This window comes from Pongo abelii, chromosome 2 (genome assembly GCF_028885655.2).
Source record: "Pongo abelii isolate AG06213 chromosome 2, NHGRI_mPonAbe1-v2.0_pri, whole genome shotgun sequence".
Classification (NCBI taxonomy): domain Eukaryota; kingdom Metazoa; phylum Chordata; class Mammalia; order Primates; family Hominidae; genus Pongo; species Pongo abelii.
In genome coordinates this window covers 21,110,988-21,255,166 of record NC_085928.1, presented here as the reverse complement: position 1 = coordinate 21,255,166, position 144,179 = coordinate 21,110,988, and the positions used below count along the sequence as shown (strand labels likewise).

The 144,179-nt window shown below is 37.0% G+C and overlaps 1 long non-coding RNA gene and 1 other non-coding gene across 2 annotated transcripts; one reads left to right on the top strand and one right to left on the bottom strand.

Moving 5' to 3' along the window:
• Window positions 1-57,300: 57,300 nt before the first annotated feature.
• On the top strand, window positions 57,301-126,413 carry LOC100936966 (uncharacterized). The gene is made up of 5 exons (XR_008523589.2): window positions 57,301-57,433; window positions 96,799-96,902; window positions 110,829-110,897; window positions 119,301-119,351; window positions 125,500-126,413. It is a non-coding gene; the product is annotated as an uncharacterized LOC100936966 (long non-coding RNA).
• Window positions 101,007-101,121, bottom strand: LOC112132784 (U5 spliceosomal RNA). The gene has a single exon (XR_002914506.3). It is a non-coding gene; the product is annotated as a U5 spliceosomal RNA (small nuclear RNA).
• Window positions 126,414-144,179: the final 17,766 nt, after the last annotated feature.

The following is a 144,179-nucleotide window of genomic DNA, read 5'->3' as shown; positions in this document are numbered from 1 at the left end:
TATTATACAAATGAAAACCAATGAAGCCCTAATGAACAGTGTTCAAACCCAAGAAATGCAAATCAGAAAAACAAAAAAAAACAAAAAAAAACCAAAAAAAACACTTAAGCCTTGACCAAGAAATGCTGGTTCTAAGCAGTAAGGCTAGCCAACTTGCGGTGATGCATTCAGCCAAATGAGAGAAGAGAGAAAAGGAAAGAGAGAAAGATCCTGAAAAGGTTATTTTGCTCTCAGTGACTCACATATTTATGTTTTTGTGTCATCTATCTGCCTATACCATTTCCCCTCCTTCCCTTTCCTTCCATGTTTCTATATGTTGCTAAATCACTTCTGCCCCCACCATTCCCTCTCTTGCCAACTCTTCCATTCTTTGGTGATTTGTTGCTGACTCCCCTGCAGGTCCAGCTGGGTGGTTTTCATTGTTCTGTAGGTTGCCTCCCTCCTTCCCTTTTTTCGTCTCCATCTCTGAAGTGAAACATATGTACATGCTCAGCAGATACACAAACATGCTGCTGTCCTAACTTCTCTCTGCCACTTTCCAGTGATGGACACTCCGAATGTTTAGCACAGCATGTCGAAATGTTGATGTAACAATGAGAAGCTCTTCACCTGCAACGCTAATTAATCTTAAACACGTTCCTTTCAAGGTAGGAGTTCTGGCACTGATGCCTGGAGGAGAAATTGGATTTTCTTTAGAAGGCAAACAAAAATCCCCTTCAGATGCTAGGTGGCAGTGTTAACTCACAAACAGGCACACTTCTAAGACTTGCCAAGTCACACATGTAATTTGGTTTAAGTGAGACGCACATAAAAGTGGAGAACTCATAGAGATGGGTTGACGCCAAAAAATAAGTTGCTGTGACTGTCCATGAAGGAGTTCATAAACATGCAAAGTTGAGCGTTACTCTTTAAAAGGATTCCTCGCCAAAGACAGCTGATATTTTAAGAGTCTGCCTTGTAATTTCAGCATCAAGATTTCAAAGCAATATTGTTTTTTAAAAATATGACATTGGTAGAGATACCCCAGATGTTTAATATTTTTCGTGCTCCACCTGAATTTCCCATCTGAATAAATGTGATCAGTATTCATAGCAACTGGAAAAGAATCTGAACAACAAGCATTGCTCTTATTATAACGGGATCTCAGGGACAGGTTGTCTTCCTCTTTTTCCAGGTGATCACTGCCACACAGTTCTTTCATTCCTAAATTTCCCAAAATAGGATCCTCAGGGACACCTTTTACTCTTTCTTCTCTTTCACATGCCAGTCAATCACCTTGACTTGTGGATTCATTCATATAAATATTGCTGAAATCCACAGTCACCTTGTAAGGCCCGTTGTTCGTGGTTTAGTTCAATTCCTTATTTTCCTTCCTTAGAAGATTGTGGTAGGCTATTAGGTGAACATCCTTCATTTCATGTCTTTCGCCACCATATATTAACCACAAACATGAAGAGTGGTCTTCTTGAACATGCATCTGAGCATATAACTCTTTTCCCTAAAAAACTGGGATGGATATGACTTATATATAGGATAAAGTGCACATACACATACACATACCTTAATGAAACTTATAAGACACCTTTATGACCTGGCCTCATTTATCTCAACTTTTTCTTCTCTCAGGCTTCCTCCTTACACATTGTAAAATCCAGCCACTATATTCCTGAGGGATTCTCTTTATATGTCAAATTATACAAATTACATCACACCTCCAAGCCTTTCACATGCTGTTCTCTCTGACAGAAATAATCTTCCTTCCTTTTCTCACCGGGTAAACACCTTATTCAATCACGTATTTATTGTGCAAAACCCCAGGGCAAATGTCACCTCTCTGAGCTTCCTAAGTGAGGTTAACTGTCCTATGTGCTTATACTTATAGATACACGTATAGATATAGCTATAGACACACATCTTTATGTAAAGGGTCTCTCAGTTTCTTGTAACTATCTTTTTATATGTTATCCTTCAATAAACTATGAACCCCTAAAAAGCAAAATTGCTGATGTAGTCATGTACGTAGCTCCAAAGATTACTTCAGAAGAACTGTACTGTATCAATGTTTCAATAAAGGATTAGAGAATGAATAGAAGATGCACTGTTTTTCAATATGTTTGTGTTCAAAGAAGCATCTTATTATTAGGTTGCCAAAAGAATTTTACTGAGTAAAGTGTAATGAGTGACACTTCTGAGCATCAGCATAGTGTATACTGGAGAACCAACGACTTTAATTCCTAAAAATTTGCAATTTTAAAGACTGTTTCCCCAGACTACATTTATCCTGGTCCATCAATATAAAAATCTAGGTATTTTAAATAAATTGTTTTTGTCATCTTGAAAATCCACTTCTTTACACGATCATACATTTTCTTTTTACATCTTTCAATTATTCCAACAAATCTTTCCTTTGTAAGACACAGAAAGTCATTTCAAACAAAGTTAAGCAAAAAGATAATTTATTAGCTCATATTAATGGAAAAAATATTGGGATACTTCACAGAATCCATGCTTTCATTCACTTCATGAATATTTTTGAGGATTTATTGTATATTGGTCCTATAATAATCAACAATACAGATAGAAAGCCACTTTTCTTGTTACATTAACTTGGGTTTAGACCAATGATTCTCAACTGGGCATGGCTTTTCTCCCCAGGGACATCTGTCAATGAGTAGAGACATTTTCTGTTATCACAACTGGTTCTATAGGTGTCTAGTGAGTAGAGCAAGAGACTCTGCAAACATCTCATGAGGCACAGGAAGGCCACCGTGACAGAGAACTATCCAGCCCAGGATGTGAATAGGGCATAGACTGAGAAACTCGTAAAGAAGTAGACTGTGTCATATGAAAAGAACAGTAGATACCAAGGCTGTGACAAGAACAGGTTTGGCATGTTTGAGAAAAAGGACATAGTCCTTTATGATTGGGGCAGAGGAAATGAAGGCAAGAGTATAGGAGATGAAGTCAGATACAGAGCTGGAATAAGATCACAAAGGGCATCCTAAGTTGTATTAAGGGTTTTAACTTCTACTCTGAGCAAGATGGAAAGCTGTCAACAGGTTTTACTCAGAGATATAGTATGATGTGACTTAATTTTTAAAAGATTAATCTGTCTGCTACATGGAGAAAGAAAAAACATGGAGGATGGCAAAGGAGAAAATAGGAATTTGGTCATTACAATAGTCCAGCAGAGAGAAGATGGTGATTTGTACCAGGATAGTAACAATAGCACAATAGAAAGAGGCTAGAATCTGGATATATTTTGAGGTAGAGAAAATAGGATTTGCTGGTGGTTTGAATGTGGGTGTGAAAGAAAGAGGAGCCAAGCTTGTTTCAGAGGTTTTGGTCTAAGCAACTGACACAATAAAGTTAGCATGTACTTCAATGGAAAGACTGTGGAAGAATGAGGAGATAAAGAGCTCAGAAAGTCCAAGTAAGACACAGAATTGTCCACTGGATAAACACACCTTGAATTGAGAGAAGAGTATTTTGAATATGTATTTTGAAGTATCAACTCTATAGATAAGGCCTAGATGAGGTCACTAAGAAGTGAGTTTAGATAAACCAGAAGTGTCCGAGCCCTAGGAATCTCCAACAGTTACAGAGGTTAGAGAAAAAAAAGAACACCCTGCCAGAGGGACTGAGAAGGATCATTGAATAAGGTAGGTAGAAACCCAGATGAGGCTAAGTACAGAGTGGTTCCCCAGAGACCAGGAGAGATGCTCAAAGGAAAAGCAATAACAAAACATGTCCAGTGCTCTTGATAGGTCGAGATAATGATGCTTGAGAATTCATGATTGGATTTGGAAATGTGAAGATGGCTGGTGATCAGAACAAGGGCAGTATCAGTGAAAATGGAGAAAGCCCCAGTGGAGTCGCTCAAAGGAGGTAGTATGTTATTTATGGAAAAATATATATGTGGTAAAACTCTTAATAATTAAAAGGAAAGGAAATATATACTTAAAATGTAAGATAGCCGTTATCTTTTGTCTAAGGAAGGCAATAACATGTATATAGAAATTATATAGGAATGTATATAGACAGGAACACAGAGGAAAGTAAAATAGAATTGGTAATATAATCCTTAATTGTGTTATTATGCTTCACAATATAAAACATGTTACATATACTTTTCTGTGTGAACAAAAAATAACATAACTGAAACCTACAAAGAGGAAAGGGGATGTGTAGAATTGGAGTCAGTGATTGTAAGGCTGACTACTCTTTTGAGAAGTTGGTAGAGAAATGAGCTAATGATTAGAGATGCTATAAAATTATTTTTTGCCTTGGTTTTAAGATGAATGATATTAATATTTGCGCTAGTGGGAATGTCTCTGTGATAGTGGGAATGCAGAGGTGGGGAAATGATGAAGCAGGATCCAGAAAGCTGGTAGAATAAGGGCTTCAGGTACTGGAACCCTGATACTGTGCTGTCAAGACTCACACTGCCTGCCTTTCAACTCTGCTTGTCTCTGTTGAGCTTTATGTTGTTGTAGAAGGCTTTCTTTAGAGATGGCAACTATCAGCTACAGGTTCACATCCTCCCAATTTAGTAAACACGGTATATAGAGAGGAAAACTCCTTCTCTCAACATCTGTGTATCAATTCCAGAAGAAATTCTGACTGATCCTGCTTAAATAGTAGTTATTGATTGGTAAAGCCTAAGTTGCACATCTACACCTGGGCCTGGGCAATTGGCATCTATTAACAGAACCTATCATGTGCAGCACAGCCAAATATAATCGATTAACTCAGTCCACTACAATCATGAATGATTTCTAACACCAGAAAAAAACAAAACACAATTTATAACAATATTATGTTGGGGCTGGGCACGGTGGCTCATGACTGTAACCCCAGCACATGGGGAGGCCGAGGAGGGCAGATCACTTGAGGTCAGGAGTTCAAGTCCAGCCTGGCCAACATGGTGAAACCCTGTCTCTACTAATATACAAACGTTAGCTGGGCGTGGTGGTAGGTGCCTGTTATCCCAGCTACTCAGGAGCCTGAGGCATGAGAATCGCTTGAACCCAGGAGGCGGAGGCTGCAGTGAGCCAAGATCGTGCCACTGCATTCCAGCCTGGGTGACAGAGTGAGACAGTCTAAAAAAAAAATATGTTGGAATAAAAGGTATAGTTGGAAAAAGTAACAAATGAATTAGCGTCTGTTCTTGATGATACATGGTATCTGCCACCTTCCAAAATATGTCCTTTGTTTTCTTTTTTTCTCACTAAGAGGAATAAAGGCTTAATGTTGAGATTCTTTTTTGATTAGAAAGTTTGGTTAATTTAAGAATGTGGGGTTGGGGGAGCGGGGAGGGATAGCATTGGGAGATATACCTAAAGTATAATAATAATAATAATAATAAAAAGAATGTGTCACAAAGTAAATCATGCTTTTCAGAGAACTATAGAGGAATTGGAGAAATATTTTGGAATCTGAATATTGATGAAAATGGCAAAGATGCTTTGAGAGAATCCAGAGCATTATTTTGGGCGAAGGAGAGGGAAGCAAAGTGATTTCAATAGTTAGGGGAGGCAATCTCTCAGAAAGATAACATAATTGAGAAAGGAAAAGTTGTATGTGTGTGTGTGTGTGTGTGTTTGTGTGTGTAATGAGAAAAGCATTTCATCTAGTATTATTTCTGATTTGAGATTTCTTAATATCATTTAAATTCTGATTCATTATTGGCAGAAGAGCATCAAAGATGTTCCTTTTGAAACAGTTCAGATCTAAGCATATCAGAAAGTTCTCAGATTGCAGACCAACGTGGTTTAAGATTAACATATATTTATAAAGTTGGCACAGAAAATGTGATTGATTCCCCTTTGTAAGCCTTAGCTTCAGGTCTTAGATTCTACTTCCCAAATGCGAATGGAGTCTTGTTTCAATTATTTGGGTAGTCACAGAAACACCCACAATGGTTACTTCCTATCTTTACAATTTGCCAGTTTTGCAATGGCTAGAGATTGCCTGAAGGTATCTTTGGGCTTTTCCTCTTTTCCCCTTCTCCTCTGATACCCACTCTTTATCCCCTCTTTTCCTGCTTTCTCCTACCCCTTTTCCTCCCAACTTTACTTTCTCCATAAGTTCATTCCTACTAACATGTTACAACTTGTTCAAACCTGAGGAAGTTAAAACCTGCAGCAAGGGGCACTAAAATAGTGTGAGTGGAAACAAGCCTGCACCTATGGAAATTAAAATGGTTTCTTATTGAAACCACAACCAAGTTTGGCCTCAAGAATGTGATATTCCACACAAATCCTAATTTTGAATAGCAAATAGAAATCGCTAGGTTTATTCCAAGATCTGTGAATTGGACAAATGACATTAACGATATAAACAGAAAATGGAGACAAGCATAAGATAAAATAGTCAAATGCTTTCTATTCCTGAAACATCTTGAAGCCTGGTACACACGTACTGTAGATACTCTCTGAAGGTAAGCTGATGGCCCTGCAGCTTGCTTTGTAAACAATTATTAGAAAGTTGTATTTTAGTTTTCCTCAAACCTTCATGTGGTTTTCTCCATGAACACCTTCATTAAATGCCATAGGCTTTAAAATTAATATATCTTCTTCCCATCCATTGCAAAATGCTTCTGTTTATTTTTCCAATGGCGTAGCTTTCAAAATAATACAAGACTATGAAATGTTGCGTGAGGGGGAGGAGAAATGAAATAAGAAAGAGAAAGGTCACAAATTTTAAGCCATGTGGGGTTTTATTGTTATTTTTGAAGTGTGTTTAGCACAGAGACAAATTGTACATTTACTGCAAGTCACCAGGACCTAACGAGCTCCTAATGTGTCCCATACTTCAAGGTTTTTCAGAACAGGCCAGTAACTTAGCAACCACAGCTAAACCTTGACAGGAATAATCATTATTTGTGTTGCAGCTTCAGGCTTCCCCACTGTATGTTTCTTTTTTTTCTTTTTTCCTTCCTGTTGTTTTTTTTAAAAGGACCCAAGAACAAGAAGGAACAGCTAAGTCTGAGAAAGGAGAATTTCCCTCCTGTTGCTTTAGGTCATAAATGGCATGACTGGAGCATAGGCATGGAGTTAAGAGTTACTTTCCCCTGAGACTCCAAGAAAAGTAATGGGGAAAGTCTGGCTGTGGTAATTTCAGGTGAATGCTAGGCAGGATATGTTTGGTACCTGCTCAAAATCAATAAATTCTTATATTTATGAATATTTGCAGTTTTGGCAATTCACAAACCAACATGAAATTCTTTGATGTATAAAATGTTTTAATATTGCTGTGATACAAGTTTGTGATGTAAACTGATCAATAGTAGCAAGTTGCATGGTTAGTGAATGAACCTAGCTGACTGCCCAGAATCTCTATATTGCAGTCTACCTTGGTTGATTTTTTTTTTTTTTCTTTAAGTTCTGGGATACATGTGCAGAATGTGCAGGTTTGTTACATAGGTATACATGTGCCATGGTGGTTTGCTGCACCCATCAACCCGTCATCTACATTAGGTATTTCTCCTAATGCTATTCCTCCCCTAGCCCCCCATCCCCCGACAGGCCCTGGTGTGTGATGTTCCCCTCCCTGGATCCATGTGCTCTCATTGTTCAAATCCCACTTATGAGAACATGTGGTTCACTTTAGTTTTCCACTGAAGTATTAAAAAGTCAATCACTTCATTATGAAAGAATTGTTTCCCCTTCTCCAGTGCCTCAAAAAAGCAAAACCAAGCCAGGCACACTGGTGCATGCTTGTAGTCCTAGCTACTCAAGAGGCTAAGGCAAGAGGATCACTTGAGCACAGGAGTTCAAGGCCAGCCTGGGCTCAATAGCAAGACCCTATCTCTGAAAAATAAAAAAAGCAGCAAACAAACAAACACTTCTCAGGAAGATGATGGATGAAAAGGTAAAAATATTTAAGATAGTATTAACATCCAACCAGAAAATAAAGTTTTTATTGGATAAACCGTAACAGGTATGGAGATTCATAAAATATTCTGCAGGTGTTGCTCGTAAACTTCAAGAATCTACCAGCGTTTTCATAGTTTCTGTAGAACTGAAGAAGTTACGTCACCAGTAGGAAGCTTTAATAAATCATTATTATCAAAAAGATTATAACAATGGTGAGAAAATTTACTAAGCAGACCTATTCTAATTCCATAGGTTGATTCACGGCCCACACAAGTGCCAGTGAATAAAGATCTTAAATCAGAAGAGAAAATATGATGTTATCACAAGTCTCTATTTAACTGAATTGTCAGGCCAAGAAATTAAAAGGAATATTTCTTAGTTTGCATCTATTTTGTAAAGGTAAATAATACAATATTGCGGGAATTCAGAATCACTGAACACTAGACCTCATTCTGCTGTGTGACTATGGGTTATGGTTAACCACCATAGACGAAGGAATTTCCCTTAATTGTTGTAGGCCCAAATATTTACTTTAGTGTTAATACTCTATGATCTTCTTGAAAAGGCACAGTGAAGGGCAGGATAGTGCAAAACACTTATGAATAGTTCTGAATGAACCACTACAAAGATAAATGCTAGTTATTTTTTTCTCTTTTTTTCTGAAAAGAGAATGAAAAGAGAATAAATGTTTTCAGCACAAGCAGGTGCTCATGGGAACTTACTAGCTAACATATCATAAGTTCTCTATTAATCATTTAAAAAATAGATGCTTTGTAAGTTTGATTAATAAAAATTGCTCCTGCAGATTCTTATGAAAAATAAGCTTTGGTGAATGCTAGCATCTGATTTTCATATGTATATATATTTGGAATAATCATTTTACCATTATGTAATTATTTATATGAGAAATGGTTAATAGCTGATAAGAAATACCTTTATCTGTTTCTAGGCATAATATACATTTGTATGTGGTGAGAATAGTGGATGGAAGGTGAGCTCAAACAAGTCAGTAGAAGGCAGTGGATAGTTAGACAACAAGGCGGAGTCTAGAAGAATCTTAGAACTAGCTACAAGGGGAAGATATACAACTTGGATGAAGCAGGAGAAAGAAGTCGGATGCAGTGAGAAAATGTAGACCTTCTAAGATATCTGGTGAAAGGGATCTGGAACTATGCAAAACCTGGAAATTAGACATTGGTATGTAGACTGATGGATCTCTGCCAGAACTGTCCTGTAATTTGGGCAAAGCTTTAGTGTATCTTCCACACCCCACTTAATTGGCTGATAACATATTTTTTATATCCTTGCAAAAATGTCCTTTCGTACAACTACACAGAGTGGTCATTGTCACTGCAATCCCTGTAAATGTCTATGCACTGCCTGACTCTGCAAGTGCCATTCACATAGACCATGATTTGGCTTGTGATTCCTGGAATGTGTATATGAAGGACAATAGACTCACTCTCTTTAGGCAAATATTACTGTCTCAGTATATAAATGGACCATTGTCACTATTTACTATGAGAAAGAGTTGGAGAGTTGGGTGTGCATATCTGATGGGGGGAGTGAGTGGGAAAACTCATAGTTTTAAAGCCATGGACAATAGATTGAGTTACTAGCTATCTGTCAATGACAGCAAGAATGATGCTTTGCTACCACATAGAAAGGAGGAAAGTAACTAAGAGGACAGAGGAGAGTCTGACGGAAGGAAAAAGACACTGGAAACTTTAAAATGGAGTTGCATAATGAACCTGGTATGATTGTTTCTATACTCCAAACTACAATTTGGAAACAGAATTAGTAGCAATATATGGTGCCAGTGGTGAAAGAGAGAGAGGCAGTTGGAAGCAAGTCTTAAAAGATTTGAGTTTATTTTAATATACCCAGTTTTAGCCCACAGAAACACTGTGTAGAGTTCCATAGCTAAGATAATTAATGTTCTCCAATTTGGAATATTGTGGCCTGGTGGCATAAGAAAACACAGAAAAACAGGGTATACAATAAACTTTCATTTTATTCCTTTCTTTTCCTTTATCCAGGGCAAGTTCTAAAAAGAATAGAAATATACTTTCTTTCTTTTTGTATTTACCGAGTAACATAACAAAAATGCCCAGAAAAAAAAAATGCTATAAATTTCTATGAGGTGAAATAAATATGTGTATCCTTGGTTCAAGAAGTTTTCTTTGGTTACCACCCCTAAATTATTGGGGGAGAAGGGGATTAATTTTAAATGTGATCCTTTAAGAACAATGTTCAAATTATATTTATTTAGGAATTTAAAAAATCTAAATGTTGTATACATGTGGTTTGTTTATAGATAGACTCTTTTATATTAATACTTTTGATAGTCATTAGTTTTAGAGTAGGTATGTTTAAGCAAATCAGGTGGTAATTCAAAATAAGATTAAGATAATTCTGTGTTTCCATTGACTGCAAAAGAAAATTTAAAATATGTATTAAAAAACACAAAAAATGAGCAATAATTCATGGTAAAGAAGAGTTTAATATGATGACTTCACCAGGGATATTCTTTATGGTACTGTACTCGCAACACATCACTGGGTCTTTGAAAACTTGTCATTTCTCTTTCACCACAATAGCCTCAGTTGCATCAATTTACTTCAGTTCAATTTTTTAAGTGTGTGTGGAGCACTTCAAGGTGAAATGGGAAGAGTACTGAACTTGGTCTCAAAATTTCTGAATTCGGTCCTGGTTCTGCTATTTACCTGCTATTTGACTTGTACTAAATAAATTTACCTTTTTGGATCACAGTTTTATAATGTGTAAAATGAAAGTCTAAATGAGTACTGAGGCCATTTCAGGTATAAAGACATGAATTCAAGCATAACACTTTACTGGGATTTAAGACAACTCAAAATAGATATAGAATCTGAGAGTTTCTATCACTTAGATGGCAAGATTACACAGTCTGCCCTGGCCATTTACTTATTTGCTCTTAGATCTATTACTCCCTCTTTCTCTGCCCTGTTCCCCACATACTTCCTGAGCCCCTTGCTTTCTGGCTTTCTGGAAGTTTGGCTAATGAGGGGCTGGAGGGCAGGAGGAGGAGACAAGCCAGAGTAATTCTTCATATCGCTCTCTGCTTTGGACGGTGTCCATGACGGCAGTTCTAGCTCCTGTTAGACAACCTCTTTGTCATTGGTCCAACTGCCATAGAACAGAGAGGGAGAACTTCCAGCTTCCACCAGGAGTTCCAGTTCTGTGTTCCTGTAATACCATCTCTCATCCAGCTCAAGAGTAGTAGCCATGTCTTCCTGTGTTACTTGCTAGGCAGCTTCATCATCTTCTGTTTGACTTTTCAGCTCTTCTATTTCCAGCATAATCAGTACTCTGCATTTGAAATACCAAAGTGGTTCCTATTTTCTGATCCTGAATGTTATATGATGAACAGGCCATGGCTTTGTAGAAAGGAAAATAAAAAAGACTAGTCTGAATTCCAAATTTGCCCATTAACTAGCTAAGATTGTGAGAACGAGTTATTTTACCTTTTTAACTAAAATTATTGGAATAATAATATTTACATTGCAAGATGTTTCTAAAGATTAAACGAGAACACACATGTGAAATGGTGCCTGGCACATGTTAAGTGTCCAATAAACATATTTTCTTTCTCTTTATTTTCATGAACTACTCAGGATGAAAAAACAAGCTACTCTTGCAAGAGTTATAAAACTATAAACAATATACAAGGATACAAGGAGATACTATGTAGAACATAATCACCTGCTATAAGTATCTCACAGCTCTAACTCAAATTGTAGAATCTTTTCTCTGCTATGAAACTCCCCATATTAGTCTGCTAGGGCTGTCATAACAAATACCAGAGACTGGGTGACTTAAACAATTTAAGTTTATTTCTTACAGTTCAGGAAGCTAGAAGTCCCTGATCAAGGTGCCAACTGATTCAGTTTCTGAGGAGGGTCCTCTTTGCGGCTATAGACGGCCACCTTTTTGCTATGTTTTCATATGGTCTTTCTTGGGCATGCAAATGCATAGAGAGATAAGGAGAGAAAGCTCTCTGGTGTCTCTTCTTACAAGGACACTAATCCTATTAGATCAGGGCCCCACCCACATGTACTCAATTCAACCTTAATTACTTTCTCTAAGACCCTATCTCCAAATATAACCACACTGGGGTTAGGTATTCAAGATATGAATATGGAAGAAACACAACTATTCAGCCTATAATACTTCCTCTGTACACATTTATGGTATAAGGGACAGAGGCATCCTTCCCTATTTAAAACAATAACTAGATCTAGTTTGTAATATTATTTTGCCAATATTCTTCAATCTAAATTTTTCACTATTTCAAATTTTCAAATTTCACAAAACCAATGTGTTCTACTTTATAAATCTTGAAGGTTCAAGTTTATATCTATTATTTTAACTTCTCTCTAGTCTCTGGACTCATTTTGTGTCAGTGCTGCATTTAAGTTTGGAAAAGTAGACATAAAATCTAATTTGGTAATAGTTCAGATAGTTACTGAAATAGAGAAATTCAGGGATAAATGAACAGATCTAAAAATCAGCCACATAAACAAAATGCTGAGGTCTGGCAAAACTTAGTGCATTTAGAGCAAGTCATTCATTCGTGAAAAGCTCAGGTCCATATACCAAGAAACGAAGGGATATAAAACAATCTAATTTTTTAGGTATATCATATTATTGTGATTGTTAAATTTGCAAAATACTTTCAAAATCTATTGTCTTTATAATAAAATATGAATATTGGTCATTTGTGTTAACCTAACTCCTTATTTAATTTCTAATCTATGAAATAGTCAGCATAACTTGGAAAATATCTGTTATTTTCCAAGCTCAAGGTTCCAATGAGGGTCAAAAAGAACACTGGGCAATGTTGACACAAATTATTGTTCATATTTATCCACAGACTGTAAAATTCTTGGTCAAATTTTTAACAGATACCAAAAGAAAAACCATATTTCTTATATATGACTATCTAAGAGATGATGTCAGTGGTTGCCCAGGAATGATAGGTTTCTCAGATGTTTGTTCAAAGTCTCTCATTAGATTTCCACAGGTAATCTTCTTGGCAAAAACACGAGGAGCCTGGTCATTGAATCTCACTTCAAAAAGTCAGTGGGAAATAACTTTCTTATGCTGAGTAGCATTGGAAGGCTTCATAGGACTCATTAATCTGGTCTGCTTCTAATGCTGCATTCATTGCCACTATTCCATTTTCAGCAGAAAAAAAAACAACATAAAACAGTGCTCATAAAGTGCATCTTACAAAATGTATCAATGCCATAGAAAGTGCTATCAACTTTGATAAAATAAATCCACTTCCACAAATCCAACCAAAGGACCTACAGATTATAATTCATATATAAAGATGCTAATTACTCCATTATCTATAATGATAAAAAATTAGAAGTCTATAAATATCCTACAGAAGGAAAATTGTTTAATTAGGGTATATCCATTTGTCTTAGCTCATTTGGGCAGCCAGAACAAAGTACTGTAGACTGGGTGGCTTATAAATAACAGAAATTATTTCTTACAGTTCTGGATGCTGGGAGTCTGAGATCTGGGTACCAGCAATGGTCAGGTTCTGGTAAGGGCCCTCTCCCTTGGTTGCAAACTGCCATCTTCTCTTTCTATCCTCAAATGGCAGAAGAGTTGAAGGACCTCTGTAAGCCCCTTTTAAAGGCACTGATGCATTCATGAGAACTTCACAATTATGACCTAATTTCCTCCCAACTGCCCCACCTCCTAATATCATCACATTGGGAGTTGGGATTTCAACATGTAAATTTTGAGGGACATAAACATGCAGTCCATTGCACTATTCAATGACAATTAAATCTATATTTAAAATAAAAATGGGTGATTAGAATTATATTTTATAAAAACAACAGAGGAGCAGATGTTCTCACTTTTTAATAAGAAGCATCTACTTTTCTTTCATTTTCTCTCATTTTATGACCTTTTCAACTGTGGCTACAAGATTACACTGATGCAATTTACTGATACCACCAAACAACAACTTCATATCTATTCCTATTTGCCACGTGATGGTTGCATGACTCATAAGGAAATAGATAGAAACATCCTTCCCTGTAGACTGTAAGTATCAACATACTTCCAGTCTGTCTTTCTTCCAATGCTCCTATTTTCCTCACAAATGCTGAGGTGGCACCTACACTTTTAGATTGTGATGTTTAAAAAAGGTCAAAACTGGCTGGGCGTGGTGGCTCATGCCTGTAATCCCAGCACTTTGGAAGGACGAGGCAGGTGGATCACTTGAGGTCAGGAGGTCAAGATCAGCCTGGCCAACATGGCAAAACCCGTCTCTATTAAAAATACAAAAAATTAGCTGGGTGTGGTGGCAGGCACCTGTAATCCCAGCTAGTTGGGAGGCTGAGGCAGGAGAATCGCTTGAATCTGGGAGGCAGAGGTTGCAGTGAGCTGAGATTGCACCATTGCACTCCAGCCTGGGTGGCGGTACAAAACTCTGTCTCAAAAAAAAAAAAAAGGTTAAAAACCTTTGCTTAACTTAGGCTTCCTGTTCTCACAACTTTGAGATCAGAAAGTGCCTTCTCCAGATTAGGACCCATGGTTCACTACAACAAAAGCCAGGGTGTAGAAAGTGATTAAGTACGTGAAACCCAGCTTCAGATGGCATGGTTCGGCTCTCAACTCTGTCATCTACTTACCAGGAAAGACATTTAACCTCTCTCTGCTCAGTTGCATGTTCTGTAAACTGGGTTTACTGTGATGATTAAATGAATATATATGTCACTTAGAGCAGTATCTGGCATATAATACTCAATAAATGTTTACCATTATATTGGGGAAGCTGCCCCCGATAGTCACGTAGATTCTTTTCTAATTTCCCTAAGCATCAGCTGGGTTGAGAAATAAAGGGATAGAGTACAAAAGAGAGAAATTTTAAAGCTGGGTGTCCGGGGGAGACATCATATGTTGGCAGGTTCTGTGATGCCCCACAAGCCGCAAAACCAGCAAGTTTTTATTAGTGATTTTCAAAGGGGAGGGAGTGTACGAATAGGGTGTGGGCCACAGAGATCACGTGCTTCACAAGGTACTAGAATATCACAAGGCAAATGGAGGCAGGGCGAGATCACAGGACCACAGGACCGGGGCGAAATTAAAATTGCTAAGGAAGTTTCAGGCACCATTGTCATTGATAACATCTTATCGGGAGACAGGGTTTGAGAGCAACTGGTCTGACTAAAATTTATTAGGCGGGAATTTCCTCGTCCTAATAAGCCTGGGAGCGCTATGGGAGACTGGGGCTTATTTCATCCCTACAGTTTCGACCATAGAAGACGGTCACACCCAAGGGGGCCATTTCAGAGGCCTACCCTCAGGGGCACATTCTCTTTCTCAGGGATGTTCCTTGCTGAGAAGAAGAATTCAGCGATATTTCCCCCATTTGCTTTTGAAAGAAGAGAAATATGGCTCTGTTCTGCCCGGCTCACTAGCGGTCAGAGTTTAAGGTTATCTCTCTTGTTCCCTGAACGTTGCTGTTATCCTGTTCGTTTTTCAAGGTGCCCAGATTTCATATTGTTCAAACACACACGCTCTACAATTTGTGCAGTTCACGCAATCATCACAGGGTCCTGAGGTGACATACATCCTTCTCAGTTTATGAGATGACAGGATTAAGAGATTAAAGTAAAGACAGGCATAGGAAATCACAAGGGTATTGATTGGGGAAGTGATAAGTGTCCATGAAATCTTTACAATTTATGTTTAGAGACTGCAGTAAAGACCGGCATAAGAAATTATAAAAGTATTAATTTGGGGAACTAATTAATGTCCATGAAATCTTCACAACTTATGCTCTTCCACCACGGCTTCAGCCAGTCCCTCTGTTTGGGGTCCCTGACTTCCCGCAACACCATTACTATTATTATTATATGAAAGACTGTCAGAGCCTGTATTTACAGGTATTTAGTAATATTGTGGTAGTCTTTTGTGTATTGAGGATTAATATTTTATTGCACTTTTGATAATAAAAATAATGATTAATGAGTCAAGGAATATGATTTCATGAGTAGAAGAGAATTTGGAAAATACTTAACACAACCACTATTTTTGAAAAGGTGTTCAGAGATTTCAACTTGAACAAGCTATACAGTCAGTTTTTAGCCATAACAATCAGGAATCCAGGTATCTCATGACTTCCTTCTTCCCCAAGGAGACACTAGACCCTTGTGATGGCAATACAGCCCCTGAAAAGGCTCTAAATTGCACTGAAGAGGAAGAGTAGGGAAACATTATGTGTTTTCCTAGTAGACGAAGCAAAACTGGGAAAAGATTCTTAGCATATCACTCCAAAATTTGAGGTAAATGACACAATCTCCCTTTTAATTTAAAACTGTTGTCAGCTTCAACAAATAGAGCTGCTAGTCTAAGTGCAATGGACACCTGTTTCTCATTGAGAAAATATTTTAAACATCAGATGTAAATTAAAATGTTTCACATATTTCAAATATGATGTAATTCATAAACTGTTTACATGTTGCAATAAAGTACAATCTTAGCTTGGCGTTTTTGATTTGTTATTTAACAAACATCTCTGAGTAAATCTGGCTCGGAGGTATAGCACTACTCTTATTCTCTATCCCTACTCTTGGCTTTACACTGGAATGAACTGAGTTTTCACTTTGTGTCTGGTCATCAGAATTCTTTTCTAGCAGTGTGTAGATAGTAATTTATACAATATGAGGGTCTGATGTTTTAGTGTGAAATCAAAATTCTAAACCTTAAATCATGAGGACACTATGTGTTTGATTATTCTTAATGTTTGTGAAGCCCTGAAATAGTTTAGGGAATTTTATTATGCATTTCAAACTGCATGTTTAATATTTCCACCCATGAAATTGTAATAGAGAGTTTATTCCCAAACTTACAAATGAAACTCAGGAAGGTTCAGGGAGGGCAGCACTCTGGAGGATGGTATTTGAATTCAAATGACATTGTTAAATTGGAAAGGTAATCAGAAATCAACAAAATGAAGCTTTCCAGGGACCAATGGAAATCATTTTGAGTAAAAAAAAAAAGAAAAAGAAAAAAAAAAAGTGGCACAACTGCAGATATGGGAATTCTACAGAAAAACGCCCTGTACTGCATTCAGCAGATCACAATATAAGTATAAAAAGAGCAAATACTAATTAGGCCTACTTTTTTCTACTTTTTATTTTATTTCATTCCTTAAATATACTATTAGAATGCAGGAATCATTGCCTATCATGCTAACTTGTTTCTCTTTTTCTTTCATCTCTTTTCTTCCTTACCCTCCAGGTCCTCCTTCTTCTACCTTCTTCTACCTAAAAAAGTTTTCTTCAACTTTTTTAGGTCTTTATGTTGCCTATGGTGGTCACTTCATTGGCTCTGATTCTCGTAGCAAAAGTGATAAAGGATGAAAGTCACCTTGAAATACAGCTGGAAATCAGCTGGGAGTAACTCTATCTCAAGTGTGAGAATTGTTACGGTTCTCAGATCCTCGAGTGGGTACAAGCTGAGCATATTTTAGCATGGTTCTCTAGGTAGGTACTAACGTCCCCTTCTCCACAATATTCACAGAGGCCCCAGGAACGTACAAAAAGAGAGGTACATTAATCAGCTTCTGGTAATAAAGACACAGCCAGGTTTATCTGTGGCCCTGAAAAGACCCAGGTTGCCTGGATAACAATACAAGAGATAAAAATTAAAATTATAGGCTAGGATAGAAGTATATTTCACTTTACAAGAAACAGCCAATCAGTTCTCAAAAATGGTTGTGCCATTTTTCACTCTCCCAGCACATATAAGATTAAAGTTACTACACATCTGCAACATCATTTTATGTCATCTTTTTTTTTTCCCTTAATCCTAATTGTTCTAGTAGGTGTGAAATGGTGTCTCATAGTTGTTTCCATTTAGATTCTTCATTGGGTTTTCAACTTGTATTTTCAGGATGACTAACGATGTTAAGCACCCCTTCATATGTTTACTGGCTGGTCATATAACTTCCTTTGTAAATTGTCTGTTCAATACTTTTGCTCATTTTTAATTAGATTGTTTATCTGCTTATTATTGATTTTTAGTTCTTTCTGTATTCTTGGTACAATTTAATTGTCAGATATGTATTTTGAATATGGCCTGCCTATTTATTTTCTTAATGTCTTTTGATAAGCAGATGTTTTTAATTTCTACAATCTCCAATTTATTAGGTTTATTAGATTTTTATTTCCTATTATGGTTAGCCTTTTAAGAGTTTAATCTAAGATATATTCATCTTCCACAAGATAATAAATTTATTCTCTTGTATTTTCTTCATGAGTCTTATAGTTCTAGGTTTCACGTTTAAATGTGTGATCATTTTAATTTTAAAGTTTGAAATAAGATAGAAATGAAAATCATTTTTCCCTATGTGTATATACAACTGTTCCAGAATCTTTTGTTAAAAACAATAAAAACAAATCTTTCTCCCATTTAAAAAAATGCAATGGCTTTGTCAAAAATTACTTGATGGGAGTCAATATTAATATGACGGTTCTTCCCATACTGGTACATTGATTCAACATAATCCCAGTCACAATTCTAGCAGGACTTTTTAGTAAAAATTGGCAAGATGATTTTGAAATCTATATGGAAATGCAAGGGATCAAGAATAACAAAAGCAGTTTTAAAAAGGAAGAACAAAGATTTACTCTTCTTGATTCCAAGACTTACTAGAAAACCACAGTAATCAAAATAGTTTGGGTGTTTGAAACAAGACAGAGATAGATCAGAAGAACATAGAAGAGAGTCCAGAAATAGGCAAAACATCTATAAATTGATTTCTGACAAAGATGTCAAAGTAATTTAATGAGAAAAGGAAAGACTTTTCAACAGATGATTAAATATATGGAAAATGTTCAACATCTACCCTTACCTTATACCATACACAAAAATTCATTTAAATTGGATTAAAGTTCTCAATGTAAAATTGAGAACTATAAAACTCCTAGGAGAAACTCCTAATGAAAACTTCAAAATGTGCCTACCTTATAAGCCCAGTCATTTTACAACTAGGTATTTACCCAACAGATAAGAAATTGAATGTCCATACAAAGGCTTTTCTATGAATATTCATTGCAGCTTTATTCATAATAGCCAAAAACTGGAAAAATAACCCACATATATTTATCAACAGGCAAATAGATAAGCAAATGGTGGTTCACCATACAATGGAATACTACTCATCAATAAAAAGAAATGACTTACTAATACACACAACGACATGGACCATTCTCAAATTCATTATGCTAAGTGAAAGAGGCAAGGCGAATTTGTAATTCCATTTATATAAAACTCTAGAAATTGCAAACTAATTCATACTGTCAGGAAGCATAACAGTGGTTCTTAGGGATGAGGTGTTGAGGTATAACTGGATTAAGATTGTCCCAAAAGAATTCTTAATCTTTTGGGAAGTAGTGGATATGTTTATCTTGATTGTAGTTAGGGTTTCCAACTGATCAAATTATATACTTTAAGTATGTGAATTTTAGTATAATTTAGTTATACCTCAATAAAGGTGAAAGATCGATTCTTTGTAGGTCTAGAAGCTTCATTCTTAAGGATGTACCCAAGAAAAATTAAAACACACATCCATGTAATACATTTGTAAAAGAATGTTCGTAGCAACCTTCCTCATTACGGTCAAGAGCCAGAAGTAATCTAAATATCCATCAACTGGAGAATTTATAAACAAATTGTGGTATGCTCATAAAATGGAATAATATTCAGCAATAGGAAAGAATGAGCTACTGATACACACTGCAATACGGATGACTCTGCAATATGTTGTGTTAAGCAAAAGTAACCAGATAGCTACCTCCCACTGCTAAAAAATAAAAAATAAAACCCATACTGTATGATTTAATTCATATAAAGTCCAAAGAGAGGAAAAACTAATCTATGAAGATACAAATCATAAATCTGAAAGTTATTACCTCTTGGAGAAGAGTGGAATTGACTAAAAAGCACCAGAAAACTCTCTGTGGTGATGTAAATGCTCTATATCATGTTTTAGATGAAAGCTACATGTGTACCTATAACTCTTAACATTTGTCAAGCTGCACACTTTAGAACTGTGAACTTTACTACATAGAAGGAAAGAAGAAAGCCAACCCAAACACAGGCTTCTCTGTAGAGCCTTTTTGGGTCCTCAGCCAGAGGCAGCATCTAAAATAGACAGACGGGAAGACAAAGAGATAAATAGACCACTATTCTGTCTATACTGCACAGTTCAACTGGCTTTTTTAAATTCCATAAATGAGAGTTTAAAATAGTTCAGTGCAATTCAGGGTAGCCAAATAGTTGATTGGGACTATTTTTATGAAAGAATTCTAGGTGGAAAATGGAATAATGTAATTTAAAATTACTATTTTATAACCCCTAACAAAATAATATTTATAGGCAATACTTTATCAGTGGATACTAAGATCACTAGGTAGAATATATATATTTTCGAGTCTGTGGGGCTTGCGTTTTATTTCTTCATGACAAAATGCGGCTTCCTGCTTCTAAGAAAAGCAGCACAGAGAGGCTCATAAAGGCAGCCTCCAAGGGCTTCTTGGAACTCAGATTGCTCCTTCAAAACATGGGCTGATGAGTTCAATGTAAACGCATTAGAGGCATGTGGGATCCATTTACCTTAAAACACACTTGGGCCTACAAATTAAAGGAAAAACAGCCCAGGACAAAGTGTGTACTGCAAGGCCAAGCCCAAAACATTTCGGAAACAGTTCTAGAGACTTCCAGAAGCCCAAAAGCTACTTGCTTCACCCACCCCTTGGGAATCATCAAACGTTATTTTTTGCACACGATTGAGGATGAGCCTGCTCTCTGATCCGAGTGCTGTGCTCCGCTATGCAGTATTTTTTTCTTCTAAATAAAAAATAGGATACATGTGCAGAATCTGCCAGTTTGTTATGTAGGTAGACGTGTGCCATGGTGGTTTGCTGCACCTATTGACCCATCCTCTAAGTTCCCTCCTCTCACCCCGACCCCGCAACACGCCCTGGTATGTGCTGTTCCCCGCTCTGTGTCCATGTGTTCTCAATGTTCAGCTCCCACTTATGAGTGAGAACATGCAGTGATTACTAGGTAGGATATTAATGGGAAAGTTTATAACAGATGAGGCCAGGCTGACAGCGCCTGAATCCATCCATCAATCTTAGCAACAGTAAAAGTCGGATGAGCAGATATGTGGCGCCTGTCTTCGAACATGTGTTGTAGATGTAACAAGCATTGCCTATAAAATATTCTTGAAAAAAATAATCGATTCTGAATCTAATCAAGCTCCAACTAGGAGAAATCTGTCGACTAAAGGAACAATTTAAACAACAGCAAAAAGAAACAATCAAACAAATCCAGAATATGGGATGTTTCACAAGACAAATGGCCCAATTTCACGACAAATAAAAAGTTTAGAGGAGGGCGGCCATAATATAAGGAGACTAAAGAGAGATTACAACCAAATTCGATGTTGGTTGGTTTTTCAGATCCTGATCTGAACAAATCAACTACAAAAAGTCAGACCTAAAATAATTAGGGAATTTGAATGAAGGCTGGGTATTAAATGATATGAAAAAATGTCTAATTTTGTAATATGTTAAAATGACTTTGTAGTAATATTTTTTAAAGTATGCCCTATCTGTTAATGACCTATACTAAAGTATTTATGGGTGAAATAATGTGATAGCTGGGATTTGCTTTACAGTATTCCAAAGAAATTGGAGGAGTGAGGGTTAGGTGAAACACAGGAAAAACTTTGACAATCGTCAAAGTTGGTGATGGGTACGTAAAAGTTCATTACACCATTTTTAATAGTATTATGTATGTTTTAGAATTTTCATAATTGAAGCCTTCACTGGCTACTAAAATTCCACATTTGATGTTTCTTTGTTGTCCTAATTTTTAAGTTAGCATTTAATGATATTTATGAATCTTAACTCCACCTCCTTTTCTGATGTTGTGAAATGCATTTATTTTCACCTCTTGCAACATTTTACGACGACTAAGCCTGTGTTAGAACATATTTACATCTTCAGAGACATACTAATGTCCTCAGAGTCCACTTTCTCATTCTTAAAACCCTCTTCGTTGGCCTATTATTTCATTTACTCTGAAAGAAAAAGCACAAAATACGTGCAAAACTCAGTCTTCTGTCTGAATACTTCTTGTTTGCAAAGCCAGAGTATGTTCACATGTTTGCCTGCTATGGGCTGCTGACCACTGCTTAGTGTCAGTGGCCTAACGAGGACCCAGCACACCCAGGAAGTCAAATGAAACAATGTGCTGGAATAAATTCTCAAACTGAAATCATATTTTAGCTTTTCTTCCTCTTTCAGTACTAAAGGAAATAACTTTTTAAATGACAGAGGTAAAATGCACTACTTTTATTTTGTGCATCAAATCCTGGTACAAATACGTTATTCTCCACTTGCTGTCTGCACTTCAGACACAATAAATATATTGCTGTTTCCTGAACCTCCCAAACTCATTCTCACATTAGGACTTCTGCACTGGTCTCTTCATATACCTTCAGGCTCAGCTCAAATACCATCTCCTGTGAGAGACCTTTCTGACCACCCGATTTAAAATAACTCTCATCTCTCCATCACTTTCTTTCACAGTTAGCCTATTTGTCATTTTCTAAGCACTTTTATTTTCACTTCCTTTTAATCTATATTTATATGCACCACCATTCTCAACTAGAATACAAGTGCAGTAAGTTCAGGGATCTTGTCTAATTTATTGTTATATCCACAGTGATTCAAATAATACTTGATATACATTAGGAATTCAATAGATATTTACGCCTTGAATAATTTTTTATGTTGATAAAAATGTATTATGTTATGACTTCATATTATAATACAATAGCAACACCACTACAAATGATACTATTACCAGATTATTTTTCAAAACATTCTGTATTAACACACATGACTGAAATTTGAGATGACAGTGTGATAGAGATAATCAGGATTCCAAAATTGAGCAAGAATGGTAATATACATATAATATTAATAATACTCATATACTATATTCCTATGTGAATTATTAACACTCTTTGGATCAACGCCTTATTGTTATAATATACACAGGAGCTCTAAGAGGAAGAAGCTGAACAAAGGTATTAAATAATTTCAACAAAACCATTTAGCATTTCTATGACAACATTCAAGCCTCCTAACCAAAACTCAATTGCTCATTAATTAATTAATTCAATAAATAATTGCTGAGAATTTATTTTGTGTCAAACATAATGCCGAGCACTGTTATGAGCAGGTCAGACAAGAACCCTACCTTCGTAAGATATTTTTAAAGTCATATTCTGCTTCTGTCTACCTCTAAATTTACAGATGAAAAAAACACCAATGCTCGTGAAGTTTTTCTACACAAAAAAATCCTATAGCTACTCAGGATAATAGCCTAAGGCATCCAAGCTGTATCCTTTCAAGCCAACCATTAGATGCTAATATTAGCAATGGCACTATTGATCAGTCACATGCAATTTTCTACACAATGGACATTTACTTACAACTTCTGAATTAAATAATGTGTGTGTAAAAATATGATATCCCATTTCTGCTTCATTTGCTTCCCTTCCTGATCTTTCTTTAGAGAAACAGTTTTCAAATATGTGGCTTAAATTCTCTCGGAGGTGAAAAAGAATAATTTTATTTCTTCTTTTAAAACAAATTTTAGGTAAAAAAATATATAGTTTCAAGTTGTAATTGTGCATGCTAAGAAGAGAAGTGGGCCAATTCTCCCAGAAGCTCCTATGTGTCCTGCTTCTAGTGACCGACTCAGCTGTGATTTGACATTCCGGGGAATTGGGATATATTTTTCAACAGAGAAATCCCAAACTGCCTGACGAAACCTAAAGCGTTTGACCTTTCCAGCCTTACCTCTTTCATTATTTAAAATGAAAAGAGAAAAAGAAAAATGAGAGAGCAAGCAGAACTATATAAAATTTGCTTATCAGCTCCATCTTCAGCAGTATCTTAAACCTTTTTGAAATGTGAGCACAGAATTGTTACCTTTGGGGTGAGATTGGGCCAAATTGAAAGGCCAACTCATATTTCAGAGAGTTATGGGCCTCTGGTAGAAGACTGGAACCCCAAACCCTAGATATGTATATATGCATATGTGTGTATGTGTGTATGTGTGTATATGTTACTGCTGTTGGTGGGAGAGGAGTACATTTTAACAGTTCTATAGCTTATTCTGTTCCTAAGGGAAAAAAAAAAAGCAAATTATACTCTTCCTGAAAAAAACTATGATACAACAAAATTAGTAATATGAAACTTTAAGAAATAAAAAATCTAACATGTTACATCTGGCAGATTTTGTGATTCTGGGAAGATACAATAATGCTAAGTAGACTAAATCCAGTTGAAATGCCACCTCTCTCTCTCTCTGTTCTCTCTCTCTCGATCTTTCTCTCTCTCACACATACACATATAATATAAAATACAATATACATTATATATACAGTCACGCATCATTTAAGGACAGAAATATGTTCTAAGAAATGTTTCATTAGGCAATTTCATGATGTGAACATCACAGAGTGTACGTCACAAACCTAGATGCTATAGCCTACTACACACCTAGGCTGCAAACCTAGACAGCATGTTACTGTACTGATATTGGAGACCATTGTAACACAATGTTAAGTATTTGTGTATCTAAACATATCTAAACATAGAAAGGTACCGTAAAAATATGGTATTATAATCTTATGGACCACTGTCATATATTTGTTCTATCATTGACTGAAATGGTGCTGTGTAGAGGATGATGGTATTACATATTTTGTATGTTACATATTATGTATTATATTATACGTAATATATAGGCTTAATATTTGTATTCTATAATTATATTTATTTACATATAAATATAAATATATTTTATTTGTTATAGATCCAGAGATAGAGAGACACAGAAACTGAGATAGAGATATGAGAATAAAACAAACATTTGAAGTACTATCTGGTGAATTATCTAAATTTTATTTTCCTTGACAGTGAGACTAAACATCAGTTGTTACCTGGAATATTTATATTTATTCAGATGCTTCATGGGAAGAGGCATAAAATCAATATATTAAAAATTACAATAATAATATTTTTAAGATATACTAAACCATATTTACTAAAATATTGAGTTTTAGTTTATTGCCCAAATGGAAAGAAAGGTAATAAGTTCTTCTTTTAGTGGTGGAGATCATTTTTCCATTAAGCATTCTCTGTACCAAGTGACTTGGAGGAAGGTACGTAATCGATCAACCAGACACACAGCGCCTCTTTTTGAACAATAATGGCAATACTCAATTCTGTAGTTTAACTTGCTTTTTCTTTTGTTGAATACTCTGCTGCAAATTCATGAAGCCTATCTAGCCTTGAAGTAAGAATTGCTATTTTCTCATACAGCTTACCATCAAAAGATCCAGAAGAAAGAGGAGAGAATGAAGAATGAAGAGAAAGGGGTTGGGGAAAGAGGAAGAGGAGGAAAAAAGAAAAAAGCTGAAGGAGATGGAGAAGACAGCATTGTACAAAAATTATTGGTAAAAATTGTCTGCTCTCACTAAATTGAAATCTTTATTCTCTTTTCCTTCTGTTCCTAATTCCCTGCACTTCCCCGTCGTTTTACCTGAGATTGTGTCATTTACTACTCAGGTAACATTCAATATTTCATCTCTGCCTGTCAAATAATCTTATCTCTCAGCTATCTGAATCTCTTCCAATCCTCTTTACCTTAGCAAATCACTCCTATAGTCTCACCCTATGCTTTCTCAATATCTGCATCCACTCTCACTGAATGTCGACACTCTACTTCAAAGTCATACATTTCACTGTCTTGCTTCAATAATATGCTCCTATTTTTATCTATCTCCTCTATTCTTCCTTAGCCTCATGAGATCTGCCATTTGATCTCACTGAGACCTCTAGTCCCTTGACGTTGCAACTTTCTATCAGCTTTCTCCCAATGTCAATTCCTTTCACCACCTTCCTGGATCCATTTCTGCACCCTTTATATTCCATGCCCCCACTTTACTTGCTTCTCAGCTTATATCTTCATATAAATTCCCATATTTGTACCAATTCTACAAGTACATTTTCTTTTTCTTTTCTTTTCTTTTTTTTTAACAAGAATTCTCACTCTGTCACCCAGGCTGGAGTACAGTGGCAGGATCTCGGCTCACTGCAACTTCCGCCTCCCGGGTTCAAGTGATTCTCCTGTCTCAGCCTCCTGAGTAGCTGGGATTACAGGCGCCCGCCACCACGCCTGGCTAATTTTTTGTATTTTTAGTAGAGACAGGATTTCACCACGTTGGCCAGGCTGGTCTCGAACTCCTGACCTCAGATGAGCCACCCGCCTCGGCCTCCCAAAGTGCTGGGATTACAGGCATGAGCCACCGCACCCCGCTAATTCTACAAATACATTCTTTATTTCCACACCAGGATTGCTAAGGCCTGCAAAAGAAAATTACATAGCCGTATAGACATGTGCCACTATATGTTTCGGTTTGATGTAGAAGCAATATCTTCACTGTCAATCCCTAATTTTACTATATAACTCTGGTTGACATCTTAGTACATTTTCTAGGGTGTTTTTCCCCAAATTTTCATAGACTTTATCTATGAAAATCCAACTCCTACTTTTTCCAGCTCCAGCAAATAATCTACAAAAACAAATAAAATTGAGGTAACATTAGACAAAAGTTTCTTCAACTCATCTCATTTACATGTAAAATTGAGGTGTGGTTTTTGAGGAAAATGATGTGGCCCAGAGGTAAGGGAGACAGGAAGAGATAGTCTATACAATGACCAGATCTTCTGCTTCTGGGAACATTGAAGTATAAGTTAAGCTGTTTTGAATTACCAATGGGCTCACAAGATGCTTACTACTGTCACTGTCTCTGTTATTATTACTGTTAACTACTACTACCATTGGTGCTGATGCAATGTCACAACCTGTTTTCATATATGCTTTCCTAAATTGTGAAGGAATTGCATATGAAAAGCCTCTTATTAGTTTTACTATCAGAAGATTTAGGAAAATGCAAGGTGAAGAAAAGGTCTGCGTACACAGCGCTGAATTTAAACAGTAATAATAATTAGGATTTGTAAATGACAGTTCTTCTTTAATGTAAGTAAAGCATCACCTCAAAAATTTGGTTTTTACATTTTAATTACAAAAGCCTCTGTTTAATACTATATCTTTCAATATCCATCACTGTAGTAAGAAACAAGTAACCTAATTAGTTTCAATTTTTGATAAGGGAAAATGCATTTTTATTCTCAATTTTATTTTAGTTAAAAATTTTATTTTTTTGGAGGATATGTTTAAAGTCATCTATCTTCTTCATTGCTGGGGTGTTCTGAAAATTTTGTATCTGATTTGACCCTCAGAGAGAGGGCGTGGGTGTAAATAATGGTATTTACCCCAGATACTTTCGTAAATAAAGTAAGATAAAGGAACAGTGTTCCATTTGGGCTCAGACACCAATTGTAGATGACTTAGTTCAATAGGAAAAAATTTAAAAATAAAAACCAAACAAAGGGAAGTTGGCCCACTTAGATAAGTTGGCAGACAAGAAGCTGGCCTACCATGGGCCCACAGACTAATGTGACTGTCAAAAAATTCTAAAGGAAAGTATGGGTGCCTCAATGGAAGTAGTATGGTAGTATCTAGAATAAGGCCATCAATAGCTCCACTTTATTCTGAACTGGTAACACCATGACTATGCATAATGCCAAGTAGTTAAAAGCATGAGCATTGGAATGACACAATCCTGTATCAGAATCTCGGCCCTGCCAATTCTTGGCTCTGTGATGTGATGTGTTTTAAAATCCCTATGTCTCAGTTTCTTCAGTATCTATAACATGGGTATAAAATGTTTATATTACAGTAAAGCACTTAGCATTACACATGGATTGCAATTAATAAGTGCTGTTATTATAATACATGATTTTTAAGAGGATAAACAGAAAACTAATGTGAAATCAGAGTGGGAAAGATATTTGAAAAAAATGTCAGGTAAAGCAGGATTGAAAGACATGGTATCTTAGTCCATTCGGCTGCTGTACAAAATACCATAGACTGGGTAGCTTATAAACACCAGAAATTTATTTCTCATAATTCTGAAGGCTGGAAAGTCCAAGATGAAGGTGCCAGCAGATTCAGTGTCTGATGAGGCCTGCTTTCCCACAGAGGGAAATCTCTTTACGGTAATTTCACATGGCAGAAGGAGCGAGGAATCTCTATGAAGTTGTCTTTATAAGGACACTAGTTCCCTTCACGAGAGCTCTGAACTTATGACCTAATCACCAGCGAAAGACTCCATATCTTAATACCATCACCTTAGAGATTAGAATTTTAATATATAAATTTTAAAGGGACATAAACATTCAGTCCATTGTGTTTTACCCTATCCCTTAAAATGCATGTTATTCTCATATACAAAATAGCTTCATTCCATTTCAATAGGCCCCAAAAGTCTTAACTATTCTAGAATCAACTCAAAAGTCTAAAGTCTCATCTAAATGCCATCTAAATCAAGTATGCATGAGACTTAAGGTATAATTCATCCTGAGGCCAATTCTCCTCTAGCTGTGAGCCTGTAAAATTAAATGAGTTATGTGCTTCCAAAATACAATGTTGGGACAGGCATTGCATAGACATTCCCATTCCAAAAGGGAGAAATAGAAAAGAAGAAAGGAGTGACAGGTCCTGAACATGTCCAATACCCAAATAGGGCAAACAACATTAAAGCTTAAGGCTTGAAAATAACCTTCTTTAACTTAATGCTTTGTCCTCTAGACCCACTGGGTCCACTGGGGCTGCAGTACTGCCTTCCAGAACCACTGGGTGGAAGTTCCACCTTGTGGACACACTGGGGTGGAGTTCCCACTGCTGCAGCTTTGCTGGGCAGGTGTTCTGCCTGCAAGGCTCTAGGCAGCCCTGCTTCCATGGCTTTGGGTGGTGCTGACCCCAAGGTTTTGCGGGACATAGCCCACACTGCAGAATTCGTGGTTAAACTTGTGTGCCTGCAGCTAATGGGCTGGTATTATATGCTGGTGGCTCTACCAGTCTGTAGTCTCGGGGGGCTACACTGCCCTTACAGCTCTGTTGGGCATTGTCCTATTGGGAGCACTCTATGGTGATCCTATGTCCCTGACGATTCTCTGCCTGGGTTGCACATTTATATTTCTACCAACATTTTGTTCAGAATTACTTAGATCTTCTCTAAGAAAACTGACACTTTCTCTATAGCACTCCTTTTTTCTTTCTTCACCCTCAGTGGAATCCCCTTCGTGGTTCATTCTTGACAATTGCAGGCTTTTTCTACCATGCACCTCGAAACTCTATCAGCCTGTACACATTACCCAGTGCCAAAGCCTTCTCCACATTTTTAGGTATTTGTTACAGCAGCAACCCTACTTTTTAGTGCCAAGTTTCTGTCTTAGTCCATTTGGGCTGCTATAACAAAACACGATAAACTATGTGTCTTATACACAACAGAATTTCTTAAAGTTCCAGAGGCTGGGAAGTCCAAGATTGAAGCACTGGCAGATACGGTGATATCTAACCTTACAGGTGAGGAGGTTCATGAGAGACAGCAGTGAAACCTTCAAATATATGAGAGGCTGCCATGAGGAAGTACATTTTAATTTGTAATGTCTGCTGCCAAAGACCAGAAACAACATGACATAGGCATTTAAGGGCAGATTTTTTTTTTTTTTAACATACTGATATTAACAGACACCTGCTATGTGAATAAGGACACATTATGTAACATCTCTGACTATCATTGACTTTTTTTTAAAATGAGGGCTACTGTACAGATGAAATGAAGTTGAATATGTAAATAACTAATAAGTCAAAACTAGACGGCGATGAACCCCACTCCACAGAGATGTTCCAGTGTAGGCTCTGTGACCACTGAACAAAAACACTGCAGAGGGAATCTGATCCTTGGTTCCAACTGACCCCTCAAAACCAGGAGATATTAGCATTATAAAATAAGTGACCCAGTTCTCACTTTCTAGCCCTGCCTAAAGTGCCTGTAACAGGATCTACCTCCTGAAAAGTATTTAAATTTTTCCCTTTATTCCTTATATAGAGCTCATTAATAATAAACTCTGAAACCAGAAAAATATCAAACAAACAAAATTTTCTTACAGTGGCCTTTCCGAAAGGAAGATGAACATGAATTATACCATGCACATCGATAAAAGAATCCGTGAAATGCTATTAATAATATCAAGTTTTCAATCAAAGACAAATAAAATCTGAAATACTGCAGCCATGCCCTGGGGTACATGTCTTGTTATAATGAATTCATTTCAAGCCTCTTTAATATGAGATCATTCTTTTAACAAGGTTCTTTTGGTATATTTTATAAGGAATTGAGTTCAACCTTATAAATAATTTTATTTAGTAATATGCCTCTGTATAACAAGTTCCATTCATGAAGTCCCCGAATCTAAATTTTATGCTCACCTGAAAATCTCAAAGAATCAAACGTTAATTATTCCAGAGGCTTTAATTAGCTTAAAAATAGCTAATTGTCAAAGAAGTGGAAACTTAAGTAAGTCTGAAACACTATATAGCATTTAATGAAGTATCCTTTTTTTCTGTCACAACTTCCACAGTTGCCAATGTTGTGGTGAAAATGTACACTAACTTATTAATCTCTGCATTATATATTGGTAATTCATGCATAAAGCAAAAGAAAAATATGTTGCAAAAAAGCCTGAGGACAGTCATATCTTTTGACTCAGTGTGTTCACTCCTAGTATTTATTTTAAGAAAATAATTCAGCAGAAATCTAAAAATTATTATTGCAGTATTATCAATAATATTGCAAAAAACCCTAACAACAATAGGAAACAATATATAAGCATTTTGCTTTACTGAATAGTTTAATAAATTATAACGTGTTAATACAACAAAATGTTACAGACAATAAACTAATCAATATTTAGATAAATGGCAAAATATTTATTATATTAGGTAAAAATTACAGAATAGATATTAATATTCACCCCATTGTGTATATAAATTATGCCTATGTATAAAATATAAAGGGAAATTTTAAAAAATAATCAATTTATTACATTTTCATAACTTACCCATTAATTGTCATTTTAATAAAAAGTAATAAAAGACCCCAAATTGGCAGAAGATATAGATTAGATAGATGACATCGGCAATTAGGTGACACAGTTTTTCTTTACATTCCTACATAATGTGAAATTCCATAGTCTTTAACCCTTTATCCTCCCAAGTCCCAGTTTCCTTCTAAGTTTTTACACTTTGTTAAAAACAAAGTAGTGATGAAGAATATTTTTATTATAAAATATAAAATTGTAAAGTACTTTGAAAATGAGAATACCTAATCAAATGCTGATTAACAAAAATATTAGCTGGAGAGCAATCAAAGATTTCCACAGAAGACAAAATTCTCTCTTTTGCAGAATGTTAGATGATGCCTGTGCATTAAGAAGGAAGCGCTATTTTCCCCTGTGGTTCCCAACCTAAGTGAGACAAACACCTTGCTTACAGTAGTTAATTAGAATTACCTGGTACTGTATATTGATGAATCTTTATCCAGTCCCTTGGTTCTTAACAAATAAAAAATCCATTTCCCAAAGCTAACCCATTAATTGAAGTCATTCTTTTGGTTTTGTTTTGCTTTTTTTTTAAACATATGCAATTTTGTCACTGTAAATTTTAATTTCCCAAATGGCAAAACATTTCAGAGTATCTCTAAGGCTCTTGGAACTCAGGCTTAGCCACAGAGGTATTGAGCATGTGGCCAAACTTTCCTCTGAAGTCAATCAAGGCCCTTCTAATTAGCCTTTTGCCACATGACATCCCACCAACTTCAAGAGATTTAGGGTTGTTAATCCCACATCAGCAATTGCATTATTAAGATGATTGAGTTTGGAGACTGTGAATAAGTAAGGTAGACATTACAAGTCACTCTTTGGGTTCTGCTTAATGGGGAACAATTTGGACTATTTAGTGGATTATGCTAGAGTTAAAGAGTTGAACGTGTTAGACTTAGTCAACTTCGTTATATCTCTACTTCATAACTCACTTCTTCATTTTCTCCATTTGCAAAATAGTGTTAGAAACATCTTGTGGTAGCAACTTCCTCCTAGGAATATTTGATGAGTAATAAGTTAAAGAAAGTGTTGCATCATGCTGGGCAAAGGTAAAACACAAATACAGGTGAAGACACATGTTCCATCATTGAATCTCATTACTTTCCTACCTCCTTTGTCTAACCAGATTGTGATTCATCTGCCATTGTCACAATCTGTGAACTATTTATTTCACTTGCAACTATTTATTTCATTGCAAATTATACACTAAGTACTATCTTTGATGCATACTAAACTGAGAATATGGCATAATAATAAAGCCTTGGTATATCCAAAGAGCTTTAGAGATAGAAATTGATTATTTTTCTTTCTCAATGGAATACAGCCTTGTCTAGCCAAGGCCCAAATTATTCAGTGTTCTTGCAGTTTCACTGAAACTCAGCCAATATCTGATCTGAGAACACCTACCTTTGTTCGTATAAAACCTAAAATAAACAAGTTTTCTATGGTCCCCAGAAAATCAGTTACATTGCTCTTATTTTATTCCTTCAAAGGAATTCGAGTCAGCCCTGGTTTTTTAAAATTCTCTATTTTTATTCCTATTCCTAAAAAAAATAAATAAGCCACTTTATTGAGAAAGTGAAATAGTACTTTCACTACAGAGTTATTGAATTGATATACTATGCATTTTCCATTTATTAGATTAATTTTGTTGTCAGTTCTACTACAGTAATGTTATATTTCCCATGGGTTCACATAAAATTTTGCTATTTTTTTAGCTTCATTATTACCAGGTATTTCCTTCTTATCAGATATTTACTTGAAGTTTTTACCATACCCGTTTGATCTGAATAAATTGGTTATATATGTGTTTTCTCTTTATAACTAAGCTCAGCTTTTGATGGTATATTTATATCATATTTTTATATAATATCAAAGAAATCCATAATTTAGAAAATGACCTTGATTTGCTTTTTCTGATCTTTTGTAGCTGGATAAAGTGGGCAGTGACAAAAGGAACAATTGCAAGCAATTTTTCTCTAATAGTCACTATCCTTCTTCAAATAAATTCTAAAATAAGGATTTAAAAAAAAAATAGGATGTAAGCCTACCTCACTATTAACTTAAAAACCGTAATTTCTGAATTACTGGATTTTACCACTTCGTGTGCAGTTTGGAGATACAGAGAGCCAGAAGTTGAGCTTCCTGTGTTAGAGACCTGAAGAATTTCTAAGTCTAGATAGAATCTTCTCTATAATGTGAAGTCTTCTCTTCACTATAATTGCAGACCACATTGCTCATTTGCATTTGGTGATATTTCTTACAATGACCCCTTCTTGTGGGAGAATTATACATTCCCATTTTGTTGAAGTGAGTCATGGCCATATAATTTGGTTTTCCCCAATGACGATGATCCAGATAGAAGCCATTCCATGAGCTGGAATCCTAAGCTGAAGATGACACACAGCAGAAGCCAACTCACGTTACACATGTTGAATGAGTTGAAATCGTACTTATTACTATAAAAAATTATGATGTAAGTAAGGGATCACTTGCTACTGCAGTATAACCTAATTTCTCATAATTGATTATAATTTTTAATGTTGAGAGACTTAGAGGAACTCAGCTGAAAGAGAAGCCATGTTCCTACAAACAGTAAGTGATACTACAGAACGTGCATGGGAAGCAAGAACCTCAGTCAATTGACCTTCCCCAGGTATGGGATGAACAGATTTATACAAAGAGCTAGATAGACCCATATCAATGTTATAACATCTAAATCCTGATAAAAGATCACAGCAAATTCAAAGGGAATGATGCTCACATAGAGAAATACTGAGGCATAGAGTGCTAAAGGTTGGGCTAGACTGGAAGGAGTTTATAAACTATATTTAAGACAATGACCCTATAAGGAGGATCTATATGCCATCTAGGGAGGAAAGTAAGTGTCTATCTAGGGAAGCAATGCCGAAGTCTGAAGAATGGGAGAGACATAATAAAAGAATAAATAATGAATCAAGAGATTAGAATGATCAGAGTTATGGAGAGAATCTCATTTCAAACCAGCTCGAAGTAAGGGATTCAGTGCTATAACTATGACTCCTAAGAGGGTTAGAGCCTGGAAGGTGCTCTCAGTGCAGTACAGGAAATCTCCTCATTAATTGCATGGATGTGAGCAGTGCTCCCTGTCTTCTATGCTCAAGGCTACAACCTAAAGTTTTCCCCAGGCTGGATGCCTGGAGACACATCTGGATCTTGAATATTATGTGACTGATGTTTATATTATACTATTGGCAAGAGCACATGACACACATTACCTGCAGTGGACTCACATTCACAGATGACTCCGCCTTGCTGAGGAATGCCACTTTAAGTATTTGAATGTTTATACCATTAAATTTTCAATCAAGCACATGGGAATAGAAGGTAAGTCTACACATGACTCTAATTAGAGATCATAACAACAGAAAAGCCCAGTGAGTAAACCAGATCTGGTCACTTCAGTTCTAAGTATCTCATTCCACCTTCACAGCAACCAATCTAAGAAGGTACTGTTATTGTGCTTTGGCAAATGAGGAAACTGAAGCTTCAAGAGGTAAAGTAACTTACTTGTGATTATATAGCTAAAAATGGTAAGGACAAGTTCTCAATCAAATGATCTGGCTTCAGAGACTATGCTTTTTCATCAATAGCTAAACTGCAGTCCACGCTGCTGTTTAAATCTATTTAGTTATGGATTTTTTTGTGATTTAACAAAATAGGAAAATATACTTCAGATATTTCTCATATAGCCCAGCTGACCTTAGGATTGTCCTTTCACGCATTATTTGGCTATGGAATATGTGATCTGATTATTTAATGAATCATTTTCTTTCATGTACAGCAGAGAATCCTTGTCCAATGTTCAAAGTAAGCCAAAGTATATCTTAAATTTAATTGACATTATATAGAATTTTTACGCTGTATCTCTATGAAATAATTCAAGACCAGAGAAGTTCACCTGAATAATCTGGGGAAAAAAAAATTTATTCTTTCTCCTTTCCTAATGTATCCAGTTAGCTGACAGCAATTCAGTTGCTGTCTCCGAATAATTTGTGAAAATGTGCCCATTCTGATGTGGGCTGATGAAACCAGATTCTATTTGATCCTTATCTCATTATTCAGTGGCAGTGAACATCTCAGGTCATTAGTCCACAGCAGTCTGAGGAGTAGGGGTGAATGGCTGGCCCGTTACCACTGATAAACCTTTTACCAAAGACAGCTCACACTGAGGAGAGAACGAGACTCCAACTGGCTACAAAGTGGGCTTTGGATAAAAACTCGTTACTCTCCAAAATCCAGCTCAAAGACCAGAGAGTTATCCCGAGGAGGCTACAGTGAAGTTCACCTAATTATCAATTACACTGTATCTTCCTTCCTCCTCTCTTTAATTTAATCTCTTAAATTCATCTTTTGAAATAATGACAGCTTGAATATTTTTGATCAGAAACAAAATCAACTATAGACTTTTAAGAAACGGAGGTAAAAGATAAACTGTCCTAGAGAAAGCTTCATTGCGAAAAATTATCTGTGATGTGTAATCCATGAGCCTAGAGATTACCAGGAAAGGAAAATGAAAGCATGGCCTGAGGTCTGTCCACAATCATGCCCTGCAGGGAGGCTCCATTATCTCACAAAGCATACATGAGGTTCGAAATATGAATCTTTTTTTTTTTAAGTAAATATGTGGAACAGCCAGGCTGATGGGGAGAAAGGAAAGAGAAAGGACTTTATCTTTCACCAGCCTGACACTAATCCTTTGTGATAGGGTGGGGAGCTGTGTGTAATTTTCAGAAATGAAGAGTAGCTTTATCTTTCTTAGCAAAAGCAAAGCCCCTCTCTTCTGCCTTTTTAAGGTTGTTAGGGGAGTAGGACTATACAATCCCCCAAATAATTTCTGTGACCCTCACTTTTGCTAAATTTTCACAGCATATGCGAATTAATATTCCAAAGTATTGAGAGTAGAAGGGTTTTCTGGGATCAGAAATTCAGAATCTTTCTCAAGATTTTGGAAAACCACATTTTCTCCCCTCAGAAATCGTTACTCCAATAACAACCTTTCAGCTCCAGAACCACCCTATCCAAGAGAAACAACCTGGCAGGACTGCCCCACTGGGTGGGCCTATTATAGAAATAAATCTCCATGGCACCAGCCAGGAGAGGGACTCAGGCCAGCCCTGTGCTATCTGATTAGTTCATGAAAGGAAAAGCTCTTACTGAAAGTACCTGCTAACCCCAGAGTCTCTACAAGGCTTCAGAGGCCTTTAGAAGTTTCCCAGGGTTCAGGGAAAAACTGGGGGCAGCTAAAAAAAAAAAAAAAAAAAGGAAAAAAAAGTTCATCCGGCTGCTTCTCTACAACTAAGAAAAATCTTTTAACTAGACCTGAATGCTCTGTCACCTGCCCATAGCAATTTAGATATACCCCAACAGGGAGGTTTTCACAATACAGAAAAAGAGACTGCTGAAGACTTGCTTTGTGGCTACTGAACATCTAGCACTGCAAGTCGACATGCCCTGCAAGTATATTCAGTGATGCATTCTCTATGGATTTTGAGAATCCAAGAGTAGGAATGCAGCATTGGCACCAAGAAATTGAAGAGAACCTAGATAGACTTGGCAATGGGGGCCAGGTGTGGTGGCTCACACCTGTAAATCCCAGCACTCTGAGAGGCCGAGGTGGGTGGATCACCTGAGGTCAGGAGTTTGAGACCAGCCTGGCCAACATGGTGAAACCCTGTCTCTACTAATAATACAAAAATTAGCCTGGCATGGTGATGCGTGCCTGTAATCCCAGCTACTTGGGAGGCTGAGGCAGGAGAATCGCTTGAACCTGGGAGACGGAGGTTGCAGTGAGCCAAGATCATGCCACTGCACTCCAGCCTGGGTGACAAGAGCGAGACTCTGTCAAAAAAGAAAAAATAAAAAAGAAAGAATTGGGAATGGGGACACTCTAGGTTTGATTTCTTTTCTGAGCTCTGTGCTAAAGGTAATTACAATACACACCAGTAGGCCGAAATATGGTTTGAACACATACACAGAAAACAGCAAACACTTTAATGTATGTAGGCAATATCATCTGTAGCCATCTTATAGACATCTTGCATTGCATCCACTACATCCCTGACTGTTAAAAAGAAGAGTCGGAGGAAGCCTTTGGGCTATCTACTCCATAAGACCATTGAATAATTTTCAATTTCCCACCTCTGAAGAACATATCTGAGTGGAGTATTCTTAAGACTTTTGAGAAAAACTTGAAAAGCAACCATTGCCCATATCAGAAAACAGATTTCATTGCATGTAGAAGCCATGCCAAGATCCAGTCAAAAACGAAGAGACTTTAAGATGTCTAAGTAACACACTTGGAAATATTTGTTGAAAGAAATTCAAAGACGGGTGCTTTTAGTGATAATTGCTAAAAAAAGCAAGCCAAAATAAATATATCCGGAGTGCTAACACTTCTATCTGCCTTATGCTAGAGAGGCCCCTGTCCTCACAAAGACTCACTGCACTTGTCCTTGCATAAAATGAGGATAATGACAATATTGGCCCAACTTATTTCATAGAGTTATCATGAGACTTGAACAAGATGTTGTGAAAACTCTTTACACATTGTAAAGTGGCCTGCACCAGTTAATAAATCTATTTGGTGTTAAGTTACCTGGGAACATTTGTCATCTCTCAAAATGCAAGTTCTTGGAGGACAGATTGCCATTTTAGGTCATCTGTGAAGAACTTCAATTCAAGATTGCTACCCATAGGGAAAGTAACAAGTGGTTTTGTAAACGATTTGAGTAATGATATAGCCATCAGAAGAGATCCTCTATTTCTTTCCTTCCTTGGTAACAAACTGAAAGTTTGTCAAAGAGCACTTACTTTTAACAAAATAAATAAAAGTACTTCCAAATTTTCCCATTTGCTTTGCCTCGTGGTCTTTCTCTGTCAAATCATACAATCTATGCATTGTGAGTTGTTCAGTGTTTTCAAATTATTTTACAAGGCACTGGGATATATATATATATATATATATATATATATATATATATATATATATGGAGAGAGAGAGAGACAGAGAGACAGACTATGGAACAGACAAAATAGAGAAGCAGAACCTCACATAAAAGAAGACAACATAACCATATTTATCTTCTCCTTTTTCTGTTTTGTTGAGGCTACTGTCGCTTCCTTAGAGAATTCTAACCATTCTTTGAGACTCAACTTCAGTACCATCCCTCCCTTGAGCCTTGTCTAATTTCTACCAAACAAGAATTGATCTTGTCTTTTTCTGAATTTCCTTGTCACTTTGTCTCCAACTCTCTCATGGCACTTAATTCAATCTAATATTTTATGTGCTTCTTTTGGAGTTGTGACTCTGATGTACTATCCTGTCTCTTGTCTGCACTATGCAGGCCTCGGCTTAACACATAGTAGTTGTTCAATAATTATTGATTAATACGTTAGTGAATATCTGAATAAAAATATAAATGCGTGTGTGCTTCGCTTTTATTATTACACAGGGAACCATGAGCTACTAGACATCAGGAGATAAGTAAATGATAAAAACCTCACATTAGGCTGGCTCTTTGCAGGCGTGTAATAGCCAGCCCTCATTAAAGAGTCCAGACCCTGGGGGCTGCGAGCATCCAATCCCCACCACATTAAACTTCCGAGCTCTGAATATATATTTACTGAAAAAAATAGAAGTTTAACATGGTTCACGCGTAGCGTTAAATTTCTGCTCTACTAGGCTCTCAGGCACCTTGAAAAGTCAAATATTTAGGTGTCTGGCATTCTTATTCACTGAGAACATGATTTTGAGATTCTTTCCTCTCTTCTTTTTCTCTTGCATTTAACCATAGTTCCATAAATGCTCCCCTTGTATTGTGTTGTGGCTGCTGCCTTTCTTAAAGACAACTTTTTGCTTTGATTAATTATTGAGCCCTCAGCGCTGAAGATTCCCCACTCTCCAGTTCTCATTACCAAGGTCTCGCAGCCTGCCTGCTCTGCTTGTCCTGATGCAGGGCTTGACAAATGCTCCAATGCTCCACCCTGAGAAAATTTCATGTGCTCATAACTGTTGTTTTTCAGTGTACTTTCTGAGTGATCATGGCCTGGGCAGATATATTTACTAGAAACAGAAGCAACAAAACTGTGTGTGTGTGTGTGTGTGTGTGTGTGTGTGTGTGTGTGTGTGTGTGTGTGTGTGTGTGTGTGTGTGTGTGTGTGTGTGTGTGTGTGTTTAACCCAGAAGCAGGTCTGGTATAAATGCCCACACTGCACCAAAGCACACTAGACAGCAACACTGGAGCTGAAATTTCTTTGTTTTTGCTCGAATTTTTGTTTTGACTTTAATTATATATACCAAATTTCTGATTATTTCACCCTTGGAAGACACAAGCTTTATTTTACTACTTTTTAATTTAATTTGCTATTTATTTACTTGTTTATTCTTACATACTTCTTATCAACTGTACCCATCTATATGTTCTTTGGGATTTCCTCGAATTATCTAGCTATGCTAGGCACCTCTTTTTTTTCTGTGGCTTTATGAAGTAAAATTCCCTTCCATGATTTTAAAATCACCTAATGTAACTCTGACTTTTATTTACAATTACTCTTCTACACAATTCCATTGCATACTCTTACTCATCTATACTCTTACTCTTCTATACAATTCCATCACTCTTACTCTTCTATACAATCCCATTATTCCTTTTTTCTCTCTCAACCCTGACAGAGAACTTCTGTATACTGAGCAAGGTTTATTTCAGGGGAGGATGGAGCGAACCTGGTGAAATGATGTCAGGCATGACAATAATAACACTCACTGCCAGGTCACTTTTCCGCTTTAACAAACTGGAAGCTGATGGTTTTGGCCAGGCCTTTTCTGAGACGGTTCTAAAAAACTTGATGATATCAGGCACTGGTGACAGCACTTTATTTTACTGAATAAGCCACTTACTTAAATGTTCTCCTTGGCTTTGTTTCTAAACAAACATGAATTTCCTAACTTATTTTCTCTTGCCTGGACCCTGCCATCCCTCTTTGGAAATCATACTGAATATGAGAGAGAATCACAAACCCCCAGTGCACGCAAGTATGCACAGTGACACCCTCTTTCCCTGGATTAGGGCTTCTGCAGAGCTCGACTCATACCCATGAACTATTGTAAAATTCAGTTGAGGTTTGGGGTTCTACTACTAATGAATTACAGGCTGCAGAGAGTTCTCTTTGCTTCTCTCAGTATCTATGAAATAAGAAAAATCAGTTTCCATTGTCCTCCCTCACAAGTATTTCCACTAATACCATGAAAATTAGTGACCTAAAATCTTCAATTTGCCTCACCCCTATGGCACAAAAGTATGAACACAGGACAAAGAATAACTGTGACCATTTTGTTTCTGAAGCCTAACATAAAAAAAAAAAATAGTTTTCCACTATGGAAAACTAGCTAATTCTCCTGACATGGACTAGAGTACTTCTGTCTGCCATGGTCTGATTCATGCCAGAGACTATTTCAGTGAAAAGAAATTGATCACAAACTTTTGTTTGCACACAAACACTTCTTCTGGGTCCTCATATTCATTTTCTTTTTATCATGGTTATTACTGAAAAGGCTAGAGAATTACATCCCACTCGGCTGTCTCAATTTAACCTTTTTCTCTTCAATATTCTCAAAACCCAGAGGTTTTGTGCTCCAGAGGGCACAGCTGAGAAGGGCAGGCGAGGCAAGTTGCCTGGGGAGCACACACTCACCAGATCCAGTGGTAGCAGAATTGTGGGTAATGGCAGGCTTGCACAGAGCAGGGGCATAATCATATCTGAGGTCAGACGGCATTCAATAGAACTATGTGAACTGGTAGCCAATAGGTTCAAGACTTATTCTGAGCAGCTTATAGATGCATCATTTCATGGGTTAGAAGCATAGAGAGTATGCTTCTAGCATTCTTTTTTTTTTTTTTCAAATGTAAAGGCTATGATTTTGGAAGATTCTATTAAATGTGAAGCAACTCACAAAAGAACAACTGCCACACTTATGAGAATCAAGCATTTTGTTAATGAGAAAGATTAAAGAATATTTAATGTATGCATCTTAGCTAGGTGTCAGCTGGGTCATGAATTAGAGACAGTTCGACTTCAGCAATAATTGAAAGCAAAAATAGGAGTAGATGAATGTTTTATCAAGATGCTGGGAGTAGTAGTATAATGAGGGTAGTTCAAACAGCAAAGTTGGCAAAAGATGCGCATTTGGTTGGAAATGGTAGCCACCTTCTGGACTGGGAGCCCCAAAGAAATGCACATAGAATAATTTTCCAAATGTTAACAAACAGCACCGACACCACAGTGAAAATTAGAGCTTTCAGAAATTAACTAAACTGAAAATTAACTAAATTAAATTAGGAAATAACTGCCATTTTCTTTGTTATTATGTTGCATTAATGCCTGTTATTTGGTTTCCCATCACTTCTAATGAGTTCCATGGAAACTAAGCTGTGAGCAAAAAACATCATACATTTTTTGGCCTAAGGAAAATCATACATTTTTTCAAAACTAATTATTTTTTAAAATAATGTCTGTAAAAAATAAATGCTAGAGGAATGGCCAGAATTAAATTATTAAATTATTTGGCTGGGTGAGCACTGCCTTTGTCAGAGAATGAATCACTTTCTTCAAATTTAGCAGGCAGATTTGTGGTTTGGAGAACTTGTGAGTGTCAAGTGGTCAAGCCACTCCTAAAGCTTTCTCACCATTTGTTCATAGATTTGTTTGTTAAGGAGACAATGAGGTGTCATGGACTCAGATAATTTCTTACTTATAACCACACAGTATGCTCAAGTACGTTTTCCTTGCCCCTCAGGGTTCAGAGTAGTTAGGTGGAGCCATCCTAGGCAGGTGCTAGGCACTGAGTTTAGGAGTTAGTAAATGCCTACTTTTAGAAGGAGCTGCTGGCAAACCTGGCCATCTTCCCTCTGAAGAGAGAGGTTTGGTTTGTTTGTTTTTTTTTTGTTTTTTTGAGACAGAGTCTTACTCTGTTGCTCAAGCTGGAGTGTAATGGTGCAATCATAGCCCACTTTAGCCTCAAACTACTAGGCTCAAGGGATCCTTCTACCTCAGCCTCCTGAGTAGCTGGGACTACAGGTATGTGGAATCACCCATGGCTAATTTAAAAAAAAACTGTTTTGTGGAGGCAGGGTCTTGCTATATTGCCCAGGCAGCTGTCGAACTCCTGGCCTCAAGTGATCCTCTCACCTCGGCTTCCCGAAGTGCTGGGGTTACAGGCTGAGCCACCATGTTTGGCTATCAGGATTTTTTTACCCTGGAAATTAAGCAAAACTCCAAAACAAACAAACAAACAAAAAAAGCAAGGGCAGAAGACTTTACCAGCTTGAAATATCTACCTGAAACTATCTTTAAAGAATCACTAACTCTAACTTCCAAAACTGTTTGTAATGCAAAGACCCTTCTGGTGGGTGAGAAGACATATGATAATGCCAGGATTGGGGAGAATTATCTCCTAACACTCTGGCTTAACAGAATACATGCACTTCAAGGCAGAAAGACCTAGGTTCAAATCCCAACTCCAATATTTATTTCGCCGCCTTTGGCAACTTACATAGACTGTCACAACACTAAGCTAAATACATGAATTTTTTGATTGTTGCACAACTCTCTAAAAGCTAAAATAAAGAACTTAGCTCAATGACTTGCATATATTAGATCACTAAATTTAATTACCTGCCTTCCTCGATCTCCCAAACTCATTCAGCTTCTGAGACAATTCATCAAAAATACACTTTGTGTTGCTTTAGATATCTAAAGGTTAGATAATAACCTTTAGATAATAAAGGTTAGCAAATAACATCTATATTAAACAAAAACTACTTTACACATGCAAGATTTTCGTCCTAGAAAATAGACAATTATTCACTAGCTTCCCAGGCTTCGGTAAGTTATTGGATCTATTCGGTTCTCAATTTTTTAATTTTAACATAAGATAATTACACTATGATCACTGATTGCTCTTTGAAATTCTAAGCTGTATTTTCTTATAAATATTTGTACCAGGTAAAGAGTAATGCCTTTTAATTTTTTATACTGCATTTTTATTGAACTGTGGATTGTTTAAAAATATTGCAATTTTTATAAATTTCCTCCTGCCAACAATGCAGTACAAACATTCTCACAATCAAACAACATTTTATAACCACACTTGTTTAAAAAGCAGTCATAAATATAGATATTTAGGATATATTCTCTCCTTTCCATATGATATCCTTAATGTGTGCACGTTTATTACAAGATTAGAGTGGTTTCAAAAAAGAACCAATCTTCAAAGATTAGCATGAATGGGAGGACAAAGCAATGATTATAATCCAAAGTGACATAGTCCAAGTAACGGATATTTGGCATAGGATTTGTTTATATATTTGCTTTTGCATACAGGTGTCCTTTGTGTCCTAGGATAACATTTCAAACAAAAAGCATCGCCACATTAAAAGCTGCCCCAGAAAACAGGATGCTTTTCCCACCCAACGTGGAAAATACCATTCACTTTTGCAGGCCATCTCACTCGTGACAATAGGCCATATATCGTACCACGATTTGCTCTGACAAATTCCACCTCTCAATTTTCCATTAGGACTATGGTATTACTTTTATGTATAGATTTAGGAAGTATTTATCTATTATCATAAATTTGTATGTGATTATTAACCTATCTGATATCTAGCACAAATTTGGACACTTTTTAAGGGCTGATTCACAGGAAATAAAGGTAAAAAAATTTCAAGGTAGATTTGCTAGAGGAGAACAAGAGGTTAAATTAGAAGTTAAAAGAATATGAACTTTGGCCAGGCACGGTGGCTCATGCCTGTAATCCCAGCACTTTGGGAGGCCAAGGCAGGCAGATCACAAGGTCAAGAGATCGATACCATCCTGGCCAACATGGTGAAACCCCATCTCTACTAAAAATACAAAAATTAGCTGGATGTGGTGGTACATGCCTGTAGTCCCTGCCACTTGGGAGGCTGAGAAAGGCCAGTTGCTTGAACCTGGGTGGCAGAGGTTGCAGTGAGCCAAGATCATGCAACTGCACTCCAGCCTAGCGACAGAGTGAGACTCCGTCTTAAAAAAAAAAAAAAAAAAAAAGTATATGAACTTCATCTGGCCTTTTGATCTACTGGGAGTTAGGAGATACATGTGGGTCAGATTGCCAGAGGAGGAACTTCAGCATAGGCTGAAAGTAGGAAGTAATTAGAATGGGCAACATACAAACATGTCAAAAAACAGAGACACGTGATCCAGGCCATTAAAAAAATGTGCTCAAGGGTTAAGCATAAATTCAAAAGACATGTATTGTACTCCTATTATACGCAAAATACTATCCCAGCTATGTCTCTCTCAAAATGGGGTCAGAGAGCTGAGAAAGCCACAATCTTGGCTCAATTTGACACAACTTCTAGCTTATGGTGAACTTCAATGCCACGTATTGAATTAATCCACATACTCTTGTACTTTTGTAGCTGTGCCTTCATAGCTCATTATTTATGTATAAAAAGTGATCTTGCCATAAACACTATCTTGAGAACATGTTAATGTTCTCTCAATGTTAAGGACAGTGAGATTTTGACAGCAAGGATATTTTAAATCCTTGTTACACATACAAATATTTTAATCAAAATTATATCAACATTGTTGATTTTTTGTAAAGATAGTATTATCTGAACAAAACTCTATTTACCAATGTCATTCTTGGATCAATATGCTATATGATCCTTTTAACCCATTTCCATCTTTTTCCATTTTCATTTTTGCTTTGCTAAAATTGTCTTTACTGTGATCAATGATTTTTTTCTGTGTATATTGTACAATGAATAATTGAAAGATCAAGGTCTTTTGTTTATATTGAATTTCATCAATTATGGCTTCTGCATTTTACATGTAGAGTTTTTGTGCTTATATGTGTGTTTATTAATTCTACAAAATCCAATTTTTGGACCATTTTTGCAGATCTAAATTTTGTCAAGAATATTTTATTTTTTCATCAATTTTTTAGTCAATAACATGTTATTTTATAGAGTTTTAGTTGTTCTCAATTATATTTTGATCCATTTGTTTCTACTATTTCTAATTTACTTTGGGTCAATTTTTGCAGTTCTCAGTGTTCCCATGAGGTATTTTTCCTCAGTCAGTTTTCAACTATAACAAAATTTACTATGTGCACTCTTAGTTTACATGATTTGTACAAGTCTAATTTTTCTTGGGTCAGTTGTTACACTTCTCAAATTTACTGACAAGTGTTTCTTATAAAACAGTCAAAAAATCCAATATATGGTGGAATCAAATTATCTTCAAGGTCAAAGCAACAGGGTCAACACTTATTCTTTGATTTGAGGATATGAGTAGCAAATTGGATGACAGCAATAATTCTAAATATGATCTATTATATTCCAGTCTAGTAATAGGGGGTTAAGGCATATTTCAGGATAAAGACAATTCCCAGTCCCAGGCCTAGACCTTGAAATTTTGGTCTGTTGAAGGGTAAAGTATTCAGTAGTTCCCAATTCATCCATGGCTTCTCAGAGGCTTCAGAACTAGTCAGTTGAATTGAATGTCTTTTCAAAAACTCATCTAAATTATTTCTTCCTTGTCATCACTACAATTCAGGGAGACTCATACTGTAGCATCATACCATGGTTTTTGAAGAAAGACTGAGATTTAGGAGAGACCAACTAAAGAATAAAACACACTTCTAATTAAAGATGGCAGGTTGCACCCAAATTTACCCCTGCTTCTTTCCCAATATTAACTAAACTGACAAAAGGGGGAAAAATATTTTAAAGGGATAAAAGCAAAAAAAAAAAAAAAAAAAGGAAAGGGGAGGGATGAGTATAATAAAACTTTGGAAACTGTAAAACAAAACTGCTAGTAGTAATTGACATAGACAGCTGAGAACACCAAATTCGAAACTAGAAAGCTAAGAGACATCAAATTCACTCTGTAGAAACAACTTCCCTCTTCAAGTATTTGGTATTTGTAGCATCTGGGACAACTGTAAGTAAGGTAAAAGTAGAACTAAAACAGGAGATTTTTTTTTTTGAAAGTGTTTAAGAAGTAGCCAGTCTTTCCAGTTACGTCCCCGCTTATGTTTAGAAAATGCCTATCCAGCCCTATCCTGCCTTTTGCCCCAAAAAGCAATGGGTAGTTTATCATCTGGAGAGGATAAAACAGAAGGTCTGCATTGGGGAAACGCTGTACTGTCATAAGTCCTTCCTGTATTTCTATGAGATGGAAATAGGAGCATGGATAAAGTTATACTATGTGCATTCTTTTTAAATCATTTCACAAGGATGCCAGACATGAACATGTGTTGTGCTAGCTGCAGGTATAGTCAAGTATGCTTGCATACATGTGCAGGTACAAAGCTACTGTCTGACAACAGCGAGTACATACAGCCGTGTATTCTGCTGCAACCATCCTTCATTCTGAAAGATGCCATTCATTTTAGATATAAATCAACAATCAACCCTCACAGACCTGTTGTTGCTATGATACTAACACTGCAAATTATTTACTACATTTTAGGGAATTTGTCATAGAAACAAAGTTGGAGGGGGAAAATGCATACAGAAACAAATATTCCCATATGTTAGGAAGCTACTGCTACACTTTTGTCTTTCATCCTCTAACACAATCTGCAACAGGCTAAGAACTAGGCAATGAGGCATGAAAGCACATACTGAAGCCACTTCTAACACCTACAGTTTTTCATCTGCTTAGCCCAAAGAATTCAGAATGTAGTGTTCATTAGATATAGCTCAGGGCACAACTGAGAATCTGAAAGACTTCTGAATCTACCATCTTCTAGGGAACTACTGAGCCAGCCATAATTTGCTCACACCTGTCTCTCCTACATTCACCACAGCACGTACAATGTAACCTAACGAGCTTTAACTTTGTCCCGAGATACTCTTATTTATTGTTACTAACTGCTGCAATACCTTCAGGTCAATATCTGGGACAATCCAATCTGATTTTGAATCTAGATACAACATCCTATCTCTCCTTTCCTCTCTTTTTCTTTCAGAAGCAGTGTAAATTACTGGCATTAGCAATGACAACAAACAGAAATTCTCAATAGCAAAGGTAGATTTTGGTTGCAATAAGAAGTAGGTGTAATTTTCTTCTATGAGGTCTCTCATCATGAAACCCAATCTCTTTGTGTGTTAACGCTGGCACCAACACTTGGAGTATCTAACTTTCAGCACGATTTTCTCACAGGTATTGGACAATTCTTACTCTCTTCTATTGACTGGTTTCTGAAAGTATAATATGGACATAATATGGCCAACACTTATCTCTATCAACAGGCATGCCTTATTGCCTGAAAGTAAGTGTCACTTGGTGGCAAATAGGACAAATTGCACGTAACCTTGCAGTACACGTGCTTAGAGTCACAGTCAGATCCCAGGTCCACCACTTACTAGATAGAGCTCAAAGAAGTCATATACATTTCCTTGGCCTTGGTTTCTTCAACTGGAAAATGAGAAAGGGCCATATTTACCTCATGGGGTTAGTGTAAAGAGTAAATGAGATCATGAAGGTACACAGATTGATAGATTATATATATTACCATATTATATATAGAAGATAATATAGAGAGATTATACTAGATATAATCTCAAAAGAAACTGATCCAGAAACACTTAGTAGGTGCTTAATACCTAGTACTTACTGTATGAGAGAAGAGCTTTGCTGTTAGATTCTTTTATGTTGAGCTATTATTGCAGAATTACTATGTTCAGCAAAAGGTACAGAAGTACAAAATAATAAAGAAGTCAAGTACTTTCACCTTGAACTTAGAAACCAATAATAACAGAAAAAAGAATATATTTAAAAAAAAAAAACAAAAAACTTGTCCTCCTTCTTCCTAACTCCTTGGACAGAGAAATCTGGGTCCATTGGGAGAATGGCTCTCACTGGCCATGTTGCTAATATGTATCATTTTTTCTTGCCAGTTATAGAGAGAAATGAATCCTTTAAATGTGGCCTGTCATCAGAAACTGTGCCAAGCCAGTGGCATCTCCCTGGCAGCAAGTATCTTACCAGCTCCATTTTCATCTTTCAATGTCAAGTTCACTTTAAGAATCGACCTTTGGAGAGTCTCCTGTGGCCACTTGCCACCTCCACTAAAGGCTGTTTTTGTAAAGTGTTTTTAAAAAGCAAAAAGAAGAATATATTAAACAAACAAACAAACAAAACCCAGAAAATTATTTTCATGTTCCCCTAGAGATATGGCACTTTTGAAGTGACCTAAAATAGAGCCAGAGATTCAACGTAATGTAGAACTTCTCTTCATCAGCTGCTACTGTTCTGGCCCCTTGGGTTTTGGCAAAAGAAACAAAAAGAGAATGAAGACATGATAAAGATAAAAGAGGACCTCCTTTAAGGAATCAGGAATTGATTTTTTTTTTTTGTCTCCTAGAAAGCCATTATGAAATGTGAGGGCAGAGAGATTATGACTCCCTTTAATAGTGAGATGTTGGCCTCAGAACTATATCACTGAGGGCAGCAGTGGTAAGTTGAGCAGATTATTGCATAAAATTGGAGCCATGAATAGAGAAGTGGAGCATGCCTTTATAGGTAAATGTATGCAAGAATACATACATTTGGCTGGAAAATGGATAGGAATTCAAATATTTTGGAGGAATGAGAGGAGGTCCAAGAAAATAATATTTCTAGGGCTAAATCAGCTAATTACAGAGCAATCTATCACTGGCTGGACCATACATATGTGGTAGTTAACAGATACTAAGAGAACGCTCAGAAATGAACTTGTTCAGTATACTCAAGACTGGAAGCATCAAAAGTGTGAGACGGAAGACATTCATTCACCAATATTCAAGTTAATAGGCAAAATAAATGACCAGCTAGAGATTCCTACGCTTTTTTTTCCCCCACTTGACTTAGAGCAGAGTCAGACTAAATTTTTTGTGACATAAAAGTTAGACATTGGGAGAGAGGACCCCTGAAGAATTCATTATTAGAAATATAACATTACTACAGTCCTTCTCAAGGTCTAGAAAGGGGCACATGAAAATGAGGGGCTTATGCTTTATTAGCCTGACAGTAAATCCACCTCTGTTTCAAAAGTTATCAATGAGGAATATGTTTTGCTTTCTGAATGCTTTCTTTGGGCACCATCCCCATAGTATCTTACTATAACTTTCTGGGCTGAATTGGGAATTAGCAAAAAAAAACACTGCCAAATTTGAATTAATAGATATGCAATGGAAAATTTAATATGAGAAGGAGGCTCTAGTTTTCTAATTTATTTTGACATGCTAAATGACACTAAAAAAAGGTAATTTTAATTATAAATACAGTACATTTAATTCAAAATGAATTTAAATAATAAAGGGATACAGCAAATATCCACCAGAATCATGCCATTATATTTCTAGTTTTTTCAAATGTCTGAGTGTGTGTGTATAAGTGTGTTTGTGTGTGTTTAATCCAAAGTATCCAAGTTATATTCACAACACAGTCATTCTATCAGATGCCACCATATTCTTATAGAAGATTGGGTGGTTGACTTTTCTTCTCTTTCTATTGTTTACATGTGTGTCAGTTTATTTTTGGTGGCATTCTATAATCAAGCTCCATGTTAACATATTGGTTTTAACATTGAAATAATACAGTTTTAGAATTTTGAAAATTAAATTGCTCTAGATGGAAGAACTATATTAACATGCATATACTGAAAATCTTGACATAAGTTAACTCCTTCAAACTGGATTGCTAAAAAAACGAAACTTTCCCTAAAGCCCAGGAAATCTCTGACCAGATGATTGGCCAACTCCTGGAATGAGGTTCTAATCTATAATTCCTACCTCTCTTATTTATCATATCACATTTGGATGGAGCAAGAAGAGGAACTACCTTTTACATTAAAAAATTGTTTTAATGTATGCAAACAATACTCCAGAAACAGTAAAAGCTTTTTTGGGTGACTGCCATAATACCATTTTCTACATAATCTGTTTCAGAGATAATATTCAGTCTTTTTTTATTTATGTGGCAAGAAAAAAAACAAGGCTACTGATTATCTTTTTAGAGTATATGAATTTGAATTACTTTATTTTTTACAATTTCTTTTTAAAGTCCAAGTATCTCTGACAGTTATTTTTTTATAAGCAGAATGGTGTGGCAAAGAGAGCATGAACTGCACATAGAGATTCTTGAATTATTGTCCCAATTCAGCACTGCAGGGCTTCTGCTTTCTTATTTTTAAAAGGGGAAGATTATTTCTACGTAACGTTGAGGATTCTTTCCAGCTTTAACATTCCATGATTGTTTGATAAATTTATTTAGTCACTCTTTTCTTGATGGTTTTGAAGCATTATCTTGGCAACCATTAGATTACATTGCTTTTATTAATCCAGAGTCACCACTGCTGAATTCAGCATCTTTTATTCAGCCCAGCTGATGACGTTCTTTAAGGGCAGGGGAGAACCCAAATATCCTATATTCTTTCTGCAGCCAATCCAGTGAAACATTTCTGCTGAAGTTTTTTCTGTTCATCCAAAATCCTAGTGATTTTTGATGGCAATTCAGAAAGGAGTTAAAGTCAACTTTCAGTCATTCAACACTTTTTTTTTTTTAAGCAGATGCTATATACTGGGAACCCCTGTAGGCACTAGAGATACAACAGTGAAAAACACAGGCTAGATTTCCCTTCTCAAATTGCTTAGAGTCTAGTGAGGGAAGTAGACATTGATCGAATCATATAGATAAATGTGAAAATGCAAATGTGGTAAGTGCCATCAAAGATAAGTATATGATATTCTGAAAATCTATAAGTATTATTTGACCTGCTTGGGGAAGTCAAAGAAGCTTTCCTAAGAAAATAATACTCATCAAAGATCTAAAAGGTGTCTTAAAGAGCAAAAAGGAGAAGGAAAAGAGTCTGGGTAGAGAGCATATCACATGCAATTGCCCTGTGATGGCAGCAAGGAACATGAGTAAATGGAGTTATAGAAGGCAGATAGGGCTGGATCCCAGGAAGTAAAGAATAGCCTGATAGGAGATGAGATTTTGGAGATATTTGTAGGGGTCTGACTGCACAAAATTCTTTTGTATCAGTTATGACGTTTCATCTTTAAGAATAAAGGAAAATCATGGATAAGACCATAGTAACATGATTAGATTTACTTGTCAATCACCTTTCACTTGAGAAAGAAAAGAGGTAAGGCCGATTTGTCTAGAGTTAGATTATGTGGAGAATTAAACAGTGATGTAATCGGTTTATTGTTATTCTGGATTCTGCTCTGGACTGATAACCTAACTTTTCTTGAATGCTTTATTTCTAGAGTACTAGTCGAGACAGTACCAGGGAGACAATAGAAAGTTATTCTCCATCATTTATGTAACTGAAATGAATTTAGACTTCTGAAGGGTAGTCTTAGGTCCCACAGAATTCCCAGGGGTAGACTTGCAGCTTTGCCAGATGAGTGGCAACACAGCTGTATGTTCTCCAGGAGCAGTTCTTTCATGAGCCTGCTAGCTACCAGACAATATGCCCAAGAGAGGACACCCAAATTATTCTGCTCATCCTTCCTGGGTCCTTGTGATAGTTCCATATTTTCTCCCATTTTTTTTTCAATTAAATGCACACATCTTCTTTATTCCTGAGAAACAACGTAATTTCCATAAGAGATTCCCATTTCTGCTAAATAGCACCTCAACATCATGTAGCCACCATTCAAAAAATGATTTCCCACAATATTGAACACCAGGAAGCCCACATCCTTTCTAGCTTAGAATGCCCCATGTTCTGTGTAGTGTTAGGGAATCTTATGCAGTATCCCTGGCCCTCAGCTACCTCTTATCCTGACACTGGGGTGATTTCAGTTGAGTCTAAGAAGGAAGGGCTGAATGGGACATAGCTTGATACTTATCCTTTCAGTCTCTTCAGTCCCCGTTTCCTGAGGCAACACCAACAAAAACTTTTAGTAGATAATGTTACAACATCATTCGCTGTCTGATAATATGTTACAAGACTAGGAGCTCTAGATCTGGCTAGTGGACGACATATAGGCTTAAGACACATCAGACACCCAATGAATATCCAAAAAAAAAATTCATCTTATTCTATGACTAAGCCCATTTGTTGACTTGTCAAGATTGGCAATGCTGAACTTGACAGTAGAATAACAGGCTTAATAACAGGAAATAATATTGAAGAAGAATGAGATGGGGCAGGCAGCAGGTAGTGTGTTGACTTCTGAACTCTACAAAGCTATATAGCCTGGTCAATGATAAGTTAATCCTCTTGTGTTCCCCACAAGATCAGACACCTCCCCCTTTAGAAGAAATTGTTCCCTAGTTAAATAAAATCTGGTAATGGAAAATAACATTAAGCAATTATTTGAATAGCTTCAGAAGGATGCAGTGATTATTAGCTGTTAAGACACATCAACAACAAAAACAAAAACAGAAAAAATATGTGAGGATTCGATTACTCTTCTAGAAAAATGGGATTAGAATACAAGGGAGAATATGAGTACAAATGGCAATGTCTTGCCAATACTACTAGAAGTGTGCATGTTTATTTCTGTTATTCTTCCAAATATGGTTAAATGAATTTTCCCGTTTGGTAGGTAGCCTAAACATTACATCCATCACCTTTTTTCCCTGACTCTTTTCCTTCTTTGAAATTTTTATTACAATGAGAATAGAATGGTTAGTGCCTGTGATCATTAGCTTTCAGAGGCTGGCTTATAAAACAGATTGTTAGTGCCATAAACACAGGCCTGGGAATTCTATCATCCAGTCCCTGATGTGGCATGTCAATTCTCAGGGAATGGCTTATCTTAAATAATGTTTGCTGTTATTCATAAATATATAATGACAGTGATCCTTAAGCAAACTTCATCCAAGTCACCCAATTCTGCACCAGTAATGACTGTACACCCAGTAAAAGGCAATAAGAGGCAGTTTCTCTACACTGTTTGTAATATTCACCATCATTCAAATACTGTTGACTAACCCTTCACAGCTAAAAGGCTAGTCTCCAAAATTTGGACGGACTAATTCACTGCTGTGGAATTTTTAAATTTCCAAGGTTAAATGAGAAGACACAAAGCAATGACACCAGGAAAATGGAATGAGCATTGAAAATAAAAACATAGAGGTTTGATGATCAATATCATTTTATCTCAGAATTTATAGAGGTTATTATAAAAACTAAGAAAGAAATATATTAATATTTAGTTACCCTGTGGATCTAAAAATGAATAAATGGAAAAACATGTTATTCTAGGATCAAGATTCAATATTATAATGATAGCATTTCTCTATAAAATTAGCACAATCTCAATTGAAGTACCAAGATGACCCAAGTTTTATATGGAAAAAAAAAGCACGTAGAAAAGTCAGGATAAAAACAAAATAAAACTTAAAAAAGAAAAGCCGGCCAGGTGTGGTGGCCTGGGTTGGATGCTATAGCTCACCCGTAATCCCAATACTTTGGGAGGCTGAGCCTGGCAGATTGCCTGAGTCCAGGAGGTTGAGATCAGCCTAGACAACACGATGAAACCCTGTCTCTACCATTAAAAAAAAAAAAATAGCCAGGCATGGTGGCACACACCTGAAGTCCCAGTTACTCAGGAGGCTGAGGTGAGAGAATTACCTGAGCCTGGGAGGTCATGGCTACAGTGAGCCGAGATTGTGCCACTGTACTCCAGCCTGGGCAACCACAGTGCAGTGAGATCCTGTCTCAAAAAATGAAATAAAATAAAATAAAATAAAAGAAGGGAAACAGAGACTACTAAATATTAAAACATATTGAGCTACAATACTTTATACAGTTTATACTAGCTCAGGTTTTCAGAATGACAATGAACAAGGAAAATAATATGGAGAGATAAATACTTAAGGGGATTTAACATTTGATAAGGGTGAGTAAAAGGTAGATTTTAAAAACATGTTGTTGCAACACTGGTCTAGTATTTTAAAAAATATGACTGGATCCCTTTCTTATATCATACATGAAGATAATGTCCAAGTAGAAAAAATAATAAATAATATATAAACAGAAAAAAAGAAAGAAAAAGACCAATAAGGATGAAATAGAAATACATAATTTTTTTTCTAAAATACCTGAAGGGGAAAATTACAACCAAGAAGCCACAAAACATTTGATAAATTCGTATAAAATTTTAAAACTCTTGCCACTTTCCAATTTATCATAAACTAAGTCAAAAGAAAAATGATAGTTGTGAAAGCTCTTTCTATCCAATATGATAGTCTAAGGATTAATATGTTCAATATTAAAATCATTTTATAAATCAAATTTTATCTTATATATTTATTTTTGTGGAGGTGGGTGACAGAGTCTTATGCTGTCATCCAGGCTGGCGTGCAGTGGTGCAATCTCAGCTCACTACAGCCTCCGCATCCCAGGCTCAAGGGATTCTCATGCCTCAGCCTCCCGAGTAGCTAGGATTACAGGCGTGTGCCATCATGCCCAGTTAATTTTTGTATTTTTTGTAGAGATGGGGTTTTACCATGTTAGCCAGGCTGGTCTCGAACTCCCTACCTCAGGTGATCTGCCCGCCTCAGCCTTCCAAAATCCTGGGATTATAGGCATAGGCCACCGTGCCTGGCCATGGATAAAATTTTAAAGTATTCAATAGAAAAAATGAACAATAACATGGACAATTTATAGAAGAACAAAACATCAAAACTGTAAAAATTTAAAACTTTTATGCTACATAACGCTGAAGGGAAATACATTGAAATACTAGATAGACTTTCGGTGAGCATTTACATTGATGCACTTTGTACAATCTTTGGCAATATCCATAAAAATATGTAATCCGTATTTCCTTTGACCTAACAATTCTTTTTCTAAGAACTTATCCTACAGAGATATTCACCAATTTTGCAAAATATGTGTATAAAGAGGTTCATTGCAACATTCTTCATAACAGCAAAACAAAATAAAACAAACCATACAATAAAAACAAAAACCATGGAAACAACTTCATCTGTAAAAAGAAACAGATTAAGTCACTACGCACTGATTAAAATGAATGAAGTATGCTTATTTATAATGTGTGCTTAATGTCCTGGTGACACTGTTGTGTAAAAAAATAAAATAAAATTATGTAACTGGGAACAGTTTGATCTCATTTCTGCTTTTTCCTCTTAAAAATGTAAATTTTGTATAAGTTTATGTAAGCAAGGAAAAGCTAAAGATTTCTTTTAGCTCATACAACATTCCTGATAAGTAATGTTTGGTACCATTCAGTTGCCTCCAATTTAGAACCTAAACTTTAAGGCCAACCAGTAATTCCCATCCCCATTTACACAAATCTAACTTATTCAGCTTTAAGAATACCCTGTTGTCTCTTAACTCATCAAAGTATTTTTCCTCTTTAATGTTTCCAGGGACAAATGAGAGCACAATACATGCAAGTACATTGGATGAAAAATTTATATCGGAGAGCGTATGAGTGTTATAGATCAATGGATGTTACATAATGGAGAAGATGCCTAAACCACAGTGCATAAATAACTGCAGTTTTAAGTACGCAGGCAAGTGGGGAAAAAGTAGAATCCATCATTTCCATCAATGTATTAATCCTGCTGAGTCTTCCCACACAGTTCAGTTAATTCTTAAAAATCCAGAATGTTCAAAGGTGGAAGATTCCAAGAATGGAAGTATTTTCAAGTAACATATGCTGGCTTCTATATTTCTTTAGTGTTACAAGAAAGAAAAAGGTATTTTTGAATTTGAAGGGATTATGGGTAAAGCTGTAGGGAAGTCAGTCCAGCCAGCATGCCTTAGGTCACTTCAAATGAGAAGAGTGGAACAAAGGGGATTTGACTGGTCCTCGACAGGATGTTGCCTATTACCATCTCTGAACTGTGTTTATGCAATTTTCCTATCTGATCTTCCCAGGCAGCATAAATTTGCCATAAATTTGTAGGTTCTGGAATACACAGGTTCTGAAATTTGCCAATTTGCTTCCTACTGATTTGGACAAGTTACTTAACCCCCAAACTATAAAATATACCATAATCCTCTCATCTATAAAACGTACCATAAAGCCTGTGTCCTAGGGTTGTTGAAAGGATTAAACGATATGAAGAATGCAACGTGCTTAGCATGGTGCCTCACGCATAGTAAACACTTAGAAGATGCTGTTTTATATTCTTACTTTCTAATCATCAATTTGAAAATTTCCATCTAATGTGAAGTTTGTCTGATGTCTTTTTCTTTTATTTCTACACCTAGCACCTATATAAATTAGTCTTGAAATATGACAATTCTACATCCCCTTGTGCTTTCAGGTATCTGTTGATCCTGCCAATCTCCCATAACATGGTAAACAACTACAGGGTACAGGCTGTGCAAGTCTTCTCTGGTTTTTTTTTTTTTTTTTTCCTCTAAACAGTATCTAGTACATGCACACACAACAAATGGCCAATGAATGATGTTGCCTTAGCTCTCTGACAGCTAGAGAGATGCAGCACTTCCAGGTTGTAATATTTACTGCCCGCATCTTACAACTGAGTAACTAGTTAACCAACCATCCAAAGAAGAAAACAACATGCTGATCAGAACTTATGGTAACAGTTCCTGTGGGTCGATTTCAGAATTCACCTTCTCACTCAGTGTGTTTAGCTGCTTCTCTAGGAGAGACACAGTGGCTACATGTCATAATTCCCCTTCAGTATATGGGCTGCTGTACAAATAGATGTAATCAGTGAGGAAGAAGCTGCTTACTTTCTCAAGCCTGGTAAATATCATACCAGAAGATGAGTCATCTTTGCTGGGAGATATATAACAAAATAATTATAGAATGTTTTCAGGATATGAATACAATATTTACATAGGACATTTCACCCAAGTATAACCACTTGCACATGTATATTGTACCACTAATATTAAAATGTTCATTTAATATTTAATAATTAGCAGTAAGGTTATTGTAGTAATATTTCTCTATAAGGATCCTTCTCATATTTCTAGGGAAAAAATGAATAAACTATGTGTCTAATTAAAAATTCTTATCGCCTCACAAATCAGACACCAGTTTGATTTCTCCTTTTAGCTGCAGTGAGGTCACACTCCTGCATTTGTGACATAGCAGCGGGTTGTCATGGAGATGATAGCTTTATCAGCAACTCTGCTGTGCAATGACTTCACAGCAAGGTTACCAAGAAGCAGATGGGCTGTGAAGGAGACAAACTCTTCTGTCTAAACACAAACAGCATTGATAATTAATTAGCTGAAGCAGCAGGGGAAATTATGAAAATGTGTGAAAGGTAAAATAATTTCTATTTATTTCAGATTTGATAGTTTTATTCCTCTTGCCAGAGGAATATCACATCCCTCTTCATCTTGGGAAGGTTGTATGATATACTGACTATGGCACTAACTGGTTTGAGTATGCTGGTGTTCACTTCCTGGATTTTGATTTCTTGGTTAAGAAAGCATAGTAAGTATAATAAGTATTTTGAGCAGCTTTGAATGAGATCCCAGCAGTCCTATTATTCTTGCATTCATTGTGTTCCAGTTGTGAGCTAAACTGCAGGTGTCATTCAGTTGATGGGATTTCAGAAGGGGTGGAGATACCTTCCAGTGTCCCTGAAATCACATAATGGTTCTATCTGGCATTGAAGAATTTTCAACCACGGGATAATAGAGCTTTAGTTATAGAAACGACTTTACAGACTGTCCTTGTCCAGGGTCTCTGAACAACCAGGTTCTTGAGATGTTTTGAATAATCAGCTCATATTCATTCAAGATAAAACTGAATAGTTTAACATGATTTAGTTAAAATATGATCTTCTTTTTTTATTATACTTTTAAGTTCTTGGATACATATGCAGAACGTGCAGCTTTGTTACATAGGTATACACGTGCCATGGTGGTTTGCTGCACCCATCAACCCATCATCTACCTTAGGTAATTTTCCTAATGCCAGCCCTCCCCTAGTCCCCCCATCCCACAACAGGCCCTGGTGTGTGATGTTCCCCTCCCTGTCTCCATGTGTTCTCATTGTTCAACTCCCACATACAAGTGAGAACATGCAGTGTTTGGTTTTCTGTTCTTGTGTTAGTTTGCTGAGAATGATGGTTTCCAGCTTCATCCATGACCCTACAAAGGACATGAACTCATTCTTTCTATGGCTGCATGGTATTCCATGGTGTATATGTGCCACATTTGCTTTATCCAGTCTATCATTGATGGGCATTTGGGTTGGTTCCAAGTCTTTGCTATTGTGAACAGTGCTGCAATAAACATACATGTGCATGTGTCTTCATAGAACGATTTATAATTTTTGGGGTATATACCTAGTAATGGGATTGCTGGGTCAAATGGTATTTCTGGTTCTAGATCCTTGAGGAATCACCACACTGTGTTCCACAATGGTTGAACTAATTTACACTCCCACCAACAGTGTAAAAACACACCTGGTTCTCCACATCCTCTCCAGCATCTGTTGTTTCCTGACTTTCTAATGATCACCATTCTAACTGGCATGAGATGGTATCTCATCGTGGTTTTGATTTGCATTTATCTAATGACCAGTGATGATGAGCTTTTTTTCATGTTTGTTGGCTGTATAAATGTCTTCTTTTGAGAAGTGTCTGTTCATATCCTTTGCCCACTTTTTGATGGGGTTGTTTTTATTTCTTGTAAATTTGTTTAAGCTCCTTGTAGATTCTGGATATTAGCCCTTTGTCAGATGGATAGATTGCAAAATTTTTCTCCCATTCTGTAGGCTGCCTGTTCACTCTGATGATAGTTTCTTTTGCCATGCAGAAGCTCTTTAATTTAATTAGATCCCATTTGTCTATTTTGGCTTTTGTTGCCATTGCTTTTGGTGTTTTTAGTCATGAAGTCTTTGCCCATGCCTGTGTTCTGAATGGTATTGCCTAGGTTTACTTCTAGGGTTTTTATGGTTTTAGGTCTTACCCTTAAGTCTTTAATCCATCTTGAGTTAATTTTTGTATAAGGTGTAATGAAGGGGTCCAGTTTCAGTTTTCTGCATATGGCTAGCCAGTTTCCCCAGCATCATTTACTGAATAGGAGATCCTTTCCCCATTGCTGGTTTTTGTCAAGTTTTTTGTCAAAGATCAGATGGTTGTAGATGTATGGTGTTATTTCTGAGGCCTCTGTTCTATTCCATTTGTCTATATATCTGCTTTGGTACCAGTACCATGCTGTTTTGGTTACTGTAGGCTTGTAGTATAATTTGAAGTCATGTAGCATGATGCCTCCAGCTTTGTTCTTTTTGCTTAGGATTGTCTTGGCTACACAGGCTCTTTTTAGGTTCCATATGAAATTTAAAGTAGTTTTTTCTAATTCTGTGAAGAAAGTCAATGGTAGCTTGATGGGACAGCATTGAATTTTTAAATTACTTTGGGAACTATGGCCATTTTCATGATATTGATTTTTCCTATCCATGAGCATGAAATGTTTTTTCCATTTGCTCATGTCCTTTCTTATTTCCTTGAGCAGTGGTCTGTAGTTCTCCTTGAAGAGGTCCTTCACGTCCCTTGTAAGTTGGATTCTTAGGTATTTTATTCTCTTTGTAGCAATTGTGACTGGGAGTTCACTCATGATTTGGCCCTCTGTTTGTCTATTATTGGTGTATAGGAATGCTTGTGATTTTTGCACATTGATTTTGTATCCTGCGACTTTGCTGAAGTTGCTTATCAGCTTAAGAAGACTTTGGGCTGGGACGATGGGGTTTTCTAAATATACAATCATGCCATCTGCAAACAGAGACAATTTGACTTTCTCTCTTCCTATTTGAATACCCTGTATTTCTTTCTCTTGCATGATTGCCCTGGCCAGAACTTCCAATACTGTGTTGAACAGGAGTGGTGAGAGAGGGCATCCTTGTCTTGTGCCAGTTTTCAGAGGCAATGCTTCCAGCTTTTGCCCATTCAGTATGATATTGGCTGTAGGTTTGTCATAAATAGCTCTTACTATTTTGAGATACGTTCCATCAATACCTAGTTTATTGAGAATTTTTAGCATGAAGAGGTGTTGAATTTCATCGAAGGCCTTTTCTGCATCTATTGAGATAACCATGCGGGTTTTTGTCATTGGTTCTGTTTATGTGATGAATTACGTTTATTGATTTGCATATGTTGAACCAGCCAAGTTTTATTGAGGATTTTTGCATTGACGTTCATCAGGGATGTTGGCCTGAAATTTTTTTTTGTTGTGTCTGCCAGGTTTTGGTATCACGATGATGCTGGCCTCATAAAATGAGTTAGGGAGGCGTCCCTCTTTTTCTGTTGTTTGGAATAGTTTCAGAAGGAATGGTACCAGCTCCTCTTTGTACCTCTGGTAGAACTCGGCTGTGAATCCGTCTGGTCCTGGGCTTTTTTTGGTTGCTAGGCTATTAATTACTGCCTCAATTTCATAACTTGTTACAAGGGATAATCCCTATTTAGGGATTTGACTTCTTCCTGGTTTAGTCTTGGTAGGGTGTATGTGTCAGGAATTTATCCATTTCTTCTAGATTTTCTAATTTATTTGCGTAGAGGTGTTTATAGTATTCGCTGATGGTAGTTTGTATTTCTGTGGGATCAGTGGTGATATTGCCTTTATCATTTTTACTGTGTCTATTTGATTCTTCTCTCTTTTCTTCTTTATTAGTCTGGCTAGCGGTCTACCTATTTTGCTGATCTTTTCAAAAAAACCAGCTCTTGGATTCATTAATTTTTTGAAGGGTTTTTCATGTCTCTATCTCCTTGAGTTCTGCTCTGATCTTAGTTATTTCTTGTCTTCTACTAGCTTTTGAAGTTGTTTGCTCTTGCTTCTTTAGTTCTTTTTTTTGGAGGGGGAGTGGGGAGGATGGAGTTTTGCTCTTGTTGCCCAGGCTGGAGTGCAATGGCACAATCTCAGCTTGCCGCAACCTCCTCCTCTCAGGTTCAAGCGATTCTCCTGTCTCAGCCTCCTGAGTAGCTAGGATTACAGGCATGCTCCACCACATCCAGTTAATTTTGTATTTTTAGTAGAGACAGGGTTTCTCCATGTTGGTCAGGCTGGTCTCAAACTCGCAACTTCAGGTAATCCATCCACCTCAGCCTCCCAAAGTGCTGGTATTACAGGCATGAGCCACCACACCCAGCCTCTCTAGTTCTTTCAATTGTGATGTTAGGGTGTCAGTTTTAGATCTTTCCTGTTCTCTTCTGTGGGCATTTAGTGCTATAAATCTCCCTCTACAGACTGCTTTAGCTGTGTCCCAGAGATTCTGGTACATTGTGTCTTTGTTCTCATTGGTTTCAAAGAACTTATTTATTTCTGCCTTAATTTCATTATTTACCCAGTAGTCGTTCAGGAGCAGGTTGTTCAGTTTCCATGTAGTTGTGCGGTTCTGAGTGAGTTTCTTAATTCTGAGTTCTAATTTAATTGCACTGTGGTCTGAGAGACTTTTTGTTGTGATTTCCATTGTTTTGCATTTGCTGAGGAGTGTTTTACTTCCAATTATGTGGTCGATTTTAGAATAAGTGCTATGTGGTGCTGAAAAGAATGTATATTCTGTTGATTTGGGATGGAGAATTCTGTAGATGTCTATTAGGTCTGCTTGGTCCAGAGCTGAATTCAAGTCCTGAATATGCTTGTTAATTTTCTGTCTCGTTGATCTGTCTAATATTGACAGTGGGGTGTTAAAGTCTCCCGCTATTATTGTGTGGGAATCTAAGTTCCTTTGTATGTCTCTAAGAACTTGCTTTATGAATCTGGGTGCTCCTGTATTGGATGCATATATATTTGGGATAGTTAGCTGTTCTTGTTGCATTGATCTCTTTACCATTATGTAATGCCCTTCTTTGGTTTTTTTGATCTTTGTTGGTTTAAAGTCTGTTTTATCAGAGACTGGGATTGCAACCCCTGCTTTTTTTTTTGCTTTCCATTTGCTTGGTAAATATTCCTCCATCCCTTTATTTTGAGCCTATGTGTGTTCTTGCATGTGAGATGGATCTCCTGAATACAGCACACCGATGGGTCTTGACTCCATTCAATTTGCTAATCGGTGTCTTTTAATTGAGGCATTTAGCCCATTTACACTTAAGGTTAATATTGTTATGTGTGAATTTGATTCTGCCATTATGATGCTAGCTGGTTATTTTGCCTGTTAGTTGATACAGTTTCTTCATAGTGTCAATGGTCTTTACAATTTGGTATGTTTTTTGCAGTGGCTGGTACTGGTTGTTCCTTTCCATGTTTAGTGCTTCTTTCAGGAGCTGTTTTAAGGCAGGCCTGGTAGTGACAAAATCTCTCAGCATTTGCTTGTCTGTAAAGGATTTTATTTCTCCTTCACGTATGAAGCTTAGTTTGGCTGTATATGAAATTCTGGCTTGAAAATTCTTTTCTTTAAGAATGTTGAATATTGGCCCCCACTCTCTCCTGGCTTGTAAGGTTTCTGCCAAGAGATATGCTGTTAGGCTAACGGGCTTCCCTTTGTGAAGCCCGACCTTTCTCTCTGGCTGCCCTTAACATTTTTTCCTTCATTTCAACCTTGGTGAATCTGATAATTATGTGTCTTGGGGTTGCTCTTCTTGAGGGGTTCTCTTTATTTTCTGAATTTGAATGTTGGCTCATCTTGCTAGGTTGGGGAAGTTCTCCTGGATAATATCCTGAAGAGTGTTTTCCAACTTGGTTCAATTCTTCCCATCACTTTCAGGTACACCAATCAAACATAGATTTGGTCTTTTCACACAGTCCCATATTTCTTGTTGGCTTTGTTCATTCCTTTTCATTATTTTTTCTCTAACCTTATCATCATGCTTTATTTCATTAAGTGGTATCCTTCTGCTTGATCGATTCGGCTATTGATACTTGTGTATGCTTCATGAAGTTCTCATTCTGTGTTTTTCAGCTCCATCAGGTCATTTATGTTCTTCTCTAAACTGGTTATTCTAGTTAGCAATTCCTCTAACCTTTTTGCAAGGTTCTTAGCTTCCTTGCAACGGGTTAGAACATGCTCCTTTAGCTTGGTGGAGTTTGTTATTACTCACCTTCTGAAGCCTACTTCTGTCAATTCATCAAACTCCTTCTCCGTCCAGCTTTTTGCCCCTTGCTGGCAAGGAGTTGTGATCCTTTGGAGAAGAGACATTCTGGTTTTTGGAATTTTCAGCCTTTTTGCGCTGTTTTCTCCTCATCTTCGTGGACTTATCTACCTTTGGTCTTTGATGTTGGTGACCTTCAGATGAGGTTTCTGTGTGCACATCCTTTTTGTTGATGTTGATGTTATTCCTTTCTATTAGTTAGTTTTCCTTCTAACAGTCAGGCACCTCTGCTGCAGGTCTGCTGGAGTTTCCTCGAGGTCTACTCCAGATCTTGTTTGCCTGGGTATAACCAGCAGAGGATGCAGAACTGCAAAAATTGCTACCTGTTCCTTCCTCTGGAAGCTTTGTCACAGAGGGGAATGTGCCAGATGCCAGCCAGAGCTCTCTTGTATGAGGTGTCTATCAAACCCTGCTGGGAGGTGTCTCCCTGTCAGGAGGCATGGGCATCAGGGACCCACTTGAGGAGGCAGTCTGTCCCTTAGCAGAGCTCGAGCACTGTGCTGGGAGATCAGCTGCTCTCTTCAGAACTGGTAGGCAGGAAAGTTTAAGTCTGCTGAAGCTGTGCCCACAGCTGCCCCTTACCCCAGGTGCTCTGTCCCAGGGAGATGAGAGTTGTATCTGTAAGCCCCTGACTGGGGCTGCTGCCTTCCTTTCAGAGATGCCCTGCTCAGAGACGACAACTCTAGAGAGGCAGTCTGGCTGCAGCAGCTTTGCCAAACTGGGTTGGGCTCCGTCCAGTCTGAACTTCTTAGTGGCTTTGTTTAGCCTGTGAGGGGAAAACCACCTCAGTAATGGTGGATGCGCCTCCCCCCACCAAGCTTGAGCATCCCAGGTTGACTTCAGACTGCTGTGCTAGCAGGGAGAATTTCAAGCCAATGGGTCTTAGCTTTCTGGGGTCTGTTGGGGTGAGATCTGCTGAGCTAGACCACTTGGCTCCCTGGCTTCAGCCCCCTTTCCAGGAGAGTGAACGGTTCTATCTTGCTGGCATTCCAGGCACCACTGGGGTATAAAAAAAAAAAACTCCTGCAGCTAGCTCAGTGTCTGCCCAAACAGCTGCCCAGTTTTGTGCTTGAAACCCAGGGCGTTGGTGGCATAGGCACCGGAGGGAATCTCCTGGTCTGTGGGTTGCGAAGTCCATGGGAAGAGTGCAGTATCTGGGCCGAAGTGCACTGTTCCTCAAGGCACAGTCCCCGAAGGCTTCCCTTGGCTAGGGGAGGGAGTTTCCAGACCCCTTGTGCTTCCCGGGTGAGGTGACACACCACCCTGCTTTGGCTGACCCACCGTGGGCTGCACCCACTGTCTAACTAGCCCCAGTGAGATGAGCCAGGTACCTCAGTTGGAAATGCAGAAATCACCTGTCTTCTGAGTTGATCTCACTGGAAGCTGCAGATCAGAGCTGTTCCTATTCAGCCATTTTAAAATGTGATCTTCTTTACTTCATATTAGAATGTGAACTCAACATGGTAATACTTATTATTACAGACATCTGAAGCGCTAATCGACTGCTCTATGTCTTGGAACAGCTAAAATGGGAGAACAATTTAATTATTACTTGGTTAATGTAGTATGTTGGGTATGAAAATATTCTCAAACATATGCTCTTGAAAAAAATAACAAAATAGATACCTGGTAATGAAAAGGTTAGGAATCCATAATCTAGTCCAAAACTTTACACAAATGAAATGATAATGATGATTAATGTTTAATAAGTGCTTGCTGTGTTCCAGGCACTGAGCTAATATCATTTTACTCCACCTCTTACCCCCACAAAAACTTGGAGGACAGATTTATTATTTTCCTCACTCTACAGATGAAAAGGACTTTAGTAAGGCTTAGAAACTTAAAACATCTTGCATAGCTAATATTTGTCATGAAGAGGTTATGTGACTTTTGTACATGCTATGACAATCTAAATTATTCTAATTTTCCAACTGATTGATGTATATTATCACCATTTTATGCTTTTTGCTACTTTGTTTTAGATCAGTCCTGTTAAGGAGAAATGAGTATATTATTCATCCCTTTCTTTCTTTCTTATATAGTACCCACTTGCTAGGTAAAATCTCTGATGAAAGCACATTTTTCCTTTGTAATAAAGACAGCAGGACATAGCTTTCTTGATATGGTACTGACCCCCTTTCTCCACCTCATCTGAAACACATCCTCTGTCTCTGCCTTCTTGGTAGAAAGCACTAAGGGGGAGATGATGTATAATTACTTGTCTGGTAAGGTTTTAAATTATGTGAGCAACTGTCTATCTACAAAAAATGTAGCTATCCATTCTTTCCTCAGTCAGTATATGATAAGAACTTTGGGAAGTGAAAAGAACTTTGAGGTAGTTTGAAATGAATGACCTAGAGATTCAATGATTTATGTCTACTATCTGATTTTCTCTGAGGAAATGACTAATTTCCCAAGCCTGCAAAGAAAGAACATGAAACAAACAACAAATTTCAAAGTTGAAGCTAAAAACACTCCAGAATCAGAAAGGACATATTCAGTCTGAGCCAACCGTCACATCTTTAACCCTTCCATCTGTTGATGTACATTAGAAAAAGGAAGAGGAAAAAAAAACAAACTACATCCAGCCTGTTAGCTGGGTAATTTAATTTTCATGTTATTTGTGAGCTGGTGAGGCACGCTTACCTCTCTCTGTGTGTAAGCATTGAGGCTGGCAATTAACCCTGTTCCCTTCAGCAATCAAATTTTTTTGGGGACTTCACTCAAAGCCATCTCAGACTGAGCACTATGCTAATGACCTGTACTGGGCTTGACTACTGTGGAAGTGCAAAGGATGGCAGGCAGGACGGTGCAGGCTTTTCTTTCAAAACTACCTTTATGTATATAACTCATTAGACCAAACAGAAAAACATGGTGGTTGGAGAGATTATTGAAATGGTATTTTAAAAGTTTTATTTCCGTTTTCTTTTCCTATTTTTTCCAGCTTTATTGAGGCATAACCAAAATAACCTTTGTGATATTTCATGTGTTCTTTATTATCTTTCTCTATGTTTCTGTTTTCCCATATTTCTTTGTGCCTCATACTAGAAGATTATTTTGGTTATAAAGAAGAACACCTGAATCTTCATTAAAGATGTAAACCCAGATTTGGGGGAGGGAAGATTCTAGAATGTCTCCTCAGAGGTCCCTTTCTCAGCTGTTGAGGATCGCTTTTTAATGTTATAAGAAAAGCTTAGCCCTGAGATGTTTGACCAATATGGCTCTCAGGTGTGTGAGTTTAGAGAACCTCATGTTTTTCATGGGTGTCCAGTCTTTTGGCTTCCCGGGGCCACATTAGAAGAAAAACAATTGTCTTGGGCCACACATAAAATACACTAACACAAACGATAGCTGATAAGCAAAAAACAAACAAACAAACAAAACAAAACAAAACCTCAAAAAAGTCTCATAATGTTTTAAGAAAGTTTACGAATTTGTATTGGGCCACATTCGAAGCCGTCCAGGACTGCATGCAGCGCACGGGCCACAGGAAGGACAAGGTTGTTTTAGAGCTTTAATCCATTTTCATCCACAGTTTTGATTACTGGACTGATAAGATTCTGAATTACTCTCTGCCTCTGTCCACCCCAAATCAGCACAGCTGTGAGGCATGTAAAGCCTTCCTACTACAGATTTGTTCTACTCACCAGCAGCATCTCCATCGCCTAAGAGTTTTATTAGAAATGTGCAATGTTAAGCCCTACTCCAGACACACCGAATTAGAACCTGCATTTTAACATGATCCCCAGTGACTCATATACAAATGAAAGACTGAGAAGCACAGGCCTAGAAGATGTCTCCTCCCATTGACAAAGGGCAAAGAAAAGAGGTGTCTCAGAAGTTGGAGTAAAAAATACTCTCCTATGGTGATAGAGAGAAAAAGTGTGGAGGGCAAAGAGGGGAGCCTGTGTATACGTGTGTGTATGTGTGAGAGAGAGATAGAGAGATGAAATGAGGTAACAAGATTCATCTGCCAACCAGCCCTGCCTAAAAGTTTTCAGCACACTCTGGATCTCAGCTGCTAGGACTTACTTTTAGTTGACTACTAGGCATATTTAGTTTCTATATCCCGCCTGAGATGTTCACGAAATGTCCTAAGCAGCAGGAAAATAACCTGAATTTTTGTCCTTTATCCAAGCACTAGGTTTGACAGAGGTAGTCTTCCTGACATTGCCCTCACTGGCCAAGAGTAAGAAAGCTCACTAAACGTTCTCACGATTATTTGAAGCATGATTTCAGCCATGCTATTCTACCAAAAGCAGCATGGATCTCTCTCTTGATCATTTGGCATTCTTCATATTACATCATCACACATAAAATTGTTGATTCTCGGGTTAGAAGGAACCATTTTAAAAAGTACAATTTCTTACCTGATACTGGAATCCCTGCCATAATACAGCTAGTCATTGCCAAGCTACACTTGGAAAAAATAAATGAAAGAAAACTCAAAATTCATGCTCATATGCTATTGAGCATTTAGTGACATTGCAGCTACCTTATTTGAGAAGGCAGCATTCCACTAATAACATATATCACCCTCTAAGTATGGCATGCTCCTCTTAAAAACAGTTAAGCTTCAGAGCAGTAGTGCAGGAAGGAAAAAAGTCCCTTCATAAACAAATCCTTTTGCCTAAATGAAAGAATATACAGTACTCATAAAAATGGTGATTAGAGCCCAGCATGAGAAAGATACCCTCATAATAACACTAATAATATTAGCAATAAAAATATCCTCTGAGATTTGCTATTCCAGAGAAAATATTTGCTATTATTGTTATTATTATTATATTACTGCTAATAATAATAATGGGTTACTTGCTAAGAGATTGGGCCTTTGCTGTAACTAAGTAAGCATACCTAGAAAGTGCTCCCTGAAGACATTTCTTCAATTAATGAAGAAGATTGACAGATCTTCTCACAGCCTACTGCCAGGTACCAATTGATTGCCTCCCTGTAATAACTGTTTAATTTCCTTTCCAGTACTAATCATGTTGTGCAAATTGTTGGCCTCTGCCATTTGGTGACAAGGCAGATGGTATTTCAATGGGCCCAGTTGAGCTGCCCACCAGCCCCACCGCCCACCCTCAGCCTTTTCCATTCTCCCTTCCCACCCACCCTGTCCCTTTCTCCTGCCTGTAACCCAAACACAGATCTGGGGCTACTACGTGTTCCTCTAGGAAGATGTTGAATAGCACATTGGCAATGAATGAGTAAATTGGTCAGACCTCTAGAGCAGCAGCTACAGGAAGAGGCATCCCTTTGCCATGTATCATGACCTCTCCCTTTGCTTAAAGAGAAGCTGTAAGTTTACAGCATGAATTAGCATGGCCCCATCACAGACACAGATTTAGAGTCATATAAGGCCAAAGTGGGTAATTTGGTGATTAAAAAAAAAGTCAAAGTCCCAAAAGCAGGGGAAATTGTTATCAGGGTGCTGGAGAGGGAGGGGAATTGTCAGTAAATACGATGAAAACACATGAGTGGAAAAGAACCTTGATATATCATTAGGCATATCAGGGAACTCTAGAACACAGTCACAGTTGATGACTGAAGTATAGTTTCCCCAACCCTACCTTGTTACCCATGGCTCCTCTGACTTGTTTAGGGGTATGCTTAGTTTTTGGCTTCTTGCATAGCTTTCATCTTTCTGCTTCACTGGATGAAAGGCCCACAAAGAAGCAGGCATATACAGAGGCGTGCATTGTAGTTGCAACCACTTACGTTAAAGTTCCCAAACGTACTTGGTACGTTCACACCTCTGCATGTCTAGACATACTATTCTGCCATCTTGGTGGAATGTCCTTCACATTCTGAATTATCAAGACTCATTTCAAAGATCCCAGTTCTTGCATTAAGCTTTCTATTCCTGTGCCCTCCTAAGGCAGTGCTTTTTTCACATTCACTTGTTGCTTAGCTAAGTAAGAGCAGACCCTTCCGTCCTTCACAAAACACCCTCCAAGCTATAACCTAAACATATTTTTCTGTTGCGTCTTCTACTACCACTCCAGACCTATGCTATGGCCATATTCCATATTTTACTGGACCACATACTTCTCTTCTGTCTTTGCCTTGTCTTTGCACTTTCTTCTGTCAGAAATTTTCTTAAAGAGTTCAGTAATCAAAAATTCCATCTGTTAAAGATAATCACTAAAACCATTTCCTTTTTGAAAATGCTATTGGATGTGATGTATCTCTCTATTAAAAGCTATATCACATATCATCTACATATATATCTAATTCTTTGGAGACATTAAAAATTACTTGATGGAAGATACTTTAAGACTTTCTGATAAGCCCCCACAGAACTTTATTTCTCCTCATGGAACTCATAGTTTGCTTCATGTGATTAAGACCCTTTCCAAAGACACTTTTTTTTAAAGGGGTTTACATAGAAAACTTTATAGCAACGTGAAATGTGAAAATTTTTTTTAGCTTCAACTTTAAACAAAGTTACTTTCCACTGCAAGGCGTTTAAAATTTATTTCCAATTTCCAAGGAATACAGGAGTGCTGATTTTACCTGTGGGAAATAAGCCAGCAAGGAGACCACAGATACAGGACAAAATGCTCACTTTAGGAACACAGAGAGGTGTCATGCCATTCAATCATTTCTGCAACTGGCAAAGTGGACAGTATTGGAGAAATATAAGGCCTGAAGAAGAGTTTTGTTAAGAAAGATTTGGATCTTAAAGATCATAGTGTGAGAAGTACTTCTGAACCACAGCTCAATACCAAGCTACTACTGATTACCTAAATGAGATACAGTGAAAATGGAATGTTTGCAAAACTGAAGAGTACATACTTTATTTTTATTTTTTTGAGATGGATTTTTTTGCTCTGTCGCCCAGGCTGGAGAGCAGTGGCACAATCTTGGCTCACTGCAACCTCCACCTCCTGGGTTCATGCAATTCTCCTGCCTCAGCCTCCCTAGTAGCTGGGACTACAGGCACCCAGAACCATGCCCAGTTAATTTTTGTATTTTTAGTAAAAACGAGAGTTTCACCACGTTGGCTTGGCTGGTCTCGAACTCCTGACCTCAAGTGATCTGCCCACCTTGGTCTCCCAAAGTGCTGGGATTATAGACATAAGCCACCGCGCCTGGCCTAAAGAGTATATACTTCAGGATGCTTAGTTACTAAAAGACAATTTTTCTTTGAAGTGTCTGCTTGGAAAGCCAAATACCACAATACCACATGTTCTCACTTATATGTAGGAGCTAAACAATGGACATACAGAGTGGAATAATAGACATTGGAGACTACAAAATGTGGGAGGGAGGTGAAGGTTGAAAGATTACTTACTTATTGGGTACAATGTTCTCTATTCCAATGTTCTGATGACGGATATACAAAAGCCCAAACTTCACCACTATGTAATATATGCATGTAAGAAATCTGCAGTTGCACTCCCTAAATATATACTTTAATAAATAAAATATAATCAACACTTAAAATAAATTTAGTTTGAATAAAAATAAATAAAAGGTATCTGCTGAGTACCTGACATTGATATTGGGAGCAAGCAATTTTGGAGGTGGGAACTCCTTTCAGGGGAAAAGAAAATAAGAAAAAATATAGAAAACAAGAAAAAATACTATAGAACCCTGAAAAAGAATAATCAACCAACCAACCAACAAACAAACAGAAATCAAAACCAAGAAAACCTAACCATATGACGACTACATAGAAGATGGGCAAAAAGTGTTCCCATTTCCCATGGCAGAAAATTCTATTCTCACTGCCACCATCCCAGTTTAGACTATCTTTTCTTGCCAGGATCAATGCAGCCATCTACTAACATGTTTCCCCAACCCCTTCCTGGCTCTCTATAAGTACATCCTTCATATAGCCAGAACATTTTTATGAATGAAAAACCAGCTTATGTCATCACCATCCCCTATATCCTATCCCATTCCTTCAGTCTCCTAGCTTATCCATTTGCTCCCTGAAGACTTACTCAGACTTTATAGGCACTATAGATACAGAAACAAAGCAGGATGAGTTACCCCTAACCCCCACCTCAACTCCAGGAGCTTATATATTAGGGATCAAATCCAAATTCCTCAACATGACATACCAGGGTCAGGCAATCTAGAAATGCTTCTTTCTCCAACCTCCTGCCCCCTTCCTCTTGGCTTCTCCACTCCATTCTTTCTTTTACCAATACACTCATACTTACTTTTGTTTCTCTATTAGCACTCTCCACACTCTCTTTTGACTCCCATTTTTCTCATAAGAGGATTTTGTGCTAAAATACCTTTCTTCACCCGTCTTCGCCTACATTCCCATGGCTAATCGCTACTTCTCTCCTATATTCCCCTTATCACTCTGTTTTCTTTGTTTGTGTCTGCTTCCTCCAATAGACTGATAGCTCCCTCAGAGAAATCTAGCGTTATTCACTGGTAGGTAACTCATTACTCAGCACTGTACCCGATTTATGATGGTGCTCAATTACCATCAGTTGGGTGAACCAATTAAAGTTTTGACTTTGTGTGGCTGGTTTCTACTATACTAAGGGAAGTAGTTTCTGTATTGTGCCTGAGGTCAGGGACTTTGTTTGGTTCCTACCTCTCCCAACTGGGTGAACACCAGGTATTCAAGAAATATTTATTGAATGAATAAAGGAAAGGATGAATTCAACCAAAACAAAACAAAGAAACCCAATATTAAAACTATGTCCAGGTCAGGCCACGGTGGCTCACACCTATAATCTCAACACTTTGGGAGGCTTAAATGGAAGGATTGCTTGAGGTCAGGAGTTTGAGGCCAGCCTGAGCAACATAGCAAAACCCCCCTCACTATTTAAAAATAAATAAATAAATAAGTAAATAAAGCTATGTCCACATAAATACAACTGTGATCAGAACTGAAACTGGACATCAAGCATTCTTTTGGCCAAATAGAAATCTGGAACTTTCTCATAAGAACTTTCTAATGGTATTAGTTATCTTAGGAAAAAAAATGATAATTTTTCTAGCCCCTTTGTGTATACTCCAATTTCCCTTCTCTTCACATGGCACAGTAAAGGCACTAGAGTTGAAATTGTGAGAACCTTTTCACTTTTACATCTGAATTATAAAATGTCACATCCATCTGCCTCTGCCAGACACAGGCAACATTAATATTCATGTTTAAAGGGCCTTCAGAATAGCAGTGGGATGATTTAAAGAGAAGAATAATCAAGGACTGCATCTTAGTAAATAAATCCAAGGTCCAATTTGTTTAGTCTTTCAGCTGCATTTTTTAAGGAAAATTAATATTCTTTTTAAAAAGCAAATCAATACAGACAGACTCTGAACTGCTGACTTAGTAGATTTAAAATGGAAATGTTTTTTTCTTCCTCAACAGCCTGCTGGTTGATCTCCCTTTTTTCAGTCTCCCTCTATTCCATTCCAATAGAAAGAGACACAGGGATACCCTCAAAATATCACTCATGAAGCATATAGGAAATTGTTGAGGCTGTGTGTGTGGTACCATGTGTCTCTTGTGGGCAAGCAGACCATAGGGCAGCCTGTCTTTGCCCTCAAGGGGGTTATAAACCAGATAAGGAGAGAAAACTCTCCTAGATCAAGGAATCCAAAGGACAATAACAAGAAACGTCCTCTAAGATACTGAAAAGAAACCATTTTCAACATATAATTTATACCCTTGCAAATGCCCCATGATGCTTTGTGAACTCCTTCCTCTCTCAAAAGAGGCACTAGACACTTCATGTACACAGGTAAAACATGCTCAATTAAAAAATAAAAAATCTTAAATGTTTCAACAACTGAATCTATTTGAACGACACCACCAGTGGAAAATTCCACACCTGACCTTATGTGACAGGTCATATGTATTATTAAAAATATTGTATAAAATTACCTTCAGCCTATATCTATAAGATGCACATGAAAAATAAATGAGTTTTGTGTTTAGACTTAGTTCCCATCCCTAAGATAATTTATGATTTATATGCAAATATCCAAAAATTAAAAACAAATCTGAAATCTGAAACACCTCTGGTCCAAAGAATTTCAGATAAGGGGTACTCAGCTTGTATTATCTCATTTAATCTCACAACAACCCTCAGAAGTTTATAATATCAAGCTCATTTTACAGTTGAAGAAACTTATGACCTTCAGTTAAATGACCAATGCAAGATTCTGTGTTTGAGAAGTGATAAAACTAGTACTTAGAGTTTAGTTCTGCCTAGCTGTAAACTTCTTTTCTTTTCACCAGCCTCTTTCCTCAGTATCACCCACTGTCTTTGGCATTCGTCTATGATTTTTTATTATTTTCTAACATCTCTACTCTGCTGAATCCAAGTTTATATACTTGGCATCTCTGGAACAAATTTTGCTAAGGCATGTTTTCATGTCATGTTCACCCACCACGATAAAAAAACTTAGGTGTCAGTACAGCATATAGGTTCAAAGTGTAGCATCTGAAAGCACACAGGTTCATATTCTAATTCTGCCTTCAACTCTTCATAGATAGGAGTATGATCATTGACAAGCCACCTTCTCTATCTGTATTTCCTTATCTGTAAAATGGGAAAATAATAATAGAATCTACAAATGTCATTACAAATAATAGAATCTACAAATGTCATTACAAATAATAGAATCTACAAATGTCTTTGGTCACTAATGCTAGTTACCATATTTTCATCTGCGATTTATGAAGGGACATCTAGCTATATGGGTCCTAGACAGTTATTGAGCTGAAAAAATAGTTTGAGGATAGGAATATTAAATGGCAAACTGTGTTGTCCACTAAAAAATAAGAATAATCTGATTGCATAGATGGAATAAAATTTATATGTATTTTAATACTATCCTCCAATTTTACAGATGGGAAAATTGGAGTTTAAAAAGGTAAAATAAATTTTTCAAGTTCACACATCTAGTGGAAGAACTTTTCTAGAAGGTTATATTGTTGCTTTTGTCTCATAAGCAGTTTCTGAAAGTGCTAATTCTTCTTTTCACAAATATCCCTCCACCCTCTAATCACAAAAAGCAGGTTCTGAAGACCCCCATCTATTCACTTTCCCCATTTTTAGCTCTCTCTCTATTGGCCAAAATACTAGTAGCTTGTAAAGCACAAGCTGAGCCTTGGGATTTACTCCAGTTTTAAATTATTTCAAAAATTATCATTTCAAAATGAAGGTTTTCTTCCCGTGAAACATTTTAACTATGAGTGAAAAATCTAGTTCAGCTCATCTCAATAAATATTTGAGTGTTATGTTTGGTTCTGGCACCATATGCTAGATGTTGGGGAGAAGAAGGTGGGACAAACAGCATGGACTGCCATTTTAGGCTATCAGAACTTTAATTTTAAAGTTCAAGTTTCACATATTATCTTGAGAATTCTCTTTTCTTTTGAAGTTCAAGTTAATAATGTCAAAAGATAATTTTGTTCCAAGATGGGAGATTGGAGGCAGCGTTAGCATGCCTCTCCCACTTAGAAAGACAAAAATGAAGTGTAGAGATTTACACTGTGAGCTTTTTTCCTTGAAGCAATGTAGAAATATAACAGGAAAATGGAAAGAAAACACAGAAACTGTGAAAGAAGCATCAGGCTGCAGCCTACACCATGAGCCAGGTGAAAAATTGTAAATCCCCAGAGTGTGAGATGGGGAGAAACTGCCTCCAGGATATCCACCCCCAATGGGGAACCTGACCATCTAGGCCATGGGGGAAGGCCTTAACTCTATTTAGCAGTGGAGTTGATTTAGGGAGCAGGAGTGCGAAGACCCTTGTGGGCATTCCCAGTCTCCAACATGGACTCAGGGAAGCCATCCCTGATTCTATCTCACAGGAAACCTCATGGAATTCTGCTAGCTAATTCAGGCAGCAGTAGCAGGTTGAGAGGAGCTCCCAACTGAAACTGGGAAATGAGTGGGAAACGTGCTGCAGCCACAAGCACAGGAGCTAGGATCCCTGGCCGTGTGGGCAGATAGGGAGAGGCGTGGCCTGAAAGCTATGGTTGCTGTCTCCCATGGGGAAGGCTTATAGCCTGGGGCAGTTTTCAGTTCTGAGCATAGACTGCCTGGAACTAAGGCACTGAGGGTGTGAGACCTGCCTTGCCAAGTATGTGGGAGCTGGGTGGGGTTTACTGCTGCCTGCTATTCCCCAGTGCCTGCATGAACTCTTCTGGGCAGCAAAGGCAGCTACACTTCTCCCTGGAACATTACCCCAGTGGCCAGATACCTGACCCCCTGTAACTCCCAAGGAGCCACTGCTTTCTATGCACATGGAGATCCAGAGCACAGACCTACCTGACCCAGCCCTCACTTGGCTTTGCCCCTCCACCTGCCGTGGTAGCTTAATACAAAAGACAAAAACTTTTAGGAGGCTCTGTAGCCCCACTCATTACCTGAGAACCCAGAGTAACTCCCTGGGTAACAAGGCAAGCACAAATCTCACCACTACTGTCAGAGCTAGGACTCCTTTGTAAGCACCACCTCCTGGCTGGAGGTCAACTGACACAATCCATTACAACATTTCCAGGTAGAATAACATGACACCCAGGAAGGAGAAAACTTGTGTATAACCTCACCTATCACCATTGCTTGCACGAGCCTGGTTAACCAGAAGGTCTTGAATCTCTCCATATGAGTAGTTCATTACTACTACAACCAGAATTTGTGAAAGTCAACATGCTAAGCCTATTTATAACCAAGGAACCTCACAGAGTCTATGTCACTCCCCTGGCACCCCCATCAGAGCTGGTATTGGTACACACTGCTGGGATACTTGAGGACAGGTCACTTCACATCAAGATTCCTTGCAGACATTCCCCAACACCAGCTTGGAGTGTGGCAGCCCCAGTGGGCAGCTAGCCCCAGAGGAGCAGCAGTATGCACAGTAATCTGGCACTAAGCGACTCCTAATCTTAGGGAAAGGGGGAGTGTACCGCATCAAGAGAATACCCTGTGGGACAAAAGAATCCAGAAGGCAGGCTTGAGTCCCAGATCTTTTTTCTGGTGGGAAGTTTCTTTCAGCAGAGGCAGAGTTCCAGTGCTGGGCTCAGCAAGGAAATTCTGCAGCTCTACCCCAGCAGTCAGGCAGCCCTGGTCCTCATAAAGGGCCTTGGAGAAGGAGATTTCTTTTCCCCCTCATCCACCACTGCAGACATAGCTGGGACTTCTCCCATGAGAGCTCATCATGATTACTAAGCTGTTCCAGGAGATACCAGAGAAAGGTGAAAACAACATAAAAAATTACAAAAAAAAAATTCAGGATATGCATGAAAAATTTTCTAAAGAGATGGCTATTTTAAAGAAAAATCAATCTGAAGTTCTGGAAATAAAGACACATTTTGGGATTTACAAAATGCAGTGGAGAGTTTTAATGGACTAAAACAAGTGGAAGAAAGAATTTCAGAGCTCGAAGACAAGGTTTTCAAATTAACACAGTCCAACAAAAATAAAAAAGAATAAACAGAAATGAATAGTCTCCAAGCAATATACGATTATGTAAAATGACCAAACCTAAGACTAGTTGGTGTTCCTGAGGAAGAAGGAAAAGAAAAAAGTTCAAAAAACATATTTGAGGATATAATTGAGGAAAACTTCCCTGGCCTTGCCGGAGGTTTAGATATCCAAATACAAGAAGCTCAAATAACTCCTATGAGATACATTGCAATAAGGACATCATTAAGCCATATAGTCATCAAGCTACCTAAAGTCAACGTGAAGGAAAGAATTATAAGAGCAGTGAGACAAAAGCATCAGATAACCTTAAAAGGAAAACCTATCAGACTAACAGTAGACTTCTTAACAGAAACTTTATAAGCCAGAAGGAACTGGGGTTCTATCTTTAGCCTCCTTAAACAGAATAACTGCCAGTCAAAAAATTTGTGTCCAGAAAAACAAAGTTTCATACATGATGGAGAAATGAAGTCATTTTCAGACAAACAAGTTCTGAGGGAATTTGTCACTGCCAGATGAGCCCTACAAGAAATGCTTAAAGGAATTCTAAATCTTGAAACAAAATGTTGATATGCATAAGGAATAGAGTCTCTTGAAAGCATAAAACTTATAGAGCCAATAAAATAATAACACAATAAAGAAAACAAAGTATCTAGGTAAAAATTAACACAATGCTTGGAATGGTGCCTCACACCTCAATATTAACATTAAACACAAGTGGCCTAAATGCTCCACTTAAAAGTTACAGATTGGCAGAGTGGATGAAAAATTATAAACCAATTATCTGCTGTTTTCAAGAGATTCATTTAACATCTAAGGATTCATATAAACTCAAGGTAAAAGCATGGAATATCTTGGAAACCAAAATGAGCAGGAGTAGCTATTCTTAGATAAAACAGAGCTTAAAGCAACAACAGTAATAATAATAATAATAATAATACAAGCAATGTTATTATATAATGAGAAAATGATCAATCCAACAAGAGTATGTTACAATCCAAAATTTACATGCACCTAACACTGGAGCTCCCAGATTTATAAAGTAATTACTACTAGACCTAAGAAATGAGATAGCAACACAATAATAGTAGGGGACTTCAATACTCCGCTAAAAGCATTAGACAGATCATTGAGAGAAAGTCAACAAAGAAACAATGGACTTACACTACACTCTAGAACAAACAGACCTAACAGATATTTACAAAACATTCTACCAAAGAACTGCAGAATATACATTATTCTCATCAGCACATAGAACATCCTTCAAGATAGACCATAGGATAGGCCACAAAACAAGTCTTAATAAATGTTAAAAAAAAAAAATCAAAATCATGTCAAGTATCTGCTTAGACCACAGTGAAATAAAACTAGAAATCAACTCCAAAAGGAACTCTTGAAACTGTACAAATACATGGAAATTAAATAATCTACCTCTGGATGATTTGAGGTTTAACAACGACATTGAGATGAAAATTTAAAAAATTGACAATAGTGATACAAGTTATCAAAACCTCTGGGATACAGCAAAAGCAATGCTAAGAGGAAAGTTTATAGCACTAAAAGCCTACATTAAAAAGTCTGAAAGATCAAAAATTGGCAACCTAATGTTACACCTCATGAAACTAGAGGAAGAAACTAAACCAAAGCTAGCAGAAGAAAAGAAATAACAAAGATGAGAAGAGAGCTATCTGAAATTGAGAAAAATACAAAAATAAGTGAAACAAAAAGTCAATTATTTGAAAAGATAAACAAAATGGATTGACCATTAGCTAGATTAACAAAGAAAAAGGGAGAGAGAAGATTCAAATAAACTTAATTAGAAATGAAGCTTACAACCAATACCACAAAAATAAAAAGATTATTCATGACTATAATGAACACCTCTATGCACACAAACAGAAAACTTAGAAGAAATGGAAATTCCTGGAAACATACAACCCTCCTAGATTAAATCAGGAAGAAATAGAAACCCTGAACAGACCAACAACAAGCAGTAAGATCAAATCAGAAATTAAAAAAAAAAACAAAAAACTGCCAACCAAAAAAGCCGAGGGCCAGATGAATTCACAGCTGAATTCTACCAGACATTCAAAGAAGAATTGGTACCAATATTACTGAAACTATTCCAGAAGATTGAGAAGGACAGAATCCTCCCTAATTCATTCTATGAAGTCAGTATTACTCTGACGCCAAAATCAGGAAAGGGCTTAACAAAAAAAGAAAACTGTAGGCCAATATCCCTAATAAACACAGATGCAAAAATCTTCAACAAAATACTAGCTAATCCAATCAAACAGCACCTCAAAAAGATAATAGAGTATGATTAAGTGCATTGCATTTCAGAGATGCAGGGATGGTTTAACATATGCAAGTCAATAAATGTGTCTATGATACATGACACAAACAGAATTAAAAACAAAACCATATGATCACCCCAATAGACACAAAAAAAGCATTCAATAAAACCCACAATTTTTTATAATAAAACTTCTCAATAAACTAGGAATAGAAGTGACTTAAAATAATAAAAGCCATATATGACAAACCCACAGACAAAATCATACTGAATGGAAAAGTTTAAAGCATTCCTCCTGAGAACTGGAACAAGACAAGGATGCCTGCTTTTATCATTTCTATTCAACATAGTGATGGAAGTCCTAGCCAGAGCAACTAGGCAAGAGAAGGAAATAAAGAGCAACCAAACTGGAAAAGAGAAACTCAAACTATCACTACCCACCAATGATATGATTGTATACCTGGAAAATCCTAAAGAGTGCTCCAAAGTACCCCTAGATTTGATAAACAAATTCAGTAAAGTCTTGGGTTACAAAGACTTTGTAACCCAAGACTTGGGTATCACTAGCACCGCTAGTCACCAACAATAACCAAGCTGAGAATCAAATCAAGAACTCAATCCCTTTTACAACAGATACAAAAAAATAAATAAAATAACTAGGAATATACTTAATCAAGAAGATGAAAGAGCTCTGCAAAGAGAACTACAAAGCACTACTAAAAATTTAATTGTGCAGCAGCAATAGAAAAAAGAAAACACTACTAAAAGAAATTGTACAAGACACAAACAAATGAAACATATCCCATGTTCATGAATTGAAAGAATATCATGAAAATAACTTTACCACCAAAAGCAATTTACAAATTCAATGCAACTCCTATCAAAATACAAACATCATTTTACACAGAAATGGAAAAAAAGGCAATCCTAAAATTTATATGGAACCAAAAAAGAGCCCCAAGTAGCCAAATCAATCTAAGCAAAAAGAAGAAATTTGGAGGCATCACATTAACTGGACTTCAAATTATACTACAAGGCTATAGTTACTAGAACAGCATGGTACTAGTATAAAAATGGACACATAGGCCAATGGAACAAAAACCAAAACCATATGAACATCTCAATAGACACAGAACAAATATTCAATAAAATGGAACAGATTAGAGAACCTAGAAATAAAGCCAAATATTTACCACCAACTGATCTTCGACAAAGTATACAAAAACAAAAATTGGGAAAGGAAGACCCTATTTAATAAATGGTGCTGGGAAAACTGGATAGCCACATGTAGAAGAATGAAACATGTAGAAGAATGCACCTATCTCTTACCTTATACAAAAATCAACTCAACATAGATTTAAGACTTAAATCTAAAACCTGAAACCATAAAAATTCTAGAAGATAACCTGGGAAAAACTCTTCTGGAAGTTGGCCTAGGCAAAGAATTTGTGACTAAGACCCCAAAAACAAAAGCAACTAAAACAAAAATAAACAAATGGGACCCAATTAAACTAAAAAGCTTCTGTACCACAAAAGAAATAATCATCAGAGTAAATAGAAAACCCACAGAATGCGAGAAAATATTTGCAAACTTTGCATTTGACAATAGACTAACATCCAGAATCTACAAGGAACTCAAAAAAATCAGCAAGAAAGAAACAAATAACCCCATCAAAACATAGGCAAATGACATGAATAGACATTTCTCAAAAGAAAACTTACAAATGGCCAAAATCTATACAAAAGAATGCTGAATATCCCTCATCATCAGGGAAATGCAAATTAAAATCACAATGAGTTACCATCTTACTCCTGCAAGAATGGCCATTATTAAAAAGTCAAAAAACAATAGATGATGGCATGGATGTGGTGAAAAGGGAACACTTATGGATTGCTGGTGGGAATGTAAATTAGTACGACCTCAATGGAAAACAGTATGGAGATTTCTTAAAAAACTAAAAGTAGATCTGTCATTCAATTCAGCAATCCCACTATTGAGTATCTACTCAAAGGAAAAGAAGTCACTATATTAAAAAGACACTTCCATATATATGTTTATTGCAGAACAATTTACAATTGCAAAGATATGGAACTAACCTAAATGCCCATCAAGCAATGAGTAAATAAAGAAAATATGGTATATATAAACAATGGAATACTACCCAGCCATAAAAATATATGAAATAGGCTGGGCGCGGTGGCTCACGCCTGTAATCCCAGAACTTTGGGAGGCCGAGGCGGGTGGATCACGAAGTCAGGAGATCGAGACCATCCTAGCTAACACGGTGAAACCCCGTCTCTACTAAAAATACAAAAACAAAAAATTAGCCAGGCATGGTGGCGGGCACCTGTAGTCCCAGCTACTCTGGAGGCTGAGACAGGAGAATGGTGTGAACCGGGGAGGTGGAGCTTGCAGGGAGCCGAGATCGCGTCACTGCACTCCAGCCTGGGCGACAGAGCGAGACTCCGTCTCAAAAAAAAAAAACCTGAAATAATGTCTTTTGCAGCAACATGGATGGAGCTGGTGGCCATTATTCTAAGTAAAGAAAACTAAAGACTGTATGTTCTCACTTGTAAGTGAGAGCTAAACTATGGGTACACAAAGGCATACAGAGTGGTATGGAGACTCATAACGGGAGTTTCATGAGGAATAAAAATCAAAATATTGGGTACAATGTACACTACCTGGGTGACAGGTGCACTAAAATCTCAGACTTCACCACTATATAATTCATCCATATAACCAACAGCACTTGTACCCCAACAGCTATTGAAATAAAAAAAATCAACTTTAGTGTAGCCTAAAAAAATACCAAAAGAATCATTTACTGCTTCAATATCAATATATTCCTTGGTCCAATTATAAGAAGAAATAATGAAGTAAAACTTCAGTAATTTAGGTTTTCCTTGTTTCTAGGAGCTCCTTTTGGGACCATCAGGTATTCATAAATTTAAGCCTTTCCTTTCTACATCATTTTTTTTTCTCTTCAAATACAATCCTTGGCTGGGTGTGGTGGCCCACGCCTATAATCCCAGCACTTTGGGAAGTGGAGGAAGGAGGACTGCTTGAGCCCAGGAGTTTGGGAGGAACCTGTGCAACATGGCGAGACCCCATCTCTAATTTAAAAAAATTTTAAAAATTCTTCCATTGAATATTAACCAAGGTTGTGAGACAATGTCTCAACTTGTACAAGCTACAGGAAACACACAAACACAATCATACACACATACTCTAAAGCATATTATTAATTTTTATCTCAGAATGAATATTATAATTGACACCACTTTGTTTAGTTTTTACATATTTCATGCTATTATAAGAACTGCATATGCATTATCCTGTGTAATCTTACACATAAACAGGGATTATTGTTCCCATTTTACAGACTAGGCAACTGAGGATTGGGTTATATAAACTTGCCCAAAGTCATATGGGTATACAGGTAGGACTACAATTTGTACCCAGGGATGCCTGACCAAGTATTAAGCATTTTCTAGTTTTGAGGAGTTTTTTTCACAAAGTAAGTGTCCAAAAGATCCTTGTTGAACCACTGAATGCTGAAGCAGAAGAAAAGCAACAAAAATGCTATATTGTGAAATAAACTCCTAGAAAAGCTTAGCAACCAGACTTTGAAAGAGCTATTACAACAGAATCCCTTGTGATTAGGCCTATATAGGTTTGTGAAAGACCCTGAAGCAGCTTTGCAGAAACTGCACCAAACATGCAGCAGTGAATTCTGAAGAGGTTTTGAACACATTTTTATTGCCACAGAAAAGGAAATGGAATTTTTAGTCATAATTCATCTAATAAAGCAATCCAAGTTTTTGCTCTACAGAGACTTTAGGGGGAAAGAAGAATAATAAAAGTGTCACAGATGCCACCTGTACAAAACTTCTAGGCTTTGACCAAAATGTAATGCCATTGTTTAGTAAGAGGCACTGGGGTACCAAATTCCAAGGACTATGTGTACAATTCTCTCAAGCTAGTTTATGCTTTCAAAAGACATCTGGATCACGATTTTAGTATTCTCATCACCATCACTAGCTTAGCACACACATGCACTTCTACCTGGAAATTTTCAAAACTATATACATAAATGTACTGTTGGTCCTGTACCTTTGCTCTTCAACGTGTGTTCCACATATCGGCAGTATTCACATCATCTGGGAGACTGTGAGACATGCAGATGCTCAGGCCTTACCCCCAGACTACTGAATCAGAATCTGCATTTTAACATGAGCCCCCAGTAATTCATGTGGACAGTCAAGCTGGGGAAACACTGGTCTGTAGAAGGATCTGACAAAGGCTTTTCCTGCAGGTGCTAAAGCACAGAGTAATGAGCTACCAAGAGGAACATCTACAGTCATTTCAGCCATGTGTTGATTTCACTGATGGTCAGCAATTCAGTTTCATGTGAGACTGAACCAGGGTCCCACAACCTTCTTTCATGCACTGTGACAATGCAGTGCCCAAGCAAACTTTGGGTATTCAGTTATGGTGGGTTCACTTATAGTGCTTAAGTCCTTGATTTGCATCATTAAAACACACCCATTGCATTCTTTAAGATGCCTACCTTCTCTAGGAAGTTATATCTGTCCCATTCTAAAGACTTCACATATGTGCATCAAAGTACTAACTGATTTAAGTCGAAGTGCTGCAGTTTGCTTATATAGCTTAAATTGCTCTGTATTTATCTCCTCAACTTGATTAGATCCTTTGAAATCGGGCTTTGTAATCTACCATTGTTTAAGAGGGAGAGGGGAGGGCTGGAGAAAAATAACTATTGGAGGGAATTTAGAATCAAGTCTACTTTGGCCTTCATTTCTTATTTTGTGTTTTTAATTTTTTCCTGAAGAAAAACTATGCTTGGATTTCCCCTAATTACTTGAGGATTCCAAACCTTCCTTCCTGATGAAAAATCAAACTGTGGGAGCTGGAGTCATATTTGAAAATGAAAAATAAGCAAATCTTTCTCCACTGTGAGTGGGAGCTGGTCCAGCAGATTTGCAATCAGTCCTCATCTCAGGACTTCAGTCAGGTTTGTGAACACTACCACAGCTGTGCAAATCTTGGGGTAGAGAAAGAAGGACGAAGCACTTTCTGTTTGCCTCCTGTGGCTTTTGTTTCATTTAGGTTCCTACCCTATAAGCTTCACTTCGCAACGCCAAGGGTAGGGAAAAGACATTCAAAGTGGAATTTGCTCAGAACCACAGCATTTCTCCTCATTTTTAGGTCACGACTGAAATTGGGTTTTAATGTGAAATTTGCCTTAGGCTCAGCAGATGGTTCTCAAAAATCACAAGCAACAGTTTGCCTTCTGTACACTGATGTGGCTATAACTTAAGTATAAAATTTCAAGGGGACACACGTTGTGTCCTAACCTGCCCTTTCTCTCTGTCTCTTGTTCCCCTCATTTTTTTTTCTATTTATATTATTTGGTGCTGCAACATACTTCGCTGCATTCAGCCCATACCAATCATACGTGATTATGACAGGTGAGTGTGGTTGGAAGAAAAGAGGGAAACATCTATGCTATACTTAGTGGGCTCAGATCATATGCTGATTTTTCTCTTTCTTTAAAAATAAATTTCCTTTAAAATTTGGGGTGAAAAGGTAAGCAAATTGTATAGTGGATTTATTTACTTGAGTGACGTTCCTGATCATTCTCATCTTTAAATCTTCCTGCAGCTGCACTCCCAACCTTTCTGGACATCAATATTAATGTTCTGGGCTCCTGGCAGTAGCTAGTAGAGGTTGCATTTCATAATTCAGATGTAAAAATTAAAAGCCAAGTGCTAGAGGGGGTATACAGTAGCAGAGTACATCCATCCAACCACTGATTGAAAGCCCTTCAGAAAGTCAGCCTTTCCCAGCCCTCCCTTAGCAAGGAAATGCAACATTACCAGGTAAAATGGTGGCCCCCAAATTCACTCTCCTTCCTTACTTGAAGAAAAAGTAACTATAAAGGGCATAGTAAGTTTCCAGAAATATTTCAGAGCTGTAATGACTCAAACTCTGAGAATCTTCAATCAGATCTTCAATCGTTACACATGGGGATTGGGCTTTGACAAATTATACCTGAAGACAAAGTTTGACCAACAGATGCATGAGATTAGGTGTGCTTTAGGCAGCAGGGAGTTAACTTCACCAGATAGTCCAGCAGTTTGCCTCTGATTCCTATTGGTAGATAACTCCACGGAGAAAAAGTCTCACAATCCCGCTCACTCGTCATCTGTGCTAAGGTCTTAAAGCTTTTGTGAAAAATCTGTCCGTTAATGTTATATGCTGTAGGGAACACAGATCCTCAATTCTCTGCAGAGAGAAAGACTACCTCGTTATCATTCTCTTCATATTATTCTTTTCTTCCTTCAAAATGAAGTAGACACTTGTGTTTGAGAGATGCAGGAACTTGGAGAGAGCATAAGAATAATTTTAACTAATTAAAATGAAAACAAATGCTTAGTAAATAAAAATAATTTAAAAAGACAATCCATTAGAAATTCAACACTGAGTCTACGCAGTGAAAGAAAGAAAACCACACCCAATGTTATCAGCATGTCTTACTAGAGTTATTGCCTTTCACCAGTGATCTGATATTATTTTAGGGTGGAAACAAATTAAAAGAAAGTAGGAAAAAAGTATTCTATCATTAACTTCCTTATTTCTCCTAGCATTTTTTGTCTGTTGCTTGTTTGGATGTTACAGCTGTTTTAATATTTGCTTGTCTCTTTTAAATTTGAGAAAGTGGCCTTTTGTTAATTCTAGCCAAGGTTCTATTTCTTGGCCACTTCTTGACATGATTTAAGATGAAAGTCTTAAGTCTCCTTCAAAAACATAGTTGCTTTCTACAGAAACTTTTGGCTAATGGCTACATCCAAATATTTATTAGAGAACTGATTATGTGAGGAATTTTCCATAGTTACTTAAAAACCTTTATTTTAAATGATGCCTTTTTTTTTTTGTTTTGCTAAAAAAGGATATGCCATAACAGGTGTTCTACAATGTTTTTTTCATTACTCCTAAAAATAGATAAGCACCTCTTGCTTGCTATTCACTTGATTCTGGTAATTTCTGTCCTAATCATTGCTAAAGTGATTTTTCTGAAGAACCAAAGCATGAGTTGCTTTTTGTCTTTGTCTTCTGTTTTATTTTCTTTTTAAAAATGTTGCAAATGTGGTTTTATTTCCTATGACTCCAAGGCCTTAAGCAACTTGTTTGTGAGGCCAAACAATTTATGAGGGACACCATACAGACAAATTTTCATAAGTTACAATAATTCCGAAGCTTGAAAAAAAATAAAATGTAAAAGAAAGATGTAAACAGCCTGCTCATTAGCCTGTTTCACGTCTGGATGGAGACTGTCATTAAATTTTAGTTGCATAATATTTTGCAGGGCAGGTCTCTCAGTTAAAAAACAAACGCTTTCTAACCTGTCTTTTAAGCCTCTCATGAATAAGAATCCAGGGACCTAGGAAGCTTATAATCACTGCAGGCAGTGTTTGTGCTAACCAAAGTATGGCAAGAAGGCCAATTCAGTGAAGCACTGCAAATATTTGTGTGGCTCAAAGAAGCAAGGGAACGTCCCTGGTTGGGAGCAGGTCTGTAAAACAAGGTGGACAAAAGACCGTACAAAGCTTAGGGAAATAAAATGGAAGACGAGTAGGTGAAAGGGGAGACACGAAGAGTTTGAATTCCAACTTGGATTTAGATTTTATGTGAAGAAAGTTCAATATGCATTCAGAGATGAAACCCTTTCATATTTTTTGCAAAGGACAATAAAATAACTTTAGACTTCAAACACCCCGAGAGATGCTCCTACTCATGTCAGATTCTGGCCTCCTTCCACCACTTACCCTGTCCTATCTGATGTAGCTCCATAGTCTCCAAGCACCACAACAGATTGCTCACCACCCACATACGCTTCCATATGTGAAGGCAGAGAAGAGAAATTTTGGTGACTTTTGTAGAAATGAAGAGGAGAGTAAAACAATAAGGCTATGCTTACTGGGATTATGCTTACTGAGATTAATCTGTATAGCTATATAGTTTATTTTTTATTCATTTGATTTTTTTTGAGTGTGATGCTTTTAAATAATAAAACACGCAATTCACGTTATTTGATTAGTTCAATAAAATTTGCCCTGATTTTAGAGTAAGTATCAATATGGAATCTAAAGGGCAGTATCTAGTTCTTATTTGGCTCCAGTGAGCATGTTTGTCTTCCACAATGAAATAAGGCAGTGGTAATGTACTGGTCTCCTGAGTTCACTTGTTTAAATAATTTCCCCTCACCTTTCCATGCAAGGCATCAAAGAGCACAACAGGCAGCTGCCACTTTGGGGACTTTTTTAGTATTGCTGCCATTTCTCTTCAGTATGCACAGCCATCTTTCCCTCGACCTCCTGAAGGGGCACTCAATGTTATTACAGTCCTGCCACAGTAGTAGTCAAAGTGTTTGCTGTGGTTCAGTGAAATTTGGGGACATTTCATCATCCATGTAAATATCAGGGAGACTGGCAAAAACATGCCATAGATTTCTTGGCTGTAAAAGATTAAATAAAAGTAGACTCCAGTGATACAGCTGGCTTTCCAAAATAATGTGGACTATGTTCTTTGCCAAACAGTCTGATTTCAAGGTCCATAAAGAAATGTATCCAAATTTGCATTATAGCCCCGTGGAAACAGCTTGGGGTTCTAGAAAGAGAGTGTGTTAGGTCAGAGAATAAGTAAGCAACAATTGGCTTACCAAAATACAAGTCTTTCCCCATGGTCAGGATAATGTAGAATAAGTTTTCCTTGTGATAAAGTACTAGCTGTGCTTTCACTGTTGTTTGGCATAATTGTAATTCCAAGCATGCCTCAAGTCAAAATAGAACATTGTAAATTCTTCAAAAATTATGCAGTAACTCCAAGCAGGCAGGCTGTTGAGCATTAGGGTTCTAGAGCCAGGAAGACTTGACCTCAAGTCCCAGCCTTAACATTTACAAACTTGGTGACGTCGGACAAGTTAATAGACCTCTCTTGGTGTCAGTTTTCTCTTATATAAGTGGAAATAATTGTAATTCCTCTCAACGTTGTTGTGAGGATCAAGTAATATCATGCCTAACACAACATTTCATGGTTCTTTGACATTTAGTAATTGCTGGGATAAACAGTAGCAGGAATTAGCTAGAAAATGTCTAGTATTTAGCTGAAATCCCTAAAAGCGATAGCTAAAAATCTGCCTTAAGCCCTATTACTTTACTTCAATATTGAATAAATAATGAAGGGGCAGAAAACCATGTCAGTGATAATTATCTTAAAAAGATATTTGCTCATCTTTAAACTTGATACTTGATGATTTTCACCATAGAATGATGAATTCACTTCAAGCATCTATCTAACAAATCTGTACTGAGAACTTCCTGTTTACAAGACAAACCAATAGGATCCCTTTCCTGTGTGTTCCATGCTTAGTATCTGAGATATCACATACGAAACAGAATCTACATCCAAAGAAATCTCCATGTGCACTAGACTAAAGCTATCTAAAAGCAGTCATTTCATTTTGATTCCTAGGATGTCCAGGAAATAAAATATGTATATTTTCATGAAATGAATGACCTTGGAAATATCAAGTATTTCCAGTGATAAAATAGACATATATATAAGTCAAATGATAAAGGTCATGTAACAGTAAATCCTACACAACATTCTCTGTTTACTGTAGTTTGAAGAACTCTGCAAAAGGTATAATCATTAATACAGTAATTTTTACACTGGGCTTTCCAGAGCACTAGAGTTTCAATAGGGTGCGACTTGGGAATTGGAGTTGAGCAAGGGAGGCTCTGGGTCCCTTATCCCCACTTCATTCAAAGCAGCTCATCCTCATAACTGTTTTATATACTAGGTTCTATTTTTTTTCTTTTAAAAAAGAGTTCAGCTGCTTAAAAAAATAAAATAAAGTTTGAAAACCACATGAAGTTCAATTCAGTGACTTTTTTTAACTTTTTCAAAGCCTACCTGTCACACAAAATTTACGACAGCTTGAAATTTCAGCATTGTGTCAAAGGCTGCTCTAAAGCTAACATTAAAGCCTAACCACTGTATAACATTCATCTTGTCTCCTTGTAATGCCCAGGAATCTTTGTATTTACATATTCTGGATGAGGGCAAGGAATTGCCCATCTTACAGAGGCATGCACTGTACTTGAAAACAAATCCACTAACCACATTAGTGTGTGTGTGTGTGTGTGTGTTTATACGGTTGGAAGAAAGAGAGTGAAATGCAGATATAAAACATTACATATATTTTTAAATGTTTATTTTTTGCTTCAAATTTTTTAGCTTAATTAGATCTTCATAGTGACTTTACAAAAAATACCTATAAATACCTATAAAAATCCCTAATACTATTGTGAAGATAAAAGCACAAGTTCTTTATTACCTCTCTCTAGGCTTTATTCATTCATTCATTCATTATCCACTTAATAACCTTTGCAGAGTTCCCATCACATTCCAGAGACTGTGGAATAAAGAAATGAATAGGCAACATGTAGAAATAGATAGAGCACAGGCTTTGGGGTAAGACCAGTCATCGTGGGAGTCTCATTTCAGCAATTATAAATTATGTGCACTTGAATATGTGACTTATTCTCACCAAATATGTTTCCTCATCTGAAATAGGGCTTCAGAAGACTATCCTCATAGAGTTTTGATGATTAGATGTAGAAATCTATGTTCAGTAATATATATCCATTACTTAGCACAAAATAATAACTAGTAAGGATTATTTGTTCTTTGAAAGGCAGTTTAAGGCCACGAAATACAAACACATCTCTGCTCCAACCCATGAAGGAATACCCAGGTGGCAGTGCATTTGTGAAACTACGTATTTGGAAAAAGACCTTAAAGCAGTCTCCATTGCTTTCAACTTCTTAGGGAAAATTGTGCTGTCTCCAAGCACTTAGTAAATTAATAAAACTCTAACTTGGTTTAGAAACATACTTAGTATAAATTGGCCTTTATTATGGAAACGAGTGCCACGTGAACCCAGGTGTAAAGCAGAGACGGTTCCAAAATGCTCTACAAACATGCTTTCTAAAAGTGATAATATGAAAGATTAATCTAAATTGATACTTTTCCCGGTATAGGAGCAATTCCCTGGGAGTGACTTAGGAGATTTAGGCCATCATCATCAGCATAAGAGCTAACACACTGAAGCAATGATGACTAAATGGTACCCTGAGTTATTAACGCAATTTCTAAAAGGGCCTAGCTCATTATGAGGATATGGCTATCAAACAAGGGAAATTTGGCTCCATAATACTTTGCACATATTGCATATTTTTAATGTTTGGGCAAGCTGTGAATGCATTTGGCTTAGTGTTTGGGCTTGTCTGCTGTTTGTTTTCTGTTGCTGCAAATTCTATTCTGCTAATAATTTACCAGAAACTTAGTAGCTTAAAACAATACATATTATCTTAGAGTTCTGCAGGAAAGAAATCTAATATGGGGCATCACTGTGCTAAACTCAAGGTATTGACTGAGCTACATTTCTTTCTGGAAACTCTGGGGGAGAATGTTGTCCTCCCTTCTTGGCTCTTGCCTCCTTGCTGTACCTTCAAGACCAGCGATGTTGCCTATCTCTGGTCCTTCTTCCTCTGTCACATTTTTCTCTGACTGCATCCAGAAAAAAATTTCTACTTTTAGAGATGCATGTAATCAGATCAGGCCTACCAGTATAACCCAGGGGGGTTTGAACCATCATCACATCTGCAAAATCTCTTTTCTCTTTTGCCATCTAAGGTAACATGTTTATGGATTCTGGGATATAGGACATGCATGTCTTTGGAGGGTCATTGTTCTGCCTACCACATATGGCATTGGGGAAATTGGGTTATTATAGAGAGTATTAAATGACATATGGCTACAGGCCTTCTGAATGTCCCATTGTGTACATCCCTTAAGGAAGATGTGAATTTTTCAGAAAGCTCTCCCACTCGGCATATCTTGTTAAATTTTCCTCCATCTGTAAATGAACCAGTTAGACTAAATGATCACTAGATACTCTTCTAGCTTCAAAGGCTGGGGTCCCCTAAGTCTGTATAGACAAAACTTTATGCACTGTTCCATGACAAATTTTGATGATTCAGATTTCAAGGCAAATTAAAGCCTCACAAAAAGCAAAATAGGAAAAGAACAGAAAAAGTACTATTTAGATTACATGGATTACCCAGTCTTATGTTCTATGTACCTGCCAGTCCCCACATGCAGTACTGTGTTCCCTTGGCACTGCCACTTTTTAAAGCAGCCATTGACACACTGGAATGAGCCTAGAGGATAGCAGTCAGGATTTTATTACCACCTCTTTGATTTGAGATATAGTGGAAGGAACAACAAAAGTTAACTGAGAGAACTGAAATTGGAAAATAGAATAAAGAAGGGGATGTGGTAACTTTCTTCAAATAATTGTGCTTATTGAAGAAAAGTGAATTTTATTCTGTGATGCTCTAGAGAGCCAAGGTTGGATCAGCGGGTGGAAGGCACAAGAAGGTTCAATATAAAATGAAACTTTCAAATAGTAAGACTTGGAGAAAAATGAAAGCAGCTGTTTGTGGGGCAGCCACAAGTTAGACCATGTATGATTAGACCACGTGATGCTGGACTAGAAATACTGGAGAAGCAATACCTCCACTGATGCAAGCTTTATATAGTAGTCTTAAAGGCACTCCCTTACCACCACATTTCTAGAAAGTTTATGAATCTGATTACTATAGAGACATTATTTCCATTTCAATAAAAAGTAGATTAAGAAGATAATTATGCAAGATGTTTGACTGACATTATACATAAGAAAGCCATTTCTACTAAGCAAGGGTAGACAGATATGGAAATACACAAAGTTCCTGGAAGAAAGAGTTGGCATTACATCATTCTTAAGGAGGTAGACTACAGCCAAGATTTCTAAACTACATCAGTGGAGTCCTAGGGTCTTTCTGAGTGCATCTGGAGCCTCTAGGTATGGCAGAATGAGAGAGAGAAAGAAAAAGTAGGGATGAACAGATGCAGTGGTGTTAGGGCCTACCATTCCCTCCATCCTGCCTTCAACCACAGAATCTCCACTTCAGGGCTCCTTATAAAGTTCCCTTTGAAGAAAAAAAAGAAAGCTCAAATACTTAAAACAAAGGAGGGGTGGGGGGAATCTACTGGCATAGAGTAATAATGAGACACGAAAATAGAAAATTGGAAATGAAAGAAATGTAAAATCTTTTCCCATAGTTCAGAGCTTTATTTACTAGATGGGTAGTTTTTTAACTTGTATACATTTCTACATATATTTATGTCTTGTCATGCCATCCTTGGGTACAGCTTTCTGGCATGGCATGGTGGAGACAGAAAACATGCATTTTTAACATTTAACCTGTAACCATACTGTATTTCAAGAAACTCCATAGACATGTCTTGTGGAAGCCTGAGGCTTCCTGCAACTTAGATAAAAACTTGCTGCTCCAGAAAATACTGCCTTTAGCTAAGTTCATTTTAGCAATTCCTACGCGAATGGTACCCAGTAACAACAAACTTTGGCAACTTTTTAAAATAAAAAGTTCACAAAAGAAAAATGACAAACTGGCAGGATGGGAAAATAAAACGTTAATCTTTTGAATAAATAAAGGACTCTAAGACACTGATTTTAAAAGGCTTACAACCCAATTTTTTAAAAATGGGCAAAGGCCACATATACAGGCAATTAATAAAAGGAAAACACAAATCACATTTAAATATGTGAAGATGCCAAATCTTACCTCCCTTAAGCCTATCAAATTGGCAAAATCCAAAAATGTTGTAACAGTATCGGTGAATTTGTAGGAATAGACATTCTCATATGCTCTTTTACTGAAGACTCTTTGATAATATCTATCAAAATTACAAATAAATATTTGATGAAGTAATCTTAGAGAATGTATCCTACAGATACACATACATATACAAAAAGACTTACATATAAGGTTACTCACTGCACTTATTTATAATAACACAAGACTGTTAACAAACTAAACAGACTTGCTAAATACATATAATGTATACAATCCATTATATGGATTATAGATCCATATAATGAATAATATATGTATTATAAATCCATATAATGAAATGATATGTAGCTTAAAAATCAATGCAACAGCCTTTCACCCACTGATATAGGATCTCCAGAAAATCTTTCAGATTAAAAAAATGAGATGCAAATCATTATTCAGAACATTCAACTTTTTATGTAAAATATATGAAATGATATGTATTCATGTTTGTTTTTATATGCATCAAGAAAATTTGAAAGTATACATACAAATGAATAAAAATGAGTATTCATGATTGAGTAGATGGTGGCAGGGATGGAGAGACAGTTATTTTATTGTATCACACTTTAAACCACATGAATCCATTAGCTTTTCAAAAATAAAATTTTAAAAATAATTAAATTGACAACTTCTGACAAGCTGAGATTAAATAACTATTTACTTTTTAAAAGTAGCCTGTTCTTTAAAACAAAAAAGGTTGAGACCAATGAGAATAAGATTGTATTAAAAATAATGAAAACATAAATTCATGTTGGTGAACGAGAAGTACATCATCCTCCCCAATTAATATGGATTAAGTGAGTAATTTTTAAATTCAATTCTGAATTTTCAGATAAGCATAAAAAGGAAAAATATCATTATATAATTCTTATGATCTGATAAAACACAGCCTACCATATTTTTCATAATGCATTAAAATTTCCATAACCTACTATGTTTTCTAGAGATGGAAACAAAAACACAACTTTTATAAAATTTTAAGAAAGTTTTTCTTTATCTTTGAAATGTGCAGTAATTTCAACAGTCTACAGATTATGCAGAAGCACGAGTCATATAAAATAAATATTAGCTATTTTTACTACTTAAAATGGCCCATTTTAAGAAGTACAAATAGCTAATATTTAATTAATTCTCACCATAAGCTAGGCAGTGTTAAGTGTGTTTCCTAAATGTGTGTGTTACCTGCACAGCAACCATAAGAGCCAGTCATTTAATATCCCCTTATACAAATGAGGAAACTGAGGCTTAACAGGTAACTTGATCAAATGTACACACCTTTTAAGTGAATAAGATGAAGGCAAGCCCACAGGCAGCCTCCAGAGGCAAGGCTATCCTAGCCACCACACAATGCTGACGCTACTCACCCAGCAATAAAAAAGTGGGCAGTATATTTATTGCATAACTTAAGAATGTCTGGATTAGAAGAAACAGAGGTTAAGGTGAGAAACTTTCTCATAAACCATTATAAGCTTGGAATCTGTATTTTAACAAGTTCTCTGTATATTCTGAAATAGCTGGTGTAAAGTCCAATGTTGAGAATGGTTGCCTTAGACTTCCTTCTATGAACATATCACTCAACTGGAGTTCTGAAAGGAGCCAAATAGCAGTCACTTCAAGGACACATTGTCACAAGAGCCTGGTTGCTGCTATTTTCTGTTGTTGAGGAAAGAACGATCCATATGCTTTGGCTACCACACTCTCAGTTGGCAAGGTCAACATTCTATTTTTAAAAGTTTTGAAGGCTGACTTCATTCAGCTGGAGGGTCATCTCAACAACTGTTTTCCTCTGTTGACCTTGCACTGTGATAGATTTGTGCAGCATAGTGAAGACACAATCTTTGTCCTTGAGAAGGTAGAGAGTTGTCAACTTGGGCAGATGAGATTTACATACTTTGAAACAATTGAAGAACAACAAAAGACTGTATAATGAAGGGCCAGATTGTGTGGTATGGCTCAGTTAATTATGAGAACTCGGGGAAGGAATATGATGAAGCCTAGTGAGCAAAGGCTTTGCAAAGCTCAGTTAGCCCTGAATGTTAACAGAGGAAGAAGAAGATAACATTGAGGAAATAAAATAACTTCAGAAAAGGTTGAGAGACAAAAATGGTATTTTCAGCAGATTCAAGGATTCAACAGAGTATTCATATTAGTTTATTCATGCATTATTTTATTCTTGTTTTGGTAGCCCACTACACGCATATACTCTTCTAAGAATCCAGAATACAAAGAGGAGTAAGATAGATCCTTATTGTCTGAAGATGAAGAGTTTACTTTTAGCTGGGATAGGATTTGTATATGTTGAGTATGGAGATGATGTTTATGGTAGAGGAATAATGAGAGCAAAGGCAGTAAAGCTCACAGAGCGAACAAGGAATGGTGATTGTAGATTAAAATGCAAAAGGGGTCTGATAAAAGAAACTGCAGAAATGAGACTGCATAGGTGTTTTGTTTCATGTTGTGAGGAGTCACAAATACCATAATTCAACATTATTATGAATATTAAGAAATATAATGAGGGCAAAGGAGAGATAGGGAATGTCAGTTGAAGTAATTTGGAAATAATCCTTTGGATTATTGGAGTGTGGAAATAACTAAAGGAACAATATAAAAGCAACATTCTTAAAGATTAAACTGGAGAATGTAAGTACAAGGAACAAAATACAGGTTAGAGTGTAGCCTGGGAAGATGTCTAGGAGGCATCACAAAAAGCCAGGACTAATGTGGCAAGGAGACTAAAGTTAAAAGAATTGAGAAGAGATCCTTTGGGATGAATAATCCATGAGATTTGTGAGTGATTTGATAAACATTAAGAATTGAATTGACTCAAGTTCATTCCCAGGTACTCAAGTCTAGTTTTTATTCAACTTTCTGTGTAGGACAAAAATAAGGAAGTCTTTCTGGAAGTAAAATCATGAGTTCAATCTTATACATCAAGGGCACATGCACACGGGGTGAGATTCCATCTTCAGTGCTAATATTTGTCTATATCTGTATTAATTACCTTATGAAAGCTACATCTCACACTTGCACTTAGTTTTCCAGTTTCTAAGTCTCATGGTTCACCAGACTACAATTTAATCTTTAAAGATAAAGTAAAATTGAAAGTGGAATTCTTTGTTATTTTGTTAACGTTCTAAACTACAGTGAGTCAAATCCAGGAGGGAGGTTTAAGTGGGTTGGATGAAAGAATCTCCAAAAGTGATCACAGCTAGAAACATTTCCCAGGAAAGAGTAAAGACCTCATGGATGGTCCAACCATTTGTGCAAGGTCTGAAATAAGAAGCACATGTTAACTATTTAAAGTGCCTGGGAATGTGATTCTTAATAACAAGACCAGGTGACTGCTAACAAGCCCAGGTGAGAAAAGTAAACAAGCTATGAATCAAACCCAGTTTACCTAGTGAATTATGAACTTGCTTCTGAAGAACCAGAGAGTCCTAAACGGGTCAAAAGCATAGCAGGAATTTTAGACACTTTGAGATTACCTCACAATATAAATGCTGGTATCACACTGAATTCCATTTTCCAAAGACTAGAGAAAGCACTATGGTCCAGAAAGTGCTGTTCCCTTCTCTTTCCAAACCAGGACCCACGAGAGCCACTAGAAGTGAACATAGAAAGTGAAACAAGTGGAAGAATAGCATTAATTTTCTGAGTTAATGGAGAACATTCAAAATCCCCATGGGTCCCGGCGATCATTCCGGTTCTAACACTGAGACAAGACAAAAGAACTTAAAGCTTAAGTCAGTGTAGTTTGGTCAGACAAAAGCTTCAGTGCAGATAGAAGCTTGGCTTCCTGTGCCCAGGCCACTGCCAGCCAGTCTGGGGTAAACTTTAAAACTTAAAAGAGCTATTATCTGAAAATGTGTCTGTTTCTTTATGTTTGTTCTTTCACTTGGGGCTTTGTTTTGTTTTCCTTTTACTTTTCTAATAAACTTCCCCTTGAAAATGTTCCACCTTGTGATTAGAAAGCTGGAGGGCACAGGCAGGGTGGTGGCAGCTGCCATCTCAGCTGGATAACATTCCCTCCCCTTCTTTTTCCCTAGCAGCTGATGAGGCTGAGGCTGAAACAGACAAGAGGTGAAACCCCTGGAGGAGAGACAGACAGCTGTGATCACTGGTTTCTTCCTGCCTGAGGTGTTCTCTCACTGTAAGGCAACAGTACCTATTTAATGTTAGGTATAATACATATAATATTTTGTGTTAAAGACTAAGAAACTGCAGTATCCACTGATAATTTCACTACTGATGAATACTGCACAGTTTCTTAGTTTTAACACAAAACAACTATTGCTTTTGGACTTGTATTCAAATAATCTGCACCAAAAATAGTGATATTACGTATAAACTACATATAAACGATATTGCTAGAATAATGTGTTCTAACATAACATTTTACCTCAAGCAAATTGCATTCCAGCATATTTATTTCCAATTTCAAGTCATGCTGGGAAGGAATATACATCCCTGGGCACTCTATAACCCCAAGTACAACGCATACAGAGAAAACCCTGAAAGTAGTACTCAGTTTCTTCCATTCGTCTGTTGTGCAGTGTTGTTACGTGCCTCTATGAAAATCAGAAGTAGCTAGATTTCAGTGTTAGCGCAGAGATTATAGGTAAAGTTATTTCTGCATGTTGGTTGGATGGGGTTTTAGATGAGCCAACTTTCCCCTGATCCCAATGCAAGTGTTGCCTGAGAGAAGGTGCTAGAATCAAGCCTCATAGTTTACAAACACTTGGACTGTTTTTTTAAAATCAAATATATTCACGTTCTATTTCATACTGCTGTGACTCTTCCATGCACTAAACTATTATTGACTTTGGAGGTAATGCGGGACATGGAAAAGATGGGGAAAATCCGAAGCAAATTGAAGATCTAGCCAATATCATTATGCGTGAAAGAGCAAATGCTAATGCCTTTTTTTAAGAGCAGAGTCTAATGCATGTCTTGACTATTTGCTCTGCTGAGAAATTGAATATTGAGAAATCAATCTTGTAGCTTTACATGAGCTGAGGTTTATGGAATGGGACTGAGCCAAGCTGATATTGCCTGATTTATTTTGCATATAACCTTTTTAATCCTACAAATATGAAATGCAATATTGAAAGTATTCACTGTTCAATAAAGACTTCTATTGCTTAGAGAAATAGTCAATAAACATCATATCCTTTCTGAGCCAAGATATTATCATTAAAGCCTCTTGAGACTCAGGCTGCCCACACAACCTTTTGGCATAGCTTCTTAAAATAATCACAAAATGCCTAATAATAAAAAATAGACTATATATCAATGCAATCAAGAAAAACGCCATGTCATTTTACATGTCATTCCCTTGCTGGAGGAGGGGACGTTAGTATGATTTTTTGGATGGTATAAATGGCAAAGGGGTTCAAGTAAGAATATAAGAACACATCATCTGAAAATGAAATCAGCATCTTCTTTGGGGCTCAGCAAGAGAAATGGGGTTTTGTGATACCATATATATCCTTCTCAAGAGGGAACATTACAAAAACACCAAAGGGCTTGACAATTATGAGGGATAGCTCCGCTGTTCAGAAAACTGTATAGAGCCCTCCATAAAAGGTGTAACTAACTCATAAATGTGACCCTTCTCTGGGAACTTCATGTCTATAGGAGAGCCGAACAAACTCAAGTGACACCACATACCACATAGAGTGTTTCCTTGGCTTTCAGGATATGTGGCTATAATTAGAGCTAAGCCCAAGCATATACCAACATATGCAGTGTAATTGCAACAATTACTGAAGAAACTATCATTAACCAAAAGTTTTTGTGAAGGCTATGTGTTCTAGATAGAGTTTTGAATGAAAGGAACCATAGCTCACAATGAAGAGAACATGTCAGACTAGAGGAATTAAACATGTGAACGGTCAAAGTCAAGGATGATAAATTCAGAGTTGGAGGACAGCTAATAGATGGGAGATGAAAACTAAAAGAGGTAAGAAGGAGAAATTAGTAGAGGGCCTGCCTGGAAGCTTAATTAGACTAATAAAACACTAAGAATAGTTACTCTAAATATTTGTTAAATAATTATCAAATACACATTATATTCTATCATATTAATAAAAATAGCTCTCATTTATTGGATCCATGTCATTTCTCAAGCAATGTGTAAATTGTTGTGCACATATTACCTCTTTTGACCACTTTAACACTGAAATAATATTATTTTTATTTACAGAATAGCAAACTGTATTCAGGGAAATTAAATAACTTCCCAAGACATTTTGATTTGATCAAAATAAACAATGAAGAAATGTAAAAGCTATTACTAGAGAGTGACAACAATCCAAAGACTCTAGAGGAAGATGCTCTGTTGTTACATTTGGGCTAGATCAGAGGAGAGCAAGAGACTTGAGAAAAGAATCTTCTAGTAGTCCAAACATGAAGTGAATGTTGTGCACTGTACCTGGAAAGGCATGATCTGAGAAACGGCAGGGCAAAAACAGCAAGGGCATTGAACCACTAGTCTAAGCAGCAGTTAAAGCTTATAAACTGGTCTGTAACTCACCATACAGAATGTTTGCTCTAAAAATCTTATAGCATAATGGTTCAAGGCACAGGTTCAGAAGTAAGCTTTCCTAGGTTTGAGTTTTGTCTCTTCCCAATGCATACTTTGACATTTTTGGCAAGTTATTGGGTTTCTCTAATTCTTAGTTTTCTCCTCATAAAATATTTATTATCATTAATAGCCCTATCTCATGGTACTGTTGTAAAAATTAAATTAGATCTTTCATGTAAAATGCAGAACACAGGGCTGATTCAGATAAAATGTATTGATAAATGTCAGATATTACTGATATACCATAACCTCAAATCCTCCTCTCCTTTCTATATATTAGTGCCTAGAAAAACACACTGTCCATTCTTCCCTCCCTCTCTAAATTCAGTGTCTTTCACAAATTTTTGTATATGTAGCTACTCTGGTGTGCAAAAAAAAAAAAAGGTATAAAAATCATTTTGTAAATCACAAGAAGAAAAAACTTACACCATGATCACGTGTGAGTACATGTGCACACACATATACATGTGTGCACATACACATTTCATGAAAATATACTTAATGCCATTAAGAATTGGTACTCTATTCTAATCCATTCTCTTTTATTTCTTTCTTTTCAAAAATAATGGTTGTGACTCACCAAATTGACTTTATGACTCACCCATGGGTGTCAATCACTGTTTGAAAAATACTTCTAAATCTCTCCTTGGGTTAAGAAAGATTATTAGAGAGTTGTGAATCTGCATCTCATTGTCTAGCCTCTCATAGATGTTTTTTTAAATTTTACTTAGGTATTATGCTATTATACTACTTTGAGGGGCATTATAAAAATCAGTCTCATGACAAGAAATAACTAGTGTTGTTGAAGATATGGGAAAAGGGAACCCTTGTACACTTTGGTGACAATGTAAATTGGTATAGCCATTATGGAAAACAATATGAAGTTCCTCAAAAAACTTAAACATAGAGCTACCAGATGATCCAAGGGTTTCACTTCTGGGTATAGGTCTAAAGGAATTAAGTTACTATTTCGAAGAGGTATCTGCACACACCCATGTTCATTATAGTGTTGTTCACAATAGACAAGATATAGGAACGATCTTAGTGTCCATCAGTGAATGAATTTTTAAATGTAGTATAATTACACAGTAACATATTATTCAAACAGGTTCATCCATGCTGCCATTTGCAACAACATGAATGAACCTGGAAAGAATTATGCTAAGTAAAATAACTCAAAAAGAGAAAGAAAAACTATGACATCACTTATATGTGGAATCTTAAAAAAAAAAAGTCAAACTCACAGAAACAGAGTAAAATGATGGTTACTAATGGTGCATGGGGGAGATGAGGAGATGTTAGTCAAAGAGTCCAAACTTTCAGTTTCTGAAGATCTAATGTTTAATATGGTGGCTATAGTTAACACTACAGTTAACCATCAAACAACAGAAATTTGAACTGTGTGGGTTCATTTATGCATGGATTTTTTTTTTTTTTTTTTTTTGCAACGGAGTCTCCCTCTATTGCCCAGGCTGGAGTGCAGTGGCGCGATCTCAGCTCACTGCAACCTCCACCTCCTGGGCTGAAGCTATTCTCCTGCCTCATCCTCCTGAGTAGCTAGGACTACAGGCGCCAGCCACCACGCCCGGTTAGTTTTTTGTATTTTTAGTAGAGATGGGGTTTCATCATGTTGGACAGGCTGGTCTAATTTTTAACACTCATAATTTAGCCTCGTGAAACACGAGGCCTCAGAAACTGGAAAAAGACTCATAACTGTTCCTCCCCACGGAAATCTTTAGTAAAAAATGAAAGATTTATATGATCTGCAGAGAAACAAGAGTTATGCATGGATTTTTTAAAATAAATATACCAATATTTTTGGAGATTTACAACAGTTTGAAAAAACTTGCAGGGTAACCATGACCCCTGAGACAATAAGACTAACCCCTGCTCTTCTTCCTCCTCCTCAGCCTACTCAATGTGAAGACAATGAGGATGAAGATCCTCATGATGATCAACTTCCACTTAGTGAATAATAAATATATATATATAATATATTATCTTTCTTACGGTTTTCTTAATAACATTTCGTTTTCTCTACTTACTTTATGTAAGAATATGGTAAAAGATTCTAATAACCAAAATACATATAACAATACATACAAGAAAAGAATACATATCAGAAAAAAATATGTGTGAACTGACTTCACATTATCTGTAAATATTCTGGTCAACAGTAGCCTATTAGTAGTTAAGTTGTGGGGGAGTCAAATGTTGTATACAGATTTTAATTTGTGAGTTCCCCTAACCCCTAAGTTGCTCAGAAGTCCACTGTACTGTGTTGTATACTGGTATATCTCACAGATACGCGGATTTGTATTCAGATTACAACAATAAAGAGTATATCATTTAAAGCAAGTCACATGAATTTTTCGGTTTTGCAGTGCATATAGAAGCTGTATTTACACTATATTGTAGTTTATTAAGTGTGCAATATAATTATGTGTGAAATGAAAATGTATGTTTATATCTTAATTAAAAATACTTTGTTGCTAAAAATGCTAATAATCATCTGAGCCTTCAGTGAGTCATAATCTTTGCTGGTGGAAGGTCTTGCCTCAATGTTTGATGGCTGCTGACTGATCAGAGAGGTGGTAGCTGAAGATTGAGGCGGCTGTGGCAATTTCTTGAAATAAATAACAGTGAAGGTTGCCACATCAATTGACTTTTCCTTTCACAAAATATTTCTCTGAAGCATTCACACTGTTTGGGAGCATTTTGTCCACAGTAGAACTTCTTTCAACATTGAAGTCAATTCTCTCAAAGCCTGCCACTGCTTTATCAACTAAGTTTATGTAATATCCTAAATCCTTTGTAGTGATTTCAACAACGTTCACAGCATCTTCATCCAGGAGTAAATTCCGTCTCAGAAAGTAAAAACCACTTTCTCTGCTGACCCACATGAAGCAACTCCTCATTTGCTAAAGTTTTATCATAAGATGATTATCATTAATTCAGTCACATCATCAGATTCCACTTCTAATGCCAGTTCTCTTGCTCTTTACACCACATCTGCTGAGACTTCCTCCGCTGAAGTCTTGAGCCCCTCAAAGTCATCCATGAAAATTAAAATCAACTTCTTTCGAATTTGTTTATGTTGATATTTTGACCTCCTTCAATGAGTCATGAATGTTCTTTATGATATCTAGAATGGTGAATCCTTTTCAGATCCATCAGAGGAATCATTATCTATGACAGTTATAGCCTTACCAACTTTATTACCTAAATAATAAGGCTTGCAAGTCGTACTCCTTGATGCTCAGACTGCAGAATAGATGTTGCATTAGCAGGGATAAAAACAACATTAATCTCCTTGTACATCTCTCTCAGAGCTCTTGGATGACTAGGTGAATTCTTGATGAGCAATAATATTTAAAAAGAAATATTTTTGTCTGAGCAATAGATCTAAATAGTGGGCTTAAGGTATTCAGTAAACCATGCTGCAAATAGACCTGCTGTTATCCAGGCTTTGTTGTTCTATTTATAAAGCACAGACAGAGTATACTTGGCATAATTCTTAAGAGGCCTAGGATTAAATGAGTATTGGGTTCCACTGAATGTCACCAGCTGCATTAGCCCTTAACAAGAGAGTCAGCCTGTTCTTTGAAGCTTTGAAACCAGGCATTGACTTCTCCTCTATAGCTATAGAAGTCTTAGATGGCATCTTCTTCCAATATAAGGCCATGTCGTCTTCACTGAAAATCTGTTATTTAGTGTAGCCACCTTCATCAATTATCTTAGCTGGATCTTCTGGATAACTTGCAGCAGCTTCTACATCAGAACTTGTTCCTTCCCTTGTATTTTTCTTAAACCTCATAAACCAACCTTTGCTAGCTTCAAACTTTCCTTCTGTAACGTCCTCGCCTCTCTCAGCCTTCACAGAATTGAAGAGAGTTAGGGAATTGCTCTGGATTAGGCTTTGGCTTAAAGAAGTGCTGTGACTGGTCTGAGTTTCTATGAGGACCTCTAATATTCTCATATCTGTCAGAAGGCTGTTCTTCTTTCTTATAATTTGTGTGTTCACTGGAGTAGCACTTTCAATTTCCTTCAAGAACTTTTCCTTTGTATTTACAACTTGGCTATTTGGCATAAGAGGTCTAGCTTTTCATCTGCCTTGGCTTTCAACATACCTTCTTTACTAAGCTTAGTCCTTTCTAGATTTTGATTTAAGAAAATTTGAGACATGTGAGTTTTCGTTTCACTTGAACACTCAGAGGCCATTGTAGGGTTGTTAATTGACCTAATTTCAATATTATTGTGTCTCAGGAAATGGAGAGGTCTAAGAAGGAGTGAGATGGGGAAAGGCCAGTTGGTGGAGCAGTCAAAACACACACAACATTTATCAAATAAGTTCACAATCTTATGTGGCTGGGGTTCATGGCATCCCAAAACAATTTTGAGAGTAACATCAAAAAACACAAAGATCAAAGATCACTGATCACATATCACCCTAACAAATATAATAAGAAAAAAATTTGAAATATTGTAAGAATTGCCAAAATGTGACACACAGACATGAAGCAAGCACATGCTATTGGAAAAATGGTGCGAATAAAGTTGCTCAATGCAGGGTTGTCACAAACCATTTTGTAATAGAAGTGCAGTATCTGCAGAGCAAAATAAAGTGACATGCAATAAAATGAGGTGTGCCAGTGTAAGAAAAAACTTTCAAAACAAGACATAAAACTTCCAAGCTGTAAACAATTTTCAATGCATTGTACTGCCCTCAAATTAGAAACACCATACAGAAAGTTAAAAATAAGCCGTAGACTTTGAGAACATTTTTCCAATTATGCATAACTACAGAAGATCAATTGCCAGACTACATAAATAAATCACTAAGAAAGAGGTAAATAAATCCAGTTAAAAAATGAGTAAATGTTATGATTAGGGGCTTTTGGAAAGAGGACACTCAATTTTTGTTGTTGTTGATGTTGTTGTTGGTGGTGGTGGTGGTAGAGACAAGGTCTCACTGTGTTGTCCAGGCTAGTCTCGAACTCATGAGCTCAAGCAATTCACCCACCTCAGCCTCCCAAAATGCTGGGATTACAGGTGTGAGCCACCGCACCAGGCCTAGAATGTTTTACCAAACATAAAAAGATGCCCAAACGTAATTGTAATTGGAGAAACACAAAGTAAAATATTGAGATATTTACACATAGACTAGAAAATAATTTATAAGTCTAACAATACCAAGTGTTGATGAGAATGTAAAGAAGCAAATACAACATATTGCAGAGTTTTTGTTTTAACCACATGTGATAACAATTTGACAATCTGACAAGATGTTAAACTAGCATGTATCTACATCTTATAGATTGGCGAAATGTGCTTCCAGATATAGCTGTATAGGTAGAATAACACTCTCAAGTGTGCACACAGAAATATATAGATTATGTTCCATTTGACATTGCTTATTTTAGCAGAAAATTTTGACTGACTTAAATATCCATCAGAGAGGGAGTGGATAAATCAGTTGTGGCATATGCATACAGTGGAATCCTGTGCAATGGTTAAGTGAAGTACAGCAAAATGTATCAACATAGAAAAAAATAAAAACAAGTTGCTGAATGATTTGAAGGGGGTTTTGTTAGTTTTCAAGGACTGCCATAACAAAGTACAATGGATTGAATGGTTTAAACAACAGAAATTTATTTTCTCATAGTTCCATGTGCTAGAAGTACAAGGTCAATGTGTGATAGGGTTTGACTCTGTTTCCACCCAAATCTCAACTTGTAGCTCCCATGATTTCCACGTGTTGTGGGAGGGACCCCGTGAGAGACGATTGAATCACGGGGACGGGTCTTTCCCGTGCTGTTCTCATGATAGTGAATTAGTCTCTTGAGATCTGATGGCTTTAAAAACAGGAGTTTCCGTGCGCAAGCTTTTTTTTTTTTGTCTGCTGCCATCCACGTAACATGTGACTTGCTCCTCCTTGCCTTCCACCATGATTGTGAGGCCTCCCCAGCCATGAGGAACTGTAAGCCCAATAAACCTCTTTCATTTGTAAATTGCCCAGTCTTGGGTAACACTTTAACAGCAGTGTGAAAACAGACTAATACAGGAAACTGGTACCAGTAGAGTGGGGCGCCGCTGAAAAGATGCCCAGAAATGTGGAAGCAACTTTGAAACTGGGTAGCAGGCACAGAATGGAACAGTTTGGAGGGCTCAGAAGAAGAGAGAACATGTGGGAAACTTTGGAACTCCCTAGAGACTTGTTGAATGGTTTTGACCAAAATGCTGATAATGATACGGACAATGAAATCCAGGCTGAGGTGGTCTCTGATCGAGATGAGGAACTTGTTGGGAACTGGAGCAAAGGTAACTCTTGTTATGTTTCAGCAAAAAGACTGGCACCATTTTTCTCCTGCCCTAGAGATTTGTGAAACTTTTAACTTGAGAGAGATGATTTAGGGTAGCTTGTGGAAGAAATTTCTAAGCAGCAAAGCATACAAGAGGTGACTGGGGTGCTGTCAAAGTCATTCTGTTTCATAAGGGGAACAGTATAAAAGTTTGGAAAATTTGCAGCCTGACAATGCAATAGAAAAGAAAATCCCATTTTCTGAGGAGAAATTTAAGCCGGCTGTAGAAATTTGCATCAGTAATGAGGAGCTGAATGTTAATCACCAAGACACTGAGAGAGTGTCTCCAGGGCATGTCAGAGACCTTTGCAGCAGCCCCTCCATAGAACTGGAGGCCTAGGAGGAAAAAGTGGTTTCGTTGCCCGGGCCCAGGGTCCCCGTGCTGTGTGCAGCCTAGGGACTTGGTGCCTTGTGTCCCAGCCACTCCAGCCATGGCTAAAAGGGGCCAATGTAGAAGTTGGGCTGTGGCTTCAGAGGGTGCAAGCCTCAAGCCTTGGCAGCTTCCACATGGTGTTGAGCCTGCCAGTAAACAGAAGTTAAGAACTGAGGTTTGGGAACCTCTGCCCAGATTTCAGAGGATGTATGGAAACACCTGGATGCCCAGGCAGAAGTTTGCTGCAGGGGCAGGTCCTCATGGAAAACTCCTGCTAGGGCAGTGCAGAAGGGAAATGTGGGGTTGGAGCCCCTGCCACAGTCCTTACTGGGGCACCTCCTAGTGGAGTTGTGAGAATAGGGCCACCGTTTTCCAGACCCCAGAATGGTAGATCCATTGACAGCTTGCACTATGCACCTGGAAAAGCCGTAAACACTCAGTGCCAGCCTGTGAAGGCAGCCGGGAGGGAGGCTGTACCCTGTAAAGCCATAGGGGCAGAGCTGCCCAAGACTATGGGAACCTACTTCTTGCATCAGTGTGACCTGGATGTGAGACATAAAGTCATAGGAAATCATTTTGAAGCTTTGACTGCCCCTCTGGATTTTGGACTTGCATGGGGCCCATAGCCCCTTTGTTGTGGCCAATTTCTCCTATTTGGAATGGCTATATTCACCCAATGCCTGTATCCCCATTGTATCCAGGAAGTAACTAACTTGCTTTTGATTTTCAGGCTCATAGGTGGAAGGGACTTGCTTTGTCTCTGATGAGACTTTGGACTATGGACTTTTGAGTTAATGCTGAAACGAATTGAGACTTTGGGGGACTATTGGAAAGGCATGATTAGTTTTGAAATGTGAAGATATGATATTTGGGAGGGGCCAGGGGCAGAATGATACGGTTCGGCTCTGTGTCCTCACCCAAATCTCATCTCCTACCTCCCATAATTCCCACGTGTTGTGGGAGGGAGCTGGTGGGAGATGATTGAATTATGGGGGGTCTTTCCTATGCTGATAGTGAATGGTTCCCACAAGATCTTATGGTTTTATAAAGGGGAGTTTCCTTGCACAAGCTTTTTTTTTTTTTTTTTTTTGCCTGCTGTCCTCCAGGTAATATGTGACTTGCTTCTCCTTGCCTTCTGCCATGATTGTGAGGCCTCCCAGCCATGTGGAATTGTAAGTCCATAAACCTATTTCTTTTGTAAATTGTCCAGTGTTGGGTATGTCTTTATCAGCAGCATGAAAACTGACTAATACAATGTGTTGCAAGTTTGGTTTTTTTTCAAGGCCTGTCTCCTTGGCTAGCAGACAGCCCTGCCTCCTTGATGTATCTGCACATGGTCTTTCCACTGTATGTGTACATCTTTGGTGTCTCTGTGTCCAAATTTCCTTTCCTTTCCTTTGATTTTTTAGAGGCAAAGTCTCACTCTGTCACCTAGGCTGGAGTGCACTGGCAGGATCATAGCTCAGTGTAACCTAGAACTCCTAGGCTCAAGCAATCCTCTTGCCTCAGCCTCCTGAGTAGCTGGGACTACAGGTGCATGCCACCACCCCTGGCTAATTTTTTAAATTTTTTGTAGAGACAGGGTCTCTCTGTGTTGCCCATGCTAGTCTTGAACTTGTGGTCTCAAGCAGTTCTCCTGCCTCAGCCTTCCAAAGTGATGAGATTACAGGCGGGAGCCACTGCACTCAAATTTCCTTTGCTTATAAGGACACCAGTCAGGTTAGATTAGGGCCTAACAGCCTCATTTTAATTTAATCACTTTTTTAAAGACCCTATCTGGAAGTACAGTCACATTCTGAGATATGAGAGGTTACCACTACAGCATATACAATTCTGGGGGTGAGGAGGCACAATTCAGATAACATTCATAAATTATTTTTTGGGTTTTTTTGAGACGGAGTCTTGCTCTGTCACCCAGGCTGAAGTGTAGTGGCATGATCTCAGCTCACTGCAACCTCTGCCTCCTGGGTTCAAGCGATTCTCCTAACTCAGCCTCCTAAGTAGCTGGTATTACAGGTGCGTGCCACCGCACCCAGTTAACTTTTTGTATTTTTAGTAGAGACGGGGTTTCACCGTGTTAGCCAGGATGGTCTCTATCTCCTGACCTTGTGATCCGCCCGCCTCGGCCTCCCAAAGTATTGGCATTGCAGGCTTGAGCCACCGTGCCCAGCCACATTTATAAAATTTTAAAAAACAAGGAACTCAAGTACGGATTATTTACTGGCAAAAGCACTTTAACAGTAGTAAAAGTTTAGGATGGCAATTACGTCTCAGGGTGGAGGAAAAGAAATGTCCTTGCAATCTTTTATTTCTTCAAAGTACAAGATCTGAAGCTAATATGACAAAATATTAAGATAAGTAAAACCAAACAAAAACTACAGATGCATTTGTAATATTCTTCCCTGCATTTTGGTATCTTTAAAATTTTTCATTAGGAAACTGACAGTGACCAGTGAGATCCTCATATTAAAACAGTAAAGCTGTGATTGAGGACAGAAAGGAAAATGTTTAGACTCCTCATTGGCTTTCTAGATTCATTTCCTCAGTCCCCAAGTACAACCCCAGACATAAATAAGCAAATTTACTCCAAGGATTAAAAGGAAGTATTATATTATCTCAGGAATTAGCCGCAGCACTCCTCGATTTTTCTCAGATCCTAAATCGAAAGAAATAAGGGGATCCTCCATCTGCTGAACGCTGGTCCCCTGGGTCCCCTTATTTCTTTGAAGGGGGTGGGTCGCCCCTTCATAAATCCCCATTTTTCACTTTTTATGAGAAATAAAAACATGTTCACCCATTTTTAAAAGCAGGTTTACAAATGCAAATACTTGAGGATTTAAATTTTTATGTGATGGTGTATTGGTCTAAGTCTAAATGTTGATATCAATGTTTTTGTGTTTTGATTAGGTATGGCAGAACTTTGAAAAGTAGGAAGGCACATTGTATTTATAGAAAAACAAGGTTGAAAGTCTTAGATTTGAAAGAGTGGCAAAAAGGGAGGCTGGAGATATCAAAGAAAAGTGGTCAACTTCACAACTATCACCAGTTGCTCTATTTATATGAACCTGAATCTGGGAAAATACAAACTGTGTATAAATGCTTTTGGTGTCCAGCATGATTACATGAGCAGGTATCATCCTGGGAACCTGACTCAGGGCCAGTCCAAACCATTGACAAACCATGCCCTCTGGCACACTATCACCAAGAGCAGGCTTCAAGGTCATCCTGTGCCAGCACTATCCTCCAGGGAACTCCGCAGGCCAGCACAGTTAATTACACTAACAGCCAAGGAAATTATATTGGCCCACCACAGCCTAGGAAGATGAATATCTCTCTTCCTTAGTCACAGGGGGACGTTAATGGCATTTTTATTAACTTGTGACCTGTTGACTGCTATTAGAATATAGATTGTATACATAAACCAGGTTGGGTATTGCAGATATGATTATGGAGCAACTACTGTGGCAGCCACTGGGTTTCTAATCATTGTTGGCAAAGTGAAATTGTAAAACTCAAAACTGCTTTTTGGAATCCTACAAGAAATGCTTGAGATCAAAGTTTATATTGTATCTTTGCGTCTTCTTGAAATTGCAATTTGTGATTTCCATGATTAGACTGGCAAACAAGGGCAGATTTTAAAAGAGAAGAAAACTACAAAGGACAGATGATGATTAGGGTTATCTTAGATTTTGGCAACTCAAGGTTGAAAACTTTCCTTGTTGAAATTGTTTTGATTAAAAATAAATGCAGCTTCCTAGCAATTCTATTTGTGCAGGTATCCCTAATAATCAGTGACCAGATTATATTCTGATCTATTACTTCAGTAATGTGAAAATTCACTTCTGCAATTATGTACAATGTGATATGAAATATAGCATTAAGTACTTTAGTCATGCTCTTTAGAGTCTCATATTAATGGTAATGACATCAAGGTTGCCAAAGTGTCTTCAGAGTCAATATCTAAGGATGGTGATTTATATTTTGCAAAGTGCCTTATTTATTCTATGAAGTGCATTATTTATCCTGTAAAGTGCATTATTTATAATCACAACCTTTCTACCCTTAGTTGAAGCAAAGTTTATGCAACCCCTTTTAAACTGCTGCCTTTACATATGGGGTGAGAGCAAAAGGGACAAATGGTACCATTAACACAGTAAATTACAGTATTAACTGACTTGACTAGAAGCAGAAAATACTATATCTGAAATCTTGCCATCCTAATTTAGAAGTCACAAGTGGTTTAGATTAAAAAGAAAAAAAAATAATCTGCCCTTCAGGTTCTTAGCTCAACTAAACATTTGAACTCTCTGTGCTAGAGTTAGTTCTACATGAACTTTAGAGAGTCTAGTTTCAGATGGGACTATTTAAGCTCAGAGAGAAGGGAAGCATTGAAAGTAAAATTAGACTGCAGTTGAATCTCTGGGACTCCGGGCAAGAAAAACTCACAAAAGCATAAAATTGATCTTTTGTCCCAGGACTGACACTTTCACTGATCTTTCTGTGATCACCACTGTAAATTTTTGTTTTCTACACATTGCATTAGAAACTACTATGGTTTGAATATGATAACCAAGAAGCATGTGTTGGTAACTTTATACCCATTGCAACAATGTTGTGAGGTGGTGCCTAATGAGAGGTGATTAGGTCATGAAAGCTGTGCCCTCATGAATGGATTAATGCTGTCATTGGGTTCCTTATAAAATAATGAGTTTGGCTCCTTTTGTCTCTTTCTCACCCTCTCCCCTTCTGCCACAGGGTGATGCAACAGGAAGGTCCTTACCAGATGCCAACATTATAATCTTGGACTCCCCAGCCTCCAGAATTGTGAGAAATAAATTTCTTTTTTAAATAAGTTATTGGTCTCTGGTATTCTGTTATGCAGAATACCAGTATATTTTGTGGCACAAAATGTAAGTAAGCCAGAAACTTAGGATCCTCTTAGAGACAAAACCACTTATGTGGGTGTAGTTTACATTAGAAATGAAGCTGCATGCTTCTATTAGTATCCTGCTGAGAAAATTGCGTTTTCCAAGTTTTTAAAATGAAATATTAATTATATTTTAAGGTAAATTTATTTTCCTGACAGTATAAGAAACAGCACAAATTAAAAATTAGATAATAAAATTATTTTCTTAGACCCGTACTTTTCAGAAACATGTATTATAAAAATCATGGGATTTGGATCAGACAGCCAGTTTACAATTCCAACTTTGCTATCTATTAACAGTGTAAAATTGGGCACATGATTAACTTTTCTGACTTTTGCAACAAGTATTCTTTTCCTATAAAATTATTCTGAGAAGTAAATGAACATCTGACTTAGTGTCTGGGGCACAGCTCAACTTCAACTCAACAAATACGCTTTTTCTTTTCCCCGCATTGCTCCCTCTTGCTATAGTTTAAAGCTCTAAGTGCATAGGATGCCACATTTAAGTGAATGGCTGGAGTTTAGAAAGAGGTCAAATGGATTTCAGCATGATTTTTAAGATATAGTAGAAAAACATATTTGCAGGCTGAAAAGAAAAATGGAATAATTGAGATTTAACTGCTTAACACCAGCTTCTCTCTGATTATTTCCCCTTTTCTGTAACTTCAGCAAAAGGGCCAGGGAAAAGTTATTCCCATCTTTTGAATGTCACTCATAATAGGAACAGCAATAGTACAAATAACTGACATTAAAAGAAAAAGTCCTAACGTTTGAATAAATATTTACTTTGCTGGTTTGGCTTTACCTCCTACTTCACTTATCCTCTGGTGCCCACTGCCAAACAAATAAAATAGGAAAAAAGAAAAACCCAGAGAAAAATGTAGAACCCTATAATACATGGATCCATGCAGCCCTAAAAGAGAAAAGTAAATTTTATGCCAATAGAATGGCATAAATAAGAACAGTCAGCTCATAATTATTTTAGAGTCTCTATTAACATAATTAAGTAGGGTATAATATCATGTACAGAAACAATTTACTCTCTTTTGCTTGTTTTTATTTACCCAGCTTGTCTGCAGCCCTGCAGGAAGTCTTTTAAAACAAAACAATCAATTAATTCCCCTAGTATTGGAAATGTGAAAATGAAGAAGGCTGGCACAACTTAGGCAGGTTTTCTGTATCAAATGGAAATATCACAGGGATTTAAAAAATGGCAAGAATTTGATTGGGTAAAAGACCCTATTTATTTCAGCTTTTATAGGTCAGATTTTACCCCATTGTGTGTGGGTGTGTGGGTGTGTGTGTTATGAGTTAGCAAAATATCAAATGCATCAAAATTCTGAGTGTATCTATATATTGTATGAATTTGGGTTTTCCTATGACATTGCTACCCTCTATAAATGTGCATATGTGCACTGAATGAACATTGTCTTGAATTGAAAATGTCATAAGCTAGCTGGTTATATGTAGTGAGGGACCCATCTGATTCAGCATAAATTGCCTTCCCATTCCAGAAAAAAAAATAGATTAGTGCTATAGCACTTTAATCATACCCTGGATGTCAAGCCTGTTATATTAATGGTTTTTGCATTTAAATAGTGAAACTGGATTCAATATAGGGAAAATGAGTTAGCAGCTAGCCCAGAAAAAAGGCATCTTCTATCCACAATGAAGGTGTGTCATTTCTCCCTGGAGTGAAAACTCACTGCAAGTTCATTCCCTCAATGCTCAGGGACCTGCCTTTGAAGAAGTTATCCATTGTGAAGACAGGATGCTTAATTCCTTTTTGTGACCTTAAATCTTTGGTTTCTGCTGAAAATTCCGATACTGGTGTCCTTAAATGGCAATCTATTAAAACTAATTTCTCAGCTCCTATCCACCAAAAACCACGCTCAAAGGTTACAGTTTGTTAGCATTGATTCCAAGTAGCCTGCAAATGACATATCAGAGCCAGGACAAAAGAAAAACAACAGCTTATATATTTTAATTTAAATATCAAAGATTCTGTATTTCAATTGTGATTCAAACTGCTGTTATACCTGTCAAGTTTTATTAAAATTTTAGGTGTCATTCCTTTTACCTTTACTTATGTAGTAAAATAGTCATTGATCATTATCTTGTGAATGCATTTTTAGTTGGCATACATAACAAGGCCAGACTGGAGTTCAGGGCTTAGAGCTTTGAGTCGTCAACCATCAAGTGAGGCATATATAGGTTGTTTTAATGAGTGTACACACTGTAATAACCATTATGTTTACATGTGATGAAAATGACGATGCCAGAACATGATAGGACATAGTTTAACAAAACAAGTGTTTAGAATGATCACCACCCGTCCATCGGCTTTTTTTTTTTTTTTTGAGATTCTCCCATTCCGCAATAGAGAACAACACACATAAATATTTGCTAAAATAGCCAAGAAATCTACTTCAATGTATGATGTACATGTTGTGTTACAAACTACCCCACAGTAAACTCATGTGTGTGAGAGTAGAATAGAATTCTACATTATTTGTCCTATTCATCCTCCAGAGTGATTTCTGGTTCTCAGAAGTTTGAAGTGCCAGGTGTTTGACTGCACTGCACTATTTGGAATGAAATGTAGCATTTTGAAATGACTAAACATCTTGATGGCTTCACTTCCATTTCACATTTGCAATGTCTTTACTTTTCCATAATAGTTCTCATTTTTCAGTTACTGTTTAAATTTAGCAAACTTGTTACTGAAATACAGCATACATATGGGAAAGTATACAAATCATGAGTAGACACCTTGGTGAATTTTCATGAACAGAGCACACGCATGTAACCACCACTTAAACCAAGAAAAAGTACTTGGCCAGCACTTTGAGAACTCTTTCTTGCCCCTCCCAATCATTGCTCATTCACCTTCTATTCTGACTTCTGATACAATAGTTTGACCTGTTTTAAACTCTATATGAATGGAATAATACTTAATGTGCTCTTTTGTATTCAACTTCTTTTGCACAATACTGTCTTTAGGAGATTCATCTACACAGTTGTATGTAGTGACAATTCATTCATTTTCATTGTTATATTGTATTCCATTGTGGAATATACTGCAGCTTATTTATCTACTCTTGTATTTATGAACAACTGTGTTGCATGGAAGCAATGCAGCATTGGGGCTATTATAAATGCTATGCATACTTTTATACATGTGTTTTCATTTTATGCACACAGTTATTTAGAACATTCGTAGGAGCTGCATTGTTGGGTCATAAAGTGTGGTATATCCAGCTTTATTAGGTAATATTAAACAATGTTTCAGAATGGTTTTGCCCATTTACACCACCACAATCAGTGTATGAGAATTCTAGTTTCTCACCAACAACTGGCATGAACCATACTCGGTCACTTTTCTTTCTACTTAATACATAAAAGTAAATGCAAAATTTTTGCAGTAGCACATAATGATGCGACAGATCACTAACACTTTATGAAAACACCACCATTTTATCTATATTAATACACCTCATCATGATCCTTTCATTCACATTGTCACTATTTTTAAAAAGAATCTCTAAGTTTTTCTCCTGTTCTCTTCTCCCTCCAATCCAAATAATTCTAAACAAATTCATCAATTTTTCTTCTTAAAGTGTGTCTCTAAGCATATTAACCTCTTCTTCAAAATTTTTAAGGCTCTCAGTTATCTTCAAATCATTACTCCACAAAATTACTGGCCCCCTCCCCCACCTTAACTTGTAAGCCTTAACTTCTTTTTCTCACATGCACATATATTTCATTCAGGGGCAATCACTCTTCACACAAGTATGCCAAAAACTTCTCTACAGCCAATTGTTAGTACATACTATTATTCTTTTATAGTGTCTCTCTCTTTTCCCCACCCACATTTTCTGTCTTACTTCAAATGTTATTTCTTTCAGAAGCCAGATGTGCTTTCTTTCCTCCATTCAATTCTTCTGGCACTTTGTCTCAGTGAGAGTTAAATCACACCACCCCCCCCACATTAAGTTATTTTATTCAATTATTACATTGTTTTAGTACCATTATACTAGATACTAAATAGGTTCATTGCTGGAGAAAAAAGACACAGCCTAGGAAAATGCATTGCATGTAGAAAGTACCCAATAAATAGTTGTAAAATTGAAGTGAACATGCAAAGCATGTATATGTTTTACTGAAACTCTCTGGATTGTTGGAACATTTACCCAGTAAAAAATGACAGATTTTTCTGGGCCAAATAATGACAGCAGTCTCTGAGTATAAGAGAAGAAGTAAAGTTGGCCAAATAATCTGTTCAAAATCTGTTTGAGTGACACAATCTACCCTGTCCCAGATTGCTGCTTATTACATTTAAGGGATCTATATTTTCCACGGAAACTGATTTCTGTAAAAGGGAAAAAAAAAGATAGGAATCAATTGATCAATTTGTGCTCATCTAAGATAATGTAGATTTGTGCTGGATTATTTTCAAAATTCCCTTGGCACAAATAGTCTTTATCAGACAATGTCAACTGAATCACACTTAACATACTTAGGATCCTTGCAGGTTTAGCAAATCAGTGCAGCATAATTTGCCAGACTCTTCATGGTATTGCTGGGAACAGGTGTGGAAGAAGGAGCACAAGCTTAAGAATCTGATAGACAGAGATTGAAATATTAATAATGCCTCATGTAAGCAGTGTAGATTTGGACAAATTACTTAACCTTCTAAAGTCTCAGTTTTGTCATCCATAAAGTGGGGATAAATAAGACGTAATTTTCAAACCTGATGTGAAAATAAAATAAGATAATGTATCGAAAGTAGTTAATACCATGGCTGGACCTGAGCTTAGGTCTTGTCTCTATAGCCTTCCCTGACTCTACAACTGGGTTAGGGCCTCCTATGTTCTGCTTTTGTAGCACACTGTATTTTTGCTTTAAAATTTTATCATAGTTCATATCTGTACAGTCATTGTTGTAATTATTGCATTTGCTCTCTATAAGTTCCATTAGAATGGTTCCATGTCTATTGTATCATTGTAATATATCCAATATTTACCATGATGCCAGACACATAGTTCATGATCAAAAGTATTTATTAAAAAATGAATACTTCTATTCTCACACCTCTCACACCATCCTGCCCACACTGACAATAAAGTTGCCATGAGTTTGAAAAAAAAAATACATTAAAAAGTGAATGATATTTTTCTTTTACCTTCATAAATAGTTAGAATATAGGGTCAAATGGCTGAGGTTTTTGTTGTTTTTTTTTTAACAAAACAGAATTTATATATTCTAATGAGTACCACCCTTGTTAAGGTAGTCAATTTTGCAAGCTGTACACACATTTCTGAGATACTGACATAGCTGGAATAATTGTTTGAAGGGCCTATTAAAGTCCTACCTTCAAAGCCCAGTGCCTGTTATGCAGAAGAATATCATTGAAAGTGCTTAATCTGACTTTGAAGAGAATATTGTATTTTTAAGAACAGTTAAAAATCATTTAGAATTAACTGACAAATTAAGCAGTTTATTTTTCATCTGAAACAAAGTTTAGAAAGCATTCACAAAACTGTTTTTCTTCTATCACCATAAATTTGAGGACTAATTCTAAAGAAAAAGAGTTCCATACATGAGCAATGAAAGGCCCTATGATCTCCCAAAGTACATATTGTGAAGGGAAATATTCTTAGTAATGTATATTTGGTGTATTTGTGAAACACACACACACACATAGCTACACACAACAATCTCTCACCCCCATCTCCTCTGAAAATTACATTTCTTTAAAGTCATGTCTGATATAAATTCCATTTTAAACTCATTTTCCACAGGTTTTTCTAAGGAGTATGATGAGAATAATAAATATCTCTCACTGAATAAAGCACAATACACATTTAAGAACATTACAGTTAACATCTCCAAACCTCCCGCTGATCCTAATGCAGCTTCCTAAAGCAGTGGATTTTCCATGATGTTGTCACTATAGGGATTTTATGTTAGAAATGCAATCTAAATAAGCTTTGGCCTTAAATTTTAATCATATGACCATATAATAAAGAATAGAAAGTTATAGTAAAAATACAAGTATACATATAACTTTTACAGTCTGTAATAGTGAATTTCTGTGATAGTGTGTTATTAGGATTATATATATATTTTTAAGATGGCTGCCATAAAGTGAAAGTCAAAGAAATATCAAAAGCATGCCTGGTACCTCTTGAGTGTTTTTGCATTGTAGGTGGAATAGGAGCACTGTTATAATACACATGGACAATGTTCCCTAGTCATTTCTATTCCAGTGGCAACTATGTTTGTAACACCACTGACTATAAGGGTACCAGAGCTGGACCCAAAAAAAATGAGCTGAAAGGGTGGGGTCAAAGACAAGGAACATGAAAGAAAGAAGTTAGAAGCTAGAGGAGAATGGGAAAATTGTGTGCAGTCTGACATAACATTGGTCACTCTGCTAAAATAAGCTTATTTCCTTGATAAAATCATTGGCAACACCTGGAATTATGCAATTTTATTTGCAGGGTGATTTCCAAATAGTTGGTGCCCTACCCAATTAAACGTCTCTTGGAAACTCGAGTTAGAATGAGGGCTGAGCTATTACTTGTAGCAGTCAGTCCTCAAAAGAACAAATCATTGAAGAAGGTGATTTGTGCATTTGAGCAGTTAACTGCACATCTTTTAAAGGACATACTAAAAGAGGTTTTGCCTATGCTTCATCCACCAGGGGTAGTCTGGATTCTACTGGGTTTCCTTTCTTTTTTGTTTATATGGACTTATTTATTTTACTTTCTTTCTTTCTTTTTTAAGATACCACATTGACTGAGACATTTAAAATACAAAACGGTAATTAAGAGTGTTTGAGGCAGCTCCAGCTGGTTCTCGAATAGCTCCCAATAGGTAGGCTGACATTTCCACCATCCAAGAATCCCTGCTTGGATGCAGTTCAGAGCAGCCAACCTTGATTCCACCCACCATTTGATTAAACAACAGAGAAACGACAAATAGTGAAAGTCACTTCTCTTGGGCTAGCTTAAAATGACAGAAAACGCAAGAAAAGAGAATGATGGAAAAGGAGATCATGAATTAACATAAAAATATCATATCAAATTTCATTCTTCAAAGTGTGCATCTAATTGGTCAATGAGCCTTCTAAATGTAGAAATTGCATTAGCATCTCCAGAGCTGAGTATCTTGAGGGTGATTTGAAATACAATTTAATTTTCCCTCAGAATTATGCCCAAACAAGGATTGAGATAAACAGCCACCTGTCTACAAATCTTTAGGAACAGCCTTACATTGTGACTGAAAACCTGAGATATTGCTAGGACAAGAAAATTTAAAAAAAATAAGACATGATTTCTCTCTTCTGAAAGTTTATAAGGTAATTGAAAAGACAAAAATTGTTCAACTAGAACAACTAAATAAAAATGCCAAGTGGTGTATAATTAAATATCAAAATGTTTGTGTGTGTGTGTGTATCAGTTTGGGGTGTAAATAAGGACAATTTGATAATGATCTAGGGGAAAGTATTTTGTTAACTTTACCACTATCCAGCTAAGTGTAGGCATATGCACTATTAAATTTGTGATTGAGAAGTTGTTATTCAATATGGAGAGGCTTCAGGGAGGTCACTGAGAAAGTGGGAAGATTGCATGAGGTTAAGGAAAATGATCACTACTGGATTTCTACTCTGGATTAGGAATCCACAGTCCTAGGTCGTAGTTCCAGTTTTTCCACAAAATAATCAAATTTCAATAGCAAATTATTTTCCCTCTCTGGATTTTGATTTTCCTATATATAAAATGAGAGCTTTGGACAAAGTAATTGCTTACATATGTTCCATTTTCTATGATGCTTTGATTATGTCTGTCAGCTCCCATTTATCATATCTGCACCATCCACTGCAGTGGAAGCCTCTAGTGGTGGCTGTTCTTCATTAGCTACTACTAGTCTGAGACCAGTTTCAGGACACAAGTTTTCTAGACATCAAGTGTCAGCCTTGTAGATCTCTTATTACCTAGTGATTTATCACATGTCCTCTGATTCCCATTTCAAACAATTATCTTTCCTCCTTGTTACTTTAACTAATGTTCATTTCTCTACAATGAATCTTATTCCTCCTTTAGACCTATTCTTCTTCCACATATTTTTCCCCCTCTCAAGTCTTCTTGAAGGCTTAAAGGTTACACAAAAATATTTTTGAATATTAATAAGAAAGCACTATAATTATTGTTAACTCCTTTTTGTCTTTTTCTATTTTGGTAAATATCCCCACGTGGATTGGTCAATACTTTATATTGGATGTGGACCACTAGAAAGATATTTCCTCCTCCCAAGAATAGCCTTTCTAACTGTGCTAACTAAAGGTTGGTATTTATAAATAATACCTAGTATTTAATAATATATTCATATTTGAAACTAGCATATTCCATAAACAATTTGGTTACCTTAGTACAAGATGTCTAAGGAAGTTTGTATTAATTATATTGCACATCTTTGGAAGCTAAAGCAACTGAAGTCTTTGCCTTTACATATAATACCCTTTCTTTGTTGTGTGATAATTATACTCCAGTTATGTAGAAAATATAATTTGATTCTGTAGTTCCCTCTGCTTTAGAAAGAAAGTTTTAACAATCTTTTTAATATTTTGAATCATGCAACGCATTCCTGGAGCATCAACTTAGCATTTGCAGTCAGCATCCACAGAAAACCTTGCTGTTTATCTGCTTTCAGTCCTTCTCATTGCCCTGAAGCTGCATTTGTTTCTACATTATTGTTACTCTGGCTACATCCAGAGATTTCTTCTGTATTCTTGAACACTACAGACTTGGCTTTCATTAGATTTTTCTCCTTCTTGATGCTTTTTCTTAACCTGGTGTACATATATTCCCCTATTCTTTGTCATACTTTATTAACACCTCTTTTTACATTTATTTTGCTGATTTGCTCTCCTTCACTACCAACTGGGAAACTGCTGTTGGATCTCCTGTGAATCATGTATCAGTGTATCTATCTATCTATCTGTATTTATCCATCCATCCAACCATCCATCCATCCATCCATCCATCCGTATATCCAGTGTAGTTATCCATTCTAAGTTAAAACTACAGTGGTATGTTGGCAGTTACTGGATCCTTCACTTAGCTTATGTATTTCTCCATCAACATAATCATGGAGAAGCTTCACTAATTTTTAAATCTTACTGTGCCTAAAACCAAATTGAATTTTCATTTTAATTACTTACCTCAATCAGATATCTATTCCTCAACATTTTAAAGAAAGGATTTAAGATGGCTTACAGGAACATGTGTAATACCATCACAGTTGCCATTGGGAGCATAACATGGTCAAACACAATGTAGGACAACTTGACAATATTTGTCAAATCACAGATGTCCACATCCCTCAGCCATAAATTCTGCTTTGAGGAACCTGTCCTTGGAATATACCTACACATGTACTAAATGATGTATGAACACAATTATTGTGATATTATTTGTAATTGGCATTGTTTGTAATTACACATATTGAAAACAACATACCACAGCAGGAGATTGGATAAACACATACAGCATAGTGAAGTATCATTCCACAAAATATTCAAGAAGCCATACACTAATAGGGAATAATCTTCAACATAGATTAAGTAAATGTAGACTCATGTAACTTTTGAGGAGAAAAAAGGAGGGGGAGAAGAGAATAGCTAACTAGTTAGGTAAGTAGATCACATATAAATTTCATTATAGATGAGCTTACCTGTCTATATCCTGAGATGCTGTATATCTCTGGAAGGATACACAAGCAATGATTGTGTTGATTGATTCCAGAGAGGACACTGGATGACTGCAGGACAGAGGTGAGAGAAAGACTTCTTCTCATGACTTAGTGATAGAGAGACCTTTCACTCTATATCCTTTTAAACCTACACCATCTCTTCAAAACTATAAAAGAAAGTGAAGTACCTAAGAAAGATATCATGAAAATAAGAAAGGAATTGGAGCAACAGCAAATAAGTGTAAAAAATATAAAAAGATATTAAGATAAAGATAGCGGTGAGGCCAGTACATAAAATGTTCACTGCAAGGCCTTATCTTCTCTCAGGATGGCTAGACATTTTTATTTCCTTGCTTTGAATGAACAATTTCTATTTTAAAAAAAAGAACGCACAGGGAAGGCCCATTCATTCCTTACCTGGGGCCTGAGGGGTATGCAGGGACTCTCATCAACAGGGCACTGTATGCGATTTTGTACCAGGCCCTCAAAAAAATCCCAAAATGCATGCAATTCTAAATTTAATGAGGCTGATTATTTTTTATATTTCAGCTTTATAGAGATATAATTTTCAAGTGTAGTAGTATATAAAGTCTACAATGTGATGATTTGATACACATACGATTACAAAACAGTTACCACAATCTATTTAATTAGCACTTCTATCATCTCACCTAGCTAACGTGTGTGTATGAAAACACAAATATTCACTGTCTCAGCAAATCTGAAGTATAAGCATACCTTGTTTTAGTGTGCTATGATTTATTGCTCTTGGTAGAGATTGCACTTTTTACAAATTGAAATTTGTGGTGACCTCGCATTGAGAAACTCTATTGGCACTATTTTTTCCATCAGCATTTACTCACATCATGTCTCTGTGTCACGTTTTGGTAATTCTCACAATATTTCAGACTTTTCCATTATACCTGTTATAGTGATCTGTAATCAGTGATCTTTGATGTTACCTATTGTAAGTGTTTTGGGGTGCCACAAGTCATGCTCATATAAAATGGCAAATTTAATTGATAAATACGTTAGTTCTGACTGCACCACCTACTACCCATTCCCCTATCTTGCTCCCTCTCCTCAAGCCTCCCTGTTTTCTGAGACACAACAGTATTGAAGTTAGGCCAATTCATATCCAGCAACGTTCTCCAAGTGTTCAAGTGAAAAAGTTTCATATTTCTTGCTTTAAATCAAAAGCTAGAAATGATTAAGCTTAAGAGAGGAAGGCATCTTGAACGCCAAGATGGGCTGAAATTAGGCCTCTTCTGCCAAACAGTTAGCCAAGTTGTGAATGCAAAGGGAAAGTTCTTGCAGGAAATTAAAACTGCTACTTCAGTGAACACATGAATGATAAGAAAGCAAAGCAGCCTTCTTGCTGATACAGAGGAAGTTTTAGTCATATGGATATGAGATCAAACCAGTCACAACATTCCTTTAAGCCAAAGACTAATTCAAAGCAAGGCCCTAACTCTCTTCAATTCTGTGAAGGCTCAGAGAGGTAAGGAAGCCACAGAAGAAAAGTTTGAAGCTGGCAGTGATTGGTTTATGAGGTTTAAGAAAAGTACAAGGGGAAGGAAGGAGCAAGTTCTGATGTAGAAGCTGCTGCAAGTTATCCAGAAAAGCCAGCTAAGATAATTGATAAAGATGGCTACACTGAACAACAGACTTCCAATGTAAACAAAACAACCTTGTGTTGGAAGAAGATGCCATCTAGGATTTTAATAGCTACAGAGAAGTCAATGTCTGGCTTCAAAGCTTCAAAGAACAGGCTGACACTCTTAGGGGCTAGGGCAGCAGATGACATTCAATGGAAGCCAATGCTGATTTACTATTCTGAAGATCCTAGGGCCCTTAAGAATTATGGTAAATCTACTCTGTCTGTGCTCTAGAAATGGAACAACAAAGCCTGGGTGACAGCACATCTGTTTGCAGTATGGTTTACTGAATTGCCCAATTTGAGACCTACTGCTCAGAAGAAAATATTTCTTTTAAAATATTACTGCTCATCAACAAGGCAGCTGGTCACCCAAGAGCTCTGATGGAGACGTACAAGAAGACTAATGTTTTTATGCCTGCTAATGCAACATCCATTTGACAGTCCATGGATCAAGGAGTAATTTTGACTTGCAGACAAGGGGACGGAGGGCATTAGGACAAATACCTAATGCATGCAGGGCTTAAAACCTAGATGATGGGTTGATAGGTGCAGCAAACCACCATGGCACATGTATACCTATGTAACAAACCCGCACATTCTGTATGTATCCCAGAACTTAAAGTAAAATAAAATAAAATAAAGAAATACAGTTTGTAAGGCTACAGCTGCCATAGATAATGATTCCTCTGATGGATCTGGGCAAAGTAAATTAAAAACCTCTGGAAAGAATTCATCATTTTAGATAACATAAAGAGCATTCATGACACATGAAATGGGGTCAAAATAGCAACACTAATAGAAGTTTGGAAGAAGTTGATTTCAACCCTCATGAATGACTTTGAGGGGGTTAAGACATCAAGTGGAAGAAGTAATTGCAGATGTGGTGGAAACAGCAAGAGTAATAGAAATGAAACCTAAAGATGTGAATAGAATAGAAAATTAGAATAGAATAGAATAGAATAGAATAGAACAGAATATTTTTAGAATATTACATAAACTTTAGTTTGACTTTAATTGATAAAGCAAGGGCAAGGTTTGAGAGGATTGACTCTAATTTTGAAAAAGGTTCTACTGTGGGTAAAATGCTATCAAACATCATCACATGCTTCAGAGAAATCACAGTGAAAGGAAGAGTCAATTGATATGCCAAACTTCATTGTTGTCGTATTTTCTTTCATTGCCATAGCTGCTCCCAGCCTTCACGAACCACCATCCAGATCAGTCAGCAGCCCACAAAATCAAATCAATACCCTCAACCAGCAAAAAGATTAACACTCCCAGAAGGCTCAGATGTATCATTAGCATTTTTTAGCCATAAAGTATTTTTAATTAAGGAATGTACATTTTCTTTTCACACATAATGCTATTGCACATTTAATAGACTACAATATAGTATAGACATAACTGTTATATGCACTGAGAATCCAAAAAATTCATGTGACTTGCTTTCTGCAATATTCTCTTTATTGTAGTTATCTGAAACCAAACCTGAAATATCTCTGATGTATACCTGTATAAGGATAAAAATACAGGAGGACAGGAATGGTGGCTCACACCTGTAACCCCAGCACTTTGGGAGGCTGAGGCAGGAGGATTGCTTGAGCCCAGGAGTTTGAGACCAGCCTGGGCAACATGGTGAGACCTGTCTCTCCGAAAAGTTAAAATATTATCTGGGCATGATGGTGCATGCCTATGGTCTCAGCTACTCGGAAGGCTGAAGCAGGAGGATCATTTGAGCCCAGGACTTTGAAGCTGCAGTGAGCTGTGATCGCCCCACTACACTTCAGCTTGTGGAACACAGCAAAACCTTGTCTCATTAAAAAAAAAGAAAAAAACATGAAAATACATATTTCTTCATAAATATGATCTTTAATAGTTTATTCTTTAAGCACATGGAATTTATTTTACTATAATGTAATGCAAAGATTGAATTTTACCATTTTCTATGTTGCTTATGGTTCACATACCATTTGCTGAAAACCCCTACATTACTTTTCTAATTAAAAATATTACACCTGAGGCCAGGTGTGGTGGCCCATGCCTGTGATCCCAGCATTTTGGGAAGCCGAAGCAGGAGGAATGCTTGAAGCCAGGAGTTCAAAACCAGCTTGAGCAAAATGATGAGATCCCATTTCTAGAGAAACTTTAAAAACTAGCCAGGTGTGGTGGCATGCACCTGGAGTCCCAACTATTTGGGAGGCTGAAATAGGATGATCACTTGAGCCCAAGAGGCTAAGGCTGCAGTGAGCTGTGATCTCACCACTGCACTTCTGTCTGAAAGATGAAGTGAGACCCCTTCTCCAAAAATACACCCAACCAACCAAACAGAAAACATCCCACAACCTCATATACTAAATCCATATACAATTGAGTGTGTCTTAAAATGTTAATCCAGTTCCCTATGTGTCTATCATTGACTCAATGCCACACTGTCTTAATAACTATCACTTTATTGTAAACCTTGACAAGAGCAAGCCTTCTCCCACAAAATTGCATCATATTTTTTTTTTCAAAATTGTATCAGGTGTTCCTGGACTTTTGCACTTTTATTTCATTTTTTACCCCAGCTTTATTGAGATATTGGCAAATAAAAATAGTATACATTTAAGGTATATAATGTGATGTTTTGATATAGTTATACATTTTTATGAAATGATTACCACAATCAGGCTAATTAACATATCCATTACCTCACATAGTTACCACTGTGTGTATCTGAGTGTGCGGTGAGGCACATAAGATCTACTGTCTTAGCAAATTTCAAGTACACAATAGTTGATATTGCTAACTGTAGTCACCATGCTGTACAATAGATCTCCAGAACTGTGTTATAACATAGCTGCACTCAAAAAAATTTATCTTATATCTTATGTAAGTCTTCTCTCTTACAAATATTCTTGTTTTATATCTGCCCAAAATTGCTGTGTATGTAAAGGCACAAACTTACAGTTTTATCTAACTTGGGAGTCAATTCCATCCTGCCCACTCCTCTTCGCCACACCCCATCCCACCCCCAACCTAACCCTGCTCCTACCCTGAGGGAAGCTAGAGAATGTAAGCTCTCATGCTCTCCTTCACAGCTGCTTCATTCAAGTTTGGATTAGTTCCAGCCACCAGCATCCCAGAGACCTGATGCTGGCGAACAGAAGAGAAACTGCTGCTCAAGGACATTGGTTCAGAGATGTCAGTGTGGCTGAAGGAACAGAATAACAATAAAGGATTTAAAAGATTAGATGTGAGTGGACTTCAAGGAAGACAGTGGACTTCAGCCAAGCAGCATAGTGTGGAAAGGACAAGGGAAGGTCTGCAAGCCCTAAGTCTACAATATCACTTAGTACCACGGTCATTTAATGTGTATATGATAAATAACACATGGCATCAGATAATTTTCAACACAGATGTTGACTTCAGAATGACAGATAAAAAGTGTAAAAAATTATTATTTGTTCTTACAGAAAAACAATTCACTATATTTAAGAATTTAGGTCGTATTAAGTATGTTACAAAATGTACTTGATTCTAACAGTAATTGGTGTTTATATATATTCAAGAGTCATGGCATATTGTTTATGTGAAAAAGTCGGCTAATATAATGAAAGGGAGAAGTCTAGAGGAAACCTGGCTCTGTCGCCCAGGCTAGAGTGTAATGGCACAATCTCAGCTCACTGCAACCTCCGCCTCCTGGCTTCAAACGATTCTCCTGCCTCAGGGTCCCAAGTAGTTGGGCTACTCCCAAGTAGCCCACCTCCACGCCCAGCTAATTTTTGTATTTTTAGTAGACATGAGGTTATGCCATGTTGGCCAGGCTGGTCTCGAACTCCTGACCTCAGTGAGCCACCGGTACCCGGCCCTAGTCATTGGGTTTGAGCATGACTTTTATTCCCTTACATTTTAGCTCTGAGGAATTAAATACGAATCTATAGCAAATGCGTAAATGCTGAAGCCTTGGACCCAGTTTTGTTCAATTAGTTGTTGAATGATGAAGGAGATTAGAGCAAGGGGATTCTGATTGGAAAAAACATGACCCATATTTTCTATCAATTACACTAATAAATTGTGTACAAAAATGAAGAGACTTGGCAAAAGAGACACTTTAGTGTTTATTTCAGACTGCATCTTTGACACTCGAGTATGTGGGTTTTGTTTATGTTACCTAGTGTGTATAAGAAGAGAGAAAATTGGACTAGAAGCTAGAAATCCCTGGTTAATCAATGCCATTCCTCTATAATGTCATGCTATGAAGCAGTATTCCTGCAAACAAATATTTCTTACAATAGCTTCATAGTATTACCAATTGAACATTAGAGAAATGATTTTTCTATCAAATTCTTTGAATTATCAAAGTATTTTCTTATCTCCTTAAATATTACTCCTGTATTTCTGCCCTTTGAACTCACACCAACTACTATCACCACCACCACAAAAACTCGTAACAATGTAACAGCTGTTCAATTGTTAAGAAAGAAACAGAGGTTCAAGAGCTTTTTCCTGAGTGGATCTATTCCAGGACAGAGGTGTTTTAGAGTCAATATTTTGCAGCACTGTAGTACGTTAAAGCACTTCTGAAGCATCAGGGAGCTGTGAGCCAGCAAAACTCCTACAGGGTACAACCACATCCATTCCCTTTGAGCCATGCTGTTTAATTCTTGGAGCCTGCTATTTGGGTAATGTCAGCACACTAGTGAAATGACTGAAAAGCTGAAATTGGTTTTTTAAAAGTATGCATGTATGCGTTGGGCGTGGGCAGAGTGGGCGGTTTTATTTAGAAATGTGCTCATTTTCAGTAATTCTGTGGCTTGGTCAGTAATAAAGTGCTATGAAGAAATACATAAAAATACCTGCAATAACATATTTTAAAAATACATAAAGTAGGCCGGGCGAGGTTGCTCACGCCTGTAATCCCAGCACTTTGGGAGGCCAAGGCGGGGGGATCATGAGGTCAGGAGATCGAGACCATCCTGGCTAAACAGTGAAACCCCATCTCTACTGAAAATACAACAAATTAGCCGGGCGTGGCGGCAGGCGCCTGTAGTCCCAGCTACTCGGGAGGCTGAGACAGGAGAACGGCCAGAACCTGGGAGGCGGAGCTCGCCGTGAGCCGAGATTGCGCCACTGCACTCCAGCCTGGGCAACAGAGCGAGACTCCGTCTCAAAAAAAAAAAAAAAAAAAAAAAAGAAAATACACACAAAAAAACATAAAGTAGCACAGAGAAGATAACACAGGGGACATTGCAGTGCACTTCCCAGATAATTCTTTAGGATTAAGGCACTTCCTGCTCCATGTGACTGGAGTCTTAGCTGCTGATTGCTCATAGCTGGGTCCCCTCTCCTGTAGTTGGCATTAATTAAAGGAAAGTGCTTCACCCAAGGCTCCACTCCTTTCCTGAGGACAACCTGCACCCAATAATTGGTCACTGTGAGAATACAAAGGTATGGATGGACCCCTTGTATCAGGTGGGAGAGGGTGTGATGCTGGCTCCAGAAATCCCCTACAGTGTTGGTGGAAGCCTCTGTTGTACTGCATTGCTGTTCAGCTTCACCCTCTGCCCAGTCCTGTATTCCTATCTCTCATAGGTGTTGTTTCCAAGAGCTCTTCTAAAAGCTTTCATTAGTAATTTTCTGTCTCAGATTCTCTTTCTCAAAAAACCTGATCTAAGAGCTGTATTTATCTCTGGCTTGCTAGCACCGAGTCCCTCATTTCCAGTGGTAGGTGGGGCACTGATAGCCCCTGGCACGTGGTTGCAGTGAAATTCTTAAAACTTCCATCAGTGTAGAAAATTTCCCTTCAGTGTAGGAAATTTTACAGGAAATATCACAGGTGTTTAAGAAGTTTGGAGAAATCCTAATTATAAAGATTTTGGAATCAGATAACTATTGCTAGGGACCATCAATGCCTTGGAGAAAGACAACAAAAGGCTAAAGGTGATTAATCATCAATATAAGGCACAGTTTGAGTGGCAGAAGGCCTTCATGGCAACATGTAAACTCTCTTCTCCTATAGCCAGAGAACAGAAAAAGCTGAGGATTGGACCTGAGGCTTAATTGTAAGAGTAGAAGAACTCCAGAGAAAGTTGAATTTCCAGTGCTCACAAGTTGGCTACCAAAATTAGGAGTGGGACTCTGGGACTGAGTGTGGGGACATCTGGGTTGACACACTCAAAAATATTGAATCCCCAGGATCCCCTAAACACTCTAGGCCCCCAGAAGTATCTCATCCTTACTTGTTAAAAACTTGTGCTCATTTCTTCTTTGAAGATAATGCAGAGGCTATGATATTGCAAGACAACAAACCCTCTGAGAACACACTTCTTCTAAATATCAGACAAATAACTAGGATTAAGCTTCAACATAACCCAGACAGGGGAGTACTGAGCCAGTTAAAAGAAATACAGGGATGATACTCTGAAGGAGCTTCAGGGCCTACTAACAGGCTGGCAGGAGCTGGGTTTGTATATGTGGGCTTGGATCCCATGAGATAGTATATATGCAAGTATATCCTGAAGGTCCTGACCAATAAGAATGGAATATAAGGTTGGATAAGGGATATTTTTATTAATATGAAAGCATCCTCCCATGGTACAGAATTTAACATTCTAGCAAGAACACTGGGAGATGATATTCCTAGGATAACTCTGGAAGCTTGGATAAAGTGATGATCCATACAAATGAAGTAGAAATGCTAAATCTTTCATGGTAGATGGTAGAAAGTCTCAAAGAAGTGGATAGTATAGCAGAGTGAATATATGACTTAATGCCAGAAAGTCTATCACATGATGCCATTTCATGGAAGGGCCTGGAAAATAGTTCCTTCACTAAAGAAATATGGAATTTGCTGGTTTAAAAAAAAGCACCAGAATTAATAATCACAGTGGTGGAAATTCTCTGTAGGCCAGAGCTAATAGTAAGAGATGATACTAAATAACTGGGCTCCCTGATAGCAACAAAGGTGGTTGCAAAGATGATTGTGAGGTAGAAGCATTTAATCACCAGGAACAAGACTGTATGTGCAATTATTGTAAAATGGTTAATAAAAAATAATGCCTCCAAGAGCAAGATAGATGGGCATCCAGCAAAGATATTGCTCTATCTATACAACAGTAACAACAAAAGAATCAAGGATAGATGATTTGGAGGCTGAGGCAGTCTGCTCAAATAAAAAGTCCACTATCCCAAACCCAGTTTTCACACCTGAGCCACTTGCCAGACCTGGTTCCCCCTGACAGAAGGAGAGGCTGGATCCCCATCAGAATAAATTTTGCAAACATGGCTCTTATCTATGGCTTGTAGCCATTTACTCAAGTAATCATATGCTGGGGAAATGGGGATATCCAGATACTTCAAGGACTCTTGGACAAAGATCGAAGTGACATTATTATCCACTTACCTTAAGCTTCATAATGGCCCTCATGCTAGAAAGGTGGTACACATGGTCCAAATATCAAATGGAGTCCTGGCCAAGGTCAGCTCACATTGAGCCCACTGTACATAGTTGAAATGAACATACTCAGTAGTTAACAAAATCTCTATATAGATTCCTCGATCTGAAGATAAGAGCTGTCATAGTAGTGAAGGCCATATAGAAGCCTCTTAAAGTGCCCCTGCCCTAGCCAAAATTAAAAATCATAAACAATATTGGATCCTGGGAATAATGACAGAATTAGGGATACCATTCAATTATGCAAAGGTGGTGGTTCTCATCATATCTCCCCATTTGTTCACCAGCTTGGCCCCCACATAAAAACCAGAAAGATTCTTAAGTGTGACAGTAAGCCACAAAACAATAAGAGATAGTCCTAACTGCAGCTGCTGAGCCAGATGTGTTATCTTTGTTAGAGCACAGTAACATGGTCTCAGGTATGTGATACATGGCCACTGATCATCTAGACTGGTTCTTTTCTATCCCCATCAGGAAGGAGAGCCAGAAGTAGTTCACATTCATGTAGGAAAAACAAGAGTATTATAGTCTTGCCAGAGGCCTAGTTAAATTTTCCACCCTCTGTCATAATATATTTCAAAGGGATTTGGAGTATTGAAACATTCCACAGATGGCATCTGTCCACTATTTTGAGATTGTTATTTAAAATGGACTCAATAAGTAAAAATTGTCAGAAGCTTTGGTAAAACATATGAGCTACAAAGACTCATGGACATACCATACTAATGAAGTTTTTAGGGATCCAGTTATCTTGGGTGTGCCAGGACATCTCCTCCAAAGGAAAAGACACATTATAGCATCTTGCACCTCTTTTCATTAAGAAAGAAGCATACTGTCTGCTAAGCCTCTTTGATTTCAGGCAGCAGAGTATTTCACACTTAAAAAAAACCTACCCTGCCTCATTTACTGAGTGATCTGGAAAGCTGCCACGGAGGAGGAGGGCTGAGTGTAAGAAAGGGCTCTGCAGCAGCTCTAGCCTGCAATGCTTACAACCCTGACACTTGAACAATATGATCCATCAGACTTTATGGTATTAGAAGTATCTGTCATGGGAAAAGACACGTATGAAGTTTAGGGTAAGCCCCAAAATAGGAGAAGCAAAATCTAGACACCTGAAGTTCTAGAACAAGACCATGTTATCTGCAAGCAGAGATTTGCACACCATTTGAAAAACAGCTTCTGATCTATAGTAGAAATGGAGTGCCTGGTGGTGAGGAATCAAACGACTGTGAGGTCAGAGCTGCCCATTATGAGCTGGGTTCTGTCAGAACCACCAATTCATAAGGTAGATGGGTCCAGCAGCAATTCATCACCAGATGGACATGAGGAATCTGGGATCAGCATAAATGAGGCCAGAGAGTACAGATAAGCTACATGAACAGGTGGCCCAGAACCCATGTCACCCACTGTGCTGCATCAGTAACTCTTCCTTAGTTTATACCTATCGATAAATATGTGTGTGGAGGTAGAGAGGAGTCTCTTATGACTAGCTGACAGAGAAGAAAAAGGTCTGAGCTTGGCTCATGGATAGGACATCTCCATATGCTGAAGATGGACTGCTGCTGCATTATCCAAAGTCCCATTCAGGGGTGGACCTAAAAGAGAAGAGTTAGGCAAAACTCTTTCACTGGGTAGAGATTTGAGTGGTACACCTGACATTTCATAAGAAAATAAAACTGTCCTAAGATAAAAAATATATTGAAATTCAAAGGAAGCACTGAATACCTTACCTGATTGGCCAGGGGCCTGCCAGGACAGTGAAAGATAGGGTTCCAGAATATCTAGAGAAGAAGTAGATAGATGGATTCTGGAATTCCATGAAGTGTGAAGAACCTTGAATTACATATTAACACCTACTGAAGAACAGCTAACAAGTAGGAGACTACCACTAAAACCAATTAGAGGAATTCAGCCAGTGACATTCAATGTCACTTGACATTAGCCATTCTCTGTCATCAGCTATCCCAAGCGCTGACACAGTGTGTACATGAATTGAGTAGCCATGGTGACAGGAAGGGAAGCTATGCAGGAGCCCAACACCATGGGGTCCCATTCACCAAGTCTGATCCAACTGTCTAAACTATCAGCCACAGAGACCAATGCTATTTCTGATATGGCACCATCTCTCAAAGAAGTAACAAGTCACTTGGTAGAAATTGGTACAATGGGCCCCTACCACTCCTTGCCTCAACTGGGACCAGCCTGAAATGCTCCCAAATTACTTTTAATATGGTCTGAGATCTTGAATGCAGCTACATGGCAGTTCTGCTTCTCCCTTTGCCCAACCTCACTTCCTTCGCCCCTCATGGGTATTGTTCTGAGAGTGATCCCCAATAAATCTCCTGCAAGAAAAAACCTGTCTGATTGTTTCCCAGGTAGTCCAATCTAAGACAGATGGCAAGGTCCAGGATTTCCCCAATGATCCAAAGTAATTACCTCCAGAAGACAACATGAATTAATATCAATGGTCATTTTTCCACATCTGCAAATTCAGCAAGATGGTATTACTTCTTAAGAATTTTCTTTCTGCTCAAGGGTGAGTTAGCAGCAGTAATTTGGAGAAAGAAATTATTGTATTTACATTCTATTGAAATTACTTAATGTCTCCCTGTCATGACCTAGAAAGTCATAGAATTGGGTCTGAGAAAAGACCCCACAAATACGTACAGTCTACCAGAGGGCTTCAAGCAAGTAATACTGTCTCTTTTTATATATTATGAATGGGAAGTTCAGAGATTAGTTGTCTTGCAATAAGCTTCATAGTTAATACTAAAGGAGAAATCAGAAAACAAATCTAGCGATATTTACTACTGTGTTTCATTCTATTAATATGCTACTCTTCTAAGTCTTTGAAACCTATTAAAGTCTAGGTAAAATAAATTATTGTAATAAAGAAATTCCATCTACTTCTAAAGAGCTATTTGCTAAAACATTGTGTGCATTTCTCAGAATATGATTATATAATGTTCATATTTCCACCTGGGAAGAGGAGAGTTGTAACTTGGATAACTTTTGTTGGAGAACGAAATGGAAGGATTTGTCTTCAAGAACTTTATGATAAAACTACTTTAAAAATAAGAGAGTCCATCTGGTCCTAAATTTCTATGGAAAACAAAGGTCTTTCAAAGAAATCAAGAAGATCTCTTACTGAGATTTCAAAAGAAAGAATTTTTGATTGTAAGAAAGTTTAATAGATACAACCTTCATAATCAGATAAGTATTCTAACATCTCTTGAGTTGCAGTTTATGCTCATTGCAACATTTTCTATTCTTAGCAGCAATGATAAACCTAAGATCTACCAGTATGTTCCTTTAACTACAGTTAAGAAATGAAAATTCGATGTGACTTATTTATAATCAAATTATCCACCAACTACAAGCCATACTTTTTTATATTCCAATGAGCTAACCAGATTAAGAAAATGCAATGTACATAGTTGATAAATAACCCAGCTAGAATCCACTCTCAGAGTCCATTACATTCTGGTTTTATCATGTTGAGAAAAATATCTAACGTATAAAAATGTATAGAATATATAATCACAGCTTAGCACTAAAAAAAGTGGAAAAAAGAACAGAAAATAAGAAAAGGATTGGCCAAGAAATTAAAAATAAAAAAGGAAATGACATAATGAGAAAAATGAAAGTATCTTTATATAAGAGTAGAAACAAAGAAACTAAATTTTAAAATACAGAAGACAGAGCAGTGATATTTCAAAGGCAATGTCCTGTCTGCCTTTCTTAGAATAAGGATTTTTTATGGTTCAAGTATTTGATTAATTGTGAAAATAATAAAGGGTATAGTATACTCAAATGTACATTAACTGAGCCAGTGTGGTTGTGCTGGGAAAAAATCAACTTGGAGTCAGAGGGACTAGCTCAGAAAACTGGCTCTATTCCTGCCAAATGGATGGCGTGAGAAAACTCACTTAGCTTCTCTGTGCCTTGGCATTTTATTTTTAAAAATGAAGCCATGGGGATAAATTGTTTGCAGTCCTTCTAGTCCTACAATTCTACAGCAATTCTTGTTTCTCCAGGCTTGTTATTTTAGGAGATATAAAATATTTAATAATTTTAGAAATATTTCTTGAGCACAGACTCTATTAATAACTGTTTCCATTTATACATTATTTTATACTTTTACAAGTTGTTTTCACATTTCTTTACCTCATTTAATACAATGAGTAAGATGTGAGACAAGTAATCATATCTCCATTCTATAAATGAGGGATTATACACTCAGAGAAGTTAAGTAACCTACCCAAGATTACAGAGGATTGAAGGACAGGCAGAAAAACTCAAAGCTGGATCCCCTCACTCCGGGGCTGCTCCACTGTCTAAGCTATCCACAATTGCATATGAAGAGCTTCTTTGAAATGAGGTTTCACTGGATATAAGAAGTACTCATTGCTCCCAACCTATTTCAAAATTCTCTTGACTCTATGCACTGGAGGACTTGAAAAGATGAAAATGTTGGAAGCCCAAATCTACTTTTGTGCATATATAGATAATTCCATTTGCGTGAATTTTCTCACTTACACAGTTTCACATTGTCACCATTTTTCAAAATGTAGTTTAGATTTAGAAAAATTGAAAACATTATAGAAATCAATATTTGTTAAAGCAGAGTTCTACCTAATGCCTAGCCTTTGAAAGATTAAGATATCTTTTGTAGTTCTTAACCTCCCACTGTCACCCCAGAAAAGATAATCTATGGTTCGAAAAGGTTAGGAAATGCTTCCCCTAGTTAATTAACACTAACCTTAATTAAAGCTACAGTTGATCAGGGTGTCTTTAGTACAGGATGTTTTGGGGCTTTTAATATGCTACTATGCATTGTGAATTTCCTAAAGGAGGAGACAATACTCAGCATTTCTCAGACTTATTTAAGAATTAACTTTTTAAAGGAAAATCTAATATTTTATTGAACTTCTGTTCTATAGAAAACAGTTTGTGAGTTTTGTCTCCTTACAACTAGAAAACGCCTTAGAAATTATTGATTTCAACTTCTACATGTTACAGATGAACAAAATGAAACCTTGAGAGGTCAAATTACTTGCTCAGAGTCACACAGTTAGTGACATGGCTCATGATTAGAACCAAGATTTTCTGACTTCCACTACAGTGTTGTTTTCATTTCACATACTAACTTTCTGTAAATAAATATGAATTGGAATTGTGAAAATAGTTTTTTCACCTCTTTCATATTTGGAAAAGCCAAAGTCAATTAACATTGATTTCAACAATGTGTAAGCAAAATGTCTTTCCAAATACAAGGTATGTAATTACTAGAGTATGTTTTACCCTAAGTTCAGCATGTTTTAAACACTTTGATTTTCTATATTCATCAGGGCAATTGAACTTTATAAAACAATTTAATATTTTGATTTTCTTTACAAATGTTTGAATCTTTATAAAACTAGAAGATGTATTCTAATGGAGAAAAGAAATCATATTGATTATCTACAGTGTACCCAGCATTTTATCTACAATGTATTCAGTTGTCAAGGTAACTAACAATAAAAAGATATTAGCTCTGTTTCCAATACTAGATGAAAATTAGGCTCAGAATGTCACTTACAATGTCCTAGACCACATGACCATCGAGTAGAGGAGTAAAGACTTCAATAGATTTCTATCTGGACAATTATTTAATTATTCAATTCTCTAATTCTCTTATAAAATGGGAATAATATCCAATTACATCAAATATAATATTGAAACATTTAATGTATCGTAACGTACATATGTAGATACAAATTACAATTACTATATCTTAATTTTTTAAAGTTTTCATGTCTGCCATTAGCATACACTTGAAAACAAATATCTCCATCAGAGAAAAATGGTAAGAAGAAATCATGATTTATCTTTTAGTCGTTTTTGTTCTAAAGGTTCCATGTTACTTTTAAAGTTGCACCGTAGACCTTGGTCATATTTATTGATCAAGCATGTATAAAATGGAATATCTTTAATGAGAAAAGCAAGATTTATGGAATTCAGAATTGCTTTGGGAAATAAAAACACATTTTTATATATTAATAGTCACTAATGGCCTATACTCACGGCAGCAACTGTTAGGCAAATAAATAAATGATTTGCTGGTTTATTTGAAGTGTAAGTAGAGGATAATCTAACAATTTGTTCATTATTCTTATCTGCTGGTCCCTTTACTTCTCAACTCCATAATAGAAAAGCTGAATGCAAACTGAATATTTTTATATTAAACTACATTTCAAATGGCCTGGGTCAGTTTGTGCTTATCTTCTAGTTTAAATTCTGTTTATGTCTACATTTTTATTCTGTGTTTCCATAAAGTAGACACTAAGTGATTAAAATATAGTAACTCCCCACTTACCCAGAAGGTCCAGCTTGTCAGAAGTCTCTGATAAAGGCCTCAGAGAAGCCAGAAATATCTACACCAAAGCCCTGCATTAAGGCTCATAGAGATTCAGTCAAACTTTATTGACTTTTTAAATATGCAATTCTTTTAAAGCTTAGTTATCTGGCTTCTCAGCCTCTGATAGATTAGTAGAAGCACATCAGAAAAGGTCAGAAGCTGTCTGAGGCAGGTAAAGAACGAGCAGATGTGATAGCTGACAGCCTTTTACCACATTATCCAAAAAAACCAGGTTCATAATGATTGTCCTGCATCCCAAGAAAGGGCAAAGTGATGTTAATGATGCTTGGAATTTTCTGGCTAAGTCACATGTTTTAAAACAAGTGCCCCCATATATGGTTAAGTTGAAGTAGCTATAAAATTGATTGATTTGTGATAGCACAAGTGTGTGTGTAATTGGCAATGCCTTCTCCAAGTAGGTAGGCACCATGTAAAATGGATCTTAGTAAAGAAGAAGAAACTCACTAAAAATAGAAAAAGAAGCATATATTTTGAGAAGAGGGAACATCATTATCTAGTTTTAGTGGCTTGAAAGAGGGGTGAATGGTGAGTTTTCTGGTATGACTAGGGTACAAAATCTAACTAAAAATATAACCAAAAGCCTGCTTTCATCTCTTTCTTTTGAGCCTTTAATTATTGCTAAAGTCTGATGGCCTAGACTCTATGGCTCTATCTTAATGTGTTAAACTTCAATATTTTACGTTGCTGCAATTAAAAGACCTGTGATACGGTTTGGTTAGGAGGATAAAGAAATAGAGTGTGGCATACATAGATATGCAGGAAGGTAAAGAGGAAAAGTCACCAATCTATATGAAAATCTATCATAAGTTATATATTGCCCTATGTAGTTTTTGTGTCTCATCTCACCTAATTTTCGCAACAGGCATAAATTACCATCATTGTTGTTATTCTCATCTCAGATGAGAAAACTGAGATTCAGAGAAACTAAATATCTTACTCATAGACAATTTATAGAGCCATTCAGTGGCAGGGCCAAATTCCATATTCCGCATCTGTGTGTTTTTTACCATAATATATTACTACTAACTCTGCAGAAGGAAAAGGGGTACACAAAAGTGAACTCTGGCTTCTAATAACAAACTTTACCTACTGCAAAATAATAATGGCTTGAATTCCCGAATAGATTTATACAAACAAATACATTATGTGCCAGTGATACTGATAACGGCACAGTATTAATTGAGCACCTATTATACGGTAAGCAGCATTTCTTACACACCCTGTTAGTTAGGGATGACTATTCTCAGATTAAAAAGAAGAAATTATGGCCATGAGAGTTTAATTTGCCTTTTGGGACATAATTCTAAGTAGTGGAGCTGGATGAGCTTTCCGCTACTTTGTTATGGTGCCTCTCTAATGTCCCCAAAAGAATTAAGTTTAATGGAAGTAAATGGGAAGTTGCATGGGACTGGGAAATTAGTACTTAATGTTAGTAGTGAATAATAGATTTCTCATTACTGTCTATAATCAGCTGTATATGTGTACATCTATCTTTGGAAGTAGGAGACCCATAATTCTTCATGTTTGTTCATACAATTATGTAACTAGCTATAATCAGGCAGTGACTTTAAAGGTCTCTACGACACACAAACTTCTGCTATTGTTCTAAGTTTTATAGTAGCCAACCTTCTATTTTACCTAAACCAAGTGAGATGTTGGGGGCAGTTTACAACCTATTCAAGATTATCAGCAGTGAAAAAAAAAGCTAACTGCCACAAAATCTGCTCAAGCTTTTGAAATGATGTGGTTGAGAGAAAGGCTGTAATCGCCATTTAGAGACCCGATCCTAGTGTTGAGTCTTTCAATAATTCAGCCTGTGACTTTGTATGAGTTTACTAACGTGATCATTTTCCCCTCATATGTTAGAATGATAGTTCCAGTATTATCCATTTTTTTCTGGTCTGAAAAAAAGCTGTAGGATCAAAAAAAAAAAAAACAGATTTGAGCCTTGTTGCTTTTTAATTGTGAGACATTGATTAATTAAAATGCCTTGATTCTTAATTTTCTCATCTATAAAGTTTAGCTACCTGGCTGGACTACCTAATAGAATTGTTTTAAGGATTGAAATGAAATAATGAACTGGAAGCACACTAAACTGTATAAAATCCTGTAAGTCATAAAAAAAATTCACACAAATGTCTTGTACATTGTAAACATATTAAATATTTATGGAATGTATACCAGACAAGGGGCCAGTATTGAGTAAGATTTAGGAGTGCAGCCCCTGAGTCAGACTGCCTGAATTCAAAAACTGACTCCACAACTTACTAGGTGAATAAATTTGGAAACATTACTTATCCTCTTCATGCCTCTATTTTCGGATGTATAAAACAAAGCAAGTAATATTTGTCTCTCAGGCTATTGTAAGGATTAAATAAGACATCCCATGGAGAGTGCATGGCCCTGTGTTGAGCACTTGGATGTATGACATTGAATAGCAAAAGACATAAACATTGTTCTTTTCCTAAGCTTCAAGTGAAAGCAATAAAGTGATGGAAGAGATTTAGAAGGATTCATCTTTTGAAAGCTTGTGAGTGAGTGTGTGGTGGTAGGGGTGGTTAATTTATATGGACACAGAGAGTTTGAATCAACAGCTTCTGTTTCATTCTATTATTTGTGAAAGGATAAGGAAACTAAATACTATCAGGGGATTTATCCGAGAATATAGCCACCTGTGTTAATTTTTCACTTCTTTCCCATTGGAGGAACCCATAAGGAGTACTAAAAGTAAAGATTATAGGAGAGGCAAGAGGTTTAAAAATATTGGGTAGAATATGCTAGTCGTTCAATAGACATATTTGTAACAGACGGTATAAGTGGAAAATTGAACACATGCAGATGATGTTCTTTTCTGTCTGGAGCATCCTTCCCTTCTTTCTCTGCCTGATGAACTTCTCAATTCCTTCAATCACCCAAGAGTCCTTCTCTGCCATGGAAGTTGGTCCAAGAACCCCTTCTTCACTGTACTAACGTGAATCCTCATGCACTCTATTGCTGCATTTTATCTAACACTAAAATTATCTGCCCATCTGTTGTTTTCTCTTTCCAGAATAAAAATTCCTCAAAGACAAGGACCATCCTCATCTTTACTTTCCCAGGGACAGTGTCTATCAATAAATGTCTATTAAAGTGGACTAAATTGTTTTCTTCTTAATTACATTAATACATCTTAAGTATTAATATAACTTTATATTATATAACTTTTAAAGAAGTTCAAAATCTAGTCTATAATTTTCTTGACCAAATGTATTACTCACAACACTTTTATAATTTCCAGTGACATAAAAAAATCTGCTAATCTTCATAGTTATCAGTATATTCATTTTATAGATATACTCCACAAAAGCTTTTCATTTCCTATCACTTTTTGTAAACAAGCTATCTGTTGTTGACTTAGATTTATAGCACAACTTGAAAGAATCAGCTTCTGTTGGATAACTTTCAGATGTCTCTCTGATAGAATATCCATGTCTTTTCTAGCTGCCTGCTATTAACAACTGCCCTGAAGCTAAGTTCCTTAAGGCATACAACTGGAGTTATTTATTAACTAATTATATTCATTGCTCAGAATGGGCTCCTCTTAATAAAAAAAGAAAAGGATGTATATTCTCTTGGTACAACTACACTGAGCTGTAAAAACAGCTCAATGTGTTTCTGTTTTTCTGCTTTGTTTACCTGACACTTTGGTTCAATCAAGAAGACTTTCAACCATAGTAGAAAAAACCTCCACCTCCTAAACTTCCTTTTCCAGAAATATGTGCAGGCTTTCCTAAGTTTATATAGACTATATGGCTACTTTTGCAAGATGACTGGCAATTTGACAATTTATAACACAATATTTTTTATTTATGCTCCACACGTGAGAAATCATAAGCAACAAGTATAAAGTTATTCACCAAAACTGAACAGTTATAATGCACTTTTCCTGTAAATAAATGTAGGTACTGGGAATGAATTTCACAAGAAAAATAATCTCCTCCATGGATATTCATTTATTTATTAGAATTTCATTTTATGGAATGTATATGGATCTTTCTGCCCCAATCCTCATATGACATAAAATTAAGAATAAAATTATAGGCCAGGCGCAGTAGCTCATGCCTGTAATCCCAGCACTTTGGGAGGCCGAGGTGGATGGATCACCGGAGGTCAGGAGTTCAAGACCAGCCTGGCCAATGTGATGAAACCCTGTCTCTACTAAAAATACAAAAATTAGCCGGGCATGGTGGCACACGCCTGTAGTCTCAGCTACTAGAGAGGCTGAGGTGGGAGGATCACTTGAACATGGGAAGTGGAGGTTGCAGTGAGCCAAGATCATGCCACTGGACTCCAGTCTGGGCAACACAGTGAGACCCTGTCTCAAAAAAATAAAATAAAAGAATAAAAGTATTATTTTCCTCATTGGCATCTGCAGAGTCCATGCATGAAACAATGATACAAGGTCAGTAGTTTACATATATAATGTTTTTGCATGTGTAATGCTTATGTGAGCACATATTTTTGGATATAGAATGGAAAACATTTACAATTAAGAAGAAAGTTTATCATATACTCAATGGAAATTGACAATTCTAATAAAAGATTAGAGACAGCAAGAAGCCAGAATTCAGGAATGACAGAAAGAAAGTAAAATTACAATAAAAAGTATAGGAGTATCTTCATCCCTGGTTGGGCAAGGATAATGGCAGGGTTGGGTGTATGTACCTCCCCTAAACCAAAGAATAATGGGTGCCTCTGAATCTGTTTAAATATTTGTGCATTCATACTCCTGTGCACACTTAATCAGCCATTGATGGCTATACAAAATAGGATACACATTCCCTTGCTAAATAATACAATAGTGATTTCATTAAACTTGTCATTATTGAAAATTGCATTGTAGGAAATCCACCAGCCAATCACCTTCAGAACCATTCAATTTGCTCATGTCCATCTAGAATGAAAGGCTTGCTGCACAGCTGTGTTTAAGACTGTGTAATGACTTTAAATCTAGGACACAGACTCTTTTTGCATATCCAATCGATTTGTTAGGAATCTGATCCTGTGCTAATAGGGCTGTGTGCATTAAAATTCAATCTTTGAAAATTATATCTGAACTGGATACTGCATACAGCTTTTGAAATATATCAACTTGGTTTTGCCTTTACTTCATTTTCTAGGAGAGGCTATTTTTTTCTTTGAGGAGACTACTGTTTTCAGAGGCATAAATTGAAGACTAGAAAATGTTCACATACTGGTGCTGTGAATTTCTAAATTAGTACGTGTTGGTTGTAAAGTAGCCAAATTCAGATACATGAAGGATATTCCCCAACTTTAAAGGAAGTCCATGTGGGCTTCAAACAATGCATTCTTAACTAATTTTAGAATTGCGATGACATGTGGTGAGTTCTAATAGCAATTCCACTTGCCACGCAAGAAGTACTTGAAACAAGATTATCAGCCAAATCATAAACATAAACACCAGGAAATCGGGAATTCACCGTCACAAAACAAAAGAAAGATCATAAAGTTCTCTAGAATACATAATCAGTTAAATAAACATTAAAATTTTTTTTTCCATTAGAAAACTCTTTGAAAACTTAAAGTTCAAACTAATTTATTAGCTGTCAACCAATGCTATGAGTTTCTTGGCTTTGTAATCATTTTATGTTATAGTTACACGGTCTTTATTTTGGATGTCATGGAAATAATCAATATAGTGCTGCAACAGTCCAAACTTTGCCTACAATCATGTGACTCTAGCTTGTTTTTCTAATACTGTAATGCAACACTAAAACTCTACAAACCAGTGTTGGACATGAAGCTGTTCGAATCATAACAGTGAATGAAGCATTAAAATGTCATGACATGATTATCATTCCTCATGAAACAAGTGTTATAATTGTCATGTCCTGATTATCCAAGCTAGTGAAGAAGCCAAAATACTGTATACAACTACACTGATAATATCAAAATCTCATCTGACCCAGTTCAGTGCCTCCTGTGCTGGAGGAATAACCTTTCTTTCTTGTGCTGTGAAAGAGGCATAACATGTGGTTATCAGTTATGTGAATAAGTGATAACTGTGGTTATCAGTTAAGTGACTAAAGGTTAAACCACTAGACGATCAAGCAAAAGAAGCCAGTAAGGAGACCTACGCTGCAAAGTCCCTGAAGGCAGTAGCTATATTTTACAAACTTATCTTTCTGACCATCAAGCACATGGTTGTATAGATCCTTGGATATATTTTTTTGAATTGAGTGAATTGATTGGATTATGTAACAGATCACCCTGCTCAGGGCAGAAGTTCCTCAAATCAACCAAAACCATGATATTCGTATGCTTAGTCTTTCAATCATAATGTGAAAAGGCAGGAGTGTTGTTTACTCTACCCTTTAAACCCCTTGAATCCTTTGGAAAACGGGACAGAGTAAAAATGAGTGCCTAAATAAGTAAAATTGGGAAGTTAAGTATGCTTTTCATACTATTAACTGATTTCAGAATTCTAGGTTATCAAAGAATACTTCTTTGTCTATTTGTAATAGAAATATAGACACACTAGGTGGCTTTCATAGACTAAGAAAATGAGAGAAAAATCTTGAAGAATCTGTGGACTATAAATAAGGTTTGGGAAATGGACAGATTTCTAATTGAGAGAGAGAACTTTTGATGAATTGAATGTTCTGACTCTCTTCTGCGTCCATGATTCTCTCTTCCTCTCTCTAATTCACAAAGTCTTCTAGACTGGCTAGATCCTTAAGATTCATTCACTGATGCTTCTGTCAGCTACTTTCTTTTTCTTTTAAAGTGTAATTTAATTTTAAGTTCCAAGATACACGTGCAGGACGTGCAGGTTTGTTACATAGGTAAACTTGTGCCATGGTGGTTTGCTGCACCTATCAACCCATCACCTAGGTATTAAGTCCCCCATGCATTAGCTATTTATCCTGATGCCCTCCCTCCCCCCACCCCCACAACAGGCCCCAGTGTGTGTTGTTCCCTTCCCTGTGTCCATGTGTCCTCATTGTTCAGCTCCCACTTATAAGTGACAACATGTGGGGTTTGGTTTTCTGTTCCTGTGTTAGTTTGCAGGGGATAATGGCTTCCAGCCCCATCCATGTCCTTGCAAAGGACATGATCTTTTTTTATGGCTGCATAGTATTCCATGGTGTGTATGTACCACATTTTCTTTATTCAGTCTATCATTGATGGACACTTGGGTTGATTCCATGTCTTTGCTATTGTGACTAGTGCTGCTATGAACATACATGTGCATGTATCTTCATTTGGGTATATTCTTTTGGGTATATACCTAGTAATGAGATTGCTGGGTTAAATGGTATATAAGTTACCAGACACTCCTTAAGACAGTGGGAGTCAAGTATACAAGAGGAGAGTGTGTTGTTCACACAGAAAATCTGCTTTGCTCTGTTCACTCCATACCACAGAAGGAGCTACTTTTGTCGCTGTAATTCATGTTACCTGATTTTCCATATATTAACAAAATAATCTGCTGAATTATACATTCTTTAGTATCCAATATAATTTTAGAAATTTAAATACTCTGTAATTGAGCTTCTTTCTCTCCCTCAAAGGGCAATAACCAACTGATTTAACAAGTGGGGACATTTTTCTGCTTACTTTTTTCCTATGTATTTATATTTTAAATCTAAACTTAAAACATTTTCTTATGGAGAAAGATGTAACAATACTTTCTATAGAAAGAAAATAAGCAAATAAATGAAAATAACTAGAAAACAGAAAATAACCGCTGCATACTTTCTCAAATCTGAATGATAGTTTAGGCCTTTAGTTTTCTGTATATATTTCTTATATTAAAAGCATAAAAATACTTTTAATTTCTTCAATTAAAACGGTGCTATTCAGTATAGGCTGTGTCTTACCTCTTTCTAAAGTGCTGAACT